This window comes from Dermacentor andersoni, chromosome 5 (genome assembly GCF_023375885.2).
Source record: "Dermacentor andersoni chromosome 5, qqDerAnde1_hic_scaffold, whole genome shotgun sequence".
Lineage (NCBI taxonomy): Eukaryota > Metazoa > Arthropoda > Arachnida > Ixodida > Ixodidae > Dermacentor > Dermacentor andersoni.
The window spans coordinates 17,873,140-18,017,318 of record NC_092818.1 but is presented as its reverse complement, the minus strand read 5'-3'; the positions used below and the strand labels follow the sequence as shown (position 1 = coordinate 18,017,318).

At 46.9% G+C, this 144,179-nt stretch overlaps 3 protein-coding genes and 1 long non-coding RNA gene across 7 annotated transcripts in view; 2 read left to right on the top strand and 2 right to left on the bottom strand.

Annotated features, from left to right (window-relative positions):
• The window catches only part of LOC129384592 (uncharacterized), a 4,799-nt gene extending 1,448 nt beyond the window's left edge, over nt 1–3,351 (bottom strand). The window contains exons 1-2 of the long non-coding RNA XR_008612296.1: nt 3,087–3,351; nt 1–1,363 (exon numbers count right to left, since the gene is read on the bottom strand). The exon at nt 1–1,363 is cut by the window's left edge and continues 1,448 nt beyond it. This is a non-coding gene — a long non-coding RNA (uncharacterized lncRNA). The remainder of the gene's footprint in view (nt 1,364–3,086) is intronic.
• A 26,828-nt stretch (nt 3,352–30,179) lies between these two features.
• Dtd (D-aminoacyl-tRNA deacylase) lies at nt 30,180–36,549 on the top strand. Of its 3 annotated transcripts, none has more exons than XM_050177415.3 (2): nt 30,180–30,336; nt 31,166–36,549. In XM_050177415.3, exon 2 carries the CDS (start codon nt 31,219–31,221, stop codon nt 31,738–31,740), a length of 522 nt encoding a protein of 173 aa, XP_050033372.1. In that variant the 5' UTR covers nt 30,180–30,336; nt 31,166–31,218; the 3' UTR covers nt 31,741–36,549. The 3 variants fall into 3 exon arrangements, with proteins under 3 accessions (XP_050033372.1, XP_054926102.1, XP_054926101.1); XM_055070127.2 differs by lacking the exon at nt 30,180–30,336 and adding an exon at nt 30,450–30,471; XM_055070126.2 differs by lacking the exon at nt 30,180–30,336 and adding an exon at nt 30,450–30,514.
• A 12,497-nt stretch (nt 36,550–49,046) lies between these two features.
• Nucleotides 49,047–94,345, bottom strand: LOC126529943 (GATA zinc finger domain-containing protein 1). 2 transcript variants are annotated; one of them, XM_050177414.3, is made up of 4 exons: nt 93,865–94,238; nt 92,528–92,587; nt 88,732–88,912; nt 49,047–55,355 (listed from the first exon to the last, which is right to left on the bottom strand). In XM_050177414.3, the coding sequence occupies exons 1-4, from the start codon at nt 94,150–94,152 to the stop codon at nt 55,159–55,161; spliced, it is 726 nt and encodes a 241-aa protein (XP_050033371.1). In that variant the 5' UTR covers nt 94,153–94,238; the 3' UTR covers nt 49,047–55,158. The 2 variants fall into 2 exon arrangements, with proteins under 2 accessions (XP_050033371.1, XP_054926097.1); XM_055070122.2 differs by lacking the exon at nt 49,047–55,355 and adding an exon at nt 66,538–67,251 and having other exon boundaries at nt 93,865–94,345.
• A 111-nt stretch (nt 94,346–94,456) lies between these two features.
• On the top strand, nt 94,457–97,419 carry CysRS (cysteine--tRNA ligase, cytoplasmic). Its single transcript, XM_050177399.2, has one exon. The coding sequence runs from the start codon at nt 94,531–94,533 to the stop codon at nt 96,787–96,789; it is 2,259 nt and encodes a 752-aa protein (XP_050033356.1). The 5' UTR covers nt 94,457–94,530; the 3' UTR covers nt 96,790–97,419.
• The last annotated feature ends 46,760 nt before the right edge of the window (nt 97,420–144,179 follow it).

Below are 144,179 nucleotides of genomic sequence, written 5' to 3'. Positions count from 1 at the left end.
CTATCAGGCATGTGCCATGTCATGCCTTGAATGGATGAAATTCATAAATCTTACACACAAAGGAAGTTACCATCACTCTTATTGGCTCCCTCAGGGGACTCCTTGAAATTGAACTAGAAAAATGTACTCAGTGTCAAAAACAGAGAGAAGATAAGACCCTATAGCGTTCTTCCTGAAATAAACAGCGCAAATAACTTCATGTATCAATTCTATGGACACTTCGCCAATTCAGTGTACATTTATATTTCACAACCACCCAAACAGAGACGAGAAGGATGAATTAAGGTAGAAACACACATGAGCGCTGACTCAAGTAGAAGTTTATTCGTGAAGACGAAGATCTTAAACACACTGGCCAACTTCACAAAGAAAAAGCCATGGATGCGCAGCATACACAGCCCGGCACAACAAAAAAGGACCGAAATACGTCCTGTAGAATAAACATGTGCGTCAAAAACTAACAAAAACATGAAAACTGAAAGGTTTCTCCTGTAAGCGATAGTAACGAGAAGTACTGTAGCAACTCTTTCCCACTAAGGGTCACAGAAATCTTGCTTATGAATATTTCTTCGTGATCAATAAATAATGCTTCCATAAGTCCTTTTGTGTTCTGGTCTTTGTGGTGAAACAATCGTTCATTCTGTTCTATACCGCAACACCAGAGGAGTTCCAGAAGCAATATTTATTGATCACAAACGAAACAATTGCATAACCAAGTTATCTGTTGCCCTTAGTGGGAAAAAGTTGTTCTCAAAAGAGTATTTACCGTTGGGTAGTATCACTTATCGGACAAATCTTTCGCTTTTTCAATAGATTTGACCGATAGTTCTCGTTTTTCACGCACGTTTATTCTACATGACATGGCTTTTTCATATTTTTTTCTTGTCGCACGTGGCTGTTTCTGCCACGCACGCATGGATTTTTACCTTTGCCAAGTTGACCAGTGTGTTTAATACCTTTGTCATCAAAAGCAAACATTTAGTAGAGCTTGCGCTCGTGTGTGCTCCTACCTATTTCGTCGTCCGCCTCTGTTTGTGCTGCTGTTTACAGTACCCGCGTATCACTTGGTTAGGCTGGTAAACATTCTCACAAACAAAAGTAAATGCCTCCCCTCAAAAGGTAGCCCATCCTTTACTACTAAACGCCAGAGCAAATAGAAAGTAAGCCTTCACAGGGTCCATGCGGCAGCTAGTACACCACAGAGCAACACAAAAAATAGTTGAAAATCCCACTTGATGGAGAGTGGCAACAGATGCGAGCTTGCTGGTGAATCAGCCACATATCAACGGGTGTCTCTTGCACGACGCCAAGGTGCTTTTGGCGTAGAACACTTTAGCATCTGGGAATTTACTGCATACGTGACCTGTGAGAAGGGAATGTGGACAGAAAATGAGATTGCGCGGATTAAGAATCTGCCACACACTGCACGTAACTACGCACGAAATAGAAGTACACATTTTACTGGCAAGTAAAAATTTGCGACTCTTTACGAGTGCCGTCGAGAAAAGGAAGGAATGGGTTGCTACGGTAAATGTTAACTAAAACACGCACAGCGATGTTTCACAGTGGGGAAAATATTCCCGGCTCTCTCGCAGAACCAAAGACCACGCGACAGTGCATAGCCCATACCAAACAGATATCGAATCTTTGGGTAGAAGTCCAGTAGAAGGAATGACCTAAACATACGCCGAGAGCGATGCGAGCGTGAGCGTGCCTGTACGAGTGAGAACATGTACCGCTTCTTTGAAGCTAGCCGCTCCGGCGTGGCTCCGATCATCCCGCGCGATTTGTGTGCAGAACGTCGCGTACACGCCCTTGCGTTGCGCGGTAGCGTCCGCGCAGTGAGCTAGCTTCATGCACGCGTCATTCTTCACCGCGCAAACGGTGCTCGAGTGCGACGCTTAGCTCGAGGCGACAACGCGCCGATTGGCGCTCCTTTCGCTTCTGGAAACAACGCATATTCGGATCGGTCCAACTCAAAGAGGCAGCAGCGAACGGTGGCATGTTTCGGTTATCGCTTATTAAAATTGTACAGTACGCCTTCAACGGCAACCCGCCGCGCTAGATAAAGATGCTTACTGCGGTAGTTTTGGCGGTGATAGAAGATAAGGTGAGCCCGTCGGCGGCTGTGTTCTTTGACCACGTCACCACACCTCTGTTCATTTGCGCTATGTATCCGTGTAGTCACCGCGCGGAAGCTGTGACTACTCGGTTGACCGTTCTCCGCAAATCCCAGAGAGGCGAAATATATTTCGCGGTGCGCCGGCCGCATCATTAGCCGCAACCTAAATCGAGGCGCACTTAACCGCTACGGCACAAAAGGTGATCACACTAACCGTATGGTATACGATGAGCCACTACGGAAAAAAAAATAATTCTGATGTTCCACGTGCCAAACCAACGATCTGATTATGAGGCACGTCGTAGTTCGGGACTCCGTATTAATTTTGACTTCCTCGAAATTTTTACGTGCATACAATGCACAATGCACGAGCGTTTTTGCATTCTGCTCCTTTGGAATGCGGCCGCTGCAGGGATCGTATCCACGACCTCGAGCCCCAAATTGCCACGGAGGCCGCCATAGTTACGAAATGCGTAAGCGTGAAGTGCAACACTGCCTTCCGGTACGAGTGTGGTACAAGCGTAGCACAGCTGCACACCTGCTGCACGATTATTTGTCGCGGTTCTCCTAAACTCGTAGTGCCTGCCTAAATACCTTGAAAGGCAGCGCGCCTCTCACGTATCGGAACGCGATAACAAGCGCTTAGACGGCATACGTGAGCCCCCATGAAAAATGACGTGGCCGATCCTTATGTTTCAATTGTGTTCTCTCATACAAATGAAGGAAACGTTATTAGACAGGAACAAATGAAGCAATGCAATTTTACGCACATGGGGCGCCGCTGCCTCTTCGCCTACCATTGTTTCAAACGAAGTGACGGCGGCAGCGAGAGTTAGTATCGCGCGCATTTGCTCCGGGGCATGCGGTTTGCTTCAAGAAAGTGAACGGTGTGCTTAACATGTCACGCTCGTCAATGTCAAAATAGAAAAGAAGGCTACGTGCCCAAGAAAACGAGATTACTTACCTATCTTCAGAAGTGCGGCTGCGACTGTTTCGGGGTGCCTTCTCTCCAACAGGCATCATGGCCTCTGCCGCGCAACTGATCAAAACCGTCAGGCTCGCACATCAGTAGAAGACTAGTTGTTGGGTGAGCCAACCACTTCACCGGATAAACGTCCCACTTATCGTCGTTAAAGCATTTCACTGAAATGTGCGTCATGATGTCCGAAAAGAAAATACTTTCATCAAGAAGCACGCGGCGTGAACCACCGCACAACTGTAACCGAATAACTGAGTCCGAAAGCCGTTCACAGATTCACGTGGCTTCACTATCGTATTCAGTTATAAAAACCTTTCAAACACAAAATAACGGCACTTAAGAACCACTAATTGATTAGCAATAATTTTTCATCAACTAACCTTCATAAATTTTTAAGAACTACCTAATTCATAGCGTAAACAATAAATACTACGACCAAAAAATGCGACTACGAAACTAGCGGTAACCATGTGTACTGTTGCAAAAGTGTGCACAAAACGAAGCTCGATTGCGCCCGTTTGCGTGCACACATACACACCCGAACGCTACCTTAACGTTTGTCGCGCCACCTAGAAATGAAAATTACTACTAGTTTTGCTAATTTTACAAAAATAAATCTTCTAAAATAGTTTGTAGCGTCTTTGCAGATGACGAGGTGACAAGTAAGGTACAATAAGAGTCCGTTACCTGTATTTCTTTCATTTCCCTTTGGTGTTAACTGAACATACGAGACCTGCGGGCTTGGAACATGACTGGACGACAGTTCGGCGAGGCTTAAATAAATCGCGTGCTTCTTTCAAGGCGAGAAACGGGAGGAGCCGCAGATACAGCGATTAGCTGTGATACTGTTGCGGCTGTTGCTGAATCTGAAGCTCTTTGAAGTGAATGGTTATAGCGGCTGCGCGCTGCGATCTCAACGCGCGTTCATTCTCTAGTACCACGGACATTGGACAAAAAACTATATTTGCTTTACGGACAGAGGGTACGTCGCAGGAAATTCGAAGACCCCACCCGTGTATGTTTGTAGCGTGCGCGCGCTTCCATCCTACGGTTCCCACAGTGCGTCCGATGCTCGAAGATGGCGTCGTCGCCTGTCGGCACCTGTCTTATCACCGGCCGCGCTGCCGCCGTGTCTACTTTTGGGGAACACGACATGCGCGTAGTCACCGTGTTGGCAAGTGAATTTCGCATTCTTCTGCTCCCCGAAACGTGCTCATTTCGGATCGTACCAATGGTAATGTCATCTAGTGTATGTTAAAACGACGATGGCATTTGTACACCGGCGAAGAAATAAATCGTTATGAACTTGGGCGGTCATGAATCTAGTCTAACGTTGCAGTTTTTACGTAGCGAAAATGGCTACGAAAGTGGGGCGGTCCCGGAGATAGGCGCTTCAAAGCGCCAGCTGTAGCGACAGCACCAGGAAGTGGCACGCGGCGCACACGCCAAGCATTTCAGAGCTTACTGGCTTTGAATGAGAGGAGTATGCGCGCGCTCGTGGCCTATTGGTTAGAGTACCGGGCTCGACGGCCGACGTTCGATTCCACCCCATCGGTCACACAATTTTCTATTAATGAAAGCGAGGCGAAAGAAGAACCTACCTGCCGCAAAGTGAGAGGAATGAGGTTGGAACGCATAGCAAAACATGTTTGGAATGTCTTCATATGCGAGTCCTAATTATTGTATACTGGACTCAACTGCTACACAACAAACTAGAAAAATCAACACAAATTACCCAATAAATTGTTTATTGAGAACACTCAACGGTAATATTGTTGTGCAAGGGTTGAGTGAACTCAATTGCTCTTGAAAATTTGTTGAAGTCCGTTGTTTCAACAATTCCCCAACAATATATCAATGGTTAATCAACACTCATTTTTGTACGGGTATAAAAATCATTTCAGGCGTGTGCTGCCTCGGAGCGAAATCGACGTGCAACAATAAAAGCAGCGTGCTTCCAGCAGAGCGAAAGAAACAACAATTATACCGTCTCTTCTTTTTTTTTTTTAGTATATGCATGCGTTTTGACTTGGAAGGCACATCGTCTCTATGGCACGTAAAGCTTGTAAAATTTGAGCCCGTGGATGAATGCAGAGATGACGTTTCTCAGAGTACTCAGTCACAGTGCGGCGAGGAGTGGGGGGGAGGGAGCGCGTATAGCTTGGCTCCCCGCCCAAGAGGCGGTGACACCGCGAAACGCTGCTTTCAGACGAGGACACGCGATGTCACACTGTACGTAGTTTCGTGCCGCCCGAGAGTCCCGTCCCCAATTCAGAAGCTCAGATTAGGTGGGTACGCCGCGAAATCGCGCCAACCGGCTTACACACGCAGAAGGAGTCGAGTGCGTGCGCTAACCCACACCGTGCGCTGCGCTTTACGGGAGGCACAGCGGCGATCGAAGCACCGTCGCAGAGGCGCGCGGCGGTTGCATAACGAGCGTGGGAGGCTCCCGCGTCCTAACGAAGCCGAGGGAGACAATCGTTCGCCGGGAGGCCAGCTTGCGAAGAGCCAAGGACGGGCCGACCTTGGCTAACGCGAACATCCCATTCGCGGCACAAGAGGCATCATGTTGGCACCGCTTCCATCGGCTTCGGCTTTCCTTCCTCCACCCAAGGGCAGCATGCGCGCGAAGACGCAGCAGCGGATAGGCTGCCTCAGCATAGGTGACGACGAAAAAAAAAGAAGTATAAAGTACGCTTTTCAATCAAGCATTTGCACGGAGGAGGAGGCGTTTGGTGAAAATACGGACGCGCGGCGAAAATAAACCGCGTCCGAATGATCCGATGAGCAGGCCGTCAAGGGACCAAAAACTAAGCGGGGAAAGCACGCCGTCATATATGACGGCGTGCGAAAACGCTATAGCGTTTTCGGGGGCTCTGGAGCGCTGCTTAGAGCAGTTTTTATCCCTGAACACCTTCCAGCGTTCCTGTCTGAAAAAGTAACAGTTGGCTTGATACTGATATCCAAAATCGCATATTTGCCGCAACACCGCGACAACACGCTGTCGATGCACGAGAAAAAAAAGAAACAGCCAGAACGGATTGAGGTCAAGGATATTAAACGAGGACTTGAGCCGTTCGGTGCGCTTCGGTCGATGGTTTGCCACCCATAACCACTCGCGTGGAATTCACTGGATATCCGCTGCGTTTCCAAACTTACGTCCATCTCCTGCACGCCGATGCGACAGCGCCAACGTTAGCAATCGTTATTAGCGCTACCTCAGACCATGTAATAACGCGACCAGGCTGATTTGCGTAACTGACATCCGTGATACCATAATGAATTAGAATACGTTCGTACATCTCTAAAGCAACGAGAGCACTGGAGGGATGGAGGTTCACTTCTGCACTTGCGGTAGCCCGGCAGAAGCAACCTTCAGTGAACGGGTGACTTTGCCGGTTGAAAAAGTCGGCAGTACGCCAAACCGCCGATCGCAAAGCCATGCGTCAGACAAGCGACGACGGCCGCTTTGAAGCGCCTAAAGTTTATCTTTATAGGGTTTATGCTAGAAGCAGTACCTGCCAGGTAATGTGCCCTCGAATAGATTATGAACAGATTGTCCTTTTGCCTAAAACAACTCCAAAGATCAAAGCTGCCGACGTCACAAATTCCTCGCAAATGTGGAAGCGCCAATTTTCGCATTGATGTGCCCCGGCTCGTGGTCGTTCACACCCCACTCGGTGACTCGCGACACACACGCTAAACTTAGCTAGCTGCGCTCCTCTGTTGCTTTTCCCCGCAGCTTGCGAGGCCGAAACTCGACTGCTTTGGGGTCCAGTCGCCAAATAAAACCGAGGCGCAAGATACAGGAGCGACGCGAACAGTACGTCCGAGCGCAGCCTCCGAGACGAGCAGCGCGCGCCGCCAGATCTCGGGGCCACGATCCGAGTCATAAACATGCCGAGATTGCATGGGTGTCACCCAACGCGGGAAGAAAGGTCCTCTCGTAGAGACTGTGTTCGGTCATGTGAAGACTACGGCGAGAGAAACCTTTATTGCGCTAAGTGGAAGCCGATGCGAGAACACACTATCGCAAAACATCTTCGCAGTACAGGTACAGAGAAAAGCATTTCGCAAGGGTGGCTAAACGACACGTTGGTGCACAGCGCGACGATCTACATGGGAAGTGAGACGAAACAGCGTCTCTCTCGCGTCACATTCTCTTCCCGTGCAGACCGTCGCGTTGCTAACCCAAGATGTGCCAAACACGAGCGGGGAACGAAGCCATCCCGTTATGCGAGCGGGCAGTCACGCCGTAACACGGGACAATACAGAACAGACAAACGAGCCAGAGATCTCGGCGGCTTTCGGGGCGGACGCACTCCCCTCGCACAAAGCAACGGCGCGTTATCTAAGCCCGCGCGGAGCCGGCAGCGCTTTTGTCCGTCCGCCGTTTCGTAATGCTCGCCCCGAACGCCTACCGCGTCAACACACGTGTACCGTTCGGCCGCACTGTCGTGCCGAGGTGGGACGCGTGCGCAAGGAGGGGGAGCTGCAAAACGAGCGCTCGTGCAACACGCACGCGCCACAAACGCAGCCGCGCACCTGAGCAGCAGCGTGCTGGCAATACTATAGGGCGAGTTCTGGCGCTACTGCCTGCCCGTACGCGCGAAGTAACGTAGGAAGGGGAAAAGAATTATATAAGGGAGGAAACGTAACGCGTTAAAATTGAAGCCAGGTCGGTTCAACACGTGGTGATGCCGCGCTCGGCGTACGCTCTAACGAAAATACAACGTGCGCGTCAGTAACGTGCGGCTGCCGCACTCGCCACAGTTGCAACGAAGTCGACGAATGTGCATAGGCTGCAATAAATAAACGACCGACGTTGCGCAACCAGATAGGGGGGAAATATGCACGTAGCGGTGGGCAAAGCGCACGAACAAGTGCACATCGAAATGTGCAGCGAGCCAAGCGCACTGGGCCGAGTACGCCGAGCTATATACGAGTCCAGGGTCACGTGTAGGACACTTTTTTTTTTCGATAGAGAGAGGGCAGGAGGATGATCTTTACACGCTTTCGAAGGCCGGCTGCGTACACGTGACGTAATTATATTTCTATGCCGAAAGCCCTTCAGTGAATCAGTCTTCTTCCTGGATGCAAAGAGGGCGAGGCACCAGCTGGCCTCACGCGGAGGCCAGCATATATACAAAAGGCGGTGCATGCGCTGGAACTGGCGGAAAACAAGACACACGTGACCGAGCAGTCGGCGTGGTACAATTTCCTTTTGTTCTGTGGCATTCGCCAGCACCACGCTTTACTAACTCGTCTCTCAAAGATGATCGAACCTCGCATACAGATTGACCCCACGAAGGCAAAAGAAATATGTCTGTATGTGCAAAAAAAAAAAGAAAAGAAAACGTTCTGATGAATTCACATGCCACGGTAACGTTGATCGACACAAGTGCGGAAACGAGAGACTCCTAAATAAAATAAAGGAAAGGCTGGTCACGCGCGCCGCCACTGTATGTGGACGTTCATTCCGCAACACAAAGGCGGGCAGCACATGAATCTGCCTATATAGACTTTTTACGTCTGGCTTCGCACGACCTCGTGGACTGTTGTGTTAAAGATTCCGAAGGTCACTTTTAATCACAAATTCACTGTACGGCAACGATTAGTCTCGTTCAACCTCTAATTTCTGTCATACAATAGTTTTTTTTAAAGCGAGATTACACACAGAAATGACTGCTTCGAGTCTAAAGAAATGTGAATGTCCTCTACCGCACACCGTCTAAATTTAGCGACACGCATACGTAACAATGCCATGATAATTTATACGCCAGAAAAACGCGGAATGATTTTATTTGTAAACCTAAATCACTCGACCGCCTAAAAGAAACGCCGTCAAGCTTACACGGCAATATATCTTCTACACAAAATCAAGCTCCAATGGGCTTCGCCGATGAATGCACAAAAAATCCGTGTACCTCCCATGCTCTCCACATAATTGCTTATAAAAAAAAAATGACAGGCTTAGTGGGTGAGCGATTCCAGCGCCAAATGTCCGTCTAGTAATTTCAGAAGAAAACTCCGCGCTTACAGCACGGCATCCGAGATCGGGCAGCAGCGCGCATGCGGGCGTTCCAATCTCGGAGCCCATGCCTGCAGCAGCGTCTTGACAGATGTCAACCGCGTGGTGGAAGGGGCTCCCGCTTCGTCGCACCGCGCACAGCACCGAGGCCACGTGCCTAGGCCGCAACGACCTTGCCGGTGACGCGAGGGACAGACAGCCGCGGCATGCGCGCCGCCGCCCTGACAGATAGCGCGCTGCTGCTGCGGCGTCGAATGCACTTTGTTGCCGCTCCGATTGTCTTCCTGCTGACAAAGGGGGCGGCACGTGATCAGTGCGACACAGGGGCGTGTTGCGTGGGGCGAGCGAAACGCTTGCGCGGGCTTCAGGGAGCGGTTTTTTTTTTTTTTTTTTCAGGAGGGGGCGGCAGTCGTAATGTTGCGGCCCAAAACACTCCATCTTTAGCGAAATGTCGCTCGCGATGACGATGATGGTTACTTGCCCAGAATTTTGTCTACGTCTTCCCTGTTTCTAGACAGATTAATAGGTATGCCTCCTGCGGTGGAGAGTCAGCAATCGGAATTAAAAAAGGGAAAACAGTCCCCTATGTTCTTTCTTTTTTATTACAATAGCAATTATATGAACATTCCGGGCGCATTTCCGCCATCGCCGTCGCCGTGAGGTTCCGCATGAGTGAAAGCGTGTGAAGGTGAGCGGCGAACGCGGTTCAACCCCCAGCCCCCATCCCTCACCATAGCGCAGGCCGCACACTGGCGACGACTACAAGCTCGGACTGCTCCATACCCTGTACTACTGCATGCCCGATACACAGACCAATTCCCCGCAACATGCAAACTTTGCGGCAAATCAGGAAACTTCCTACACACCGTCCTCACATGCCCCACCTTCCCTCATCCATCATCACTTGCCATGGCGGAGTCTTACTAGGAGACCCTCCCGACCTGCACTTCCGCTCCAAACAAGCGCCGGAACATCTCTAGTGCTATGAGAAGGATTACGCTCCAAGGGCTCTCCTTGGCTTTGTAAGGGTGACCCCTCACAGTAAGGGATGTTAGGAATGGCCTGCCGAGGTGGCAACATGCAAGTTTTCACAGCCAGCTGCAGCTGCGAGCGTGGCGAGCTTTCCCGAAGAGACCATGGAAGCCTTCTACACTCGCCGCGGTGACTCGTTTCGTGGGACCGCGAGGTGCCGCGTCAACAACCCCTCGGCGCCGCATGACTGAACGCGATCGGCGGACCAACTATTGTTAGTGAAATCGCCAACGCCTTCACGGTTCGACTGAAGCAGGGGGATTTCCTGGAAGAAGATGCCTTGCGGTGCCTACTCATGGGCCTTTGAAGAAGCCAGACAATGGACAGCGGCGGAGGCCACTGGGCGAGGTCCGCTCGGGGATTAAGAGGCGTCTGCTCGGGGCAAGCCACGTGTCAGTGAGAGCCCGCTCAACTCGGGTTCTGGGAACCCAAAATGTGTACGTGTGTGCGTGAGCCCTCCTACAAGAAGGCGGATCGACTGCGTTGACGTTGGACGTTACGAACCGGCGGGACAACTTCGATGACTGGTCGAACGGTTCTCTCACCTAGGGAACTAGGGACCAATGGAGTGTTTATAAGCAGCTGTTGTCGGCTGTTAGAGTGTGCTCGTCAGTGTGTTCGGAGCTTCGTGCTCGTATGCTGTATGCTTCGTTTTGCGGGTTCCATTTGGGAGTAACGCTAGACTGTGTAAATGTATAACTTGTTTAAAATGTAAATACTGTAAATAAACCCTGTTCACCTAGTTCCTCCCAAGTTCCTCTCTACGACCTTCAACCCTTACAAATGGTGGCAGCGGCGAGTTCGTCCGACAACTCCTACAACTGTATGCCAGCGGTGGGGTCGTCCGACAAATCTTATAGGGAGCACCCAAGTGCCAAGTGCTTGGCCCCCACCATTCATATCATTGGCAATAAATGCTTCTACCAACTCCAATCTCGCGTGCGCGATCGAGGAACGCCGCCCAGATGCATACCCTCTCCTGTGGCGCGCAAGGCAGGGGGTCAGACGAGGGAGGAGGGGCGTTCTCCGGCGGCTGCTAGGGTGCCTCGATGACCTCCTCGCCCGCCGCTCAGTACAGAGTGGAGCCAACCACGGCGTCTACTACGGCGTTGCCACGCGTATCGCGGACGCCATACTAGACGCTTTGGCCATTTGGCGGAAGCCGTAGGAACGCGTCTTGAAAGCGATCTGCGACGTGGCTAAAGCGCGCCCGCGCGGGCCCCATCTTCAAAGCGATCTGCGATGTTTGCAGAGTGCGCGTATTGCCGGTATCTTCGTATGCGCTGTGCTTTCGACGTTTCGTTCGCGCTGAAGCGAGACGTTCATGCAGGTCACTTCGCTTGCTGCTACCACGATTCCTCACTCCAGAATTTTTACAGCGACTTTCCGCGCTCATCGAGCAAGATGTGTTCATGTTTACCTGTGCGCGTGTGACACCGTGCTGGCTAATTTAATTAAAACACGTTGACGGGCTAGTTGGTTTGGATCCATGATAGAATGTGTAAGCGCGACTGAACAAGGACGTAGAAAGAAGCAGACACAAAGACTGCGCTGTCTCTGTGTGTCTGTTTCTTTCTTCGTTCTGGTTCAGTCACGCTTACACATTCTATCATTGTTAATTTAGTTAGTAAGCGAATATTTACAAGTTTATACGGCCGATAAAACTCCTATCCTTACTTCGTACAGCTATCTACCAATCTGCTATCGTAATCGGCGCTCCGCCTTTCGGGCGGAACGGCGAATATTTTTTTTAAGACGCGGTATCAGACCTCAAATAACGCGTTGCCCAGAAACGCAACTTTGATGCACCTAGATAGCTCACCAATAAGTACTTATATCAGGAAGGGGGCTGACAGATGGAGTAGCACACTCTGGTACTTCTAAAGACATAAGTAGCTCATTATGGCAGAGAGGCTACATACGCAGGGATAAAGTCCCTCGGAAAGGCTGACCGAAGCGTTGACAAGCATTTCTAAGGCACTTCATCTCTGTTTATGTAACTTCTATGCCATAATGAGCTACTTGGCATGTCTTTAGAAGTAGCGACAGACGTAGGCACACATATAACGTTGGAATAAAGTTCGGTTAGGCGCTGAACTTAGCCATTAAGTAACTTTAATTTTACTGACTGGTCATTTACGCCAACAGAACAAGTAGCTAAGGCTCCAAAAAAAAAGCACTGCTGCTGTCTAGGTGACAGAAGACTCGATAAATTTGGCGACTTTTGCGATGAATTACCAACACTACCGATGATGACGATGAAAACGTTTTATTTAAAGGAAAAGGGGAGGGGAGTTGGGAGAAGGGTGGTCGGATTCTTATTCCGGAATTCCGTTGGCTAAGGCCGCCGCCCTAGCTCTTTCCACGAGGGCTCGCTGGTCCTTGAGGGTTGAGCTGGACAGGGCTGCCTCCCATCCTTCCCACGTTAGCTGTTATATAGTTTCTAAGGCACTATTAGCCTGGCAGGCCCATACCATATGGTACAAGTCTGCTTTTTACACTCGGCCGAAAAGGATTGTGGCTCAATAGCATGTAGCTTGACTGGGTTATTAAATGACATCGTTTGTAATCTTCGTAAATGACAGCCTTCTGATTTGTCTAATCCCTTAGTTGGGCCCGGGTATTTTCGTCACGATAAGCGCAAGTTTTGTAATACATCTGCATAAGTTATTAATGGCACTGGGAAGTCCGGGTCTTCGGGGAGGGAGGAGGAGGGACCCCGGGGGAGAAAAGCTCGGGCGGCAGCATGTGCACACTCATTTCCCACTACACCCTCGTGACCTGGCACCCAAATCAGCTCTTTGCGCGAAGCAAAGACCCCAGATTGTTTGAGGATCCTGCAAGCTAGCGGTGCAATTCGGCCCCGCGTGTAATTTCTATATGCAGTTTGCGAGTCTGTAATTATGTATTCGGAACTAGGATGCGAAGCCGCCATGGCGATCACCACCTCTTCCAATTCTGCAATTTCCCCGTGACGAACAGAAAGTCCATTGGCCGTCTGCCCTTGATGCACCACCGATATTGTGGAGACTCCTCCCACCGGACCTGCAGCATCCACGAAGAAGGCTCCCTCTAATTTAGAATAAATCTGGTCCATCTTCTTGGCTCTTGCTCTCCTCCTTGCTTGATGATATTCTGGGTGCATGTTTTTAGGAAGGGGCAGTGTCGCGAATTTGCCCCTCCACTCTTTCGGAATGTCTTGTCTTGTTCCGTATAGTAAGGACAGCTGATATTTAGGTCCTCTAGTACCTTGCGTCCCGTTTTCGTTCCTGCCAATCTGGCATATTGACTTAACAGGTGGGCCTCAATTATCTCATCTGTTGTATTGTGCACCCCCAACTGCAATAAGCGCTCTGTAGATGTTTTGACCGACAGTCCTAGTGCCTTCTTATATGCTGTTCTGAGCAGGACATCGAATGTCTCAAATCGCACCTCCTCATCCGAAGGTACGGAGCCACGTACACAATTCTGCTGAGCATAAAGGCTTTGACCAAACGAAGAGAGTCGTTCTCCACCATCCCTCTCGTTTTATTAGTGATACGTGTGATCATTCGCATTACATGTTCGCATGATGTACGGAGTTGAGTAATCATTGCTGCGTTGACACCCTTGTTGTTAATCAGTAGTCCCAGGATACGCACTGTCTCCACCTCAGGGATCGCAGCGTCGTACACCCTAATTTTGACCGGTGGCTTCATCTTCTCGCCTGCGCATGATTAGAAGTGCCGATTTTTCCGGAGAGCAGCGCAGTCCGCACTCCTCGGCATATTTTTGGACTGTCGAAGCAGCCTCTTGGAGCGCCTCTTCCATCTGCCCCAGACTGCCTTTCGTCACCCAGACCGTGATGTCATCTGCATAGAGGGCGTGCCGAATTCCTTCTATGCGATCGAGTTGTTCCGGCAAATTTATAAGGGCAATATTGAAGAGCACAGGGGAGAGGACGGCTCCTTGTGGCGTACCCCTGGTGCTCATAGGGATTGGCTGTGACCTAAAATCTCCAATTTTTACATAAGCCTGTCTGTCTAGTAGGAAGTCTCTGATGTATTCAAAAGTCATTCTTCCACACTGTATCTTCCGCAGGTTCTCCAGGATCTTTGAGTGCTTCACATTACCGAAAGCGCCCTTGAGATCTAGAGCTAAGATGGCTCTGCTACTGCGTTTGTAATAACTTCCATCTTGAGCTGCAACAGTACGTCTTGCGTGGATAGGCGCTCCCTGAAGCCAAACATGGTGTGGGGCATGTAATCGTTTTCCTCCAAATACGCTGAAAGTCTGGCATGCACTGCTTTCTCCATCAGCTTGCCGGCACATGAAGTGAGCGAAATCGGACTGAGGTTGTTAATATTTAGCTCTTTGCCCGGCTTAGGGATAAAGCTGACGTCTGCCGATTTCCACGCCAGGGGCAGCTTGCCAGCTCTCCAGCACTCATTGGTATAATCCGTCTGCTGGCCTAGCATCTTCTTGTTTATGTTAGCGAGCAAGCCGACCGTAATTTTGTCATGTCCTGGCGTCGTACCTCTTCTCATGGTAAGTAGCGCCGCCTGTATTTCTTCTACTTCGAAGTCTCTATCGAGTTCTGGATTACCTTTGCCTTGATACTGCAACACAGGCTCGTCATCTTTGGTCGTACAGATGTATTTTTTCGTCAGGTCTGCCACCAGCTGCTCATCCGTACCCCCATAGCCGTGGAGGGCTCTCTTGAGGCTCCGCTGCTGCTCTCCGCTCGTCCCGCCTCTCAATGAGCCACACTTGACTAGCCAGTTGTTCTTGGCTAAGGTCCACGCGTATTCCTTTGCTTGTGTAATTTCATCTATCTTGATTTTAAGCTTGCGATTGTGTTTTTGCTTTTTCCACCTTCTGGTGAGGCCTCTCCTGGCCTACCAGAGGTGGTGCAGGTGGTTGTCGACTGTCGGGACATCCTCTGAGGTGTGCAGCGTTCTCGTGACTTTCTCTCTGGCAGCTAGCAGTGACTCAGCCCATTGCTCATAATCTTCAATAGGCGAGTCGAGTTGAGGACCCCTGGACTCTCGAAAAAGCGACCAATCCGTAAGCCGGGCTTGCCCCCTGTGTTTACGATGCTTGTTGTGGTCTAGGCGAATTCGGAGTATATAATGATCACTGCCTAAGGTTTCGTGAGTATTTTGCCACTCGCAATTTTTAACATTTTTTGGCTAGCGTTAAATCGGGGCATGAGTCCCTTGAAACGTTAGTGCCTATTCTTGTAGGATGCTGCGGGTCCGTCAGAATAGTAAGAGCCATATCCGATATTGCTGCTGCCAATTTCCTGCCTTTTACGTTCTCGTTGTTGTAACCCCAAAGAAAGCTGTGCGCATTAAAATCCCCCACTATAATGAGAGGCGCAGTTTTTGCAGCCTGCACTGCTTTCCGAAAAATTTCGTCGAAGACTGCTGCCCTGTGTTTAGGGCGGCTGTATATGTTAAGTACGTACGCCCCTTTACTGGAACGAGCGCTAGGGAGGATACGAATGAACACATGTTCTATTTCAGCATTAAGTTTGAGGTCTATAGTTGAAGCCGTACTGTCTTTGTGTACAAGTATGCAAGTCGAAGTGTTAGTTTGATGCGTGCTGTACGACCTGAGTTTGGGACTGCCACATTAACGTCCTGTAACGCGATACTGTTGCAGGGTTTCCCGCTTACGTTTAAAACCCCTGCAGTTCCATTGTAATATTGTTAACTTAGTTTGACGAGCCATATTGAAAACTGGAAGAGGTCAGTCCTTGTTCTTTACTCAGGTCAAGCGCATCATCAGACGCAATCTGCCTGGTGCCCATTCTTTCTGTCAATCTGGGTGTCTTAGTGCGCGAGCATTCAGCGAATTCTTGTAACTTACGGTCAATCCTAATCTCGTAAGCATGGAGTTTTGAGAGATGCGGCTCTAACATTTTATGAATTGTCTGCTCTGTCATTCCGTGTAAGTTCTGCTCAATTTTTTTTGCTTAGCGTCTCTTCCAATTCTTTCTACGCTAGCCTGTAGGCTTGGTAGCATGCGACATTCCATTTTCTCGATTTCCTCTCGCATGCGCTTTTCCATGCTTTCCATCCATGCACTGAATTTCTTTGTAATTGCGTCCACATCTGCGCGTGTCGTACACTCCTCTGTTGAGGGTGCAGCCACCAACGCTACGCTGCCGCCCGACGTTCCTCAACCGAATTCTGACATACGAGGGGGTGGCTTAGTTGCACTACCTGACGGCAGCGGGGGAGGGTTGTCCTCCTCCATCGCCTGAGCTGAGGGTACCTGAAGTGTCCTAGAGTTTCCTGGATCGTTCGCTGCCGTCTTCTCTCTAAGTTGTTGTATTTCTAGTTTGAGCCTTTCGTTCTCAGCCCTAAGTCTCTCATTCGACAACGTGAGGGGAGGGAAGGCAACCACACTGGCCCAGCTCACCTATTTGCTGCTCGTTTTGTTTCCGGGACTTTGTTGTGGCTCTGGCCCATCGTGCTTGTCTACTGGACGACCGCCTCCTTTAGGGCCCCCTCTGAAGGCTCCCGCATGAGGTCGAGGCGAAGGGGTCTCTCCCTGCGTCCGAGCTTGCAGGTCGGGGGCTTCGCTCCCTCCAGCGTTCCTGGAGTGATGTTGCTGACTGGTTTTTCCATTGACGGGCTTCCGCCTGGCCCCAGTTCCAGCACCGCCTCTCCTGTACTTTTGCGTGCACTGAATTGATCCCGTGGCATGAGGGCCCCCGCAAATGAGGCAGCTGGGTTGACACTCGTGGCCCGTCTAGATCCGTCGCCCCGCAAGCCTGGCATCGACCGGGCTGTGGATTAGGGCAAACATCGGCGCGATGTCCGATCGTGCCGCAGCGGGGATAGGCTGGCGTCGTCTTGCGGTAGAGGCGAACCGGCACAGCTTCTCCCCAATAATAAACGTTGAAAGGCACCTTCCGGCCCTCGAACGTGATCGCTGCTACGTTGGTCTCTCCTAATTTTCGGACTCCTACTACTGGAGCCTCTGGCGAATAAATGGCTTGAGTAATATCCGCTTCAGTGGCTGTGGGATCCACTTGAATAACACCACGGCTTGTGTTGTCCGATGACTTGAGGTAGGCTTGAACCGCTCGGGCCTGTCCTCCGAGTTGGAGCTGTCCGATCGCAAGGACCTAACGAATAAGTTGGGCGTTCTTCATGCAAATAATTATATTCTGGTCCCAGGCCGGCCGAATAGCGAGCGCCTGCGACGCCCGCGGAATGCCAGCGGCAGCGTACGTTGCTTCCACGATCTGGTTGCTGGCCTTAAATTGTGCGAGGTTCAGAGTTCCCTTTGGCTTGATGATGACCGCAGCGTCTTCCGCTTCGAATTTTGGCATGACTTGTGGCTTCCAGCGTTTACTTTGAGCTTGTTTGCCAAGAGCCAGAGTGGTGACGTGGCCGTCACTGCCGTGACTGCCTTGATGTTCGGAACGGGCGCGCGTCGAGGTTGCTCGCTCCCACTGTTATAACTTTTTCTGGATGGTATACTCCGTAGTTTCATCAAAAACTGGCGTCTCCGCGGTCGAAAGCTCCATTTCTCGCATGCTGCCTGGGTCATAGCCCCGTACGAGAGCCATGGAGGCCGCGCCTGGTGCCGCATCAGCGGCTACCGCGGCGTTCGCGTGGTTGAAGAATGGAGTCCCGCAGAACTGCCAAAAATTGGCCCACCTGGATAATAATGGTGTTCACGGGTTCCTGGTAACTTCACGGATGTGGTCCAACTGGTCTCGGGCGGTGCAGAACAAATTTTTGGCGGCAGGACATCGATTCGATGAAGCCGACGTGAAATGCGTCCACTCTCCTTGACAGCTCCCACCGCTCCCCCAACACTACCGAGAAACACCTGAAAACTCACCGCTGTGCAAGTTGACGTAAGTTCGCACAGTGCGAAAAATCCGTACGACACGCCGTGTGTGCAACAGTGCTGACTTGCGCTGCTTAGCGTGCATGTTCAAAGGTTTCTTCTCGAAAAGATTGCATGTAACATTACAAACGGTTTGCATATACAGCAGGAGGTCCCATGGCTCAAGAACCGTATATGCGGGACCTCCTGTGTTAGCAAAAGAAAAAAAGTAGAGCACATTGAAGATAAATGGCTTGCAAATCCGCTAATAGAAATAAAGATTACCATATTAGCAAATGATAACCGTGCGATTATACAAATCGAAATAAGAAGGCTATGCATAAAATAAAAACTATTTACGTTTGCCCTAAACAGTTTTATGATGTATCGTCTTTACCATTACCGTCCAAGGAATTCCAAAAGAATTATAGGATAAAAAAGTGCAGTTTGTTTATCATAGCTAGTATTTATCTTTGGAATAAGAAGGTTGCGCTTCGCGGAAAACATAGTTCTGTTAGCATTAGAAAGTAGATCAGCTGGAACGATGTCTAAATTGTGATAAAGTTTAAAAAGTAGCATACGCACCAATGCTGTAAAGATATAGTTTGGGAAACGGCAGAATTTTCTGGCAGAAAGAACAGGGAAAAATGTGATAGCCTGAGCGACAAAGCGAGGATTAGAACTATTTGTTTTTGTAATTTGTATAAGGGCCAGGTGTGGGTAGCGTTCGAATTTCCCAAGGATATAATACTTCTAAGGATCGCACTGGTATCGGGATATGCGCCGTGAAACTCGCGCTAAAAATGTGCCATCACGCTCAATACGAGCTGCAACACGATAACCCGTCCTTTTTTTTCTTTTTCGTTCCTTTCGATTGTGTGTAGGCGTTGCTGTGCTGCCAAAGTGCCCACATGACAGCACGGTGGCGCCTACGCCGTTCCGATTACTGGCACAGCACCCTGTCGACAAGAAAAATGGCACCTGTCATTTCTATTATTGAAAGAACTGACGGGTCCGTATTGCAACTCATATTGAGCACGATAGTGCTATTGTTCCACTTGCTTTTTTTTTTAGCAAACCACCCTTTAATTCACCGAAGGAGACGCCCGTGTATTTCATCGTACACTTTGGGAATGAATATCTCAAAACTGGTGCAATCCTGAAAATCCGTTTCAAGTGAATACGTCTTGCGAACTCACGGATTACAATTTGTAAACGGCATTGTGTGCCGTAATGCAACTTATTAACAAATAGTTAGTGAATTTCGTTAATTAATCGATCCTGCACTTTTTATTTCTCGTGCAAGTAACGTCCACCTCTTTGAGTGTACCAGATCAATGTCAATGATTGTGCTAGCTCCTGGAAGTGATTTTTAAAAAGTCTGTGTGGTCTAAAAAAGAAAGCACCCTTCTCCAGATCTCCGAGATTGCTATTGCACCATTTTATGTGCAATTACGGATGACGCGGAAATCACTCGCGCGAGAAATCAGTGTTCAGGTAGCTAACTATAGATTTAGCAGTCAAAGTTTCTGTTTACCTGAGTGCATACATGTCTCGACACTGGAGCGTAGCAGCAATGAAGTCACGTTTGCCCAGCAGAAATCGTAAGAGTAGCTCCACTTTCGAGATTTCTGGCCTCAAGATATGCGCAAGAAATAGATTGGCGCACCAGTTAAGCTCTCTAAAAGCGCGCGTCGGGCAGTGCGGGACGATTTTGACTGCAGCGCAAATGCACTACTTCTCGGCTTCAGGATTGCGACGCGCATGCGCGGAATCGGATAATTATATCGATTAGCAGCTAATGTCCGCTTTATTTGGTAATCCACCCGAACAGGCCGAACTGCGATACGAACCTGGCAAAGATCGAGGAACAGCTACCATATGTAGACCGCCAATACGTGCAGCCGCAGCCCAGTTTGAGTACGAGCGTCATCTGCTGCAGAGCAGCCGGCCCACTCGTTCGTTCCCTCGAATAATGTCAATGAGTGTACAAATGTGCGAAGACGCAACGTGAAGCTACGGAGCGCCAGTGGCTCTTTTTCTTTTTTTTTTCCCTTTCCGTGTAACACAGAGTCTACTCCCACTCGGCTGCTGCGCCCAAAGATCAGCAGAGTTGCGCCGCCAAGCTTCGAGCATGGACCCTAAACAGCGCCCACTGCACGGAAACGAAAAAAAAAAAAAAGAAAGAAAAAACCGTGCAGCGTGGCTGCGCCAAGAACCTCGGCGAGAGCGCCCACGGTTGGCGAGCGGCGTGCCTTGCCGCAGGAGGGAGGCCAAAGCGGGCAAGGCCATGTTAAGTCATGGCAGCCCACTTCACATGGCGCTGTGACGTGCACGCGCAGCGTTTTCCGTGATACGCGGTTGCGGAGCGGCCTTCGCCGCCTCGAAGCCGACGTGGCTCAAAACGGGAGTGCCGTGGTAGCACGGCAGCGCATGCATGTGCGCAGCCGCCGCAATGCGCGCGTGTGCACAGGCGTCGGCGCGCGCTGCTGCAACGGAGCTGCAGCCGGACGGACGCTTTGCATGCAGGCGGGCGCGGGGACGAGGATCGCATGCGCTGCTCGATGGGCGAGGAGCGAGGAGCCAAAGCATACTTTGGCACGGACTCGCTCAGCCTTCGGAGGGGGGAGCACACACATGCGCGCTGCTTCTTTCCACCGAGCGCGGCAGCCAATCTGAAACAGACCTAGTGCAACCCACTTACGGCTGCGTGGTTACATACACCGTCACCGAGGACATGGCGGTGCTCACTGCTGACATCTCAACCGTTTGAGCAACGCGAATGCCGAAGTGGCACAGTGCAAAAAGAAAAAAAAGCCGGCAGATCCCACGCCCCGAGGGAATCGATGTTATGCGAAGCAGTGTGCGGGGAGCGCACCAAGTTAACGAAACCACCACGAGAGCACCAAGACGTAGGCGCTAGACAGGTAGGTACTGTCAAAGTGGCACATGTTCGCCGAGAAATGTTTCGAATTTAAAACGCGCGCAGCAGCGTACACGAGCTATGCGCCAAGGAACTGCTGCCTATCCATCGCAAGGAAGAATCCCCAATTGACGCTGAACGCTGCCAAACGTGCCCGACCAACATCGATGTGGACGGGGATCTTGACGGGAGGAGAAACGACCTGGGTAACCCTGGTGCTTTCTTTCTTGCGGTGTCTGAGGCTACGAACGCGGCAGACGTCTCGACGGCATGCAGCGGCCGCGCCACGAAAAGGCCCCGAAGTCTGCGGCTTTTCTCATCACTACTTTTACTGATTCTTTTTTACTACGGATGCAAACGTGTTGCCACGGTAAACAACAACCCTTGTAGTAGAAAAGGCGGATAACAAATCGTGCCATTCATCGAGCAACAACAAGCACTCTCTTCATTGCGGCATGATAGCTCGCTCGGACGCTGTGTGCACCATATGCGAAGAATAATTATTTTGGCCAGTTGACCTCCCCCCCCCCTTTTTTTTTTACTTTCAGCGCATGGCGTTGCGCCCATTTCGTTCTCGTATTCATTTGTATAGACGTACATTGAAGCGCTCTCTTCAAATATGTATCCTAACTAGCCAAGTTGTCCAGCACGTCCTAAAGGAAATATGCAAGAGAGAAGAACCATACAAATTTAACGTATCACCAACATTTATAGAGATGTATTCTATTTAAACGCAATTTGCTCGCTTACAAGCGCCCCAAACCGCTACATCACGGTCACCTTCAACGCGAAGGCGATGAGAAAATACACTCATAAATTGCGAAATGCCTTTATACGATTATGTCGGAAGGCTCGGCCCATGCCACACTTGAACAGGTATATTACGCTCACCTGTTAAAAGCCTAGAGACGAGGCAAGGGTTTATTATTACTTATTTGCACACGAAAACATAACAGCTGCGGTGGCAAACAGATGTGTCCGCGACTACCAAATCAAAATTTGAGAGCACAAAAGCAGCTGTGTTTAGACATTACCGGTTGTTACGAACGGCCTGCAAGGGAACCGACCTACGAAATTTTCTCAGCCAGCCGCAGCTGCAAGGGTGGCGAGCTTCCCTGAAGCGACCATGGAAGCCTTCCCCACCTGCCGCGGCGACTCGTTTTGTAGGGACGACAGTGTGCAGCATCAACACCCCCTCGGCGCCGCTATGACTAAACGCGATCGGCGGACGAAGTATTGTTAGTGGAATCCCCAACGCCTTCACGCCTCGATCTGAGCAAGGGAATTCCTGGAACGAGATGCTTTGCGGTGCCGTCCCAGGCAGCTTTGAAGACGCCAGACAACTGACAGCCGCGGCCGCCACTGTGCGAGGTCTGTTCGGGGATTAAGAGGCGCCTGCTCAGGTCAAGTACCTGTCTGCGATAACCCACTTGCCTCGGTGGGGACAAGTGGGTTATCACCTGTGCGGAAGTGTGTAAGCCCTCCCGCTCCTAGGCGGCTGGGCTACGATGACTCTGGTCGAACGCTTTCCCTCACCTAGGGATCTAGGGAGGACAGAGTGTATTTAAGGAGCTGTTGCGCGGCTCCTCAGCGTGCTTTCTCTCGCAGTCATGCTAGACTGATGAACTGCAACGCCCTTATGTAGATACTGTAAATAAACCCATATTCCTCGTTCTCGATGAGAACAAGTCTCTCACATCAACAACGTCCTCAGCGTGGATGAGTTGGACGACGGAATGGGCCAGCTACCATCTAATTCATGCCCGACTCCAATCCTTACACGGTCCCATTCTGTCATTTCTCTGCGCAATGCAAGCTTAGCGAACTCGATTTAACTGCTCTACGCACGTTGTACGATGGCAAGGCATCCTCGAGACCGCGGTCGCGCCGCCGCTGCTGCCCCCTGTCACAAAGACCCCTGTCCCGACTGGTGGCGCCGCGGTCGGCTCAACCAGGCGCATCGCGCCATGGCATCCGAGACTGCGCTCGCTCGGAGGCCATGCTCCCGCCGATTCTGGTGCACGCAACAGGGCTCGCCGTGTTCGTATTGTCAGGATTGGGGGCTCAATCCCATCGCTCGTGATCCGTTGTCAAGATTGGAGTCCGGCATGAATTCGAAGGTCGCTGGCCCATGCCGTCGTCCAACTTATCCACGCTGAGGACGTTGATGAAGGGAAAGCACTGCTTCTCATCGAGAACGAGGAATATGGGTTTATTTACAGTATTTGTATCAGTCTAACATGACTGTTTGAGAAAGTACATCAGTCTAACATGACTGCTTGAGAGAGAGTCTCAGTCTAACATGACTGCTTAAGAGAAGTGTGTCGAGCATCCGCACAACAGCAGTTTTTAAACACTCGGTCCTGCCCCGATACAAGGTGATGCGAACGTTCGTTTAGTCATCGCAAACTAGCCGCCTCTCCGCAAGACGGTTTACACACACACATGCACACACACACGTGTTTACGGTCCGAAACCGACACCACGCGAATTTCATAGAACTCGGAGCCGACGTCAGAGGGGCTTCGTAGAACTCGGGAGCCGTTCCGAGTAGCGCGTTGTCTTGCGTCTTGGTCGGGGCGTGGGAAGGAGCGCAAAACGGCGTTCCCGCGGCAACTCGCGCACCCGTAATAGATCAGGTCCGCGTTGGGGAGTTTGGTAACAATAGTTGGCCCGCCGAACTCATTCCGTCACAACGGCGATGAGGCTAGAGGTTGGCGGCGGTTTCAGCACAAAGCCTGCTTCATCGAACGCATCCTAGCTGAAGCGACGGAGAGTGGGGGATGCGCGTATTGTTCCCCGACACAAAGTCGATTTAGTCACGCCGTGGCTAGAGATTGGCGGCGATGCTCCCGGGATGTTGCCTCCACAGTCGCAACGGGTTGGCAAAACTTTGACCTGCAGCTGGCCGTTCTTAACACTCTACACTTCACTGCCTTCCAGAATGACCGCTGTCATCGCTGCCGCTGGGGACATGACGAGATACTAACTGAAGTTCGGAGCGTAACGTCTCCAATTCCCGCCGACGGGCAGGGTCTGTCTGGTGTAGTAATTGATTGTCGAGAAAAATCAATTCAGCTCATTGTCTTTACCCAAAACATTCCTTTAATTGTATCCGTTTGTTTCATTGTGTTCGACCCCCATAGTTATCATTGTTGAGTGCTTCGTTTTCCTTTCGAGTCAAATAAAGACTGAGCACGTTGCGCGCACATCTTGGTGCATCTTGTCGCTGCTTATTACGGTAGCACACACAGTGAAGAAATATACGTGGACGCGCTCAGTGCTCCGGCCTTTCGAAAGAACAAACGAAGCATGCTTCAAAAGAAGTTGGTGGAACTCCATTATCGCCAATGAGGGCTCAGAGTTTGGCATCGCACAACGTTTAGTGAAGAATATCAGCTCAGTTCCCGCTGTACCGATGAAATCGATGCACTGCCCCTGACAGTAGCACGCTTCCCGACAATGCGGCCAGCGCGCGCCGCCGTAGCAGACGACGCAGATCACGACTCCGCCCCTCGAACGCCTGCTCGAGCTGCCGCCGCCGCACGACTCCATTGCTTGCCGCATCGCGATGCAATACGTTCCGAGTTTTGCCCTACAGACTGTAAACGCTTGTATTTGCCTTTAAGAAGTTCGGTACACTTGACGGTGATTTTTATGGCTGCAATGCGGCGAAAGGGCAGCGTCTGCTTAGCCATGTAAGTGACGCTGAGCAGGTAATTGGAAACGACATCGTATGTGCCGCCGGAAACATCGTCGGCACATACAATGCGGCACATACGGGCTAAAGTCATTTTTGCAGTTTCTGACAAAATGTTTGCTACAAATCCGTGTTGTGTCTGATGGCGACAACGGGCTTCCATCGACACTGCGGAAATAAACAAAATATATCGCTGCATAGCACAAGTACGACCTGCGCACACAACTTTAACTAGCATGTCCCCTACAATATAGAATAGAGGCAGCAATGTAAATAGCTTGGCCAATTTTAACAGTGCTCAAGAGACGGAAGTTGAAAGTATTAGTAATCACTTCTCCTTCAGCAATGCCGGCGCGATCAAGATGCGGGCGTGTATCGTTCAGTAACTCGATTGATCGGTGCACTGGTGATGCAGGAATGAACTCCGGTCATGTTCAATGCATAGTGCAAATATTCAATTTCTCGGCACGCGTGAACTTTGGCAACTGCTAGCGCATAAAACAGAAGTGGTTTCCATTCTTGGTCAGCGCACACACAAACGAAACACGAGAAAGAAGACAGGGCACGCGCTGGTCGAACAACTGAAAGTTTTTATATGAATAAAAGGATTATACACCGACTAATTATTAAATTCATGTGGGTTACATATAGAAACCGTCATACACTCAGGACTGATCAATGAACAAGCTCGCTTCGTTTGGCAGTTGTTTACTTCGTTCGGCGCACCTCAGTAATCCCTATCTGTCGTCTGATTTTTTCGTACCATCTTCTTGTGAATCGGCAGAATTTCACTGGTGGCATCAACCCTTTCGTGTTTACATTGCTGTCGTGACAGTTAACAACACAATGATAATTTCCGGTACTCCGAAGATGCGCCGTCGCAAACAAGAGATGTTTCGCGCGCGGCGCGAACTGAACGCGGGCGCGATCGTGAAGGGAAGCGGCGGCGGAAACCTACACCCGTTGGAGGTGAAATCGTTCCGCCAGGGGAGAAACGAGCGCTGGCGTCTAGGATGGCGTCTATGGCCGTTAGCACACACGAAGAGAGCGGTACCAATTACCGGGAAAACGGCTACAAGAACGGCGTTGCACTGGTCGTGTAATGCATAGATCACCGCGGTGGTCAATACTATGGAACAACATATAGTGGCTGTCAAGTGAGGCAAACGTAGTCGCGTGTGGCCGAGAAAGGAGTGCAACATTTGCAGGCGATGGATGGAGTCGGCAAGCACAAACCAGGAGTAATTAGAGATCGCCTTCGCCATGCAGTGGGCTGCACGCCAGTTTTCACGATGATCGCTCGAACTCCGCCTATCATTGTACACTCTTAAAAAAGTTTACACCCTTTGTGGCTTATCTTGTCCCACAACAATAATCGTCATCTGTCTTGGCCGCATCTCCTTTCTTTAACGCTGCGAGCCCGGTACTTCCAAGTCAAACGGATTGCGCGTTATCAGCGGGGCACAGCATTCTCGACAGGAAATTAGCGGGCGCTGAGTTTTCAAGAAAGGAAACGCAAGCAAAAAAAAAAAAAAAAAAAGATATGGGGTTTTACGTGTCAAAACCACTTTCTGATTATGAGGCACGCCGTAGTGGAGGATACTGGAAGTTTTGACCATCTGGGGTTCTTTAACGTGCTAAATCTAAGTACACGGGTGTTTTCGCCCCCACCGGAATGTGGCCGCCGTGGCCGGGATTCGATCCCACGACCTCGTGCTCAGCAGCCCAACACCATAGCCACTGAGCAACCACAGCGGGTTGGAAACGCAAGCAAGGCAGATGATGATTGTCATTGTGGTACAAAATAAGCCCCAAAGGGTGTAAACTTCTTTGAAGAGTGCACTCCTTCATGACAAATACACTCTAAAAACAGTTGAACCATTTGGGGTGCATATTTGCCACACAACAAGATCGTCATCTGTCTTGCCCGCATTTACTTTCTTTAAAGCTGCGAGCCCGGTACTTCCAAGTCACGAACGGCATGCGCGTTATGAGCATGACAGAGCATTCTCGACAGGAAAGTAACGAGCGCGCAGCGTTTTCAAGAAAGGAAATGCGGGCAAGACAGATTATTATTGTTGTGTGGCAGACGTGCACCCCAAAGGGTGTACATTTGTTTAAGAGTGTACGAAAGGAAACACAGGCAATGCAGATGACGAGTATCATTGCGGGACAAATATACGCCCCAGAGGCTGCAACCGTTTTTACAGTGTACCGCCCATCCCACGCACACAGGAGTGGGCACGCGCACCTGTGCATTACGTGCCAGCGGTTTGGTTACGCGTGCGCTACGCGTGGCACGAATGAACGAACCCACCGCCGTCACCGAATTTTCTTTGAAACAACAGGACTATATCATCGTTGTCTTTGTTTGCTTGCACCCATTTGCCTGTGTCTTTTCATTATAAACTTTATGCACACAAGACCACACAAGGAGGGCACGGGCTCCACTCTCAAATGACGTCTTTATTGCGTTACACCCCAACAAGAAACCAGACACGCGCAGAGAAGCCATCAAGTATACAGAAAGATCACGGAAGTGACATCGCACAAAACAATTCAGCGCACAAAGTACAGACAGGTGGCGCCAAAGCCTCGAAGTTGCTACACCATCTCACCGTGACGTCACGGATTTTGACGGCGTCTGCTAAAGCCTGTTCAGACGCACGCAGAAGACAGAGCTGCTTTTCCGAGATAACCCTTGGAGCAATTCTGATAAAAGTTGTGGCATTTTAGAGTGGAAATTACAGAGGCCGTGCTTTTGCCAACTGCAAACACCAGAAGTGCTTGCAGGAGCTTTAAATACGGCACGGCTGCCATGCGTCGTCCCGAACCGTTTCAAAGCCGACGACAGAGTGGTCGTCCCTCGGTTCCGGACGTCACACAGCCTAGCCAAAATGGCGACTGCTGTCGGTGGGACGACTTGAGAGGCAGCGATTTCAAATTGAAATTTCGGGTTAAAATGTTCGCTCACAGCGATGTTCTTTTCTTTTTCTTTTGTATAACCTTATTGGGCCTTCTGCCCTCAGTTGCAAATGGAAATTCAGAGCTGTTGGACGACCGTGTCATGACCCCTTTATTATCAGTGCAGGGGTAGGGTCTACTAGAAGTTCACTGTACCAGGGGTTATTTCAGATTTCTGTCTTTCACATGTACATGAATAGGCGACATCGGAGTGAGCCCAAGTTTAAGCCTCCTCCGAACGTACGTTTCATCGATATAGATGGACTACGTGGTCTTCTAACGGAGCCAAAGACTGAACCTGGTAGTTTTCACGAACTTCTACTGTGCCACAACGGCATAAATACAAAATACTTGAAACCCGTGAAATCACGCTGACGTATACAGCGCTCAGGTTCGGGAGAAATTCGTGAAATAGAAATTTCACCTTCATTCTTTCAATAACCCAGCCATTACGGCCAAATTACCCATGAACGAGTTTCTGAAAGGACGCTTCGTCAGTCTCAAATGAGTGCCGCTTTAACGTCCCGAAGCAACACTATGGCGCCATACGAGACGTCGGAGTTTAGGGCTCTGGATTCCGATCTCCTCGGGTTCCCTTAACGTGCACCTATAAAGCCTAAGTACGCGAGCGTTATTACAGTTCTTTAACGAAAAAAATTTATAAATTCTGGGGTTTTACCGTGCCAAAACTACGATGATTACGAGGCACGCCATAGTGGGAGGACTTGGGATTTCGACCACCTGGGGTTATTTGACGTGCAGCCAAATGCACGGTGCACGGGCGTTATGCAAGCGGCTGCAGCTACTGTGCGACGGTTTAAAAACTGGTTTGTATCGCTTCACACAATACACGGCCACGGAGTCATTTTTAAGCACTTTGGAGGATCGCTTCATTCAATTTACACCGGGCGCACAATGCTTTATTCTACCCTGTCACGCGAGCTCCACGACACGAACAAAAATACCGGGTTATATCGAGCAACTCACCATGCAGCGATAAATCAGGTCTTTGTAGGCTTTGTCATCCACTCGCACAATAAAGCCGGTGGGAACAAGCCTAACAGCACGCGAACGACGAAACACGAGAGCAAACCGGATCGTTGTTTTGTCGTTCTCGCCACTGTTTAGTCAAAAGTGAAATAAAAGCTCGCCCAACTTTCTGTTCTTGTCGGAAATGCATATAGCCGACCTACAAGAACCAACCGACGCGTTTAGCTGTGGCAAACGAATCTGCAAAAAGCAACCAAGCACTGCCCACATCGCACACTGACAACTGCACAACGGTGATTTCCAAACGCTTTGCCGGGTTCACTCGAGGTTCTGCATAAGCACTCGTTACCTTGGATTTTTATTTTCTGCTCGTAGAACCGCAGGGATCGAAAACAGCCAAATGACGACACACTGTAGAAACCTGCGCAACGGCTCCGAGCGCGACCTGTGTTGTAACGTCGTCTGCCTCATTTCCGATAGCGAAACCGATTGCGAATGCGAGCAAAACACGTCGTCGCGACAGGCACGCGCCGAGCGCTCGCACACGAAGTCGAACTCGTTCGTCGAAACAGAAAGCGCAATCGTGGCGGCGTCGAAACATTCGAGGGCGGCGATTATTGCACATCGTACGCGGCCAAGCGCACGCCCCAGACCTTCGGGAGTTGACGAAAAGAAAAACACGGCACGCGTCCAAACAAGAACGGACGCGGAACTCGCAGATAAGACATCAAACGACTCGCCAGGGTCGCGGGCACGGTAGTTTTGGACGGGCCTCGAAGGTCACGCGAGCCGCCGGCGACAAATCCCTCGGGTAACACACCTGTTTATAAAAATCCACACAACGAAGGTCAGCTCACTTCTTAACGGGAAGGCCGTGAAAAGCGTTTGTAACGAAGTGATTAAGCCTAAACCTTCGACGAAATCAGCTGGCCTTGATGTTGATGAACCGGTAGCGAGCACGTACTACGCGCTCTGCGTGCATCATCACGTGGAAAAGAGCTTCCAAAGAGAATTACGCCAAACACGTACTTACTGCTTCAGCTAGCGCTGGATGAGACGCCCCACGATCACACGCAGGATCACGGCTACTCTAAAACTTAGCACTGGAACGAAAGGTCCGACGATACGTCAAATTCTCTCAACACAGAAGCAACAACGCCGCGTCAGTTCTCGGCATTCCTCCTGCATCAGGATGAGAAAACGCTTTGGCGCATGCGCTTGGTGTCGCCTGCTTCGTTCTCGTCCTTTTCGTGCTTTGAGAACAGGGTGAAGAAGAATGGAAAGCTTGACGGTGTCACTTGGGTCGCTGTACACTCAGAAACGCTGAAGCAAGACTGCAGTTAACTTTACATGCATCAAAACTGCAAGGAAGGAAAACAGCAGCTGACATCGCATACACAGCACAACCAGCGCAACGCCACTGTAGTCCGTGAAGCAGACGAATGCAAGCAGCCAACTAATCCAACACAAGCAATACCATTACCACGTTTATACTATAATAAGAGCATTAAAATTATTTTACACGTATATATGTTTAGATACTCATACGTTTACGTCCAAATGGTAAATCACACATAATTATTGGACTATGTTCAGCCATGAATTGACAAAGTGAGGCAACTATGGTAAAAATGGCAGCGTCTAGATTTTATTTTTGCATGCAAATAACGCGAACTACGGTTACAGTGATCTAGTACTACGGTTCTTTCGGTACGATCTGTACTCGAACCACCGTGGTGCAGGATACAAAGAAGTGGAACTGGTACGTTTGAAATATTTGTGCTGATCGGAGTGGCAGCCGCTGTATTAGGCACGTGACGTGCCACTACACGAGATATTGTGCAGCACGGCTCGCATATGTCCTTCAGATGCTCCGACAACAAATAACGGACAAAGTGTAATGGATATATAGGAAGCAGCTGTCATTCGTGCAACAACATGTGACTATACGAAACTCTATAAAATTGTAAAATTGGTCCATGTCGTTTTACGGTTAGAGTGTTTAGCTTTGTTGCACTCGCAAGAAGTAATTAATATAGACTGCCGGTGTCACGCGGCCACTTTCGATTGCGATCGAGCCGGATCGGGATCGAATTTCTCGACTGCGATTGGCTCCCTCCCGCATCTTGCGCAAACAAGCTAATTGCGACAGAGAAATTCTAACCCGATCGGGCGCGACCGCTATGGAAAGTGCGTCGTGTGACACCGGTATTACGTGATAAAGGCTCTACTGTAAACTCTTACTCTTTTTGTGTATAGCATCAGCGACACTCCTTGAAAGTTATTGAAATCACGACAGAAGTTGGAAGTACTATGTTTCTATGTAAAATATTGTAAACGTACGTAAAATTAAGCCGTGAGTGGTTTAAGTGCCCACTACGACACGATATTAGCTGCGGACATGGAAAATTACCTGAAAGTAGTGAACGTTGCATAAGTTAGCAGTTATATTTCAATTAGGTTCAAGTGAAAGTCGTTAAGCATTGATTAGCTTTGGTGTATTTTATATCTCCTCTACTCATGTGTTTCTTGCACAAGAAGCAACAAATCCACCACAGTGTGATAACATTACCTGGTTTCTTCCGTTACAGGCCGCCACAGACAAACAACAAAAACCATCTGTGTCCGGCTGCAGCCTCCCGAAATGCGTGCAGTCATCCAGCGAGTTCGATCAGCAGCAGTCCACGTTGACGGACGCCTCATAAGCAGCATCGGCCGCGGGCTGTGCGTTTTAGTTGGCATTCACCGTGATGACACCGAAGATGACATCGATTACATCGTACGCAAGATCCTCAATCTCAAGCTGTTTGATGACGACGCTGGCAAGCGATGGAAGCTGTCGACGAAAGACCTACAGTTTGAAGTACTCTGTGTAAGCCAGTTTACGCTGTATGGCACGCTCAAAGGAAACAAGCCTGACTTCCACCTTGCCATGGAAGGGGACCGTTCGAAGCAGTTTTACGAGAGGTTCCTTCACAAGATCAAGGCAGAGCACAAGGAGGACTTGGTAAAAGATGGAGAGTTTGGAGCACTCATGCAAGTGGATATTCAAAATGACGGCCCTGTCACTCTGGAAATTGAGTCATCTGCTTTCCGGAAGGCCGTGCCATTGCCACAGGAGCGTGGGGAACCGGATGGCGGTGCTGCGGATGATGCAGTTCCTTGATTGAACAAAAAATAATTTAAAGGACTGTTTGCAGTTCTACCCTTGCACTGCCAATTACATTATGAAGAGCAGCCCATGTGCGACACCATTTGTGTCACAACTAATGGCTCCGTGCCGTGTTCTTCCTCTGTTAGAGGGCACTCAATGACTATTCTACCCTGAAGTAGGCTGAAGGAGCTCATAATGATATATGAAGATGCATCATGTTATCGCTTTTCATGGTAAACTGGGCACCATCGAGTGGGTATTTATGAAAAGCGTTTCCTAGTTGCACAAATGGTTGGTGGTTGGGAAAATTTTTCATATCTGTGTTATGTGCAAAGCAGGATGTATAAACAAACCATTGACACATTGCAATGTGTCAAGATCTCAGCAGCTTATGGCCCAATCTGCCACCTACTTTGCACTAATGTTTTCTTCTGATTAAACAATTGGTCGGCAGATGTGCAGTGTTATCTTTTTTTTTAATAGAAGGCAGTAGATTTTACCTAAATATTATTACTTTGAGTTCACTATTGGTGACATGTATGCAAACTTCAAATTTTGATGAAACCCACCACAGTGGATGTGGCCTTCTTATGATGAGCAAAGGGTCACAAGTTAGATTCCCAGTCAAAGCAGCTACATTCCACTGGGAGTGGAGTGCAAGAACTCATTAGTACCAAGCTTTGAGTGCATGGTAAGAGCGTTACAATTCCAACCAGCACTGTAGACAGTGTATGTTAACAGCTAAAAAGACAGCTTTCAGCCCAAGTAATGAAACACGCCTGGAACCATCTGGGAGACATCTCTGCAGTGAGGTGCTACTTTGCATTTACAAGAAAAAATCTGAAAAGCATATATTTTTGCTGTATTTGAACACTTTGGAAGTGCAAACTTATGAAAAATATAGTGCACTTTACATTAAATGCATAAAAAAGTGCGACTACTTTTTCTTGTGAGCAGATAACCTTCTATTGAGTTTCCAAACCATCTTGTTTGGACAGCAAAGTAGCCTGCGTCATTTTTGACTTCGTTCCTGTCTTTGCAAAGTTGTTTCTATTGCCAGCTTCATCAGAATTGAAACGAGATTTAAGATGGCTGCTGTACGCATATCTCTCTATTTAGCCGTCTATCGCGAGTATTGGAACACACTCTAAGAAACCCTGATTAGCCAAAATTTGTTCGAGAACCTCGACTGCGGTTTCTCTCATAGCCCTATGTTGTTTCAAGATGCCTCCATCTCTCATTCAAATTTGAATCAGTACATCAAACTTGGCAATGTGGTTCTGTGATATTTGAGATGATTGTGTTTTATGTTCTCACATTAGGAATGCATATGTCGTCTTGAACTTCATTGGCAAGCTTGTTATGCAGTTTTATTAGAATTAAAACAATGGAATTCTCAGCCCCTTTTGCTCACTTGCTGCTACTTCATATATTGTATTTGTACTGAAGTGTTTCTTTTGTATTTATTGAGCATCGCAATTATCCGTTGACAGTGGCTTCGTTTATAGTGTTAAAGAAATACAAAAAAAAAATTATACAAGATCACAGCATTTACTTGACCATTAACAGTAGATATGCACAGAAACCCATTCAAGGCATTCCTCAAGCCTCTTGGCTAAGCGCCGCATTCTATGCAAAAAAATGCGGCTGCATTCTCTGCAAAAGGAAGGCAGAGGAGGTAGCTTGCACAGGAGGAAGGAGGAAGTGAACAAGAAAAATTGGTTATTGCCATGATAAGTCCTGGTGGAGAATGAGCAATGAATGAACAGCCACTAACTACCCTAAAATCAATAGGGAAGAAAATACCTTGTAATATAAACAAAGATAATGCTTGCCTCATATAGATTGCATATTTTTTTAGCTATGGCCTGCACATTTGGAGCAAGAGTGTTTAATCTCGACTCCAGTTGCCATGTATTAGCATCGCCAGGTGTGGGCCTGCGGGTTTGCCAAAAACAGACAGACAGACAGAGAACTTTATTTAGGTCCTGAGGTGCGCTACCGCTCAAGGCGGTAGAGCAGTGGGTCGCTCCCACGTCGGGGGCCCTTGGAAAAACACCAATTATTAATGGTGGCAGGGTAGCTCAAGACAAAGTCATGATGAGTGAACACAAGCAGCAAGTGTTTGGGAAATATGTGGATCCCATGTGCTGTGGGGATAAGTGGGTGCAAAGCTTGTCAAAGGCTTTCATCACGATCTTGAGATGCTGGTCTCGTGGTGCTGATAGAATGGCAAATACAGTTGTATGCACTGAGGAGTATTGAATGTAACGCTTGATGTTTAACACACCTACACTGTTTGCAAATACATGATCGACTGCAGCTTCTAATTGAGACAATAGTAAATGTGCTTTACAGTCATGCTGAATTATACAAACACCTTTTGTGGTATTACTAACAACTGCTTCCTCTGCAAACTCCTCTATGGTAAGGCTGCAGCTTGTTTTCATGCTTTTCCCTCTTTATTTCAGCTGTATGAGAGACCTCACACTATGCCTATGTGGCTAAGCACCGTTGCCAAACTTGGAGAAAGGCAAAGAAGCAAGTCTACATGCTACACCTTAGCAACTACAATGTGATAGCATCATCAGGTTCATTCCACCCACACTTGATTGAAACTGCCTCCAAGATAGGCCTGTGACACAAACCACATTAAAACCCTTGAAAGAAAATATATCATGCACTGATGTAACGATCGATTGACCAAGTCAATCTCTTTTATTGCAATCTCTGATATTAGCCCACATACCATTATTCCATCTCTGGGATTGACCCAGTTTACAATCGCACTGTCTCCGGGATCGGCCCACATGGTCAGGGGCGTAGCCAGGGGGGAGGGGCTTATGGGGCTTCAGCCTTCCTCCCCGAAATTTTTTTCGTGCTGTCATGCACTGCCGACCAAAATAACCCCGGCGCCGGAAATCATTCTGGATTTTATCTAGAACGTCATTTTCATGTTCGAAAAGACATTTCGGCACAAACATTGAGAGCTCGGGCTGGATTTCGTGGCAACGCCCATGCACCTGGAGTCGCATAATGCAAGGAGCCCCATCCGAGCACAAAGTTTCAAAGGCATTTTGATGGCGAGCGGGCTCGTTGAGGCATTTCGTGGAGGTCACACAAGCTACAGAGCGCATGGATTTCAATTCTGAAACATTATGGGCATAAAGTACTCGTAAACTTTTGATGCAAAAGGCGCATTGACATTTCCAAAGTCATGCTTTAGATTTTCAATTCCGGATCTCTGTGGGTTTAATGTTATTATAAACATTTGACGCCAAAGGTGCATTGACTCTTTAAAGTTGTACATCGGTCCATACAACGACAAGCCAAATCAACACACTATCAGACAAGTTGACAAAGCACACAGCGAGGTCCAATGAGCCAAAGTGTTGTAGTGGTTCATTTGTGCTGTCATGCCACAGAAAAGAATATCAGCATCTTTTTCACCTGTGCCAAAGCATCTCTGTCAAGGCTTTACAGCCAGCGAAGGTAACTACATTCTTATTTATTTTTTCTACTTTGATTTTTATTTGCGAGGACACATTCAGCCTCTTCAATTTTTTTGTTCTCTACCCGTGGGCTGCCAGAGCCAGCCAGAGCGCACACGTTTTTCTTATGTTAGCCCGACCACCGCGCGGCACACCTTGGTGAGCCTGTCCGAGTGGATTTTGGCCTGACAGTTTTGGACGCTCTTTGACCAGCAGACGAGAAAAAGAAACAATGGTCGCTCGCCGCCATCACTGTGGGGACCCGACAGATTGCAATGTGTTCACTTGAGGCCATCACCTTCGTGTTGATGTTACCGCAACCTCTTCGGAAAGTCTTTTGTCTCGCAGGTGTAGGATACCGAGCAGTATGCATACTGTGGACCAAGTGTCTCGCGTTTTCTTCAATATTCCTTCGGTAGCCACATTAGGAGACCAAAGTAGGGATTGGATTGTGGTCACCATGCTTTCCTTTGCGTTTCTTTTTCCATTTCGGTGCCCCCACCCCACAAAAGAAAAAAAGACGTTGCGGCACAGTGAATTGTCGCATGGTGAAAGTTTGATTTTTTTACTTCTTTTGCGGAAAGTGATGAACCACGCAACTCTTCATTTGCCGGATACTCGTATTATATTATTGCGATAGCGATTGTACGGACACTCCAGATGCGTTCCTGCCGTTGCCATCATGTGTCGTATAAACTGCAAGGGGGTTGCATCGTCACCGTGCACTGCATGCTGTATGTACAAGTGAAAGCGTTGGGGGAAGGGGGGATGGATGAGCCGACGATGGTGGCTGTCTCTTGTGTGCGCAAGGGAGAAGAGCGGGGAGGAAGCATGCTGCTTTCTGTGGCATGCGACGCATCGGAGAGAGGGAAGGGATGGGGGGATTCTGTGATCTGTGATTGCGCAACATCTTTATTTGCCTTGTTTGATACATTATATACAGTGACTTTTGCTTAGATACATAGATTTATTGGAGATACATATATTTATATAACTTGTTGCAAGGTTTTGTGTACACTTGCAGTGAACTTTGTTTCCAGTGACACTTCCTAGCCCTTTATCAAGCTGTATCTTTGCCTTTGTATATTACATCGTATCTTTGCATTTCTAATGCATATTTTGTAGAACACCAGCTTTTTGTATGTGCTCTCAGTTGCCACTAGAATTTTGGTGCAATAACTCACAATACACGACCGGTGACAGCTGCACCTGCCCAATACATTGGAATAAAGGACAGCGTCATTGATATGTTTCCCTGGCCATTGCATATGTACAAAAATGTAAACAAGGTTCTTGAATGAGAAAGCTTTATTAAAATATTTGTCCTCAACTTGTTCATTTCATGGCCTTCAGGCTTTTCATATTAGCGGCATGTGCACTGTTTTGCTGGTTTCGAACTGATATAGTCCTAAAGTTCGTATGAAATTTTCTTTACTTATTAAATAGACAAGAAAAGGTGGAAGCATTGATATCAGTTATTTCTGGCACAATTTTTGGGGACATACGAGTACATTCTATTATGAAAAAATACATATTTTACATGTCTTGACAGTGCGTAGCATGCAAGAAATCATTTGCAGCATCTTTGACAATCGCAATGCAGTTATTATTCATGTATTTGATCCCTCAACAAATTCTATAAGGAGCAGGATGAGCTGGAACGTCAACCCCCCCCCCCCAACGAAATTTCTGGCTATGCCACTGCACATGACACACCAAATCCCAGGCAGATAGGCAATGAAAGCTTCGCTTTAAAATAGGCCGAGAGCCATCAGCGATGGCGGTTGGGTTTGTCAGGCTTGTTGGGTTTGTGGTTGGGTTTGTTGGGTTTGTTGGGCTGTGCATCCGCTGTGGTGAACTGCATTCATGCCCAAAAGTTTCAAGGGCACTAAAGCTTCTGTGTCGACCTCTGTGTTGTGTATCCTGTTGTGTATATTGCTGTGCACGCATTACACATTGAATGGCAATGCACAGGTACACAGCCTAGGCACCTTACATACTAGCCTCCTGCAAGTTTGCAGATAATTTCAGTGCATAGATAATGTATTGACAATCGTAACTGTTAGTATGACACCTGTGCAGCCACAAAAACAGCTGAAAAAAAAAAAAAAAAAACGGCCGCACACTCTTCTCAAAGGGGCCACTGGAGCTAGGAGTGAGTGATGCCATGCACAATAGCGTTCGCATGTCAGACACAGCACCAAATTCCTGTGAAACACTAAACATGTAGAACTGTTTCTGGAAATGCTCTACACAGCAAGAGAGTAGACAAAGAAGGCAGCAGTTGCTGAGGTGTGGGTCTTCACAAAAAGGGGGAAAGTTGGCCCTTGAACCACAGGAGAGGTAAAGTTGAGGTGACCAGAAGTCCAGATTTAGGCGAGCAAGTCCCGATTTTGCCGCCGTGGGATCCCGCTGTCCCGCGGCTTACTTGTGGGATGGTGTTTTGTCCTGATTTTGCCTCTCTGGACCCCAATCTATCCCGAAACACCTGCCCTGTGGTGCCATTATTAGCTGTTCACTTTCTCAAGTGCAGTGGCAGCACCTTCAAAAAGACTCGCGCGGCAAGCAGCAAAGCGAAGCACTGCTCGAAATGAGGCAGCAGCACCTGCAACATTATAGTGGTTCAGAAAGCAAACTATTTCCTTGCTCTCGTGTGATTGGTCAGAATCGCATTTTTGCCAAAATTGCAGTTATGATCAATCAGGTGAGGACAAGTGACCAGTTCGCTTTCCGAACCATTATACATTACAGTGTTGCTGTGTAGTGATACAGGTTATAACAATCAGATCTGGTATGCATTAGTCAACATTAGGGGGACAGAAGGCCCGAGCAAGATGCAAAAGTTATTGGTGCCATGCTGGTGCCATGTTGAGTCTACAACCTTAACAAATATACAGTGAAACGTGTGGCATGCCTCAATTCAAGTCGTACATCGGTCAACCTTTTTTCCTGGAAGCGGTAATCGAACACACCTGATAGAGTCAGGCCAACAGGCCCAAGGTGGAAGTGAAAACTTCCACCCTTCCCACTTTTCTGGAGGCTTCGTCCTGATCCTGATTTCCACTATAGTTGGTCACATGAACCAGATTTTTTAAAATGTAGATGCACATGTGCAGCCAGTAGCCACCATGCTAGTGTAGTTGGCGCACGTGCGGCAACATTTTCGTCTGTCTATGCCATTTTCCTCTGGCCCAATGCTGTGCCATTGGAGTTTGTTTCCCCAATAATGGACGATGCCATTGCTCCATCTTTAACAAAAGGCACAACCGGCAAAAAGTAAACATACAGCAATTGCTCTTGAGACAAACCACAGCCTTGTGAAGGATCACAAGAGGAGCAAGAAAGTGCACAAGTTGATGAAGAAGTATGAGCTTCCTCAGCCAACCATTTCCTCAAGCAAGTTTAGTACAAATCTCACAGAGATGTGGAGGAGGCCATTTATCAGTGGTTCCTCAAGGCCCATGCACTGAATCTGCCAGTCACTGGACCAATTCTGGCAGCAAAGGTGAAGTATTTTGCTTTCTTGTGTCACAATGTCAATTTAACAAAAGCATAGTAATTGAAGAGGCCAGGAGGTCGTGGGCCCTAGGTTCCGAATGTCCCAGTCACATGAAGGGGTGCCACTCATGGCCAAAGGTGGGCAAATGACCTGATTTCCTGTCTTCCTCCCTCATGCTCAAAAGTGGAGCCTCATCCATCTCACCATCAACTTCTAAAATTTGCCTGCCCCCTCACATTCAAGGCATAATTTTCCTCCCATATGCTCCTTCACACTTAACACTTATTTAGCGAGAATGTGTTAATTCTCCACCATCACACTCAATTTCGTGCATTTAAGTAAGTTTAGTTGACCCCAGGTCAAGACTCCGTATACAATGGCATTGCTAAACAATAAGCATATTTTTTTTTTTCATAATTTAAATGTAGAACTACGTGCACTGGCTGTGAACCGGCTGCGTTGATCTCTTAACTGGAGTTGCTTTGCTTTTTAAAAGATAGGACAGCCAACTAGAAACTTGGCTGTGTGTTAATCATCAGTTACTTTTTGTTGTACATTTATGATAAAGATGCGCTGCATTTTGCCGATACTTGGTATAAAAAAGGCAAGGAAGCACGGATAAGCAATCACAGAGTTAATACCATAGCCATATATTTTCTGTAGTGTACACATTATAACAAATATTTGAATAAGCTTAACTGAACAGTTTTATGACAATAAATGTGTCATCTATAGGTAATATAGCTCAGGTTCAGGTTGGTGATCAACAAAAATGCTCCTACAATAGTAAGCAAAGATCAATATGCCTTTCCCACAAAAATACGAGACCTGTTCTCACTTCGGAACATTCTCGCTCTTGGCTTGTTAATGGTTAAAGTTGTGCCCATCAAAGCCCTCTGCGGATCTTCTTCAACATGAGCCTTTACAGTGAGGCACATGCATACATTTATGGTGATTGCATTTATACATCAGGTGATTGCATTTAATTCACGCGACACTGAGCACTGGTATTTATTTAAATTTTAGCAGTACTCTCGTTATTGCAAGTATAGTAAACTTCCGTTAATTCGACAACGGTTAATTGAATGTAGACCGAAGGTCCCGGCCGGCGCTCATGCATTTCTATGAGCCCAAACTTTCATTATTTCGATCCTAAAACTGGCCTTCGCTGGATAATTCTAACTTAACCATGCAATCACCACGCGCGCACCTGATCCTTATGATTTAGTAGCAGCGTCTCGAGCGGCGGACATGCAGTGAATGCGTTGAACACGTACACGTCATCTCCAGTAAAAAAGCACCTATTTTCGACCTGTCAGTCATAGGAAGATTTTCACGTAGTAGCCGTAGTTCACAATGTCTGATTACGGTATTTACCCCATTAAAAGCACGCCCCCCCCCCCGCCCCCCCCTGCTTTTTTTCTTTAATTGCGTGCGCGGTGCAGTCGGACATAAAACCAAAAACCGTGCGGGGGCCCAAGGACCTGCGTGTGCAACTCCCCTGTGTGCAATAAAGTTATCACCACCACCACCACCTCCGCGGTCCTTTGTATGCTTCATCACATAACACTAATGAATTGCGGCGAAGCTGACTTTAAATTTCGGATACGGCGCGCACGATCGTGCAAAGTACGCACTTGTTGGCAAAGTCGAAGCCGCCTCCCCCCCTCCTCCCGCGCTGCCTCCCCGATTACCTCTATAGCGCAAGATTGGGCCTCGATCGTCAGTTATCCTTGCGCCCGGCCGCGAAATGCGCAGTTTCTGCCACATATGGACCCAATTACCCCCCCCCCCCCCCCCCTTTTTTTTTTTGCTGTAAGATCAGGTGTGCATTAGATTTATACTTCGCTTAGGAGCTTTAATGTCATTTCTACGTTAGTTTTGTACTTTGGACACATAGAAAGTGGGCACACGTTTGATTCGGGAAAATACTGCCAAATGAATCAGCAGTGTTTTCTCATTGTGCTTTTTCTCTGCATATTATTTAATCTGACCTGCCAGATAATTAGATAATTTTTTTGTCGGTTCCATCAGGATCGAATTAAAGGAAGTAGACCTGCTACCACTTATACTATTACTATACCTACTACAAGAAATTCAAATATGGACAAATACCCTTTGTATGGCATACAAGTAAGGCATACCCTTTGGCAATCTGTAAAGGCTGCAACAGCAAGGAATTGAAACAATCAGAAGCCCGCTATTACAACTACTTGTGGACTGGGAACGTAACCCGCTCTTCCCAAATGCCTGTCTGCTTTGTAGAATAGAATTGAATCGATTATGTTTTTTTTTTGCAGAATTTGCATCACAGTTTCTTGCACAATTGTTGGGCCAATAGCAGAGGCTGCAGGAGGCCTGTGAACAAGATAGGAATATTGGCAGCAGCATTGCAACATAACAGAGCTAAAGAATGCACCAGTAAAGCCCCGCCTGCACTGAAGAAACCCCAGACGCTTGTCCCCTTCTCTCTGCAACTGATGGCACAAACACGAGCCACCAGTGCACCCACCATAGGTAGCTTGCGAGAGTGCTGGCTAATAAGTTGAGAAACTTGACCGGTTAGTGGCAGATCACTCTTCTACAGTGAACATGTTTGGTGCAGTGTAAGAAAGTTATCTTGGCCTATGCAATATTGCTGCACGCCAGCAAAAAAAAAAAAAAAAAAAAAGATGCTATAAGTGTGGACTCAATTGAAACACATGACAAAAACGCAACAGATGACGAAAAAATCTCAAGAAGAGAATTGCAAGAAGGAGGTGAAAAAAAAAGAAATTAAACAGTAAACATTGCAGGATGATTGCATTGATAAGTGAGGTATAAACTTGCTGAGATGTCCAATTAATTGCATGTGATGCGACCACGTGTGATAATGACACGATGGCAGTGACAAGGCAAACTAAAGCGTGGCAACGACGGAATGGCTATTTGCCTTGCCATTGTCGTTGTCCTTTCATCTCTCTCGTGATCAAAAGTTCACCATAGAGCAGCCAAATTCGAAAAATATGGATGGCGTACTAAAAAAAAGACATTGTTCTTGCTGCAACTTTTTCAGAGAGTGAAAGGTCCAGGATGGTCATTTATTACTGGGTTAAACTTATAGTGGAAGCTGAACCTTAAGGATAGTAATGTGTGCCACAACAAGCAATGGAAGACAATTGACGTTGGCAATGTTACCTATTGCAAGATCAATGAGAATAAGGAGGCGGAGAGGAAACACTGGAGAAACATATACAACACCATATCCTAGACATAGTCCCATTCATGGCTAAAATCAACCTTCCTTTTTGCAGCCACAAAGAAGACATTAATTCAAGTAACAAGGCAAAATTACAAAGCGAAAACAAATGACAAATTACAAAGCAAAACAGTGTAAAACACCGTTTCAAAGGAACATTCCACAAGAGTACAGATTGTCGTTTGTGCTGACAAGAGCCTGACCTAGTATTTATTGCCACAAATGCAAAGTGAGCTTATCCCATTGTTGGGCAAACACGTAAAAGGGGAAATCATGACAGAGACCAAGGAGACATTTTGTTCAATAGCACTCCAGATGTTTCCCATGTGGGTCAAATGTGTGAGGCCATAAGGTATGTACACAATAAAGATAGCATAATCATGGTGATATAGATGTTCTCAGTTTTCTTTCCCACAGAAGCTAAAACTGCTGTCAAGATTACAGAAAAGGTCCTAAAGAAACTTGAAAACAATGGACTGGACATCGAGTTTGGTCATAGACAACACTACAACAATGTCGTAGCTATAGCTACGACATTGTCATAGTCTTTGTGATGGTCATTACATTGTACATTACTACGTTGCCATTGTTTACTACACAGAAATATCAGAACACTTGGAGGCTTTTAGAATAAAGTGATTCATAGCAATTTTTGTGTCTTTTGCTTAATGAAACTTCAGATAAAGGGAACACATATTTCAGTCCCTTCGAATTTCATTTAAGCCGAGTCTGCTGTATTTGAGACTGTTTTGGGAACAATGTTCGATTTTAGTGCACATTTAAGGGTTGATCTGAGAATGACAGTACACTGTCTTATTTGAATTTCTTGTGAACAACAGTCTTCTGCAAGGAGTGATGGAGCACTCAAATTATTCAACAAAATCATTCAAAAAGTTCCCAAGGTCATGCTGGTTAATGCAAAAGAAACTCCCCAATTAATGTGTTGTGTGAAAGAGGCACTAAAATGACAATGATAACCATTGAGCAAAACGTGAACAAGGTGAATGCAGGAGCCAAGGTTTCGACAAGTGGATTTGTCTTCTTCAAGGCCTTGAAGAAGACAAGTCCACTTGTCGAAACGTTGGCTCCTGCATTCACCTTGTTCACGTTTTGCTCATCGTCTTGAATTTCCATCTCCCGCATTCCCCGTCTTTTCCCCCAATGATAACCATTGTTATAATGAAAAGATTAACTTTTTTTACACAGTGCCTCAAGTTTCAGGTTTCAGGAAAATAATGCATCTTCCAAGTAGTGGTGAGCGAATATTTGAAACTTCAATTCAAAAGTTGCTATTCGAACCCCCAAAAGCGGGCAAGTTGGTGCTTAGATTTCCTAGGTTTACTTGATTGTGGCGCAAGATACATTTATGTACGACTCAGCACACTGTGACGCGTGGTATCGCCTTACTTTGCCTGGAATCAGCTCTGCGCAAGCCATGTGTGCATTTGATGCAGGCAAGTTTTCACAATCAACTTGGGAGACTTTTAAAAGCAGGCTACCCTCAGTCTGTCTTAAATTCCGTGATTGTGTCCCTGCTACAGAAGCTGAAAGCTGGCACTACCAGTGTCAAAACGCACTCAAAAGAAAGGGAGCATGTTAAGCCAGAGGTAGTCCCTTATGTGCATCGTGTGATCCATAACCTCAAAAAGGTGGCTACCAGATATGGCATTGCGGCCGTCTTTACGGCTCCCAACAAGCTGGATCAATTGCGCCCCCAGATCACACGATGGGCCGCGGGGAGGCCAGAAGCAGCATGCCAAACTTTTCAGGGACTGTGTTGAAGGAGTGGTCTATGAAATACCCTAACATTGCGGCAAGTCCTACGTTGGACAAACGGGACACTGTATTAATGACAGATTGAGGGAGCGTGCAAATAGTATTGGTAAGTGTGACAATGTGCATCTTCCTGCGCACCGTGAAGCCTGTTGTCGCATGCCATGCTTTGAGCAAGTTTTGATTCTTGGCAAAAGTAAGGACCAAACTGCCAGGGAGTTGTTTGAAGCATTCTATATCAACACAGAAAGGGTCTGATTGTGTGAGCGCTACATCTATCATATCATATTCTGCAGAAATGTGCTTTTTTCAAAACATGTTATCATGACCATCTTGTTCTACGTCACACTTTGGCTCTCTGTGCACGGGCAAAAGTTGTATTTTTTCTGGATGTTTCTGAGGCTGTCAGTAAACAGTTGGTAGTTGGCGCTCCACTGTCCTTTTTCTTATGCACCTTTTCACCAAATGTATTTTGCCCCCACAATAAGTATACCTAAGAAACCCCCCAAAATTGCTGTTGTTGGTTCTTTGTCAGCTTTGTCGCGATGAAAACATGTGCAGCAAAGCACACAGAAAATGCATTGTGATGAAACATGTCTGCCGTGCAGTGAAGCATATCAAAAAGTAAAAGTGACACTGTCATGGGGCCCCTGCTGGTGCTTATGGCTACCCTGTACTATCAGCTGAAGTACCCATACTGTGATGCCTCTTCATGCATCTGGACAAGACCAGCCGACAGATGGAAACTTCTGTCTGCCACTAATCTGGCCAAGTGCCTAAAAACATGGTTTACAAACTACAAATTTGACCAAGAAGCAAGCTTGGCAATGTCTTTAGACCCTCGTTTTTAAAGTAGTTGAGTACCATCAGGATGCTTCAATGGCAAACTGGATTAAAAACATTAATTTAGAAGAAGCGTGAGAAAGTTCAACACTAATAAACCCAGATATGTCCTCAACAGTGAAAGCTTTTGAAGGCGCTCCTTCCACGTCAGCACCGTAGAAAGACATTGATAGCTCATAAAGCAGCAGGAAGTTTCACTTGCTTGCAGCAGCAATTTTCCCTGCCACAAGCACAGGTTGAGAGACATGAGGGGGAATGAGAAAGCCTTTGCCCCTATTTTTTTTTAGCCAGATTATGGTTGTAAACGTGAAGCCAACATATCCATTCCCAGCGGTGGACCTTTCTTGGACTGGTGCGGCCTTATCTGCTGGTAGCTCCGCGGCATGGCACTACTGTCAGTTGTTGAAGGTGGCGGTTGTGCTTCACATATCCACGGCATATAAGCAACGAAGTGTGATTCGTTTTCTATGGAGCAAGGGACAAACACCCATCGAAATCCACAGGGAACTGCAGCCCATGTATGGAAAAAGGTGCCTCGCTTTGCGAAGTGTGAGGTGGTGGTGTTGAGAGTTTGTAAAACGCTAACGGCGGTTCCACAGTCCGATGGTGGTTCCACAGTCAGCTGGATGGATTCTACCACAGGGGCATCTCAAACTTAGTGCTGCGATAGGACAAATGTCTGAACCAGTGTGGGGACTATGTGCAAAAATAGTGTGAGGTATGCAGAATAACTCGTATATTTGTAATAAAAAAAATAGGCGCAGACTTTCCGATTCACCCACGTATGTGCATGATAAAATTTTGGGCCAAAAAGAAAATCCACGTGAGTGACGGCATAAGAATAGTGCCCATCATTGGCTTGGCTTGCAAAGAGATACCTGCAGATATCAGACACAGTGTGTCCAGTGAGCAGCTTTTTGGTGTCTGAAGGAATTGCGACATGTAGGGGATTATCGCTGCTCCTCAAACTTGTCAAGCAGTTACCTTCCCTTTATTGCAACAATAAACAACTGCAGTTACAATGCTGTCAAGCAAAAGTGTTGTACTATAGAATTTTGTTGATCATAAAGCATAATTTTCCTGTACATTATTTGCTGTGCAATAAACTTGCTTCTTTATTTCATACCTTTGGTTGGTGAAAAAAATTGCATTTTTGCAAAACCAAAACTATTGATATTCATCACATCACATCACTCACATCACTTTATTTTCCTTAAAGACCCCTTTTGGGGTGTTACATAAGGGGTGGGGTTTATAAAATGCAGGCGTCAACAGTGGTCGAAAATGTTGATGGGCAAGTTATGGCACTGACGTGATGAGGAATCCCAGTCAGTTGCTGCTCGTGTAAAAAATGATTTCGCGGAGGTGGTGGTATGAGCTCGTAGACGTAAAACTTGAAGAGGGTGACCGATGTGATGGGATCTGCATGGTGGGGGTGCGCTGATGTATGGTTCTTGTCTTGGCGATGAATAAAAGAACTTGTGATACAAGACAAGACTGGCAATGTGGCGGTGAGCAGAAAGATTACACAAACCTGATTGCAATTTTAGAGATGATATGCTAACGTTGCACGAGTATGAACAGTGAATGAACTTGGTAGCCCGGTTTTGTACAGCTTTGATGGCACTTGTTAAATATGCTTGATGAGGATTCCAGATACCCGATGCGTATTTCAGTTTAGTTCTGATGAGTGAAATGTAAGCTTGTAGCCTGACATGTTGTGGAGCTTCCCACACGTGACGTTTTAAGAAACCTAGTGCTTTATTAGCCAATGATATCAGGTTAGTCAGGTGAAGGATAAAATTTCAGAAATGGTGATATCTAAGTATTTGTAAGTCTGGACGAGGGGTCGAGTGCCATCATCCACTGCGAACACCAGTTTAGCACATGGTTTAGGTCTGCCTGAAGGGATTCTTGGTCAGAAGGGCTAGTCACTGAGCAATAATGCAATCATCGGTGAACAAGCGGATGCAACAAGATACGTGCTGGGGTAAGTCGTTAATGTAAATGAGGAATAACAAGGGACTGAGGATGGACGGAAGTCACTGGAAGCGGGTTCGAGGGTTGATTATTAATGAAGACAGACTGAGAGCGATGCGTGAGGAATTCGTTAATCCACGCGATGATGTTTAGATGTAGGTTCAGCTGGGAAAGCTTAAGAAGCAAGTGTTGATGGGGTGCTTTATCGAACGCTTTAGCGAAGTCTAGGAAGATGGCATCAGTTTGTACATTGATATCAAGGTTGGCGTGAATGTCATGAAGAAAAATGGCTAGTTCAGTTTCGCACGAAAAACTCTTACGAAATCCATACTGTGACAGATGGAAGAAGTTATTGAAATCCAAGAATGCCATGATTTGGGAGTAAATGACATGTTCCATGATTTTGCAGGTTATACTTGTGAATGAAATGGGCCGATAATTAAGAGGTGTATCAGTAGTACCTGTTTCAAGCACGGGAATGACCTTCCCCAATTTACAGTCCTCTAGAATGGATCCTTCAGAGTGTGATTGTGAAAACAATAAACAGAAAATACTGGAACAGGCTAGGTTAGCGTTCTCAAAATTTTTGAATTGATGTCATCTATGCCAATAGCAAATAAATTTTTTATTTTATCTATTATACACGAAATTCCCCTACTACTTAATGCTATGGCTTCCATGGCTGTAGTAATAGCAAGTGGTAATGTATAACATGGTGCTTCAGATTCGTCAGTAAAAACAGATGAAAATGCATTGTTAAAAATGTCTGCACAGTTGGTATTGGTCGCGATTACACCAGCGTTGTTAGTGAGGGCAATAGCGTGCATTTCCTTTGGGTTCATCACCTTCCAGAATTTCTTGGGGTTATAGACTATCATTTTTGGTAGCTCTACTTCATAAAATGAGTGCTTAGCCCTTCGAATCACGGCCAAGTATTCATGTTCAGCTTCATAGTACTTTTCCCACACGTGGATTTACATGGGGATTAGCTGTACGAAATGCAAATTTTTTCTTGTTTTCAAGTCTTTTTAGTGTCCTCGTAGACCAGGGTTTCCGATTACTCTTTCAAACACTGCATGTTGGGATGTATTTATTTGTTAGTTCAATAATTTTATGTTTGAAAAGTGTCCATTTCTCCTTTACACTTCTGGAATGAAAGGTCGTTTCAAAGGCTGAAAAAGATTTATTTCAGTGTTGATTGGTTCGTAGTTTCCCTTATCGTATAGCCTAATAGTTTTCTGGGAAGTTCGGTTAAATACAGGTGAGAAGTTGAAATGGGCATGGATTACTTAGGGTCGCTGATTTTTCAGAGGCATATAATGTATTTAAAGCTGTCAAGATGAGTGGTCAGTATGAGGTCAGCAGTGTTAGCTGCTTCACCTGAAATGCGCATCGGTTCAGATACAAGATGGGTCCAGTTAAAATTAAGGCAAACATCAATGAAGTCTTTCAGCTCTTCTTGACCAACTATGCGCTGAGGTTGATTACGCCAGTCAATATTAGGGTAATTGAAATCCTCAAATAGAAGGATGTGTGCTTTAAGGTGCTTTGAAACTAGTTGATTTAGAAAATTGTGAAGCTTGCGGGAAAAGTTGGGACTAGTGTGAGGTGGCCTGTAACACACACCAATTAATAACCCACAACATTTCCAAGTCTGATGCAACATTAATGGCAGAACAAGACAACTGCTAGCTGACTGCAATTAGAACTCCTCCCCAGTGAGAATCTTTGCGATCTGCATGAAAAAGTTGAAAATTGGGCAGCTCAAACAGAACCTCCGAGTCGGTGATATCATTGTGCAACCACTTTTCAGTTAATGCAGCCTGACGAAGTTATAAAGTTTGATACAATATTGCATTTCGGCTGGAAGCTGCAAATGTTAGTATATATTATTGATAGGGAAACCTTGGCACGAGAAGAAGGCGGGGGACAGCGTGATGAGTGGCAAGGATGAGTTGATTGTTCAGATATTTCTTTTACAGATTCTGAAGTTTCATCAAAAATGTAATGTTTTGGCCAAATACACAAAGTTTTAAAGCACAAGGAAAAAAGACACAGACTTTGTCCTAGGAAAAGTGACAAGGTGTTTCCGGCAGTTTTGAACACAGTGCGAAAAGGCTTCACCTACGCTATAGTCGGTACCTTTAAATTTTGGACCTGTAGAAAAAAAAACGATTCTTTAGTTTTGAAGGATGTAAACGATAATAGAGCGCTGCCTGTTTTTAGAGTCTTTTGAGGCGATGTGTGCTTTCAATATTAAAAAAATATTAGAGAAATATTCGATTCGATTTGCACTTGGTTTCATTAAATTCCCTTCGAAATTTGAAATTTTATATTTACGCACCCCTCCTTTTTTTGCAACATCTCTAACCTTGTATTTGAATCCATGAATTCTACATGTTGAGAACGACAAAGAATAAAAAGAAGAGGTCACTCACTTGTGTCACCTTGCAGCTGAAGTAAGAAACTGGTTGTTGCAGACAGACACACGCAGTGTTGGTTGCTACCTTTTATTGTTCACTATTTCATTACAGCCAAAGAGTCAGAACACACAGTATGTTTCAAAATTGAACAGATGATTGCAAGTGAACTGTCAGCCCAAAAAATATAGGACACATAACCTAGTTGTGGCCACAGAACACAATGCCTGTTCAAGAAGAGATCAATGCCTATAAACGTCACGACATGGCAAGCCGGCTAAACTGAAGACAAAGAGAACAGTACAGATGTTCGTCACCAAAAGAATACGTGGAGTCCAAAAAATGGCGCCCATGACATCACCGGTTGCCTTTGGCATTCTCTGTCTTGCATCACTGCTCTGGTTAGCTGCTACTAATGGTTGTTTTCGAGTTGGCTCGTGATTATCCATGCCTTTCACACTTTTATTTCAGTTGAGGATAAAATTTCAAATAATTGTGTAGAGGGAAAACTGGCACTCACATGCTGTTGTGGGAGAGCGCTTGATGTGGAAGGAGCATGATCAAAAGGAACCAGCCGAATGCAAGGTGAGCACTCTCTTTTGACCAGTTGAAGACAACCCTGTCCGTGAGAGCATTCCGAAAGGACCAGCCGAAGATGCCGTAAGGTTTGAAAACGAGAAATTCAGCATATGGCTTTCCTAGGCCACGAAGTTGTCTTACTTTTCTTTTCTTTTAAAGAAAACATTCAGAACCTCACTTTTCCTTTAAGTTAAATGCTGAGGCTATGGCATGTTTAAACACGCCATCCTGCAAAGTTCCAATTACGGAGATTCCGCATTACCTGACTACCTCAAGGTTTTGAAGTCGGACAGTGCTTAATAAAAATATTATGCTCACACGCTGTAGCACAATGTAGTAGTTCCTACATGTGTCTCTTCCCTCCTTCAGATATAAAGTTTTTGGTTTTTATTACTGTAAGGGAGTCATCGCTTAGTGGGGGAGGAGAGAGGGGCTGTGCAATGTGGACGTCACTTATAAGACTAAAATGGCACAGCAGAATTCTCACTAAGCGTACTCACAAACAAAAAGTAACGATTGCAACAACTAACATTTGCAACAATGTAGGATATTTTATGCAGCATAAAAGCAAGATCAAGTTGTGTAATAATAATTAGTGCATGCTTTTCCTAAATCTTGAAATCGTGACAGTGTGCATGCATGTGACCAATTGCCGGCAACTTGTAAGGTTTGTTTTGACCAAATAAACTTGCGTGAAATTTTTCGTTTCCCATCTAACGACAGCACGATGCTACAAAGCAGACTTCGTAATGCCGGTAAAAACTCATCCTGACAAGTGAGCTCAAGCCAAATTGTTGCATTGCCATTATGGCACTGTGCTCCAATCTGGTGGGGGCAAAAAGGTCAGGATTATAGTTGATTGAAGAACTATTGCAGGTCAATGCAAAAGCTGCATTCACGATATGAACTACAAGAACACAATGAGGTAACTTAATTTCATCTCGATAATACGGCACAAATAATCAATGATGCCCAAGCAGTGATGCAAATGAGGCCAGAACACTTATGCATTAAAACTATGGGGGCAGCTGAGCAATTCTCAACATGCATAAATGCGAGAGCATTACTTGTTGCCGAACGTGCCACAGCCGCTCGCTCTGCCCTTCGCATTGCCGGCGACTTGGGTGGGGAACATTGTTTCACTGCAGTAGCTCACTTCGCACGTTTCACTGTGTTGTGATGGTTTCGTGCTTCGTTGGCAGTGAACTGGTGCCTCCAGCCAGGCTTTGCTGTCTCGCCTGATAGATAGATAGAATAAACTTTATTGTCCAACAGATAAGGTGATCTACCCACCCCCCGACACGCAGGTCAGGGTGCGAGTGCCGCCACCTCAGATGCAGGCTGGGAGGTCTTGGGTCCCAGTAGCCTCTTCAGCCAGTTGGACGAGCCAGAGCTGGGGCTCAGAGTCCGAGCTGCGCAGCAGGGTCTCCCAGGTGTCTCTACTACCTATTTTGTGCGTTCACCGAGAGAGTCTCTCCTGATGATGTAGATGTGAGTGATTCAATTTCAAATGATGAAGACTCCATAGTGCCGACAGTGGCACTACTCCTGTCACACCCCGTCTAGTGAATTGCTCGCCAGGCAGAGCCCAACCACGTGCACAGCCTCGGAGATATTCATCACTGCCGCCTGTTGCAACAGTGGCACAACGAAATGCTGGTGCAGTGGTTGGCGCACTCGGCTATGGAGCAGTGGTGGTGGGGCAAAGGATTGAATCCTCCACGCCCACTTTTTCTTTTAGTTAGATGAAAATGAAGTCACCTGTGTGCCATTTTTCTGCTACGGCTTTCTGATGACAGCGGTGTTGCACAACGAGTCAAGTAATGCTCTCAGATTAAAACAACACGATACCGGACGTAAGGAATGGCAACAACAAGAAAGGCAATATGCATAGAAGGCATGAGATGATGGTGTGCAAGCAGGAAATACAAATGGTCAACACTTCACAAAATTTCTGGACATGCAATTCTGCAGCGTGACAACAGCAGATGAAATGGTCCAAATTCTCTAAAGGGAAGAAAAATTACTGGCAAGCATTAAAGTGCCTTAAATAATTTATTATTGTACTTGTTACTATGAACCATTTTCTGTTCTGGTATCCAAGAAGTGGATGTATCATGACTTTGTGATCATAGGTTAGCAGAATAAGATACTCACTCATACTCATGTGCACACATTCATAGTCGCTTCCAATCACACTTACTGACACTCACATACACAGTAATACCTACTCCCACTCGTTGAGTCAGCCACGTTCATACTCGCACTCAAACTCACCATCACTGACACTCGCTTTAGCCGGAACTCACTCCCATTTACACTTGCATCCACTCACACCTTTTGTCGCTCCCTAACGCTCTATCTCATGCCTGTGAAATGAGAGAGTAGCAAGTATGAGTCAGTGTACTGGCAAACGAGTATGCCGACCTACGATCACGACACAATGGCTCGTTCTGTTCGCACGAATGTGCAGCTGTTGTACACAAGTCCAGCCAGAAGAAATCCATGCAGCACTCTCCAACTTATTTTTTAACAAAATCAACATGGTGCCTTACTTCCACTCAACATCAGCAGATTTTGCTTTCTGTCATTATTTCCCTATGACACCAGGTCAACAAAATATCTTCCTAATCTTGCCCTTGCAAAGTGTATCCTTTTAGTTGTAAGAAGCAGCAGGTAGAGTTTCTACAATTTCCAAAATACTCCTTTAACTCTTCCTCACGAAATGGCCTGGGTGCAAACAACACGAACAATTACATTGCAGATTTTGACAGAAAGCAGGGGGGGATAACCTTTCACATCAGGTTTGGCACCATAGAGAAGGCCTTTGCATGAGGTACAGGCCACAGTATTCGCAACTTTCACAACTTAAAGGTGGTGTGGTGGCTACACAGCACGACGGACATCAAGCCGACTGTGCCACTGCCCCAAGGTGCACATTCTAGAGAAGAACGGCACTGGCAGCGTGCGCATGCAAAACCACAAGCACACTAGCAGTCTTGCCGAGCCGCTATGCGTGTGCACGGGTCTGAGCAAAACGTGCAGTAAATGTCAAGATGACATTATCTAATGATTCACTGAACACCCACTAACACTGACGGTTTTTCATCAGTCGCACCTCGTGCACCATCGAGGTGCGATGCCTGCAACTTGAGTGGCGGTGCTCTTCATCACGCCAGCTTTGCGAGATACCTGGCAGCTGCCAGGGTGCTGTTCCCTCTCCCCAACAAAAGTTACATTCTTGCTGCATCACGCCAACATGTTGCACTCACATATGGTTAGAATACTATCCAAGGAGTTCAACCCCAATGCTAAACCGTGCCGCCACTGTCAATGCCTCACCCATAGCATGAAACTGCCAAATTTATAACAGAGTTTACATGAGGCAGGCTTATGGCTGTTAGGCTTCGAATTGCACTCAAGACTGCTATATAAAGCGCAACTTCTTCCTCAAATCTTGGTAACTTGCACTGTTTACCTCAAAATGTCTTTCGGTTCGGTTGGTGGTGGTGAGTTCTTTCTGAGGCCACCAGCAACACATACATTTTTTGTCCACTTCAAACTTACACTCAGCCATACATCTACTATATTCTACCCATGCAATCACCTGGAGCTTGAAGGCTGCAGTATATGCCGTCAGGTGCCTACTTATTGTCACCAGTGGAACGAGCCAGAAGGCACAATGCAGCAGAACAATGCACTGCAGCACAGGCAGTACTGTTGAGATGCATTGGACCTATGCTTCATGATCCGGCAGCTTACAGTGATGATGACACTAATGCCAACGAACAGGGACTAGTACCATCTATTAGCAGCTTTCACAATTTAACCAGCATGCGTGTGATGCTTAGTGAAACTTTTTCTCCCAAATTTTTGTGTTACAAAGTAGGGATGTGGGCGTTACACGAAGACAGGCCTTACAAGGCTAAATATGGTAAACAAAGAATTGGGTTTTGCATCTCGTGGCCAAATGGAAAGAACGACTCCGCAGCAGTCCAACTGCAGATGATGTGGCGTGTTGCATTCCCTCGGGGAACCAGCAGGAGACTTCGACAAGAGGTTGGTTAGCAGCAAAGTACTCGTGGAAAGTAAAAAAAACTCACGAACGATTACAATTCTCCCTAATGCAAAATCTGAACGCAGCTGTATATGTTTTCATTTCACGATATATTGGCTGACACAGACAATCTGTCCCATGTGGCACATGAGAAACGGAGCGAAGTGTGGTGCAACTGCCTCGCTAATCTGGAGATTGTGAGAGTTAGCGTGTGGGTGATGTATGCGCGCGATTCACAGCAGCTGCCGCTGAAAAACCTTCTAGACGACACATACTACTTTGTCACTATCTCATAGCCGTCGTCACCGCACCACGCTTTTTCTTCTCACGCTTTCGCCATACCCTCTTCCACTTTCCGCCTAATGATTCCACTGCACCCTCCTCTCCGTTTTTCTCTGTGCGCCTCCTTGACCTTGCCGAGTTTTTTCATCCACTGCCGTGCTCTGCATTTGCTCTCATCTTTCACTGTGCTTGTTTGCTCGGTTACACTGTGGACAATGCAGACACTCGCCGCAGGAACGAGTGCGTAAGAACTGAGCTCTAAAAAGTGATTAAAAAGAAGCATCGCTTCTCTTTTCAATTCTTTCCTGTTTTTCTGCTTTTGAGGAGTACACAGGTGCACACGCACACAGATAAAATCTGGGCTGAAGTGACAAAAATACAGGGATGCAGTGACTGCTGGAGATCTGGTGTTTGTGGAATTGTACTTTCTGCACACTTCAGATGCTGGGATAATGCGATTAGCATTTTGAAGGCAGACCTCACATGATGCATCCTTTTACGTGAAGTGGACTGTAAATAGCAGTTGCGTGAAGTTTTCTTCCCGACTCATTCGACTTACAACTTTCTTTTTGCACTGTTTCAACAACCAAACCAAAATCTTCCACATAATTCCATGTCGCACATTATTTGGAATGCCATTTATAGGCAATTTGCTGGCACTTATTTCTTTGCCTAAAAATTTATAAGCTGCCCATATCGCAGAGGCCAGTAATTAAATTGCTATTTCAAGGACACACTGGTGTGTGAAAGTTGCGAATATGTATGCTGATGTGCAGTTTTGTTTCCCACTTTGTTATTTTTTTTCCTCCTGTGACTTCAGCAGTAGTATGCACTAAACAATGCAAAGTTCCTACTAATGGCACTGCAACTAAGCTTGTTACGGATCGCTACTTGTTGCTGGGCTAGTTGGTTTATACTATTTGTCATGGCGTAAAAGGACGAGAAATGATACGAAGTAACAGCGGGATGATTTTTCTTGACATTACTTCATATCCTTTTGCACCCTATTACACCGTAACAGGCTCGTCATGTCGCAACTCCACTGTGGCTTTCTCGTTCAATGCAGTTACATCTACACACAAAAGAACATCTCAGGCAGAAATTTGATACAAAACACTCGAGCATAATGTCGTTCACTGAAGCACTGGGCACATGGAAAAAAAAAAAAAAAAAAAAAAACAGAAAACATGAAACACTGTTCAGTCAGATCTAACATCTTGCTGATGTCTCCAGCAACACAGCCAAACACGCCTGTCATGAACGTTCACCTACACTGTTCCAAACACTTCCTCCTGGGTGGGAATGGGCCTGATCTGAGGGCCAATCCTAGTCCATATGAAACCACATTCGGGACCTGGAGGATTTTGCAGAGGGTACGGTGACTTGCGGGCCTTGTAGTACTCAGAAGGAGCATGGCAAACAAACTCCATGTAGTCCAACTTCCGAGGAATGTCCTCCTCTGGTCCTGAAAAATTTAATGGGTTTACAAATGTTCCACTAAAACTTGATGTATTTTCCATTTGACTGCCATGCTGTGCAGATTCATTGTTAACTCTTGGTGGCATCATTGCTGGTTCATACATTTAACTTTATTAGTGTACACTTGCAAGCAGTGATAGCAACTTTTTCCTCGTTTTCATTGAGGTGCTACTTCTGGTTGCCAAGATGTGTTTTGCATTTTGTGACTGCTTAATGGGTATCTTTTCTTTTGCATTCAAGCATGATCTCTGCTTCAGTAGTATTGTTATCCCTATTTTTATAAATGTATTTTATGCATTTTTACCTTATTTTATTGGATAATGCTATGTTTAACAGAAATGAATAAGAGGTAACTTTATGCATGCAATCTATTGCTTGCCATGCTCAGATGCTAGCGCATGCTTGAGCACATTTTCACCCATTACAAGATTGTTAATGGTCATATTAATGCTGAACACCGATTTGTATAGTGAGGCAGTAAAACATGTTGTGGGGCTAGTTGGTTCATAGCTTTCACAAGATGAAGCGCCCACAGAGACAGCGCACAGGCATGCAGGACAATGTCTTTGTCCTGCATTTTGTCCTGTCTTTGTTCTTTCTTAGTGTGCTGTTGCTGTTGTTGCTTCATCTTTTAAAAGCTTAGCGAGGCCTTCAGCCAGAGCTACATGTGGCACTCACCCATTGAATATCAAACTGCTTATGCTTTCTTAAACTGCTTTAAATTTTCTTTTTTGCCATTTAAAGTTGCAGTTTGGAATAGATAACATGGCTCATTGCAACAATAGCCTTGCGATGACTTTTTGCGCAAAGTGCCTAAACCATGTTCATTGTTAACTTTACTGTACGTTCTTGCAAATTTTCTTTTTGTAAGATAATTACACTGTGCATTAACCACGTTAATTGTCAACTTCATTGTTCTGTGAATTTTCTATCACACTGTGTTGCATGAAAAAGAGACGCCCAATGATGTTGAATGTTACTTCATTGTTCTGTTTAACGTTGTTCTATACTGCACCTGCTCCTGCAATGTGCCGGTAGATTGGGATAGCAGTATATATAAAATTTGAAAGATATTGCATAGTTCCTATGTATGCATTTTCTGTATTGCTCTGCTTACTCCTTTTTCAAATAAAGAAATTCGCACAATGCTTGTTACTGCAATTCATTCACATACATTGTGGACATGCTTACATCGGCTAAATGCACTGGTGTACTAACAACAGACCTGGTTTTGAAGGGTTTAGTTGGCCGCCTATGTGGCCGAACACTGTAAGTAATGTTTATGTGAGCCCCCTGCACAAACTTGGGTTCATACCAGGAGTAATGTGAACACAAGGTTTTTGAAAGATTAACAATAGTAGAAGTACTAGGGGCAGCTCTGTCGGCATGTCTTCCCTATCACTGCTTCGCAATGAAGGCGGCTAATTATCTAGCACATGATACCACACCTATTGCAAAAAATGTTCTGGTTGTTCTGGTTTGTTTTTCCATGTTTTCATTGCATTCTCTATACCAGGTGCCTTCTTTTAATGTGAAAAGACTTTTCAAATATTGTTTGTGGCAGATAGCCCAATTATACTCATTGTACTGCACTATTCAATGGGTGTACATTACTTGCATGAAAAACCCAAATTTGAAAACATACAAGCACTATTTGATGTGAATGAATATCAACATCAGGACATACACTACTAATGGAGTAAGCTTTAGTGAGCCTATTTCAGTGAGCTTATTTCAGTGTCAATGACAAGACAAGCAAGAGACACTTAGTACAATCTATCGCTTCTTCGTGGTTGCATGTTGTGTGCCAATCGCACTATTTTGAAACTTTCGAAAGTAGCCTGTGCACTGCGGCGGTTTTAGAAACTCAATCACCAGTGAAACAACATGCTTCTCAGCCTGTCACTCTAGATTAAATTGAAGGCTCAGTTTGCTACTGGCAGAGAGCTGCACTCTCTACCAGCAGCAGGTCTTGAAAGCTGTGCATGCGAGCAGTATTATAGCCCAAGGGCTTGGCCACACTAGTGTGTAACCTTTTGGAATTGCCAGTTGAGAAAGCATGGCAATGCTCTCATATCGCACGCTCGGGTACCTGCATTTCTTTTTAATCCCCTGTACACATTAACAGACATTTGTTCGCTTGGAGCCATTTCACTGCTAGTTAATTCAGACGAGCCTGGTAGCTTCATTTAGGTGTGACCGAAGTGAGACAACCGTGCTGAATGAGTGTGCCAAAAGTGACTCTAGCATAATATCAAAACTGTAGCCATTTAGGAGGGCCCTGTGCCTAGCACACTCATACACTCAGGGGTAAGAAGCAGGTGAAATGCCGCTCACTGCTCCCATTTACTGCCCGCCAGTGCAAATTTCTAATTCTAACGCAAACCCTTTTTGAATAAAAAGTGTGTTCAAATTTGCATGCGCATTACAATCGTAACTAACAATACTCAATATCAAAAATGAAACTGATTCTTACTAAAAAGAAAGCTCAATGCAAGGTAGCTAGCTAGACGGCCAACAAACGGACATCATTTTTATTTTGCTTTGGCTTGTGGTCACCATTTGCAGTTTGCGGTACATGTCGAATTTCTAATGCAATATATGGGACTGAAGATGACTTTCTGTGGACGGTAGAAAGTGAAAAGGAGGTGTCATCAGACTCTGATAGCAACTAGCCACTAAGATTCATCTGTGTGTGTGTCTGTGCGCCTTTGTATATGTTCCATAAAATTGTTTCAACATGGTACGCGGGCTTAGGTTTCATTACTTGATGTGCGCGGTAGAATCAGCACCAAGTTAATATTTTTTACATTTGCGCGGTAAGAAAACTGCGCGTTACAATCGGGGGCACGGTAGAATCATGCAAATATGGTAGTTTTCCTTTCCCCCCCCCCATTACCTCGTGCGTTCCTTTATCGCATGGGTAAAAGAAAGTAACGAAGTTGAAGTTGAGAAAATAGCACTTTTCTAGTGTGCTGTCGACGAGAGTAGGGTAGAAAGTCTGGCTTTGGGGAAGTGCCATCACTTTTTATTAAATTCCGAGGTTTTACGTGCCAAACCCACAATACGATTATGAAGTACGTCTTAGTGGGGGACTCCAGATTAATTCTGACCGCCTGGGGTTCTTTAACATCCACCCAATGCACGGTACACAGGCGGTTTTGCATGTTGCCCCCCATCAAAATGCGGCTGCTGTGGTATAGATTCAATCTCAAACCCTCAGGCTTAGCAGTGAAACCAAGGTCAATTCACATGGTCAAGTAGGCGATGCTGAAATGCAGTTCCAAACCAATGAGCAGTGACATCAGCTATGGTCGTACAATTGAAGCGCGACTACATCTTTCGGGAAAAAACAACAGTTGATGAAAATTATGCATTCAATACGTCACCAGTGGAAACATTTTGTAAAGAGTACAGACAATGCCAGTAGCAGAGGAAAATGTGAAGCCACAGGTTGTTTGCTTCCATCCACGAATAATTACGAGTACAAAACTGTGCAGGCTTCCTGAAGTTTGCTTATGGCGATGCGGGCAGTGATACGTCATGATTGTATTACCATATTTAAGACTAATGTTGGCCAAACTCTCTTATGCGTAGCCATAAAAAGTAATGACAATACATATTATATTAACCTTATAAGATTTGATTAGTGACTTCATTTCTTTTAAAGTGCCTTTTCACTAAATAAAATGTTTAGCTATGTCTTCAGTGCCAAAAACTACAGGTGGCATGCTTGTTGTGCTAGTGAAGATGAAAGTCTTGTTATGAATTATTTCAATGTTGTGTCATCTTATGTTGACACTGAAATAACAGATGCGTGTTGGTACTAAGGACCCATGCATGTGGTACTTTCTTTTCTGTGCTACTATCACATCAGAATAAGTGCTCAGTTGATATACGGGGTTTCCCACATAACTTGAGCCAAGAATTTAAAAAGGAAAGGCACATCGGAAGTGAATTGAACCGAATGCATATTATTCGCAATAGCTTATAGTAACTCAGACAATTTTGTTTTCCCCATAACTCACTAATTAGTTCAGTTTTCTTACCCAACTTTTAAATTATTGGCTAAGGACCCCAAGTATGATACGCAGATTTGTAGAGCACCTTCAGAAACCACCAATCAAATTGTCTCCTTTACGTCTCGCGTAGCCCTTTTTTCCGAGTTGCAAAGAAAGCCCATGAGATATGAAAAAAGCCACGTGACGGAGCACTCGCACAGTGGTATCGTGCTGCTCTCAAGCGCGCGTTTGGTGAACAAGGGCGGCTCCCTTCGGATGACGAAGAAAATGCATGCTGCTGGCCGAGTGCTGCCAATGAGATAAAGAACACCCTGCCGCTTCCTCGTCGCCAGTCACGATGCAGTCAAGAGTGAGTTATGGGGAAAACAAAAAATTGTCTCAGGTACTATAGGCTATTGCGAATAGTATGCGTTTGGCTCAATTTGCTTGCAACGCACCTTTCATTTTTAAATTCTTGGCTCAAATTATGTGGGATACCCTGTATCACACTGCTCATGTGTGTCACTTCTTTTCATGTCTGTGTTTTTGGTGCCCTTTCCATGCATGACAAGAAGGGTAACCGAGGAAATCCAGTTTTTGTAAGTAAAAATCATGTAAAGTCAATGGACAACGAAAGCAGGGAAAGCAGTGTTTAATTGAAATTTAGAAATCATAAAGCAACAACAACAAAGAAAAAATGAGTAGGTGTCAGTTAGGCGTGTTGGTAAACATTTATAATAGAAAAAGCACTACTAAAACAGAGACTTAGCAAGAACAAAGGACAAAGCACTATTAAAAATTGGAAAAATTGTACTTACGAAAGGTGTTCTTATATACAGAATGAATGTATGTCACCGCGAAGCCACTATCGTTGAAAACAAGAATTCAATGTGAGAGATCAAGACCAAACATGAGTGCCTTCAATCAAAACCAAGACACGTCGTTAAATGTCTTTAAATCTAAGACACAAACGCCCCCGTCATTTTTTATCCAAAAAAGCAACCTCGGAGCTCGAAGGCAGAATTGACGGCTGGCTGACACAGCCATCCCCACCCTTCTTAATGTCATAGGCTTCAATGATCTCTCTTAAGGCTCGCTTTGCATGCGTATCAATGATAATCGTGTCACTGAATTTCGGTTTGCATGTGCGTTCGCTGGAGTGCATTGCTAAATACAAGTACGGTGTTCCTTTCAAAGAAATTTGATGTTCGCAAAGGCAAATGTTCAGGCATCGGCCCGTCTAGCTTACGTATTCCTTTCCACACCTGAGAGGAATACTGTATACACCTTTTTTGCACGGAACAAATTTTTTCCCATGATTGATGCCGCACCCATCCTTGGTTCCACTTTTTTCTTTTGTGATCAACTTTTGCACTGCTGGGCATATCTTTCCCAATTTGTTTTGGGTTGAGAACACTACACATACACTATACCTGGATGCTACTTTACTCGAGTGATGTGAAGTGTTATGCAGGTGTGGAACAACCGCTATCTTTTTTACCCTACACTCGACCTCACCACCCTCGCCCCGTGTTTTTCTCTTTGCCATTTTTATTTCTCGGCGGTTCTTTTTGCAAGCCGACCAGGTGCACTCATCTGGAAAACCAACTCTTCTTAAGCAGTCTATCTGGGTGGAAATGCTTTGTTCTAACAAATGCTCGAAGGATTCTGTCAGGGTCGATTTTATGTAGGACGTCGCTATGCAGTTCTTTACTAACTTGGAATGCGCCTATTTATAGCTGAACAAAGGTTCTGCTGATCTAGGGTGGTAGATCCAGCAAGTGTGAATTGGCTGGAACTTAATTTGCAGATTTAAAAACTTAATTTGATCTGACTGATAATTTGATTTTTGTTAGGTAGATCAGAGGTACCCTCAACGTCGAATGCTTTTCCCCTAAAGGTCTTCAATACATTCCCAAGAATGTTGCTACCAGGACTATCTTTCACCAAAATGAGGTAACAATCCACAAATCTGAACTTTAGATCCATGCCATCCAATTACGTTTCACTAGCTCTATCCACCTTGCTTAGAAATATATTCCAAAGGACCAGGGCAACACGAGACCCGATACATATTCCGTCGTTATGGACATATGCCCCTTCTTCCCACCCTACCATTGTGGACCTGAGATACAGTGCCAGCAACTCCAAAAATCCTTCAACAGACACCCCACTGGCATTATGAAAGGCAACTTCATCATTGTTGTCTATGACGCACTCTTTTACACTTTGTAGTAAGGGATCATGAGGAATTGAATAGTAAAGGTCAGTGACATCAATCCTGAAAGCATCACAAACTCCTACACTATCGGTTCTGAGATAGTTTACGACTTTCATAGAATTGGGAACTATAAACAGATCAAAAAAGGTTAAGTGATTCCAAATGCTTCTGCAGAAAACCAGAGACCAAGCGAGGTCATGACCCCATTTCTTAGACAATAGTTCGGAACAGCATCTCTGGCTTGTGAAGCTTTACGATAAAGAACGTCTGCAACACAAGGCCCTTCTCATTCTTCACTTTGGAAGATAAATGGCACAAGTTTAAATCAGCCAATAATATAACAGCCCATCGTTTTACAATGGCAACCTTCTCCTCAACCTCCTGAAAATTCTTCTCAATAGGAGTTTTTTCTTTTTCTATAAACACTGTTTCTGGCAAAATCACAGAAAAAACCCTCCTTATCCAAAACTGCAATACGAGAGTCGCTATTTGCCAGAAGCGTAATCCCGGGCCCAAGTTTCTTGGCTACTAATGGCTTCGTGGTAACGTAAAGTAATTCTGTGTATAAGAACACCTTTCCTAAATAAATTTTTTCCATTTGCTAGTAGCCCTCTGTCCTGTGTTCTTGCTAACTCTCCGTTTGAGTAGCACTTTTTCCATAAAAAAAATGAGTGGATGAAAAAAAAACGAAGAAAAGACTTGCCACAGGCGAATCAGAATGCACGTCTTTGCATTACCCGTGTAATGCTCTCGCCATTTTCCAATACACTTTCTTGCGTATTTATGCATGTGTACAAGGATCTAGCCCTAGGAGTGTTAGCCAATGCTACCACTCACAGCCATGGCAGCAAATGTCGAACAATCTTTGCCGCCACTTCCTCGCGAGCAAGCACTAGGCCCTGGGAGTCAGTGGTATTATGGGGAGCAGGGTAACGCACACACACAGCAGTTGTCTCCTTTTCTAGGGCGGCCGTAGGGGTGCATGACTGTTAGCACAGCTGAGTGCGTACGCAGCCTGTGAGCCCCATTTCACAGGTAATCTGCTGTATGTGCAATGAGTGGGCATGCCAAGATGGTGTGGCATTATGTGCGCTGTCTTCCCGCGTGCTTACTACTGGAGGTTGCATAATCTCAAGTTTCAGAGATGCGTTGGAGCGAGAGGCCAACAAAGCATTCACTCCCCGCTGCCGGCACTTTTCACGGTACTGTCACCTATTGCGGGTGACACTGACAGGCACGGGGGCATAGCGGATGCGAAAGCATGGCTAGCTTCACTTGGTACCATTGATGTCAACATATTGTCCACACAGCACGAGACCGTACCTTTTGTCGCCAACTCATAAATTCAACAAAGCAAAAGTTTTTCTCATTCAAATATGCATTTTCCAATTGCCTTATAATTCAGAAAACTTGTGCGGCCCCTTCCATGTAAAATATACCTACAGTTGAACCCACTTATAACAATATTCAAGTGCCACGAAAATTCCATTGTAACCGATAATTGTTATAACGGGGTTGCATGAAAAAAATCTAAATAAGGGGATGACAGAGCTGTTGTGAGAAAACTATAATAGTGGGGACACCAGTGTCCCTCCCCACCATCTTCCTCCATTCGACTGCTGATTGTGTTGACTCGTTTAACTATTTAATTCTGCTTCCTGTGCACTCCGATCGCATGTAACAAGACACAGCTGCAGTGCTATAACTGTAAATTGGAAACATGGCCTGCAAGTGACCTGCGAGTTTCGCCAAGGAGGCGCTTTGCTGGTCTCAGTATGGGCCTTTTAAAAAATTAAAGAAGGTTGCTGCGGCAGCCTCTCGGCTTGATAAGTCCAGGAGAAACGCTGGGGCAAGATTGCCACAAGCATCTTGCCACGTACTTCTCACTGGCTTGCACGAGAAAATCTCATGTCCGTCAGCCTTGCCTGCTTTACGCGGAGCTTGCCGACACCCTTCTCCAAGGCATCCGGGTATGCCACGTAGTGCAGCAGAAGGTCTCTCCCAAAAACGAAGCCTTGAAGGGACTGAATCATCTGCAAGGCCTCCCGCAAGGACAACATTGAGGCAGCCTGCCTCTACCGCGTTGTTGCTGCCGTTGTCGCCGCCACTGTCGCCGTCGCTATCCGATGCAAGCACTTTCACAACGATCGCCTTGTCGGTTAGAAGCACTTCGTTTCCAAATCTGTAGCAGTGAACTTTCTTTTCACCGGCAACATCATGTACTACCGATGATTAGAGGGTGAGTCAGCCATCTTCAGTTTCGGTGGTGAGTCAAACAAATCTGAAAGACAGCGTGGCCAGGAATGACTTCGACGCACCCAACAACGACAAGCACAAGCGACCTAATCCATTGGTAGAACTGCGCAGAATGTGGGACCAGCCAGCTATCTGGGAGCAGCACCATAGAATAAAGAACCAGTGCTGTCAGTGCCGTTGGCGCAGTCCTTCATGTTTCGGAGAGTAGCACAGTGTAGAGCTATGGGCGCCGTCCATTCGTGTTCAAAGGGGTGTAAGGGCGATGTGAGAGAGGTGCACGAGGCTGGCAAGGCGGAGAAGGCTGGAGCGCACGGCGGCCGTCCCAATTGTGCAGCGAATCTAATTTCTCCTTTTATTTTTTATTTTCAAGGATTTCGCTATTCCATTACCTTTTGGCACAGACACCCAGCAGCCAGACTTCATTGTTATAACCGATAATGCCGCATGGGGGCAGTGTAGTAAGCAGGTTATTTCACCATAGAAAGCATGCAAAACTTGACGGTGCAGGAACTTCCATTGTTATATCCGATATATTGTTAAAAACGGTATTGTTATAGGTGGGTTCGACTGTATCGGCAACTGTCAATGCAACGAAATTTCAAGATAACAAAGCAAATTGCCAATTTTACCGACTTGTTATATTGAGGTTTAACGGTTATAACATTCCAAGACTGACAGCGAAAGAGCCTTGTTTTATTCTCCTTCTTAAACTGCCTTTCCCAGTATAAGCAGTTCTTCATCTTCTTTGGATCACTACACTCTCCTTGGCTTTGTTTTGTCCCTCCACTCGATATAAGAGATCACATCGCTGATAGATTCTATTTACATGACACTACCTTCTGTGATGTAGCCAATGGTCTTGAGTATTCCATCTTTTGTAGCCGTTCTCATCACTTTAAATGGTCCCACAAGTCTTGTGTTAGGGCTGCCATAGCCCTCCGTATTAAAATCAGATTGCCTAAAGTAATAGTCGGAATGTTGTTATGGAGCTTGTCAAATGCTCGCTTAAGTGCTTCCCTATGCTTTGTTTGTTTCTCTAGTTTCCTTTGTGTCCTCAAAGTGAAGCTTTGATACCCAGTATGTCGTCTGCAGGCAGGTATGCTGGGTCACCGAAGGTTTCATATTGAGGACTGCATCTCAAAGCACTTGTATGAGATCTGATGTAATGCGACACTGCTGCTTGCTGACGACACTTCCACCCTCCTGGGAATCATGGTATTAGATTCGTCAGACGATCTGGCCGCTGCCACCATTTGAAGGAGTTGACGGTCGTAGAGAGGAACTCTGTGAACAGGATTTATTTACATCATTTACATCTGCGACAAGACATACATCGACAGTCTAGCGCGACTCCCAAATGGGGCCCGCAAGACTAACATACAGCAAACAGCTTACGAGCACACAGCTCACGAGTGCATTTCGAGCATGACAACGAGCACGCAGCTCACTACGACGAGCACGCTCTAGCAGCCGGCAATTGCTGCTTAGAAGCACTCCACTTGACGTCATTGAAGATGAACCGCCCTTTTTAGAGGAGGCGGGCTCACATACACGTGTTGCACAGGTTTCAGTGGTCCGGAGCCGACGTCAGAGGGGCTTCGAAGAACTCCGAGCCGTCCCTGTTGACGCGGCTGGATAGCACATTGTCTGGTTTCTTGAAAAGCTCATTGGGAGGTTCCGCCAATTACCTCCCCTCGAGAACTCCCCTGAGCTGACCCCGCACCACATGGCTGCTGGTTATCCGCAGTTCTCTGAAGTGCGCCCCGTCCGGTTGGATTGGAACACGTGCGGCGGGCTGAAATAGCTGCAGGCCGATCTTAACAGCTCCTCCATGGCCCGGAAAATCTCGCCTGGCCAGTGCTGTTAACCGCTGGGCAGGAAGAGAATGGTTGGCGAGCAAGACGATGGCTTTGCTCTCTGCAACCCCTGCGCACTTGGAATGCCTTCAACCATCTCACAACAACTGGCAGAGAAGAGTCGACCCGGCAACACAATACCACTCAGCGTGCAAACGCCCGGAATCAGGTGTTAACCCACCAGGCCTCCTATCAAAATTTCAGTGCAAGTCACTCAACTGGGAATCCCCAAATTTTGCCCCAAAATTTGTGCTTGGTTAAAACACGTTGGCGGGCTAGTTGGTTAGAATCCATGGTAGAGTGCATAAGCGCGACAGATACAGAAACAGATACACAGACACAGCGCTTCACTTGCAACTATAGATTTTATTTTCGCACGCATCGATAAATATATACCGTGCGAGCGGAAACAAACGTAACAGCAAGTGCTGCTATTTGATGCTATTTGATTTTTAACACCTAGTGCTACTATTTGACGACTGTGTTGCCACTGCCAATTCTAAATCAACACAAAGCTGAGGTGCATTTCAATGCAGAGAGAGTGAGGGATAGAGAGAGAGAAACACGCCTGCAATTCATTATAAATTTCCCTTTTTTAAATGAGCAGCTAAGTTGCACTTGTTTCGAGTTAAAAAAATTAAATTCTAGGGTTTCACGTGCCAAAACCACAATTCGATTACGAGGCACACCGTAGTGGGGACTACAGATTAATTTTGACCCATGCCCAGAATGCATGCATCGCTCCCAGTGGCCTGGATTTGATCCCGCGATCTCGTGCTTGGCAGCGCAACGACATAGCCGCTAAGCCACAGTGGTGGGTGGTAGTCAGCCACTAGAAGCTGTGCAAGAGTGCATATGTCTAGACCAATTAATTAAAGGGGATTCAGATCACGAGAAGGAAGGAAAGGAATGAGAAGGAATTAAAATGGATCGGTGTGCATATGGCAGAAGCTTCCAAGTCATGACTGAGAGCTTGCCATTATCCAGAACAGTAAAGTGTACAATCACTGCATTGTACAAAATATGCAAGTCCTTGCATTGGGGGCAGAAACTTGTGACAGAGGAGCTTGAGAAGCCAAGGATTACGCAACAAGTGATGGAATAGGAAATGATAGGAATAATGTTAAAACATGGGGAGACAGTGATGTTGATTAAAGGAACACTAAGGACCAAGGAAAATATTAAGTTGAGCTAGATTGAAACATTAAGCTTGTGTAATTACAAATTCATCATGCATAGCGAGAATAGAACTTTCATAAGTGAAAAAATGATGCAAATAAAAAATCACTGGCGCCACCTGTCGTGGAGTATGGCACCTCTCTTCTGTGACGCATGGTGTGACATCAGGACACCGGGAGGCTGGCGCCACCCACAAGCCGGGAGATGGAGCCGAGGCGGGCAGTTCGAGGAATGCCGCTGAGTTGAGTGACGAGTGCTTGATTCGCAGATAGCGGTAAAGGTGGTGACACGGAGATTGCGTCATAGCCTCAGTTTTGGCACGGGCAATTGAAAATGAGGAGTGGCAGCAGGACATTCGGTGGCAGTTTCCTACGCAACCAAGTCGTACATTGGCACCCAGAAAATGATGAGGCTGTGCATGCACAGTGCTGATGGTCAATCACAGGGAAATCCTGATAATTTAAAATCCCTTAAACGGACCCTACATGATTTTCATGATGTTGTACAAACACAATGAGTCGTTAGGGAAGGTGCTTCCGATCATTAAGAGACACATTTAAGCGCTCTGCATGAAGCGTCCAATTTATAAAGTTTTAAAGATCTGCACCACTACCAATCACAGTGGCGCCGCTCCCCTGAATTTCCAGGTGCCCTGTTATAATCTACATAGTGCGATTGAGGTCAGCTGGGCGAGCTATCCGATTGGCTACCCAGGTTGTGTCATCGATAATTTTTTCAACCTTACGCTGAACAAATCTTCACATTGTTGGAATGTTGGTTAATTTGTTTGTATAAAAAAAGTAAGGGTGTGCAAATACTCGATTTTGAATCAAATACAAATATTTAAATAATTTGATTTGTGACTCAAATAACTAATATACAATATCCCGAATATTTGATTTTTTTAATATTGCCACATTTGCTGATTGACTCGGCCGTGTTCAATGCTCTGATGCGCCCAGCGTTCCCACGGCACACGATCTCTATCGGTACAAGGTTCATCAAGGTGAATGATACCGATTGAAACGATTAACACGACATGTCACCGGGTGGCTGCACCGTGCAGGCCACTCATGTTTACGCTAGAGTCACTTCATCACAGTGGTAGTAGTGTGGAGGGGCTTTAATTTATGCCTCTGCCCATCCGTCAAAACGCTCGCAATGCAGGCTGTTCGCATAGCTCTCGCTGGGGATCGATGGCCAGGTGGCTAGCAGAGACATTGGGGAAGCTTCGTGCACTGGCTCCCGAGATGCCGGAAGTAGATGACATCACGTCACATCACGACGCAAAGCCAGTGAAGGCAAAGCTTAGTGCTGATTGCTCGGCAGATGAGTTGAGAAAAAGTGTGGCTAGGGAGAAGGGTAACTTGTAATCATTCACAGCTCTTTTAATATGAGACACTTCATTCAAATTGTGGTGCAGATGTTTTACTGTAGCTCTACCCTACGTGTCTCCAAACTTTGTACAGACAGTTTCAGGGACGCTTCAAGTTACAACTGATGGATATATTGTCGCAGCCTAGTAGAAGACGGGAAAGCCGGCGTAGAGGACGTATGGAAGCACTTTATCAGAGCAGTCAACGCGACGTCGTTGTCGTCTCTGTTTTTTCACTCGCGCGCTACTTCAGCGTCGTTCCCATTGCCTGGCACATACCCGCGGTGACCATATAGGATGTGACATTTGCCCCCCCTTTGAAAAAAGAGGCATCGTCCCGATGCACCAACGTCCGAAGGCTGTGCACAGATGGTGCAAAGTTGAGGTCATGAGGAAATGTATGGCTTCATACGAAGCACATGCACAACCTCGGGCAGATGCCGCCGGCGTTTGGAGCAGTTAGGGCTGTCGGGGACAACTTCATAATTAACATCGCTGATACGGCGCAGAACTGTGTACGGGCCGAAGTATCTTCGCAGGAGCTTTTCAGACAGCCCCCGCCGACGAATCGGAGTCCAGACCCACACTTGGTCACCGACGTTGTACGTGACAGGTCTGTGTCGAAGATTGTAGTGTCGGGCATCGTATTCCTGTTGTTCTTTGATTCGCAAACGCGCAAGCTGCCTGGCTTCCTCGGCGCGTTGCGTAAACTCCTCGGCACCAGTCTCGTCGTCACCGCACTCGTGCGGCAGCATTGCGTCCAACATGGTTGTCACTTCACGTCCGTAAACGAGGTTGAAAGGCGTCACGCGTGTTGTCTCTTGGCGAGCCGTGTTATATGCAAATGTAACCTATGGTAAAATCTCGTCCCAGTTCTTGTGGTCGACGTCGATGTACATACTCATCATGTCTGCCAGAGTCTTATTCATACGTTCTGTCAGCCCATTGGTTTGGGGATGGTAAGCCGTGGTCTTTCGGTGAGTGGTACCACTTAGTCGCAACACGGTATCCAGAAGCGCAGCCGTGAACGCAGATCCTCTGTCTGTTATGACCACTGCGGGAGCGCCATGCCTTAGGACGACGGCTTCGACAAAAAATCGTGCTGCTTCGGCTGCTGTTCCACGTTGGATAGCACCTGTTTCGGCGTATCGCGTAAGATAATCCGTGACGACGATTATCCATCTATTTCCGGCAGTAGACAGCGGGAACGGACCTAAAAGGTCCATGCCAATTTGTTCGAACGGCGCTTGCGGTGTCTGAACAGGATGCAGCAGTCCAGCTGGCTTGCCATGTAGGGGTTTGCGGCGCTGGCAATCCAGGCATGTCTGTGTGTAACGTTTCACAATGGACGCAAGTCTCGGCCAATAGTACTTTAGCCTAATTCTTGCTAATGTCCGAGTGTAGCCCAAGTGACCAGCGGTCGGCTCGTTGTGACAGGTGTGTAGGACTTCGTCGCGAAGACATGTGGGAATGACGAGTAGGTAGCTGCTGCCACTAGGTGAAAAGTTCTTTTTATACAGAACGTCGTGGCGTAAGCAGAATGAAGGCAGCCCTCTGGCGAATAACTTCGGCACGCTGCCTGTTCTTCCCTCTAAGTAATCAAAAAGAGGGACCAGTTCTGCGTCCTCGCGTTGGTGGTGTGAAACGGCGACAGTATCTAGCACGCCTAGAAAAGCCGTGTCATCATCGTCGTGCACTGCAGTCTGAACAGGAGACCAAGAAAGGCAGTCGGCGTCGGTGTGTCGTTTCCCTGATTTGTAGATAACCGTGAAGTCGAACTCTTGGAGACGAAGACTCCAGCGCGCTAGCCGACCAGCTGGATCTTTTAAATTAGTCAGCCAGCAAAGTGCATGATGATCACTGACAACGGTGAAACACCGACCATACAAATATGGCCGAAATTTCAGGACGGCCCATACCAGTGCGAGACATTCTTTTTCTGTCGTGGAATAGTTTGCCTCCGTTCTTGATAGCGTCCTGCTGGCGTAAGCAATCACTCTTTCGGCGCCGTCCTGCCGCTGTACAAGCACTGCGCTGAGGCTGAGATTACTAGCGTCGGTATGAAGAATCGTAGGAGCGTCGTCATCAAAGTGTGCGAGCACGGGAGGCGTCTGCAGCCGTTGCCGTAGGTCGTGAAATGCCCGTTGCTGCTCTTCACCCCATACGAAGGGGACATCTTCTCTGGTTAGATGCATTAATGGCCATGCGATGCGGGAAAAGTCCGCAATAAAGCGTCGGTAGTAGGCGCAAAGGCCCAGAAAACGTCGCACGGCCTTTTTATCTGATGGCGTTGGGAAATTAGCAACGGCAGAGATTTTATCAGGGTCAGGTCGGACACCTTCACGACTGACAACGTGACCGAGAAATTGAAGTTCTTCAAAGCCAAAATGGCACTTTTCAGGTTTCATGGTTAGACCAGCTGAGCGTATTGCTTCAAAGACCGTCTTTAGTCTCCGTAAGTGTTCCTCGAATGTGGCGGAGAAAACAATCACGTCGTCGAGGTACACCAAACAGGTTTGCCATTTGAGGCCTGAGAGTACCGTGTCCATTAGTCGCTGAAACGTTGCTGGCGCCGAACACAAACCGAAGGGGAGCACCTGAAATTCATAAAGTCCGTCGGGCATCACAAAAGCGGTCTTCTCACGGTCTCTCTCATCAACTTCTATTTGCCAGTAGCCGCTTTTCAAGTCCATCGACGAAAAGTAACGTGCGTTTCGTAGCCTGTCCAGTGAATCGTCGATACGTGGCAGCGGATAAACGTCTTTCTTTGTGATCTGGTTGAGTTTTCGATAGTCGACGCAGAAGCGCAGGCTACCGTCCTTCTTTTTCACCAACACGACAGGCGATGCCCAAGGACTCTTAGATGGCCGAATAACCCCGTCCTCAAGCATCGTCTTCACTTGCGTTTGTATCGCCTCGCGCTCTTTCGGTGCCACACGATAAGGATTCTGCCGAATTGGTCTGGCGTCGGCTTCGGTGACAATACGGTGCTTAGTGAGCGGCGTCTGGCTGACTCGTGACGTAGATGAAAAGCAGCTCTTAAACTCATCGATGAGCTCAAGAAGGCTATTACGTTCGACGGGTGACAAGGTGCGACTGATATCAACCACAGGGGCAGGCATGGCCACGGTGGCCGTCACGTGCTCCACTGAGAGGCAGTCTTGTATTGCGGTAAATTCGTCGAAGTAAGCAACAGCCATGCCTCTAACAACGTGTCGACGTTCCCTGGTAAAATTCGTCAGCAGGAGTTCAGCACGTCCGTCGTGTACGTTAATTACGGCCCTGGCGATGGAAACGCCTTGACTCAGTACCAGTGCGTCGATGTGTTCAGCGACACCGGTCCCGGTGTTCAAGTTGTCGCAGATAACAGGTACGAGGGCACAGCTTCGCGGCGGAAGCGTGACGTCGTCTTTGGCGATACGTAAGCGGGGTCGCTGGTGCTCCGAGGGTTGACGTCGTCTGAGCTCGTAGAAAATGTGACGACGAGGTCACGGACATTAATCACTGCACCGTACTCTCTCAAGAAATCCATACCCAAGATAAGTTCCTTGCAGCACTCAAAGAGAATGACGAGGGTGGCGACGAAGGTTTCACCGGCGATTACTATCCTGGCTGTGCATTTTCCGATCGGCGTCATCAACTGGCCGCCGGCAGTTCTGATGTTGGGCCCGGTCCACGGCGTCTTCACTTTTCTCAATCTGTCGGCCAGCTTTTGACTTATTATCGAAAAATGCGAACCAGTATCGACGAGAGCGGCCACTTGGTGGCCGTCAATGAAAACGACAAGATCGGCGCTGACGGCATCGGTTACAGGGGGTGCGGTTGGAGACGTCGGAGTTTTAGAGTCGTCGGTCGTCGGTGATGGGGGCTCTTGGAAAGCTAGACGGTTTGCAACCTCACCCCCGGAGGTCGCTGCTTCTAGTTTCCCCGGCGTGGGCTAGGGGACCTGCCCCTAGAGGCGTCAGAAAAATCGCGACGGGTCGGTGGGGTATAACGAGCCGGAGAAGGGGAACGTGATCGAGGCGTCGCTGAACCTTCTGGCCGAAAGTTCGTAGAATTTTCGTCGCAGGTACGTGCAGCATCAAACACAGGGTAATTGCAGTTGGGAAACCTTGGATACCCGGCTGCGCGGTAGTGGCACGCGCGATAAACATGTCCAGCTTCGCCACAATGAAAGCACAGCGGCTGGCGGTCAGCGGTGCGCCACAAATCGGTCTTTCGAAGCGGGTAGCCCACAGGGGATTCGCCGTAAGACCGAGGTGCAGCGATCGGCTGGCGGCGATACGGCATAGCTGGCGGCGGCTGTGACTGGCGAAAATATGGCGTCGGGGGTGGCGGCGCTGGCTGCGTCGTAGTGGTCGACGGTGTCAGCAGCATCGAAGTCGCGGGAGGTGGACGACAGACAGCTTCCGCGTAGGTTAGCCGTCGCGGCCCTGCCTGCCGGTCGGGGGACGAAAAGGCCTGTCGAACTTCCTCCCGAACGATATCAGCGACAGAAGCTACCGCTGGTGCCATAGGAGAAATCCCGAGCTGCCAGATCTCCTCTCTCACAATCTCCCGGATGACTTCACGCAGAGACGTGCCGTAGCTCTCGGGTAGAACTGAAGCATTCACCGGCGAGTTCGCGCGACCATATTGGCGGTACCGTTGCTTTAGTGCCCGTTCTATAGCGGTAGCCTCCTTGGTGAATTCGACCACTGTCGTCGGTGGGTTCCTCACGAGTCCGGCGAACAGTTCCTCCTTCACTCCGCGCAAGAGATAGCGTAACTTCTTTTCTTCAGTCATCTCAGGGTCTGCTCTGCGGAAAAGGCGGGTCATATCTTCTGCATACATGGCTACGCTCTCGTTTGGTTTTTGAATACGGGATTCGAGTAGGCGCTGCGCAGTGTCTCTTCTGTCGGTACTAGTGAACGTGTCCAGCAGCTGGGTGCGGAAGGTATCCCATGTGGTCAAACTTCTCTCCCGGTTCACAAACCACGTCCGCGCACTGTCTTGAAGTGCGAAATAGACATTAGACAGCTTTTGCTGGGAGCCCCAGTCATTATAACTGGCGACACGCTCAAATTGGTCAAGCCAATCTTGGACATCTTCAAAAGCGTCGCCATGGAAACTTTCTGGTATCTTAGGATTCTGCAGCGTCACCTGCGATGGAGTTGCAGTAGCCATGGCGGAAGTAGGTAGACGCGTTCCAGCTGGGTCCTGCAAAGGGTTGAACTCGGGCGTCAGGCCTAGCAGGCGGCGACTGTACCGGTGAACAGGAGTTTCGACGAACGAAGGTGATTCCGTTTTCGAGGTATGGCTCCGCGAAGGGGTGCCGAGCATCAGGCAATCCTACCCAGCACCTCCACCAGTGTCGCAGCCTAGTAGAAGACGGGAAAGCCGGCGTAGAGGACGTATGGAAGCACTTTATCAGAGCAGTCAACGCGACGTCGTTGTCGTCTGTTTTTTCACTCGCGCACTACTTCAGCGTCGTTCCCATCGCCTGGCACATACCCGCGGTGACCATATAGGATGTGACAATATTAAACTGCTCTGTTGGTCCAGGCAATGTCATCTGTATTTGAATAGGAAAAAACTGTGAATTCGAACTCCAAAATCTGCTGAACGGAAATATAAAAAAAAATTTCTCACTCCCATAGACTGCCTTTCAGACGTACGGAAGCCAAAAGCAAAGGTTCAATTTGTCACTAGCTGTCGCAATGTTGCGCACCGATAATTCGAAGAGAAAAAGCACGTGTGAAGCCGAGAGTGAAAAGAAGCATGAAGGGCACACCCTCCTTTCTCATCTAGCTTAAAAGGAGCACAAGGAAAAAAATAAAGTTCAAGTTTTGCACAAAAGCCCAAGCATTGATAATAATAGCAAAGTATTTAGACAACTAAAGTTCATAGTTTTATTGGCCATATAAAGTGCATTATACATTTGCTTACGAATTAAATGAACAAGCATGGTGCCACTTGCGCACAGGCAAACATGAACGGATTTCACTTGATGGCCGCGAACATTCGCTGTCCCAATTCTAGCATGATGAAGAGTGCCAACCTCAGAGAGTAAACGTTTTGGGCTGCCTCTAGCTGCAACGCATGTCCGACACTTAAGGAAGACAGCACATGTGAAGCGACTAGAATTATAACTCGCTGCAGATTACCTCCAAGATATGACATGTGGCAAGCGTATGCACTCAGCTGCATGGACAGCTATGTGCAACAGCCACAGCTGGGGTAGAGCAGGAAATCCAGTAAAATGTCATTTGGGCCTCATCATCATCATCATCATCATCATCATCAGCCTGGTTACGCCCACTGCAGAGCAAAGGCCTCTCCCATACTTCTCCAACTGCCCCGGTCATGTACTAATTGTGGCCATGTTGACCCTCCAAACTTCCTAATCTCATCCGCCCACCTAACTTTCTGTCGCCCCCTGCTACGCTTGCCTTCCCTCGAAATCCAGTCCGTAACCCTTAATGACCATCGGTTATCTTCCCTCCTCATTACATGTCCTGCCCACGCCCATTTCTTTTTCTTGATTTCAACTAAGATGTTATTAACGCGCATTTGTTCCCTCACCCAATCTGCTCTTTTCTTATCCCTTAACGTTACACCTATCATTCTTCTTTCCATAGCTCGTTGCGTCGTCCTCAATTTAAGTAGAACCCTTTTCGTAGGCCTCCAGGTTTCTGCCCCGTACGTGAGTACTGGTAAGACACAGCTGTTATATACTTTTCTCTTGAGGGATAATGGCAACCTGCTGTTCATGATCTGCAAATGCCTGCCAAACGCACCCCAGCCCATTCTTATTCTTCTGATTATTTCACTCTCATGATCCGGATCAGCAGTCACTACCTGTTCTAAGTAGATATAAAGTTTGTAAACAGGGATAAGGTGCCTCAGAAAGGCTGGCCAACGTTTCGATAGGAGGACCTATCTTCGTCAAAGGCGGCCTCGTCATCCTCGGCGTGTTAGTTTTAAAGGGTTAGTGCAGTGACGTCACGTGCGGGTGTTGTCGCTGGCGGCTGGTTTTAAAGAGATTACCAGAGGAAACAAGCGCTGTTGTCCGACGTCTGTGAGCTTCATTCCCAAGACGAGGGGACAAGCGCGTGAGAGTGGGCACGCGGGGAGAAAAGAAAAGAAATAGAAGCAGAAAAAAAGGAAAAAAAAAGGGGGGGGTGGGGGAAGCCAGGGCGGCACCAAGACAGACACAAAAAAAGGGGGGGAGTGAGAGTGAAAGAAAAAAAGAAAAAAAAATGAAATTTTTAAGAAATACGGGGGCTTGGGAGCGTGTTGGGGATGTGAAAGGTTAGGAGGTATTCCGGGGGAGTCGTTGGCGGCACGTTTTTGAGGCATTAGAACGGCCGGTCAAGCGGTCAGTGCGCGAGTAACACAAAAGACAAAAAAAAAAGCATGAGTTGAAAGTGACTTGAGTAGCATAGCAATAATACGTCGAGTAATTTTGAAATAGTTAAGATGGCGACGAGGAGTCTGCGGTGCAATGTATGGGGTGACTGAAAGGCAGCGGCATGGTCTTTCAAGGGGCACTGCCCCAGTCGCTCAACGTAGGTGTCGTTACGGCGGCATCCAGAAATGGCGATACTCTGGGTTGAGGCACCGAAAAAGGCATATTGACTTCGGAATCTGTTGATGAGGGGGTTTAAAAAAATAGAATAAAAAAAAAAATAAATAAAAGGGGAGGGGAGGGAAGGGAGAGGGGGGCCGAAACCGGAATAACAAACAGGAGGGTGACGCGCGCAGAAGCGGGCGGGGGCAAGTGTACATGGAAGAAGGGGGTCGTACAGTTGGTATAGACGTAAAAACCTGAAAGAGTACATTAAATTAGGTTGTGGCCAGGAAAAATTTTTTCGAAAATTCCCCCCCCCCCCCTTTTTTGTCTGTCTTGGAGCCGCCCTGGCTTCCCCCCCCCCTTTTTTTCCCTTTCTTTCTGCTTCTATTTCTTTTCTTTTCTCCCCGCGTGCCCACTCTCACGCGCTTGTCCCCTCGTCTTGGGAATGAAGCTCACAGACGTCGGACAACAGCGCTTGTTTCCTCTGGTAATCTCTCTCTTTAAAACCAGCCGCCAGCGACAACACCCGCACGTGACGTCACTGCACTAACCCTTTAAAACTAACACGCCGAGGATGACGAGGCCGCCTTTGACGAAGATAGGTCCTCCTATCAAAATGTTGGCCAGCCTTTCTGAGGCACCTTATCCCTGTTTACAAACTTTATACCACAGTGCGCTATTCCATCTGTCAGCCCCTTTCTTGTTTTTGGAGTATTAAGTAGATGTATTCCCTTACCACTTTCAGTGCCTCACTACCTATCGTAAACTGCTGTTCTCTTCCGAGACTGTTAAACATTACTTTAGTTTCTGCAAATTAATTTTTAGACCCACCCTTTGGCTTTGCCTCTCCAGGTCAGTGAGCATGCATTGCAGCTGGTACCCTGAGTTACTAAGCAAGGCAATATCATCAGCGAATCGCAAGTTACTAACGTATTCTTCATTAACTCTTATCCCCAATTCTTCCCAATCCAGGTCTCTGAATACAGTCGAACCCGGCTATATCGAACTCGCCAAAAAACGTCTATCAGTTCGATATAGAGCATAATTCGATATAAGCCTGCTAAATAATTGGATGTCATAAAAGCACATACCATTTATAAAATCACTTTATTAATGACACTAGCTTAGTTTCGCACAAAATAGTCCTGCATTTTCTTCTGCTTGGGCAATTTCGCTGCGTGCGAGGCACGCACTTTTCCACTTTGTTTAAGGAGTCTGAGCAGCTCAGGCCGCAACATTCCGCATTCGCGCAGAAGCACCGGACTAGTGCGAGCGCACCAATCACTTCGGAGGACGTGGGCCAAAGACGGTCGTTGCTTTCCTCGTTGTGCCCATTTTCACTTGCGCTCGGCACGATGTCGGCAATGTAGTCTTCGTTTCCGGGCTCACCCGTGGTCGCGACACCATCATTTGCGCTTACAAACTCGTCCACCGTTGATTCATCAACAGCTTCCGGAAATTCTGACAGCTCGCTCCAAACTTCGGCAACAACGTCAACGGCTTCGTCGCATTAATCAGAATTTACAGTCATCACCGAGCACGCGGAAGTCGGTACGGCTGAAGCTATTTTGGATGAACCACTCGTACACGGCCGTGCGTACGCGTCGGGCGCCACGGGCACCAGGTCGCGAGTTAGGCCGCTTTAGCCCTAATTTCCCCCTTCAAGATCGTGCCGAGAGTGCACCTCGGAATCTTGTACGTTGCGGGGACATCCGACTTGTCACCGCGTTCGACCCGATTTATGATTTCGAGCTTCACGACGAAAGGCAAATTCTGCCGATTCATCACGGCTACACTGCGGGAGAAGGCGCACACAATGAATCGGATAAGCAGAGCGCACCGTGGCAGAGTGACAACTCGCACTTACGCCACCTTGCACGACGAGGGCACAAGAGCCTCTGATTGGCTGTCTGAGCAAGCGCTGCGGCGGGCGGGCCAGGATCATTTTTTGTAGGGGGGTGTCGGCGGCTCAGAGGTAGCGCGATCACGTAGGGAGAGCGGTTGGATGGAGCCGCGCCGCCGGGTTTTCCCGGCACCGCGAGGGAAAGCCAACTTCCGGGGGCACTTTCCGCCGCTTGACGTTCGATATATCGGGAGTCGCTACTAGTTTTGCTCGATGTAAGCGTAATTCTTGCTATATATACTCATTGTAACTATACCGTGCCCAGAAATTGTTCGATATATGGAATAATTCGATGTAAACGGGTTCGATATAGTCGGGTTCGACTGTACCTCCTGTAAACACGCTGTGAATAGCATTGGAGAGATCGTATCTCCCTGCCTGACGCCTTTCTTTATTGGGATTTTGTTGCTTTCTTTATGGAGGACTACGGTGGCTGTGGAGCCGCTATAGATATCTTTCAGTATTTTTACATACGGCTCTTCTACACCCTGATTCCGTAATGCCTCCATGACTGCTAAGGTTTCGACTGAATCAAACGCTTTCTCGTAATCAACGAAAGCTATATGTAAGGGTAGGTTATACTCCGCACATTCCTCTATCACCTGATTGATAGTGTGAAATGGTCTATTGTTGAGTATCCTTTACGAAATCCTGCCTGGTCCTTTGGTTGACAGAAGTCTAAGGTGTTCCCGATTCTATTTGCGATTACCTTAGTATATACTTCGCAGGCAACGGACAGTAAGCTGATCGGTCTATAATTTTTCAATTCTTTGGCGTCCCCTTTCTTATGGATTAGGATTATGTTAGCGTTCTTCCAAGATTCCGGTACGCTTGAGGTGATGAGGCATTGTGTATACAGGGTGGCCAGTTTTTCTAGAACAATCTGCCCACCATCCTTCAACAAATCTGCTGTTACCTGATCCTCCCCAGCTACCTTCCCCCTTTGCATAGCTCCCAAGGCTTTCTTTACTTCTTCCGGCATTACCTGTGGGATTTCGAATTCCTCTAGACTATTCTCTCTTCCATTATCGCCGTGGGTGCCACTGGTACTGTATAAATCTCTATAGAACTCCTCAGCCACTTGAACTATCTCATCCATATTAGTAATGATATTGCTGGCTTTGTCTCTTAACGCAGACATCTGATTCTTGCCAATTCCTAGTTTCTTCTTCACTGCTTTTAGGCTTCCTCCGTTCCTGAGAGCACGTTCAATTCTATCCAGATTATACTTCCTTATGTCAGCTGTCTTACGCTTGTTGATTAGGTTCGAAAGTTCTGCCAGTTCTATTCTAGCTGTAGGGTTAGAGGCTTTCATACATTGGCGTTTCTTGATCAGATCTTTCATCTCCTGCGATAGCTTACTGGTATCCTGTCTAACGGAGTGACCACCGACTTCTATTGCACACTCCTTAATGATGCCCACAAGATTGTCATTCATTGCTTCAACACTAAGGTCCTCTTCCTGAGTTAAGCCGTATACCTGTTCTGTAGCTTGATCTGGAATTCCTCTATTTTCCCTCTTACCGCTAACTCATTGATCGGCTTCTTATGTACCAGTTTCTTCCGTTCCCTCCTCAGGTCTAGGCTAATTCGGGTTCTTACCATCCTATGGTCACTGCAGCGCACCTTGCTGAGCACGTCCATATCTTGTATGATGCCAGGGTTAGCGCAGAGTATGAGGTCTATTTCATTTCTAGTCTAGCCATTCGGGCTCCTCCACGTACACTTTCGGCTATCCCGCTTGCGGAAGAAGGTATTCATTATCCGCATATTATTCTGTTCCGCAAACTCTACTAATAACTCTCCCCTGCTATTCATAGTGCCTATGCCATATTCCCCCACTGCCTTTTCTCCAGCCTGCTTCTTGCCTACCTTGGCATTGAAGTCGCCCATCAGTATAGTGTATTTTGTTTTGACTTTACCCATCGCCGATTCCACGTCTTCATAGAAGCTTTCGATTTCCTGGTCATCATGACTGGATGTGGGGGCGTAGACCTGTACAACCTTCATTTTGTACCTCTTAAGTTTCACAACAAGACCTGCCAGCCTCTCGTTAATGCTATAGAATTCCTGTATGTTACCAGCTATATTCTTATTAATCAAGAATCCGACTCCTAGTTCTCGCCTCTCCGCTAAGCCCCGGTAGCACAGGACGTGCCCGCTTTTTAGCACTGTATATGCTTCTTTTGGCCTCCTAACTTCACTGAGCCCTATTATATCCCATTTACTGCCCTCTAATTCCTCCAATAGCACTGCTAGACTCGCCTCACTAGATAACGTTCTAAAGTTAAACGTTGCCAGGTTCATGTTCATGTTTCATGTTCTGGAATATAACCAACCCTTACATATAGCTTTCATTGATTACGAGAAAGCGTTTGATTCAGTCGAAACCTCAGCAGTCATGGAGGCATTGCGGAATCAGGGTGTAGACGAGCTGTATGTAAAAACACTGAAAGATATCTGTAGTAGCTCCACAACCACCGTAGTCCTCCATAAAGAAAGCAACAAAATCCCAATAAAGAAAGGCGTCAGGCAGGGACATACGATCTCTCCGATGCTGTTCACAGCGAGTTTACAGGAGGTATTCAGAGACCTGGATTGGGAAGAATTAAGGATAAGAGTTAATGGAGAATACCTTAGTAATTTACGATTCGCTGATGATATTGCCTTGCTTAGTAACTCAGGGGACCAACTGCAATGCATGCTCACTGACCTGGAGAGGCAAAGCAGAAGGGTGGGTCTAAAAATTAATCTGCAGAAAACTAAAGTAATGTTTAACAGTCTCTGAAGAGAACAGCAGTTTACGATAGGTAGCGGGGCACTGGAAGTGGTAAGGGAATACATCTACTTAGGACAGGTAGTGACCGCGGATCCGGATCATGAGATTGACATAATCAGAAGAATAAGAATGGGCTGGCGTGCGTTTGGAAGGCTTTCTCAAATCATGAACAGCAGGTTGCCATTATCCCTCAAGAGAAAAGTGTATAATAGCTGTGTCTTACCAGTACTCACCTATGGTGCAGAAACCTGGAGGCTTACCAAAATGCTTCTACTTAAATTGAGGACGACGCAACGAGCTATGGAAAGAAGAATCATGGGTGTAACGTTAAGGGATAAGAAAAGAGCAGATTGGGTGAGGGAACAAACGCGAGTTAATGACATCTTAGTTGAAATCAAGAAAAAGAAATGGGCATGGGCAGGACATTTAATGAGGAGGGAAGATAACCGATGGTCATTAAGGGTTACGGACTGCATTCCAAGGGAAGGGAAGCGTAGCAGGAGGCGGCAGAAAGTTAGGTGGGCGGATGAGATTAAGAAGTTTGCAGGGACGCAGTACATGATTGGGGTAGTTGAAGAAGTATGGGAGAGTCCTTTGCCCTGCAGTGGGCGTAACCAGGCTGATGATGATGATATAATGTGTGGTTCGGAGTGCTGGTCGGGCCACAGACCCCTCCCCCCCAACCCCCGGAAAAATCAAAAACTCTCTGCCTATGAGTCTCTCAAGATCCCATAATGCCACATTGTGTCATACGCCCTCTCTATATCGAGGAATATTCATAAGAAAAACTGTTTATGTATAAATGCATCGCAGATATATCCTTCAACGCACACTAGATGATCGGTTGTGGACCGCCCTTATTTGAAGCCACACTGATGGGGATCAAGCATATTGTTGAGTTCAAGGAAATGTATGAGCCTACAATTAATCATTTTTTCAAAAAGCTTGCACAGACAACTATCGAGCTCTCGGGCGATAACTTGCCGCCAAGGAAGAGTTTTACCCTGGTTTAAAACAGGGACCACAATCGCTTCTTTTCATGTGGATGGAAGGTACCCGCAGCCCAAATAGTGTTGAAAAGTGCGAGTAGTGTAACGTGTAACTTTTTGATCATGCCATCATGACTCTGTCAGGTCCTGGTGCAGAGCTCTTTCATGCGATCAAGGCAGCTCTCAACTTGGAAATACTAAGAGGCCGGTTATACGGTTCATTCTGTCTGCATTTATGTGCGACTGGCTTATGTTCTTCTATTTGTTTGTGTTTAAGGAAGGATTGAGAATAATGGATTGAGCTCGACACACTCAAAGTGCTCCCCGAGAGAGTCTGCTCGGTCTTGCAAAGTATTCCCTTGGTCTTTCACCACAGGCAACGGATGAATTTGCTGCCCTTTTAACCTTCTGAGTGCATTCCACACTTTTGACTCTTGGGTATAAGAATTGATTCCCGAAAGAAACTTATCCCAACTTTCTATCTTAGCCTGTCATCGCGTGCGCCATCCGACTTAGACTGCTTGGACAAGGTTTTCTGCAGTTGGATATTGGCGCAGAACGTCCCATGCTTTGTCTTACTTTTTTCGCGCTTGTCTGCAGTCATTGTTCCACCAGGGAACTCGTATTCCACGTGAACTACCTTTTGTTTGAGGTATGAACTTTTCGGATGTGTGAATGATAAAAGCGGTAAAATATGATACGGCATGATCTATAGTAAAATTATTTGTAAAATCTCCTGACAAGTAAGTGAATTCCTTAAAAGCTTCCCTGTCAGCTGAGGCCAGTTTCCAGCGAGGTACATGTGGAGAGGAGTCATGTTGTGTGACTAGGTTTAGAGTTACTGGAAAGTTATCACTTCCGTATGGATCTTTAATAACACACCATTCTAAATCAGGGAAGATAGAATGGGAGCTGATCGACAGGTCTATTGACGAGTATAAATTATGGTGAGGATTACAGTACGTTGGTTCCTTCTTATTGAAGAGGCACACACTGGAGTTTAAAAAGAAGTTTTCAATTAGTCGTCCTCTCTCGTCACATCGCGAGTCTCTGCACATCGTGTTATGAGCGTTAAAATCTCCAACGAGTATGTAAGGCTCAGGAAGCTGATCAATGAGGTTGTAGAGGACTGCTTTTTCGAGATGATGGTTCAGGGGTATATAAATTGAACCTACAGTTACCAAATTATTAAAAGGAATGGCCTGAACTGACACTGCCTCAACGGGTGTCTGAAGGGTGACGGGTCAGCGAGCGACAGACTTATTGGCTACTATGGCTAGAGCGCCAGTGGCGTTAGCTTTGTCGCATCTTTTCGGAAGATGGTGTATTTACGAAGGAAATTAGTGTTCGTAGATTTCAGAAGTGTCTCTTAAACACACAGCAACTTTGGATTGCGTTTGTGTAGTAGTTCTGTGATGTCGTCGAGGTTATGAAGAAGTCCTCTGACACTCCACTGTGGCATCTGTCTCCACTGCGGTAAATGTGTTGTGTGCTGTGCGTTTAAGAGACGAGGATTAGCTCACGGACCTTTTCCAGGCGCCGTGACGTGAGCTTTGTCTTTTTTGGAGCGATCACGAGAGTCTTGTTGCTCCTTCGGTGCTGACGGTGCCATCTGGCTGTGCGTCAAACACGCGCTCTTCCGAGCGCTGTGTTTGACGTGAAGGCCTCGCTGCATTGGACAAGACCTTTGAGGCCTCGTCCAACGTCCAAGCACTAGCTGCGGCTGCCAGGAGGACAGATGGCGTCACTGCCGACTCACTGCATGTGGGCCGGACAGCCGCCAGAAGCTGTTGTGTCGCTGCCACCTGACGCGTCCCATCGGTAAAGCTGTTTGGAAGGTAGGACACCCACCTCCATGCTTCCTTGAATGAAAGGGTCTCCTTCGCCTTAATTGCTACGATTTCTTTCTTTCTTTTCCAGGATGGACAGGATCGTGAGTATGCAGTGTGGTCCCCATCGCAGTTTACACAGTGCAGAGGGTTATCACAGGATTCAGTGGGATGTTCGTGTGCACTGCATTAACACAGGTCAGTCGGCCTTGGCAGTTTTGCGAACTGTGGCCGAATCTTTGGCATTTGAAGCAATGGAGAGGGTTAGGGATGTACTGCCTTACTCGGATCTTAATGTAACCTGCTTCTATTGTCTCTGGCAGTACACTGGAACCGAATGCGAGAATTATGTGCTTGGTATCGATTTCTTTCCCATCCACCTATTTCTAATTAATTTTACATTGATAACATTTTGTTTTTTCCATTCATCCAAAAGTTCAGCCTCAGTCAGGTCCATCAAGTCGTCCTCAGATATCACACCGCGGATGGTGTTCATGGTGCAATGTGGGGTCACTGAAATTGGGGTGTCCCCAATACAGTCAAACCCGACTATATCAAACCCGTTTACATCTAATTATTCTTTATATTGAACAATTTCTGAATAAGATATAGTTACAATAAGTACATACAGTCGATACCGGATATATCGAACTTGAAGGAGATCGTGAAATAGTTTGATATAGTATCGATAATTCGAAATATAATGTATGCATGTCAAAAGCTTCTCTAACAACTCCCCACATCTCAAGGCAGTTTCCCGATGTCGTGACTAACGGGAACTTACTGATCTGTGCCTCCAAGGCGCGTAAAAAACAAAAACACAGTGCGAAACACAGTGCCGTCTCATCTGCGTTGAATATTTGCGAAAGCAAAAATTTGTCGGAAATATTTGGACACTCTTCGGAGAACCACTTCTCTATGTGACTTGTGGTCTTTCCAGCGATGCTGTAGCGACTCTTAAATTGCTGCTGCCAACCAGTGCCACAGGTGAAGCTTTCTTCTCCGAAGGCAACAGCAAACCATTTGGCCTTCTCCATGAGCATTGGGCCGTCAACAGGTATGTTCTTGGCATGTGTCTCCAAAAACCAGGCGTACAATGCCTTCTCGACCTTGTCAAAAGTTGGGACGCACACACGACATGCTCCAGGGCGAGTGGACTGCACTGCCTTCAGCTTAACATTGGCTTTGTTCTTGAGGATCGTACTCAGGGTGTTGCGAGGAATTCCAAATGCCGCGGTGACCGACGACTTCTTTTCGCCAGCCTCCACCCGTCGAATGATGTCCACCTTTGTTGAAAGATCCAAATTCTTGCGCTTTTTCGCGGCCATGGCTCCGGAACACGTGCCAAAAGCGGAAAGAAAAAGGCACTGCATCACACGAGTCTCAAGCCTTCGCGTTGGCCTCGTGAATAAAAGGAACAAAGCGAATAGAAAGACGCAGCGCTTCGCGTCTCTGCACTACCACAAGCTCCAGCTGCACTGACCTCGTTCGTCTCGCTGCACCAGCGGTGTCAGCCAATCAAAACACAGGAAACGGGCGCCTGCAGTCAGCGTGGTTTCTCCCTCCCGCTTCCCTTTCACACCCGATCGCACTCCAAGTGCTCCTCGTCACGTGCCTTTTACCCACACGCCCCTTTCTCAGAGTGCGGGGTGGCATGCGTGAGATCGTGGGAACATCGCGAGCGCTTCGTGAGGAGAAGTGCACTTGCCGGTGCGCAGCCCAGCACGGAGTTCGATACATCGATATGCCGGTGCACGGGAGTTCTATATATGTGAACAGCAGCCCTATACTTCTGCATGGGATTCCCAAGGGGGTTTTTCAACTGTTTGACATAGGCAATAATTCGATATATCCGGGATCGACTGTATAGCAAAAGTTAAGCTTACATCGAACAAAAATAGCAGCGCCTCTCATGGAACGTCAAGCGGTGAAAAAGTGCCCCCAGAAGTTGGCTTTCCCTCGTGGTGACAGGGAAACCCAGTGGTGCAGCTCTATCAAACCGCTCTCCCTACTGTGACTGCGCTGCGTCGAGCAACCCGTCGACACTCCCTGCAAAAAATGAGCTTGGCCCGCCCGCAGCGCTTGCTTAGACAGCCAATCAGAGGCTCTTGTGCCCTCGCAGTGCAAGATGGTGCAAGTGCGAGTTGTCTCGCTGCTTTTCGGGTTCATTGTGTTTGCGTCTTGTGGGCCTTTTCCTGCAGTGTTGCCATGATGAAGCAGCAGAATTTGCCTTTCGCCGTGAAGGTCGAAATCGTAAATCGAGTCGAACGCGGTGAGGAGTCGGATGTCCCCACAGCGTGCAAGATTCCGAGGAGCACTCTCAGCACGATTTTGAAGAGTAAAGGCCCGTTCATGTTACTAGCACAGCAACTCGTCGCACGCCGTTTACCGGTGAACGGCAAGATTTCTTTGTCGTAGAGAGGATGGGACTGGGACCCATTCGTGCAGCAGCCGTACAGTGAAGTCGCCAATCAGCAACCGAGGAGTGCTCAGGACGGTCACTCTGGCACCAATGGCAGCCTCACAGCTGATCACTCGGCGGCGCCAATATCGTCGCTAGGCCTTCTCCTCTTCACTTCAACGTTAAACCTGACGGAAATTCGGAATGAATCACCGACGCTTACAAGCTGCAATATTTTCTTACTGTTGTTGTCGCTCTTCACAATAATAATACATAAAGAAGAAAATATGGTAATATTAGTGGTGCTGCCGCCGGCTGCGATGCGAGCACAGCCAAGCCGGTCACCTGCCATCGGTAGCCGCGTACTGCAGCTGAGCTCGACAAGTAACTGAGCTCTCATTCGTGTTTAACGTTTGACAGAGGCTATCGTGTTACATAAAATGTACAATTTGCGCATCGCTTCATTTGACGGAAATTACTTTGCTTGGAGCAGAAGCTCAGTCTATGTTTGCGACGTCGGTGGCAGAGGCGTGCATCTTCGCGGTCGTCGATTGGCCCGTCGTTCGTGTGGCAGGCGGTGCTCCAGCCAAACTGCCGTCTACTTTGGATACCTCTCGCGCGGCAGACGTTCTATGGCACTGGAGGCCGTTACGGCATGTTTGCTGCTAGCGTGGACGTGCCTTTAGGGGGAGATTAGGGCTAAAGCAGACAAATTCGCGACCCAGTGCCCATGGCTCCCAATGCGTACGCACGGCCGTGTACAAGTGGTTCAACTGAAATAGCTTCCGCGTGCCTGGTGATGACTGTAAATTCTGATGAGTGCGAAGAAGCTGCTGCTGGTCATCATCATCATCATTTATTAACCCTTAAGGACCCTTAACAGGGCATTACATAAGGGGGGGAAACAGTATTGAAATAACATATAAAGGAGCGAATGCTATACAATGATGAATCAACTACATTTCAAGTACAGAGCGTGCACATACATGAAAAGGATACAGTAAAGAGCAATGGAAAACACAAGGCAAAAAAAAAAAGGGTAGAACACACATCCTTCCACAGAAAGATGGGATGGAGCAAGTAATTAGGAATAAGCTAACAAACGAAGATATACTTTGTAATGAAAGATTGACACCCAACCGGACATTGAAATGCAAGACAAAGTATACAAAGCATAATGTAATTCAATATCTTCTATTGGACGACGCCAGTATCGTAAAAATGGTGTGAGAAAACAAAAATGCGTAGTTCAAGTTATTTAACAAAAAGCTCAGTTAAGGACTGCCTGAATTTTTCTGGATTTCTCTCAAGAGCAACTGCTTCGGGAAGGCAATTCCACTCTTCAATGGCTGCGGGAAGAAACGAGTTATTGAATGCAAGAGTCGAACCATGAAGGCTTTGGACGCTGTTGGAGTTGAACAGGCTGCGAGAAGTTCGAGCGGGTGGCAATAACAGTGTAACAGTAACGGTGGCCGAAGTTTGAACCAAGCTGTCAGAATTTCTGGAAGCCGTTGACGAATCGACGATCGAGGAGTTTGTGAGTGCAGGTGATGGTGTCGCGACCATGGGAGAGCCCAAAAACGAAGACTACATTACCAACATTGTACCGAGCACAAGTGAAAGTGGGCACAATGATGAAAGCAATGATGGTCCTTTGCCCACGTCCTGCAAGGTGATTGGTGCACTTGCACTAGTCCGGTGTTCCTGCGCGAATGTGGAAGGTTGCGGCCTAAGCTGCGCCGAATCCTTAGACAATGTGGAGAAGTGCGTGCGTCGCAGGCAGTGAAACTGCCCAAGCAGAAGAAAATACAGGACTATTTCATGCGAAACTAAGCTGTTTTATCAAAAAATTAATTTTTAAATGGTATGTGCTTTTATGACATCCAATTCTTTAGCAAGCTTATATTGAATTGTGTTCTATGTTGAACTGATAGGCGTTTCTTTGAGAGTTTGATATAGCCGGGTTCGACTGTAGACAGTAGGTTACCCGATTTCTGACACTGGTTTTTGTCATGCAGTTCTAAGAGGAGGTCGCCACTTGCTAGTCTAGATGCCTTATAGCCTAGGCCAATAGTCCGAGTTAGACATTTGGAAACGAGGAAAGGTGAGATCATTCTCGTTGTCTTTCCTGGTTTCTCAGAGTGAATTACTTGATAGCGGGGGAAGTTTTGAGTGTGTCGGCCAAAAAATTTAAATGCTTCTTCGGTGTGCCCTCACTTTTGAGGGCGATCAAAGAGTTTGGGAAATGAACTATCCATAAGAAATGTTCAGTTTTCGGCAGCAACGGCAGCCACCCACCATGAAGCCCAACAAGGGGACGCTGAAGGTCTTATAAAGAAACAAGTCCTGTGGACGTCAACTGTACGTTTTTGCTATAACCAAATATGTACAACCAAGGTTCATTGCACCACACATGGTTAACCCTTGCTGACGGGAAGAGTGGAAGTAAAAAAAAATGAAGAGAAAACAGGAAAAATCAAAAGTTGGAGAGAAAGACGAAGATTGGAGAGGAGGACAGGAAAAGGCAACTACCGATTTCCCCCGAGTCGGTCAGTCCAAGGGTGCCGTCTACGTGAAGCGAAGGCCAAAGAGGTGTGTTGCTGCCACCGAGGGGTCGTAAAGGTCCAAACACGCGGCATTGGCTCAACCCCCAGCATCCTCTTTTCCCCGGACACGGCTAAGCCGCTCACGGCTACACGCGGAAGGGTCCGACCCTCGTATGCTCGGGCACGTGGTGTTGCAATGCACTAAACGCCTGCTGACGCAGATGCCCCGGCGGTATCCTCATCACTGATCTTTAATTATTTAGATTCATCAACACTCCATAAATTTCTTCATTTGTGTGAACGCAGACAGACCTGCCACAATGACTTGCAGTGGCTGCCAAGCACTGGGACATGCGTACCACCTACTGTCAGAGATTTAACATACAAGTTGTATGTGCCATCCATGGATGCCTCCATGGATGGCTCAACAGGTCTGCAATATTCTGCAAAATTCTGCAAAAGAGGTAGTTACCCAGAATATAGGTGGAAGGGTCGAAGTGGTCCATGGGGCTCTCCGAAGTAGGAAGCAGCCACGTGATGACTGCACTTTTCTCGCAATACTGGTCTTGCAGCAGGCCTCGAATTTGAGCATAGTAGGTGTCGTCGTTCTCATCCATCAGGGCCACAATGTCCCCCACCTGGTAGTAGGTGCCCTGTGAAGACGGCAGGCCCAGCGTGCTTCTGTTCACAGCAAGCAATGGCACAGAAAGCAAACAACACTAACAAGCAGGAGCTGCTGTTATGCACGAGGTTGCGGTTTTGACTTCCAGCGACCGAGGCCATATAGTACTGATGCGCAAGGGATGCCAAAATGCTTGCACACTAAGATTTAACCTTTCCTAGCCTGAAAGCTTCTGCTGAAGAAAAACATTTGAATTCCATTTAGAAATACTTCAATGATTGTCGAAACTTAGTTTCACACCATCTATAACAACTGGATAGAATTTTAAATGGCTGTCTAGCATGAAGAAATGCCTTTATATCCACACAGACACAGAATTGGTAGGCTAACCGTCTCACTTCTTATGGTAGCATGGAAAACAGTGAGTATTGCAGAGATGACAACCTCGATTAACACGCTTGAATAAGCGCAACCTCACAAGCTTGTTGGAGTGTTCATCCTGGCTGGAAATTCCGAGTAGAGCAGTTTTCCGAGCCACAGGTGGCAACATGCGAATATGCTTTTGTGAAACGACTACCCAATACGTCAATATCAGGCTTTCTCTCACTTAGGCATCCCATTCAGATTTAATAGCTCAGATTTAGTATGTCATGAAATTATGGCTACAGGCTAGAACAGGTTAAGTGCCCATTAAAGAACCTCATGTAGTTCAAATGAAAATCAACACTACGTCTCATAGCTCCAGTGTTGCTGTAGGACAAATCCAAGCATTTAAATCTGTGAAAAGTTTAGGGAGTTTATTTTTCTGAAACACTAACACCGAATGCTCATGTGAATTGTGTACTGCAACAATTGTGACAAATAATGGGCATTTTGATAGGAACCATAACCTGTTTCCAGAGTATGCCAAGTTATTAATTTATAAATGCTTTTTGTCTCCCATTTAAATTACTGCCACTTTGTCCAGGGAACCACAATGCAGACAAATCTGCTTAGACTCCTTGAGTTCAAAAAAATATTTTATGCATGATTTTTAATATTGTTTGGTATAATTTTTGTGCAAAAGGTATTGCAAGGTGAGTGAATTAGTTGTGCTGGTGAAGATTAGCTTGGGAATGCTTTTCTAATATAAAACAAACTATGACTAACATGTGAAATTTTGAGCCCATTAAGTTTTAAGCACAATGATCATGGGTGATGTGCACATTATGTGAACTTGTTAAGTCTAGCCTATGAAGCCTGATAGTCGGAGTTCTGGGTGGACCCTACATATCATCCCACATATAGCTTACAATTGTTGGAAAATAATATACCTTGTTTGTTGAACAAGTGCGATGTGTCAGGTTTGGACATAACTCAAGTAAGGATGTCAAACTTAGGTCTTTATTTCCTTAACTGCTCGGTAGCCTGCATATTTCTTGCTTATTGTTCTTGTATCTATATGTTACATGTTCATCTTGTCACGGATCTTCTGCATTATTTTTTTAAAGCGTTGAATGTTTTAGATGACAGATTCAGGCTTATATTTGATGCCTCCGACCTGAATTAAGCCATGTATAGTTGTACAGAATTTTTTTGTATGTACCAATGTAGATATACAATTTTCGTGTTTTCTCACTCTGCTGTGTTGTCAAAGCTGTTGTACAAAGTTTGAACAATTGATTGCTCATTTCATCACACAGTTGCCTAAATAAGTGGCAGGAACCAAAAACACTTCTACTTAAGTTACGTTCATCAGTCATGGTTTGATAGTTTCTCATGATCATGGAAAAGAAATATTGAAGGCAGCCATGTCAGCTTTCATAGAGGGCATCCTTTAATACTGCACTCAATTCATTTGCAACCTTTAATAGCAGCCAAGGTTACCTTATGTTAGAATATAAGGCAAGGTTCTTTTTTCCAGAATCGTTAGCTTTGAAGTCATTCCCTGCTTTATATGCGAGTCTGATAGATTTAGTTACTATTGCAATATGGCTGCAGCAACGCCGCCTTTTCAGTGACCTAGATTTTAGACGGCAGCGCAAATTGTAGGAACTAATAATAATTAGCCTTGGCAGGTGAAGCAGCACCGTATTTTGGCGTGTATAACCTGTATCGAGAATTTTAAAATTTTAGCACTAAAGGTGGGGTGTGGGTTACATGAGAATTTCGCCTTGAGCTGCGACTTCACGGCACAGTGAATTTCACTTCATCATGCGGCTTCCTGGCGTGGCTAGAGTGCATTGCACTGCTGTGAAGTCGCAGCTCAAGGCGAAGTTCGCATATAAACCGCACCAATTATTGTGGGGAGCTTCTGATTATTTGATATTTCGGGCAATCAGTGCTGATTCTGAAAAATCCATTGTCTACTCTATATCGCCTCATATTAGTGTGCGCACAAGTTCTTTCTCTAGTGTCCCACAACTGTACCCCCGCCATATAATTGTGACCGCTTTATAATCAAATAAATACAGTAATTGAAATGCTGCATCATTACAACAGTTTCAAACTAAAAAAAATCATATGGGAAGAAATGGTTGCAGGTTTCTGCACGGTATTCTCTGAAGTACTGCACCACCACCACTGATGGAAAGTTTCTTGCTAGAGAGAGTAACAATGATCATGATGATAGTGACCATGTTGGTTTGAAAGAGAAGTGCTGGCAGTAGGATTAGCTCTTTTGCTACAATGTCATGCAGAAATTAATGAAAAAAAGATTAGACCAAAATGTAACACAAATTGTGTATTATCTCCAAGCAGCTTGGAAGGAGGCAGTCATATGTCACAGCTCAAGATTAAGTTCGCATATAAACCGTGTTGAGTCCTTTCTTCTGTCCTCGTTTTTTGCACTGTGCAGTCATGTCGATACTGAATGGGATCAAATTTCTGACCAAGATTGTCTTTCTTCCACAACTTGAGCAAATACCTCAATTACGATCAAGAAAGTTGATCCCTATTGGTCTCAACTGTGATCGAAGGTGCTCATTTGACATTGGTATAAGTGGTTAAAATGTTTTGTGTAACATTATCCCCCCCCACTACAGATGTAATATGTGAAGTGATCCCATAGAAGGCACCACAGTTCACTATGAAACACGGAGTGATAGATTCCTATGACTGTGCTATTTCTGTGTCTTTTACACTGTTCTCATTAACACAATGAAAATATTCCATACCACCCTACACTAACACTACTCTTGGGCAATGTGAATGGGGGAAAAAGTGCAGCACAGATAAAAGTGTTTACAAAAAATTGACACGATGTCTTGTTTTCAACAAGTATGCACAGGATTGAGCAGCACATAGGTGCACCAATGACTGTGGATTGCCTACAGTCATTGAAGTACCATGTCACAGGATTCCAGCAATTTCTCCTCTTCCAAGCTCAGCCGGTCTTGGACATCTGGATTACGAATCACCATCACATTACATTATCCACTATACAGGGCATGGTACCATCCATTAAGAAGCGATCATTTCTTGCTGCATGTACACAAACTTCATTATTGTGAGCACAATGAAAATTTCTTTTAGAAAAACAACAAATACAATACGCACAGCCTACTTGTTAGGCTAATGCAAAGTATAATGTAAAACTTTTGTCTGTGCAGCAATGTGAGATAAAAATAAACATATACTGAAAGAGAAAGTAAGCCTGAATGCTTACCCGAAAAAACACGTAATCACTGGTAACGCATGTTGCTACAGCAGTTGGTGCTCTCAAAGGCTGCAAAGAAATAGTTCACAAACCATCAAACATTCAGAAATGCACCGTACAAGCCACTAATGCATTACTGTAACGTCAGAAGTGCTGCATAAATGTCAAATTGAGCTAATCTTCCCCGATCCTACATCAAGCACTAAACGTATTAACATCAGGTAAAAATGGTTGGGTTTTAAGGCTGCAGTGTTTCCGAAGTTAAGCTCTCTTTTGTCTCTTTTGTTAAGCTCTCATGTTTTGTCACTGGGATAAGAGAGGGTTACAAAACGAATGTTAGCATTCTAGAAGGTGTTCATTCTCCCATTATCTGAAGTCACTTGTGTGCACACTATTCTAAAAATAAATCAGTGCCGATTTCCACTTTTTGTTTGTTAGCCAAAGTAGAAACACAGTGCTAGCCTTTTCACTAACGCAATCGTGCACCAAGCGTTGGGCGGAACCGATAATGCGGTGGTGGTGGTATTCAGGATGCCCTGCAAAGCGCTCGGATCCAAATCGAAGCGCATCGCGGCAAGCGCCGTTGCGGGACTACGTCCAGAACCAGAGGTGTAGAACGCCGCTGAACAACGAGAGCTATTTTCCCGCAACAGTGACCGCACCGTAACGACGTGAAGACAAATTGAACGCAGTAAAATCGCGACCGTTTCGGTCCACGGAGACCGTAGCCGAATCCAGCTCACGACCGGCCGCAAGCTGGCCATATTGGGCTTATCTCTGTCTTGGGTCGCCATTACTAGCGGTGTAGAACGTGCCGTTAGGGAAACGCTAGTCTACCGCGTGGATGTGAGGTTCAGGAGACGGAAAATAACCGTCCACGTATGCAGGATGGACAACGTGCAGAACGCTGATCCCTCGATACCAGTGTGCCCGCATGCAAGGACGAATCAGGAGAAGAATCTCAAAAAAAGCTCAGAGCGCCGCTGGTTCAAGCATAAAATGTCTAGCACGGGCGCAAAATGATGCGATGTCGTAGTTTCGAAAAAAAAAGAAAAGAAGAAAAACAAGTGCAGCTTATTTTCCAAAGATACAAAAGCGGCGATGGCAAGTTCACACGAAAAAGGTATCTTGCATGTGGGCGACAAACGCAGCACTGAGAGAATTTAACAACGAAATTGAACAAGAACTGAACACAAGCAGAAGCTACAGAAAAAAAAAGAAACTACGACTACTGTAGGGTTGATTCACACTTATCCAAAATATCAGCGTTTTGTCCGTTCAAGACGGACTGGTTTCCAATGCACGCTATCGCACCAGGTGACACAAATGGAAAGCAAACTACAAACCGTTCTTTTGAAAATTGCCCGACGACCTTTTCCTTTAGGTGCCGCTGTCTTTGCCTGCTGCTGCTGCTGCCTCAATTTGGAGCTCTTTGCTCTGGTACTTTTGCGCAACGTGAAAGGGCAGCCGTTCCCGTTCGTCTCCTTAGCAGCTGACTGCTCAGGTTCCGTCGACGCCGTGTGTCCGCGCAGCGCGCACGAATTGCACATGACGTCGCCCTTCTCGTTCTTCCGCCACATGGAAGAAACGGTAGTCTTGCATGTTGCGCACATCGGTTTCACACCGAACGGCATCGTTAACGGTGAAACAAGAGGCAAACGTAGCTGTCAAGAAGCCAAAGCGGCGAACACGAACTCCATGTTGTTTAAAGATGATGCGACGGTGGCGCCGTACAACGAGGAAGAAACCACAGAGAACGACAAAGTGTAAAACTAAGCGCAAATTTTGCATATTTGTGTCAAGTGTGACAATTTGTAAGGCAATGTAAAAATATTTTTTGGTATTTATTTGTTCTTAGAGACAATATTTATCAACTTTAGGCAAACTACCGCTGCTGTCGATGCCCATCCTACATCCTCTCATTTGCCAGTTCCTGACACCCCGCTTGCTTTGCCGGCTTTCACGCTTTGCTGTCGGATCAATCACTGGTCTCCGCCGTCTCAGCTGCCAGCATGGCAGATTCGAAGAGCGCCAAGCGTTCTCAGCCACCGTGGAAATCGCCAGAAAATTCAAGCGCACCGCGACTACGCCTGTACAACAGCCTTACGAGGTCGAAAGAGGTATTTGTGCCGCAAGATGCAAACCGCGTACTCTGGTACAGTTGCGGTCCAACCGTGTATGACGCTTCCCACATGGGCCATGCCCGTTCTTACATCAGCTTCGACATCCTTCGTCGGGTACTTACGGACTACTTCGGCTACAACGTGTTTTACGTGATGAACATCACGGACATCGACGACAAGATTATCAAGCGGGCTAGGCAAGATCATCTTTTCGCGAGCTACCGCAGCAAGCTAGAGCGGCCACCCAGTACACTTCACAGTGACGTGAAGGCGGCTATCGAACGGTACAAAGCGAAACTTGAAAAAGAGGATGACCCCGACAAGCGAGTCATGTGTTCACGCCTACTGGATCAGTCGCTGCAAGCTCTTGACGTTTTCGAAAAATCTTTAAATGACGGCTGCGGAGAACGTGAGGCGCAGGCGCTTCTTGACAACGCCAAGGATCCTGTGTCCGAATGGTTAGACTCAAAAATGGGCGCGACTGTCTCGGATCACTCCATCTTCGCTAAATTAGCCAAACACTGGGAGGAAGCGTTCTACAAGGACATGGCAGCGCTTGCAGTGCGTCCGCCCGACGTCGTGACGCGTGTGAGTGAATACGTTCCTGAGATTGTTGACTACGTCACGAAAATCGTCGACCGTGGTTTCGCCTACGTCTCAAACGGCTCCGTGTACTTCGACACTGCTCGCTTCGACGCCGACCCGAAACATTTCTACGCGAAGCTCGTGCCCGAGGCGTACGGCGACCAGAAGGCGTTGAAAGAAGGTGAAGGGGCGCTTAACGTGGCCGGCGACGACGAAAAAAGGAGCGCCAACGACTTTGCGCTTTGGAAGGCTTCCAAACCGGGCGAACCGGCATGGGATTCGCCTTGGGGCCCTGGCAGGCCCGGCTGGCACATCGAGTGTTCGGTGATGGCAGGTAGCCTGTTGGGTTCGTCGCTGGACATCCACACCGGTGGATACGACCTCAAGTTTCCACACCATGACAACGAGCTAGCCCAGGCCGAAGCTTACTTTGGCAATGACCATTGGGTTCGTTACTTTTTGCATTCTGGGCACCTGACCATCGCTGGCTGCAAAATGTCCAAGTCACTCAAAAACTTTGTCAGCATTCATGATGCATTAAGTCGACACTCTGCACGAAGGTTGCGCATGGCATTTCTCCTTCATTCCTGGAAGGACACACTGGACTACAGTGAGAGCACTATGGACATGGCCTCACAGTGGGAGAAGGTGTTTAGTGAGTTCTTTTTGAACATCAAGGATCTTCTACGGGGTGCACCGGGAGCTGACAGCATTCATGCTTTTGTGAAGTGGTCAGAAGAGGAAGTAGTGCTGAACAACAAATTCCTCACAGCCAAGGATGGTGTGCATGCTGCACTGTGTGACAATATTGACACCAGGACCGCTCTGGAAGCCCTGCGCTCAGCTGTAACTGCCTGCAACGTGTACATCAGAGGCAAACTGGAATCGAAGAAATCTCCTGACGTTACGCTGCTTCGCAATATTGCAGGATACGTTACGCACATCTTGCAAGTGTTTGGAGTTGCTAATGAAAGCGTGATTCCTGCTATTGGATTTGGAGCGGGCGATGGCAAAGAGTTGAATTTGCCTCACGAAAAGCTTTTACAGCCTTACCTAGAAGTTCTCTCTGCATTTCGGCAGAATGTACGTAGCATTGCAAAGAAGTTTACAGGCTCTAATGAAGGTGATGAAGTTCTTCAGTGGTGTGACCACCTGAGAGATAACATGCTTCCTGAATTGGGAGTGCGTTTGGAAGATCGTGAGGATGAGAATGGGGCCTTGACATCAGTTATCAAAGTTGTAGGTAGGGAGGCCATCATGGCAGAGAGGGAAGAGAAGAAGAGGAAAGAAGAGAAGAAAAAGGAAGAGAAAGAAAGGAGAAAGCGGGAGATGGAACTCAAGCAAGCAGAACGCGACATGCAACGAGCCATCAACCCGAAGGAAATGTTCCTAAAAGAAACAGACAAGTACAGCCAGTTCGACCCGGAGACTGGCTTGCCTACCCATGATGCACAAGGAAAAGAGTTGAGCAAGGGGCAGCTCAAGAAGGTGAAAAAGCTACAGGAAGCACAAGAGAAGAAGTATGAGAAGTACCTTGCAGAGATGAAAGAACCTGTTAGTTAGAACAGTGTGGAAGCCACGAGTCACATTCCGTGAGACATGTGGCTGTGAGGAGAAAACACATGCTAGGAGATGCTTTCACTTTACTTCTTCTGCATTTGTGAATTTCATCAGTTGCTATAATTGCATGCTTTCATATAATTGGAGAATGTTGAGATTTATATTTCAACCAATATCCTGGCATTCAAGAAGATTTGCAATTTGTATGTGTGGCTTATTTCAATTGAAGCTTTTTCAGATAATGTGCTATAATAATAATGATGGCAAAGATGCTCTTGAATGTCGTTCTCGAATATATGATGTATTTAGGTCTCTAAAGTTGATTCTGTTTCCTCTATGCCAAGAACACGTTGCACAGAATGGCATATCTTGAAGTTTTATAACGCACAAGCTTGTATTAATCACTTCACTGGTCCGCTGTATGAGTAGTGTTGATCTGTGAATGGGTGTTGAATTTATTGCCATTTGGTTGTTCTGCTGTACAGCTACAAATTTTTTTTTTCGTTTTGAACAATACCCTAATGAGCAACCGTCATTGTTTGTTTCCTTTTATTGCCATTTGCTCATTCAGTAATTCATATTTTTTAATGTTTCTAACCATTGAAATAAATTTGGTGAGGATGATGATAACAAGTGTCAGCCTTTTAATGTTTCAGTATGGTTGCAAGCTAAGCTGGGAGTGTATTGAGTGGACCTGCATGGAGATAAGTGCTAATTGTTCGTTGCATGGCCTCCTTTTCTGAAGCAATGCCTACCTCCTCTTCTATGTGAGAATTGCACGGGATCCTTCGTCGTGCTCTCGCGTCCTTCAGTCCTAGGCCAAAAGTTTTTCTGCGCTATGTGGACGACTGTTTTTGTGTGATTCGGCGCAGCGCTTTGGCTTCATTCACTTCGCACCTAAACAGTCGGGAAAAGGCCATCCAATTTACAGTTGAGACGGAGGTCGACTGCAGACTCCCATTTTTAGACGTACTTGTCAACACATGCGATGGCCCGCTCTCGTTCAGCATGTACCGTAAGGACACTCACACTGGCCGCTACCTGAACTTTCAATCCGTTCATCCTGACGCTCACAAAAGGTTGGTTGCTGCCTCCCTGCTCAACCGTGCGAACGGCATATGCACCACAGCAGAAAGTCGTTCCACTGACTTGGACCATGTGCGAGGGGATCTCTCGGCAAGCGGCTATCCCACGTCTTTTTTGAGTGCTGTGGAACGCCGCCTGTCCAATTCAGTCTGACCGGCTAATCCCTGACCAAGAAAGCATGCTGCCATATCCTATGTTCCAGGAATAAGCGAAACCTTTTCTCGCGTTCTGCGCGGTTATGACGTCGAGGGGGCGCACGTGCCCATGTTTAAGCTGAGGCAAGCTCTCGGCGGCAATGACAGGCTTCCGAGAGAATCGTTTCCCGGCATAGTCTATAAGATACCCTGTGCAGATTGTGACTACACATACATCGGTGAATCGGGCAACTACAAAGAGAGACTGAGGCAGCATCAGAAAGATGTCGAAAAGAAACGTACAGTTTCGAATGCCCTTGCCGAGCACACGGATGCAATAGGCCACAAGATTGACTACAATCGCTCGAGAGTTATCGGCCAAGAGAGAAACCTGAAATCGCGGCTGTATCTGGAATCGCTGGAGATACAAAAAACGCGTCACACGCTCAATCGAAATGAGGGAACCCTACCCCCGTCATACACGCACTGCTTACGTCACGTTCTGAAGTGTACATAAGCTTCTGTGAACTTTCCTTCATACCATTGTGAACAAAGCTTCCCTGGGGAAGCCAAAACGTGATATAGATTTATTCCTTTTTCAGTACTTCTTTTGGTCGGTGTCCGTTGTTTTATTGCTTCAGGATCCTTCTAAGTTTAAACTAGTAAAATTAAGTTTTCACTCTAAAGCAAATAATTATCTTGTTACAATGACCATTGCTATCTTGTAGTGGGGTAAGAATAGGTGCATATTGGTGTCACATAATTTACTGTTCAATTTTTTGTATAGGATATGATGAATGCTGATACCATGACTAATGGTCTAAACAATCTCCACTTGTCCAGAAAAGTGGATAAGTAATGAGTGAGAAGAAAACGAAATTTACTTTCTGGTGACCTGCAAAGTCCGGGACGTGCCAAGTTATACCCATGTGAACTACACTGATGAGCAGTGTTTAGTGAGAAACAAAATGAACCAGAGAAGCATTGTGCAAGCTCGGAGATAGTACCCAACAGTGGTTATCCTGGCTTCATCCAGAAACCAGTGAGCACTGCCTTCTGTGTGGACTGGGTTAAAACTGGGTTAAAGTTAGAATAGATACCTTAAACAATATGCTGAAGTTGCCAAGTTGTAGGTGATTGGGGGAGTTGCAAGAGACTATATGAAAGCTTAAACATCTCAGTAACTCAATGGCTGCCAATGTTACCTGTAAACCCCAGACACCTTGATATATTTAGAGACTTGCATGATCGCTATTCTATAAATGCATGGAGAAAAGAAAAAAATTGCCGACAATTATGATACTGCATAATGCGAAATTTGAGTACAGCTCTATACGTGTTTTCATTCCGTGATATATTGGCTGGCGCGGACAATCTGTCTCATGAGGCACGTTACAAACAGAGTGAAGTGCAACACGACTGCCTCGGCAACCTGGAGATTATGAGAGGCAATGCATGGGCGCTATTCACAGCAGTTGCTGCAGACACACCTCCCAGACCATGGATGCATGTTATGAGCATCCCCTTTGGAACGGGGTGATGGGTTGTGCCACCAAGCTCTTGTTATTTTATTGCCTAATGTCCTACCTATGTTCCAAAAGAAAAGGAACAAAAACCCACGATGAATTCCCATAACCAAACTTTTTGAACCCCTACTGTGAACTTTGTTTTTGTATGCCTCCGTTGTTTGTCGTTTCCCTACTTTTCTTCCACCAATCTTCCAATTGCCTCTTACTAATCTCTGTTGTGGACATGTTTACTTCCCCCTGCTCTCGCTGAGCCCAAGGGCTCCAAGGAGGCCAGTGATTCTTAAATTGGCCGCTGGGCAGATATCTTCACATTCTAATAAAACATGCTCCACCGTTTCCCTAGCGCTTACCGCAGCAAGCACATGCTTCTTCTTGCTTTTCATATCTCGCTTTGTAAAAGCGTGTTCTTTGGGATCCTGATCTCGCTTCGAAAAGTAATGATCTTCCCTTTCAGTTATCAACTGTTTCTTCCCCGATTTCGTTTTTTACTCTTAATTAGTTACTCATGGCAGGTTTCTTTTCCATTGCCACCACCCATGAGATTATCTCAGCTTCTCTGACTTGCTGCTTGACATTATTTATTGCTGCGTTGCTCACCATACAGGTCGTATACTTGCTGGTAAGCTACCTAGTTCTTTTCCTTCACTGTGACTCAATGTTATTCTTGTACAAATACCTGAACACTCTCCCAGCCCATTTACTTTCTTCCCTATTCCTCAGTCGTTGTTCACGCGCGCTACTCGGGCACCTTCTCGTAGCCATCGTTGCCGCACTACGCTTTTCTTACGCTTTCGCCATACCCATAGAGTTTAATACTATAATATATGCTATACCCTTCTTCTCCCCTTTCATCCTCGCGTTTTTCATTCCCGCTGTGCTCCGCGTTCACTCTTTCATCCTTCACTGTGCTCGTTCGCTCGGTAACGACGACGCTCGCCGCAGGAGCGGGCCTCTGAAGCCCAGAGGCGCTAGGGTCGTCGAGGGGTGCGGAAGCACTCGCATCACGCTTCGTAGTTCCATGTTTTTTTTGTGTGTGTGTGTTCCGTCCTAAACACGCAGAAACGTTAGACTCCACCTGACTCGTGAAGTCACCCGGAATTCGTGAACGCCAGTCTTGTGGCCCGGGAGCCGTTACCTACGCCACCACGTCAGAAGCCCTCCACTACGTGGCTGCCGCGCCAAGCCTACAGATAGGTAGGAGACGCTGGCAGCTGCGCCGGTGATGCCGGCAACGCAGACGCAGATGGCGGCCCAAGCCAACACCTCCTATAGGAGGTGTTGTCCAAGCATGTGCGCTCGACACAAGAAACGCCGACGTGCATTTCTCTGCCACGACGGAAGAGGACATGGACCTTACCGGACCTTCGACGAGCGCACGGTATCCAGCCGACAGCAACTCTCTGAAACTACAGAAAGGGCGACCACCGAGGACGACTGGCACACCGTCCTCACTTTGCGACAAAAAACAAGCAAGAGAGAAGAAACAGGGAATAAGAAGACCAAAAAAAAAAAAAAAAAGGAAATGGATTAAGCACCCGCCGTTTCCGAAATATGACTTCAAGATAGTGATTCGACCTCACCAGGGCCTACCACTGCGAAAAATTACCACCCCGAAGATGGCTGCGTCAGTATCCGCCTGCCAACACTTCCGTAACAGGTGAGCACTTTCTATTACGGATAAAGCCGGGATCGAACATAGTTATCATATCAACCTTCGAACAAGTGGCAGAGCGAAATCGTCTCATAACCGGGCTCGCACTAAATGGTCGCACACATATGCCGTAAACGTGTACGCGGCGACTGGCGATCAAACCATCAGAGGAGTGGTGCACGCAATATCAGCCAGCACACCCACCGAAACGCTCATAGCTAACTTGCGGGTACGAACGCAAGGGGTGGAAATACATGCACGCATGCCATGGGAGACAGGAAGAGTGCGGCGATCACCTTCTGTGGCCCCGCTCTTCCGCGCTTCGTGTATTACTGCGGAGAACTTGCCTAGCTCGCACCCGTACAGAGCAACGGTGCAGGTGTGCAAGACTTGCTGCAGCAAGGGACATCGCTCAGATGTGTGCCCCCAACCGGACACTCGCGTCTGCCGCATATGTTGAACGAGGGACCCGCTGGACGGATATATATATATATATCATCATCATCATCAGCCTAGTTACGCCCACTGCAGGGCAAAGGCCTCTCCCATACTTCTCCAACTACCCCGGTCATGTGCTAATTGTGGCCATGTTGTCCCTGCAAACGTCTTAATGTCATCTGCCCACCTAACTTTCTGCCGCCCCCTGCTACGCTTCCCTTCCCTTGGAATCCAGTCCGTAGCTCTTAGTGACCATCGGTTATCTTCCCTCCTCATTACATGTCCGGCCCATGCCCATTCCTTTTTCTTGATTTCAACTAAGATGTCGTTTACCCGCGTTTGTTGCCTCACCCAATCTGCTCTTTTCTTATCCCTTAGCGTTACACCCATAATTCTTCTTTCCATAGCTCGTTGCGTCGTCCTCAATTTCAGCAGAACCCTTTTCGTAAGCCTCCAGGTTTCTGCCCCATATGTGAGTACTGGTAACACACAGCTGTTGTACACTTTCCTTTTGAGGGATAGTGGCAACCTACTGTTCATGATTTGAGAATGCCTGCCAAACGCACCCCAACCCATTCTTATTCTTCTGGTTATTTCAGTCTCATGATCCGGATCCGTGGTCACTACCTGCCCTAAGTAGATGTATTCCCTTACCACTTCCAGTGTTTCGCTACCTATCGTAAACTGCTGTTCTCTTCCGAGACTGTTAAACAGTACTTGAGTTTTCTGCAGATTAATTTTCAGATCCACCCTTCTGCTTTGCCTCTCCAGGTCAGTGAGCATGCATTGCAATTGGTCTCCTGAGTTACTAAGCAAGGCAATATCATCAGCGAATCGCAAGTTGCTAAGGTATTCTCCATCAACTTTTATCCCCAATTCTTCCCACTCCAGGCCTCTGAATACCTCCTGTAAACATGCTGTGAATAGCATTGGAGATATCGTATCTCCCTGTCTAACGCCTTTCTTTATAGGGATTTTGTTGCTTTCTTTGTGGAGGACTACGGTGGCTGTGGAGCCGCTATAGATATCTTCCAGTATTTTTACATATGGCTCATCTACACCCTGATTCCGTAATGCCTCCATGACTGCTGAGGTTTCGACTGAATCAAACGCTTTCTCGTAATCAATGAAAGCTATATATAAGGGTTGGTTATATTCTGCACATTTCTCTATCACTTGATTGATAGTGTGAATATGGTCTATTGTTGAGTAGCCTTTACGGAATCCTGCCTGGTCCTTTGGTTGACAGAAGTCTAAGGTGTTCCTGATTCTATTTGCGATTACCTTAGTAAATACTTTGTAGGCAACGGACAGTAAGCTGATCGGTCTATAATTTTTCAAGTCTTTGGCGTCCCCTTTCTTATGGATTAGGATTATGTTATCGTTCTTCCAAGATTCCGGTACGCTCGAGGTTATGAGGCATTGCGTATACAGGGTGGCCAGTTTCTCTAGAACAATCTGACCACCATCCTTCAACAAATCTGCTGTTACCTGATCCTCCCCAGCTGCCTTCCCCCTTTGCATAGCTCCTAAGGCTTTCTTTACTTCTTCTGGCGTTACCTGTGGGATTTCGAATTCCTCTAGGCTATTTTCTCTTCCACTATCGTCGTGGGTGCCACTGGTACTGTATAAATCTCTATAGAACTCCTCAGCCACTTGAACTATCTCATCCATATTAGTAACGATATTGCCGGCTTTGTCTCTTAACGCACACATCTGATTCTTGCCTATTCCTAGTTTCTTCTTCACTGATTTTAGGCTTCCTCCGTTCCTGAGAGCCTGTTCAATTCTATCCATATTATAGTTCCTGATGTCCGCTGTCTTACGCTTGTTGATTAACTTAGAAAATTCTGCCAGTTCTATTCTAGCTGTAGGATTAGAGGCTTTCATACATTGGCGTTTCTTGATCAGATCTTTCGTCTCCTGCGATAGCTTACTGGTTTCCTGTCTAACGGCGTTACCACCGACTTCTATTGCGCACTCCTTAATGATGCCCATGAGGTTGTCGTTCATTGCTTCAACACTAAGGTCCTCTTCCTGAGTTAAAGCCGAATACCTGTTCTGTAGTTTGATCCGGAATTCCTCTAGTTTCCCTCTTACCGCTAACTCATTGATTGGCTTCTTGTGTACCAGTTTCTTTCGTTCCCTCCTCAAGTCTAGGCTAATTCGAGTTCTTACCATCCTGTGGTCACTGCAGCGTACCTTGCCGAGCACGTCTACATCTTGAATGATGCCAGGGTTCGCGCAGAGTATGAAGTCGATTTCATTTCTAGTCTCACCATTCGGGCTCCTCCACGTCCACTTTCGGCTAACCCGCTTGCGGAAAAAGGTATTCATTATCCGCATATTATTCTGTTCTGCAAACTCTACTAATAATTCTCCTCTGCTATTCCTAGAGCCTATGCCATATTCCCCCACTGACTTGTCTCCAGCCTGCTTCTTGCCTGCCCTGGCATTGAAGTCGCCCATCAGTATAGTGTATTTTGTTTTGACTTTACTCATCGCCGATTCTACGTCTTCATAAAAGCTTTCGACTTCCTGGTCATCATGACTAGATGTAGGAGCGTAGACCTGTACAACCTTCATTTTGTACCTCTTATTAAGTTTCACAACAAGACATGCCATCCTCTCGTTAATGCTATAGAATTCCTGTATGTTACCAGCTATTTCCTTATTAATCAGGAATCCGACTCCTAGTTCTCGTTTCTCCGCTAAGCCCCGGTAACACAGTACATGCCCGCTTTTTAGCACTGTATATGCTTCTTTTGTCCTCCTAACCTCACTGAGCCCTATTATATCCCATTTACTACCCTCTAATTCCTCCAGTAACACTGCTAGACTCGCCTCACTAGATAGCGTTCTAACGTTAAACGTTGCCAGGTTCAGATTCCAATGGCGGCCTGTCCGGAGCCAGGTATTCTTAGCACCCTCTGCAGCGTCACAGATCTGACCGCCGCCGTGGTCAGTTGCTTCGCGGCTGCTGGGGACTGAGGGCCGGGGTTCGATTGTTGTATTCATATAGGAGGTTGTGGCCAAGTACTGCACCAGGGTGGCCAATCCTGCTCTGGTGAGAGAGTGCGTTACCGGTTCTGGTCACCGGGATCAGGCCGCACTCCAGGCCTGTTTGTGCAATTTTCTCAACACACGGTTTTCTTTTTTTTTTGTATTTTCCGGTGGAGAATAGCGCGGCACCGGGATTTGAATCACGGTCCTCTTGCACTGGAGACGGATACTCTACCGTCCCCGTAGGAGTTAAATTAAAAATTAATTTATGGGGTTGTACGTGACAAAACCACTTTCTGATTATGCACGCCGTAGTGGAGGACTCCGAAAATTTCGACCACCTGGGGTTCTTTAACGTGCACCTAATTCTAAGTACACGGGTGTTTTCGCATTTCGCCCCCATCGAAATGCGGCCGCCGTGGTCGGGGACCGATCCCGCGACCTCGTGCTCAGCAGTCTAACACCATAACCACTGAGCAACCATGGCGGGTCCCGCAGGAGTTGTACGCCTCATTTAGCCTACAGTGGTGCCCTATTTGGTCATTCAAGGTGGACCAATCTGAGCTCGGTTATACCGCATGGATGGCACTCGACTAGAGAACCTGGTATTTATGACCTGCACATGTGAGTGTGAGGCCATACATATTTATATAAAATATATATATATATATATATATATATGCGCGCCAAAGCGTGCCTCGTGCGGGGAACAATTAAGTCACAGGCGACCGCAGCTGCAGACAGCGACTCGGGAAGCCGAGAATACCCGTCAGGCAACCGAGCAGGCGCTCGCCCAGCGCAAAGCGTAGGGTGATCCGCTGGTTTGCATCCGAGGACGAGGAATCGCAGCTTAGCGGCGAAGCGAAGCCGCGATCGCCAAGCCGACAGAGAAGAACGATCGAAGAAGAGCCTGAGCACGCTCTAAGACACCACCTTGACGGAGATGGAGATCAAGGTCCAGGCATCGAGCGACAAACAACAATGTTACACAACAAGCAGGCAGATCCACGGCCACTCGATGCAAAGTAAGGTGCGGCCAGCTACGTCGCGCCGCGGACAATAGGCGGGCGCGTCCCGGCCGAGTTTAGAGTTGCGACCGCTTTTCTTGGTGAGGGCGCCACTGCTCGGGGATGGTTTCGCGACTTCGCGCCTGGGCTAAGCGGGCGTTGGTTCTCGCGTCAGAACGTGTTTGCCTCGTGCTCTATGCACTAATCTCGTGCTTTTTCACGTGCGTGTGTGTGAGCAAGTTGGTACGCGTCAGAACGTGTTTGCCTCGTACTATATGCATTAATCTCGTGCTTTTTCGCGTGCGTATGTGTGAGCAAGTTGGTTCGCGTCAGAATGTGTTTGCCTCGTGCGATATGCATTAATCTCGTGCTTTTTCGCGTGCGTATGTGTGAGCAAGTTGGTTCGCGTCAGAATGTGTTTGCCTCGTGCGATATGCATTAATCTCGTGCTTTTTCGCGTGCGCGTGTGTGAGAAAGTTTGCTTGTGCTTGCTGTGCTTTTTTAAGGTTCTTCGGTGTGCGTGTGTGCCGTAGCCAGCCTCGTTCATGTGGCGCGATGCCGCGCAACTTTTGTGTGCCACTCTGCGACATAAATGCCAAAAAGGACCCGACTGTGAAATATCACGAGTTCTCCTGCGACTTGGAGCGTCGAGAAGCGTGGCTAAAAAATATCTCTCGCCAAGGAGTGTCGGGAAAAGGAAGCAAGTGGGAACCGAGCGATAGATCTCTGGTATGTTCCTTGCACTTTACAGAAAGTTACTATAAAACGAACACGAGACTTTGGCTCCTGCTTCCGAATGCGGTACCGACCGTGTTTCGAAAATATCCACAGTACCTGCAAAAAGAGAATGTGCAGCCCAAAAAACGCCATCGAAGAAACTTTACTGATGACACAGTAGTTGAGGTAAGCGATAATTGCGGCAGCTCAGGAGAAAGCCCCAACATCGAAAGTGCCTTGCAGTTTCTCAGCGACGAGGTGGAAGCTCTAGTTCCAGAGACTGCCTTAGAATCATGCTCTGAACGTAGTTTTTCTGTTGACCAGGCCTGCCAAACTACATTAGATATTGTGGACGTCCTAGAACAGTCAAAGCAAGCAGTCAAGAGATTGAAAAAAAGAAAAGTTGCCCGTCAAGGAGGAGAGTTGAAAAAATTGCAGTCCGAACGGGACGAAATGAAAAACCGCCTCTTAGTTTATGAAAACTACAACGAAATTCAGTCCTTTGTTCAGGTATTACAAAGAGCGGCAAAAGGAGACAAAGCTGCTGTTTTTATCAGCAACCAAGTGGCCACTTCCGGGGGAAAAAAACTTGCCTACAATGAATGAATCCTGCGGGAATGTGTTTTATGGAAAGCGTGTTCAAATAAACGATATGAGCATCTTCGAAGCAGAGGCCTTTTGAAGCTTCGTTAAAAGGGACGCACTCCATAGATAACCTCTAGCATCACTCAATATGCTTCGTTTTCATGAGACACAATCTACTGATGATTATTTGCAATGATAAGCGTTTTTATTTCATCTAAGTTAGTTTGAATTACTTGGGAAACTCGTACAAGTTCTCCCTATGTAAAGTTTATACTTTGCGTACGTGTTCACGAGAAGTGAATAAAAGTACTGATAGATTGCTTCAAGCAGAACCTCTCGATGGAAGGGCACCACCCGGTCGTGCATCGTACGGGCAACCGTCACGGATATCGTTCAGGCGTATTATGAAACAGATTTCCACCCCTGTGACAATCTGTTGGCGTTTGTGGCACAATCAGCACTTCCAATAACGACTTAAAACATTTTGTCTGCAATTTCCAAATATAAAACGCATTATTTACGCCTTGACTGGAGTGGAGATCGCGCGTGCCGACGCAGCTGTGAAGGCGCTCTCTATCAGCAGCCATCCCCGAGCGGTGGCGCCGCAGCGGGCGCACGGAGAACTAGGCCCGAGACGCCGTTCAGGCGCGACGCAGCGGGCCGCACCTTGTGCTTTTGGATCGAGCGGCCGTGGCAGATCACAGCTGTCTACTCGAGCCACTGCGGAACCGGCAGGACAGAAGAAGTCGACGCCACCTACGAACACGCAGGTAAGCGTGGTTGCCACGACCACACCAATAACACAAAGTGAGGAATATCAGAGAATAATCGCAGAAAATAAGCAACTTAAATCCAGTCTTGCCGAGCTACAGGCCGAAATCGCAGCACTCAAGCAACATCTGGCAACTAGGGCCCAAAGCCAGTATTCCAAAAAACAACCAACACAAACGCAAACATACGCAACACAGCACGCTAACCCGCGGGTTTCAACACGCAGAGGGGCAGCTACAAAACAGAGAAACCCAGCTTGGACTTCGCGGAGATAGGAAATCTCAAGAGATATGTCGATGAGTCCATCAAAGGGGTCAAAAATCACGGAAACGGGGAAACCCAAGCCCCGGAGGCCGCGATCCCAAGGTCTTGTTAACGACTGACACGGAGACAAATTTTGAGAGCCCCTATGATCGCTAAACACAACACACGCAGTCAAGAGGATCTCGAGTTGTGGCAGTGGAACTGCCGTTCTCTTGACAACAAAGAAACTGCACTGGCACAATTCGTGTAAGCAGCGGCAATTGCACCAGATCTCGTATACTTGCAAGAAGCAAGCAAACCAAAACGTGCAATAAGAGGATACACACTCCACACAAACACTAATAACACGGGAACGGCAATATTGGCTGGGAAGGATATTGAGGTGAGCGTTCAAACTATACCGAGGATTGAAATACCACATCAAATAGCCACGGTATGGCCTGTAAAGCGAGGTCGACCGAAGAACATCGTAGCAAACGTGTACAGCTTGCCACGAGACTGCAAGGTGGACTTCACACCCATTATCTTACACGTCATGAACAGCGCGAAACGAGCAGACAGAATAGTATTGCTAGGGGATTTCAACGCATATGGCACACTGAGTGACAGAAGGGACACGGCCAAAGGTATCAGCCTACTGAAGGCAACTCAAACTCACGATCTCATCCTCTTCATGCAGTCTGACTCATCCACGAGACTGGGAAATAGCGCGGCAAGAGACACGGCCCCTGACCTCACCTTCGTAAGCGATGAACAAGGAGTAACTTGGACCAACGTAGACTAGACACTGAAACGCGACCATTACATTCTCAGTGTATCCATTCAAACGGCAAAAATAAGACATCCGATCGGCACGGCACGTCTGATAGACTGGAATAAATTTAGGGAATGCCAAACTGAAACCCCGAACCGTAATACGATACGAGACTTGACGGGGTATCTGCGGGGCGCGGCCGAACAAGTCACCAGACAATTTCAAACTACACAGGAAAACCCAGTGGTCGAAACCATCTGAGCCACCTTTGTGAAGCGAGAAGAAGCCTTACCAAAATATGGAAGAAACAACGGCACAACTGAAAGCTCAGAGAGCTCATAACACAGCTCACGGAGGCAGCCAGTGCGTACTCGCAAGAGCTGTGCACTACGACCTGGGGGAATTTCTGCGTCTCTCTCAGCGGCACTTTAAGCACGAAGAAAACGTGGGCAGTCCTTCACAGCATGCTCACCCCTGCAACCACACGGAGAGAAACGACGCTCGCCCTGAGGCGCATAGCTGACAAATACGCAGGCTCAGACGCGGAGCTACTGCACGAGCTCCAAAGCACGTACGTAGAAGAAAGGGGGGCCCCAACCACCACACTAAGTTACACGGAACCGACTAACTCCGCCCTTGACGAACCGATATCCCTTGCAGAAGTATACGCTGCAGCACAGGCTTTCAAGAGGAACACGGCACCCGGACCGGATAGTATTACAAACGCCATGATCAGGAACCTGGGCACCGAAGCTTTAGAGAAACTAACGCAGCTCTTCAACGATACGACTTGAAAAATAGGAGGGACCATACCACCTTAATGGAAAGAGGCTGAGGTCATTCTAATACCTAAGCCAGGTCATCGCCCGCAGTAAGGACGGCATGAGGGAGGGCGACACCAGGAGACTGGTACAAGCCTTCATCATCAGCCGCATTACGTACGCTCTGCCATACCAGTTTTCACGCAGATGTGAAGTAAAGCAGGCCAACATACTCATACGCACGACCTACAAAGCTTCATTAGGCCTTCCCGACTACACTGGCACAGATCGCCTGGAGAGTCTGGGTATTTACAACACATACAATGAGCAAGCCTCGGCAGTCTTGATCGCGCAGAGAGACTCAACTCGACCAACCCAAGGAATAGCTTTACTACAAAGGCTTCACTACCCCTTGGCACCCCAATTCTACGGGGAGGAGACGCACCAAATACCCAGAAAAGGCAGGGAACGCATACACGTGAACCCATTACCCAATAACATGCACCCCATGGTTAACGCTGGCCGCAGACGAGCGAGAGCGACGGTACTCGACCGGTTACGCAGCGACTCAAACACGTACTACACAGACGCAAGTCCCTACCCCTGGAGGCAGAGAGGATTTGCTGCGGTCGTCACTAGAAGGAACCAGGTGATCACGTTGGCTACGATCCGCACCAAGAGCACGGCCGTGGCAGAAGCGGCAGCCATAGCACTAACCTTACGAGCGGCAGAGGGATTCGCAAGAAGCTTGCTGACTCTTTCTCAAGGGCGTCCTCCCTCGGAGCGTCGCATACTAGGAACCAACCTTCGAGAAGACCACGTCATCACATGGTGTCCCGCTTACGAAGGCGTATAGGGAAACGAACGGGCGGACCACCTGGCTCGAGGACTAATTTTTCTAGCCACGAACGCAGCGACCTGGAAAGAGCACCTCATGCCTACGCTGCCGCGAGATATCCTCGAAATCCAAAGACGCGTCAGACAGACAATGACGCCGCCCACCCTAAACTCACACACAGGCTGGCAATCCAGGAACTGGAGACGGCTACAAATAAACGCACCTCCCAACATATACACACTGAGCAAAATACACCCGTCCCAATACGATGACTGTTCTTGGTGCGGCGACACACCAACCCTCAAACACATCAATTGGCATTGCAAACAAAGACCAGCAGAGCAGTGGCGTATATATATCCAGAAATTTTGTTCGGGGGGGAGGGGGGGGGGGGCTCACGTTGCAGCTCGGCCTCCTCCTCATGAAATTTGTCAAGGTATCAAATACATGTACATTGCCAATGCCAAAGATGCTGCAAACGAATTATTAAACACTACGCACTGTCAAGACAAGTAAAATATGTATTTTTTCATACAATAATATACTCGTATGTCCCACAAATTGTGCCCGAAATAACTGATATCAATGCTTCCATGTTTTTTGTCTATCAAATAAGTAAATAAAATATCGCACGAACGTTCGAACTATATCAGTTTGAAACTAAAATGTAAAGGCCATGAAATTAACAAGTAGAGGACAAATATTTGATTGAAGCTTTGTCATTCAAGAACCTTGTTTACATTTTTGTACATATGCAACCGTCAGGGAAAAATGTCAATGGCGCTGTCAATTGTTCCAATGTATTGCGCAGGAGCAGCTGTCGCCGGTCGTGTATTTTGAGTAATTGCACCGATGTTATAGTCACAACAGAGAGCACATATAAAAGGCAGGAGTTCTCCAAAATATACGAGGGTGGGACAAATGAAAATGAGCAAATGCGATTATATGACAAACGAGGTGCTTTATTTAAAAGTAGCCCCCATGAGCATTTAGACATTTGTCCCACTAGCTAACGAGTCGTGTGATTCCCGTCTCATAAAACTCCTTGGGTTGCTGCTTCAAAAAAGTCTGTAAATGACTCTTTCACGTCATCGTCCGACGCGAATAAGGTTCCCTTGAGCTGTTTTTTCAGTTGCCCCAAAATGTGGAAGTCGCAAGGCGACAGGTATGGGATGTATGGCGGATGTTGCAGCGTTTCCCACTTGAACTTTGCCAGTTTTATGTTAACCCCATCAGCGACGTGGGGACGGGCATTGTCATAGAGCAAGATGACCCCACTCGTGAATTTCCCACGTCGTTTGTTCTTCACCCGGTGTTTCACAATATCCGAAACAATTGATAGTCTCTCCAGGTTTAGGAAATGCGATCAGTAATGGCCCCTGACGATCGAAAAAGAAGGCAACAACACCTTCCCAGTGGAAATGACGGCCTTTGCTTTCTTTGGGGCTTGTGAATTCGAATGTTTCCACAGCAAACCTTGCCGTCGTGTTTCAGGCTCGTATAGTAGTGGCACCATGATTTGTCGCCGATCACAATTCCAGACAAGAAGTGGTCACCCTCATTGTGATACCGGATCAGATGAGTCAAGGCAGCGCCGAAGTTCTCCGTCTTCTGGCAGTGGTTCAAAATCTTGGGCATCCATTGCGCACACAAGAGCCGATGACCGATATATTAATGAATTATGGTGTGAACCCAACCGTGATTGATGTTCACACCCTCTGCCAGTTCATCGATACTTATCCCCCGTTCTTGTCTAATCAGCTCATCAACTTTCGCAATTTTTTTCGGGGTGATTGCACGGTGACTTTGGCCCGGTCTTGGATTTTCTTTGCAACTTTTACGTCTTTCTTTGAACAGTTTGCTCCAACGCTTCACAGTGGCCAATGAAATGCAATGTTCAACGTACACGGCAGCCATACGGCCACTAATTTCTTTTTGGGAAGCACCTTCAGCTGTGAGGAAACTCACGACACCATGCTGTTCAACTTTTGGAGCGTCCATTATGTCACGAAACCTTGTTCAACCCAGTCTATGAGAGCACTGAAGAACATTTATCCTCACACCTGCGTCTCACTTTTGTAAGTGAGAGATGCCTGTGTGCTACGTGTATGCCTCGCAGATAATGAACCGAACAATTATTGTACGGGGTGGGTTGGCTCACTTTCATTTGACTCGCATTAGAAATGTATTAGAAATGCATTTCCCGTGAATTAGAAATGCGGAGATACAGTTTGATAAAGGGCAAAAAGGTGTCACTGGAAACAAAGTTCACTGCACGTATACACAAAACCTAGAAACAAATTATTTAAATTTACGTATAAGTCTCCAATAAATCTACGTATCTAAGAAAAAGTCACTGTATATAATGCGTCAAACAAGGCAAACGAACATTTTGCGCAATCGCATATTCACAGATCACAGAATCCTAAGACCCGTCCCCGCTCCCTCCACTCCCCCTGATGTATCGCGCGCGACGGAAGGCGGCGCGCTTCCTCCCCGCTTTTGTCCCTTGGTCACACAAGACTGAGCCACCATCGTAGGCTCACCAATGCCACCACCACACCCTTACGCTTTCACTCGTACATACCGCATGTGGCGCGCGGTCACGATGTTATCGCATAGGGCTTTATACGTACGGAACATGAGGGCGACGGCGACGGCAGGAATGCGCCTGGAGTGTCCGTATAATTGCTATCGCAATAATATAATAAGCGTATCCAGCAAGTGGAGTGTCCCGTGGGCCATTACTTTCCACAAAAGAAGTAACAAACTCGAAGTTTCACCATGCGGCAATTCGCTGAGCCGCAACAATGTCTTTCTTTTGTGGGGCGGGGGCACCGAAAGGGAAAAAAAAAAACCGCGAAGGAAAGCATGTTGGCCAAAATTGTACTACTTTGGGCACCTATAATGGCGCTACCAAAGGAATATCGAAGAAAACGTGAGATGCTTGGTCCACGGAGAAGCATACGCTTGCTGCTCGGTATCCTACACCGGCGAGACAAGACTTTCCGGAGTGGCCGCGCTCAAGCGAACGCGTTGCAATCCGTCGAGTCCCCAGAGTGATGCCGGCGAACGACCATTGTTTCTTTTTCTCGTCTGCTAGCCAGAAAGTATCAAAAACTCTGCCAGGCGAAAATCCACTCGGCCAGAGAAAAAAGTGCGCCGCGCGGTGGTCGGAGCAACACGAGAAAAACGCATGCACTTTGGCTGGCTCTGGCAGCCCGCGGGTCGCGAGAACAAGAAAATTGAGGAGGCCCAATGTGTCCTCGCGAATAAAAGTCAAAGTAGAAAAATTAATAAGAACGTAGTTACCTTTGCTGGCTTTTGTGTCTTGACATGGATGCTTTGGCGCAGGTAAAAAACATGTTGATATTCTTTTCTGTGATATGACAGCATAAATGATCCACCACAACGCTTCGTCTCATCAGACCTCGCTGCGTGCTTTGTCAACTTGTCTGATAGTGTGTCGATTTGGCTTGTGTAATTGTATGGTCCGATCTACGACTTTAGCGAAGTCAATGCACCTTTGGCGTGAAATGTTTATAACAACATTAAACCCACAAAATTCCAGGATTGAAAATCTAAAGCACGACTTTGGAAATGTCACTGCACCTTTCGCATCAAAACTTTATGAGAAATTTATACCCTGAAAGTTTTGGAATTGAAATCCATGCGCTACGTAGATTCCGCGGTCTCCGCGAGATGCCTCGACAAGCCCGTTCGCCATCAAACCACCCTTAAAACTTTTTGCTCGGATGGGGCTCCTTGCTTCATGCGACTCCCGCTGCATGGGCGTTGCCGCGATATCCGGACCGAGTTCGCAATATTCGCGCTCAAGTGTTTTTTGGAGCGTGGAATAGACATTCTAGACAAAATCCAGAACGATTTCTGGCGCCGCGAGTTGTTTTGGTCGGCAGTGCATGACATCGCGAAAGAATTTCGCGGGGGGGGGGGGGGGGGCGCAGCTCCTGTTAGGAACGGCCTGCAGAGGTGCCGACATGCGAAGTTTTCCTAGCTAGCTGCAGCAGCGAGGTTAGCGTTTTCTAGGAACCGACCGTCAGTCTCCAGCCGAACGGCGCCACTAGGTCTACTGTGGAGACTTGCTTAGAAAGGACGACAAGGCGTCATTCCGCAGCCTCTTGGCGTCACGATGTCTACTGCGGCGACTGACTGTGTGAGGAGGACAATACGCCGAGTCAACAACCCTTCGTCGCCGGAATGCCGGGACAAGGTCGGCGAAGCAGGCTTTGTCAGTGAACTCGCCATCACCGAACTGTTCTGTCGGGAGCGGGGGAGTTCCTGAGGGAATGTATTTGGCTGCACCGTCCCACGCGCCTTTCAAGACGCAAGACAATGGAGAACCACGGCGGCCACTCTGCGGGGGTCAGCTCAGGAATTAAGAGGCGCCTCCTTAAGGCAAGACCCAGTTTTGCGAAGACCGTCTCGCCTCAGACGGGGGGGGGGGGGGGGGGGGGGCAGTGAAACCTGTGAGGAAGTGTGTGTGTAAGCCCTCCTCCTCAAAGGAGGCTCGGCTGCGATGACTCTGGTCGAACGTTTTCCCTCACCTAGGGATCTAGGGAGAACGGAGTGTATTTAAGGAGCTGTTGCGCGGCTCCTCAGTGTGCTTTCTCTCGCAGTCATGATACGCCGATGAACTGCAACGTCCTTATGTAGATACTGTAAATAAACCCATATTCTTCGTTCTCGATGAGAACAAGTCTCTCGCTTCAACAACGTCCTCAGCGTGGATGAGTTGGACGACGGCATGGGCCAGCTACCATCTAATTCATGCCCGACTCCAAACCTTACAACTGGCTGACAGGGGTGAGACGGACTTTGCGACGTGATGCTGTGTCCGCGGTGAGTACTTGGTTCTTGCTTTGACTCTCTAGGCTCCATATCATGGTTTTTCTGTTTAGAACAGTACGGAAGCTAAATTGTTGATTGTTAGATAGGTTTTGTTTTCCTACGTAGGTTTAGCGAGCAGGACCAAGGTAGTAAAACAGCAATCATGGAGTTAAGGACACTGCTGAGAGACGAATTGTTCATTGTTGGTGAGGAACTAGGCCTAGAGGTACGCAAGGAAATGCTAAAATCGGAATTATTGCAGCTAATTTTCGAACAGGCCAATGAGGGAGACATCGAAATGGGGTTGGAACTTCTCAAGAAAAGACAGAAATAGGACAGAGAGAGAGACAGGAACGCGAGAAAGATCGCGAGTTAAGAAAAATGCAACTTGAACTTGAAAGCAAACGTTTGGAGTTGTCTCAAGGAAGTGAAGAGGCTCTGGGAAGATCAAGTGAGGCAGAATCATACCACATGGACAGACTGTTAAAGCCATTTGAGGTGGGGAACGTCATAGGCTAGTTGGTAGAAAATTTTGAAAGGACTTGTGAGAAGATTAACTTCGGTCCGAGTGCATAGCCGCAGCGGTTGGTCTATGTTGCCGTGTGAGGCTGCGGAAGTAGTCACCAGACTCAGTGCGCCGGATGCATATGATTATGCGTAAGTTAAGGCTAGTCTTTTGAAAAAGTACCGCATTTCAGCCGAAGCTTTTCGGCAGAGGTTTAGAAGCACAGGCAAGAAGGATAGCGAGGGATATCCGGAGTTTGCATATAGCTTAAAGGCAAACCTAGTCGAGTGGCTGAAAAGCGCAGAAGCGTACGACAGCAGAGACATGATCATTGAATGCATGTGTCTAGAGCAGTTTTACAAAAGCATCCCCCAAGCTGTGAAACTGTGGGTGCAATACAGAGGGAATGTAAACACTGTGGAAAGGCCGGCTGAATTAGCCGAAGAGTACGCAACGCGTAGAAAGCTGAACGCCGCGGACGGAAATTGGGACGGTCGAAATGGACCACGGAAACCATCTCCGCTCGAAAAGGGTACGCAGACTAAACTACCGGAGCCTGTAGACGTGGAGGAAAAGCCCTCAGAAAAGAGCGAGGAGAAATCAAAACCGGGAAACCGTACAAAAAGAGCAGAAAAGAAAATTTGAATCTTTCAGACCGATTCGCTGCTACAAGTGCCACGAATTGGGACATATCGCTGTAAACTGTGGGAAGCCTAACGTAGTTTTCTCCTGCGTGGATGAAAAAGACGAGAATATGGAACATTTAAGCCCATATGTTCACAACCTGCAAGTTAAAGGCAAACCATGCCGGGTGCTGCGAGACAGTGCCGCCACTATTGACATTGTCTATCCGTCTTATGTGACGGCAGATGACTTCACTGGAGAAGTAGCATTGATTAAAGAGCTCGTAGAAGAACACAGCGTGTGTCTGCCCATGGCCAAAGTCAAAATCAGTGGACCATTCGCGGTGCTCGGGACCGAAGCTGCACTTTCCAAATTTGTGTCGCCGCAGTACCCTTACATTTTAGCGCGACAGCGTTAAGGAGCTCGTGTCGCAGAAAAGCCGGTGTCATCGGTATCGGCGTCAGCGGCGTTGGCCGTGAGCGATAAATCCCAGAAGGCACTTCATAAATAAAAAACACCTTGCAACATGGGCTGGTGGGAATCGAACCAGAGTCTCCAGCGTGTGAGATGGAGACGCTACCACTCAGTCACGAGTTCGTTCCTTCAAAACGGGACAAAATCGCCTCTAGTGAATGTGGTGTTGCCTTAGAAACGTGCCGTAGAAAGTAACACTGCGGTGTATATCGGTAATTATGACCATGTAACTTATAGAAGTCGCAATTTCATGAGTAGCGAAGTACGTTTCCGCTACATTCCTGCTGCGCTCTGCGGACACGCAGAGCCATCTTGCGGCAAACACAGAAGACCCCTCCTCGCAATGTACGGCGCTGCCCCGACACGTGGCGCGCCACTCGCCCCATGACCGCGTCCGCCTTCATGGCGCGTCGGGGCCCGGCTATCTGTGCCGATCGCGACGTTTGGCTGGCGTAGCGCGTTTGAGTAGGCGGTGCGAACGGGGTGCGATAACGCTATCGCGTTCCACTCTTGAAGGCGAAGCTTAAGCGTCCTCCACTTTTTTTCGAATCGGTCGGATCAGTTACTGCGTGGCAAAGGGCTTCAACTGGGAGAGGGCGTAGTACAGGCATTGACGCGAGGCCAAGCTCGTAAAATCGCGTCGCTTTCGGCGGAAAATGCACAAGCTGCTCCAGCAGAAGCAGCAAAAGAGGTAACTTCAGTAACCGAATCCGAGCTAGGCTCGAGGGACAAAAACGCGGTTGAGGAAAGCCTGCCAGGTGAGCAGCTAAATGAGAGCGTATCGCTAGGGTGTCAAACTTCACGCCTGCAGGAAGAGCCAGTTGACGCAATCGCAAGGGAGACAGGGTCGTTACTATCACCAGCCTCCTAGAGCTTTGATCAGCTCTTACGCGTGGACAGAGAGTCACTGGCAGCCGAGCAAAAGAATGATGACCGTTTAGCTAAATTACATCACACAACTAAAGAAAGCATTGCTAGGCGCAACGCGACAATACAAGAGAGAGGAGGATTGTTGTATCGGCACTACAGAGACCGAAAGGGCAGGATTCTATATCAGTTAGTCGTACCTACTAAGTACAAGAAGGACCTTTTGCGTCTCTGTCATGGAAATGAGTGGTCCGGCCACATAGGCATAAACAAATCAAAGGAAAGATTGCCTATGGAATACTACTGGCCTGGCTGTATCAAAGACGTATAAAGCTTTGTAAGATCATGCGATGCCTGCCAGCGCTCGGGTAAACCAGGAGAGACATGGAAAGCTCCTCTAAAGGTAGTTCCCTTAATAACAGAACCTTTCAGACGACTTGTGATAGAAACGGTAGGGCCTCTACCAAAAACAAAATCGGGTTACAGGTACTTGTTTACCATGCTGTGTCCGGCTACAAAGTTTCCAGAAGCAATCCCTCTGAAAGAGCTCAGCTCCACCGAAGTAGTAGACGCGCTTTTGACAGTGTTTTTACGAGTTGGGTTTCCAGCCGAAATTCAGGCGTGTTAGGGGTCGGTATTCGCCAGTGCACTGACTTCCACATTCTTACCAAAGTGCGGGGTAAAGTTGATACACATTTCCTCAGTCAAACAGTGTAGAGAGGTGGCATTCAGTGCTTAAGCGAGTTTTGCGGGCGCTCTGTTCCGAACACAAGGAGGACTGGGAGAATTGTCTTCCGGCCACTTTGTCTGCTTTGCGAACGGTTCCTCATGAGGCTACAGGGTTCTCGCCAGCAGAACTAGTGTATGGGAGGGCACTACGGGTGTTCTCCACTGAGAATGTTGAGAGAGACGTGGGAGGAAAGAGGAGAGAGTCCAACAGTGGTAGAATGCGTGCTAAATCTACTGGAACGGCTAAGTGCAACCCAAGAACTAGTCGAAAAGAACATTGGAGTAGCTCAAAAGAACGCCAAATTCTATTACGACAAGAATGCGAGGCTTCATACGTTTAACGCCGGAGACCAGGTAATGATCCTCAAACCTTCAAGAAAGAACAAGCTTGAAGTTCACTGGGACGGGCCCGTGAAAGAGTTGCACAAACTTTCACATACTAACTATGCTCTGAAAATGCCGGGGCGCAGGAAGGAAGTGAGGATATACCACTGATATTTGATGAAGCCGTACGTAGAGCAGAGCGTAGTCGTTAACTGTAGCATCAAGGAGCAGGATGACACTAGTACCGAGTTTAATGAGTGTAAGGTGACTTCCAACTCTGATGTCAGCCTGGAAGAAGTGGTAAAACATTCGGCAAGCTCGCACTCTCTTAGACCCGAGCAGCTAGATGAGCTAAGAGGGCTGTTAGGGGAATATCTCGACAGATTGAGTGATGGGCCAGGTAAAACCGAACTAATAACGCATGAAATAGAGCTGACATCAACCGCACCCGTAAGATGGAAGCCTTACAGGGTGTCTCCAGGACAGAGAGAAATTATGGAGGCAGACATACAGCGCATGCTAGAGTTGGGAGTTATTGAGCCCGCTTAGAATGACTATACGTCCCCGCTAATACTTCTAGAAACCCCTAGCAAGGACCCTCGTCCCTGTGTTGATTACAGAGAGTAACTGCCATTACTAGGGATCAGCTGTACCCGATACCCAACATTGAGGAACGAATTGAAAGAGTTAGTGCAGCTAAATACATTTCAACCATAGACCTCGTGCGGGGATACTGGCAAATTCCTCTTTCAGAAAGTACCAGCCGCTATGCCGCATTCATCTCACCTGTAGGCACTTTTCGCCCTCTCGCACTCAGCTTCGGGCTGAAGTACGCGCCGTTTAGCGTCTTTAAGTTAATGGATATTGTCCTAGAAGACTTGCAGGAGTTCGCCTTGCCGTATCTTGATGATGTAGAAATTTTATGGGACAGCTGGGAACAGCACGTATCGCACCTAAAATAGGAGTTCTCACGATTGATGGAAGCCGGCTTAACGATGAAAGCGGAAAAGTGTAGATTTGGCTGTTCGAAGGTTATTATCTGGGCCATGTTGTCGGCCAGGGCACGAAATGGCCGGCCGCACTGAAAACAGCTACGATTGGAGAATTTTCACAGCCGCGTACGAAGACAGACATTGGTTCATTTTTGGGACTTGTGGGTACTATCAACGGTACATTCCGAATTACTCGCAAATAGCAAGTCCTTTACCGGACGCCCTCCGAAAGGGAGCACCGAATAGCGTGCACTGGGATAAGGACAAAGAGAACGCTTTCCAAAGTTTGAAAACGCTCTTGGTTTCTCGTTCTGTGCTTCGCGCGCCAGGCTACACAAAGGAATTCACAGTTCAGTGCGACGCAAATGATAGAGGTATGGGCGTGGTACTTCGTCAGGTCGGCGCCGATAATGAGGAGCATCCTATCCTCTATGCCAGCCGGAAACTAACTGTAAGAGAGGAAGCCTACAGCGCTTCAGAGAAGGAATGCGCTTGTTTGGTTTGGGCAGCGCAGAAGTTGTCTTGTTACTTGTACGGAGCGAGGTTCATCTTCAAGACCGACCACTGTGCTCTGTCGTGGCTCAATCAAATGTCACACAAAAATGGCCGCTTGCTTCGATGGAGCCTCACTCTCCGAGAGTACAACTTCTCCGTTAGATATAAGAAGGAAAAGTTGCACAGCAGTGCTGATGGTTTCAGCAGGCTAAATTGAATTGTGCGTTTTGGGATCCCGACTAAATTTTGGGGTTGTTATTGTTAATTTGGTTAAACCAAGAAGATCCTCTCTCATTTAGCAGGATTCCCTCTATGATTGCTCAATGTGTCAGCACGAAATTTCTTAAAAACAGAAGAAATTGGCATAGCGAAATACAACATTTTTTGTTTCCGCACATATGTTTTTTTTGAAGCCTAGTGAATCTATAGCGAGATCCAAGATACGTCATCTCGGCGCAGAGCCGCGTTGTGGGGTTCGTTTTGCGGTTGCCTATCCTTGTTGGATGTTTTGGGGCGGTGACATCATTACGCAAGTGGTCGCTGCAAGCCAAGGCATCACGCCCTTGCCACTAGTCGTTCTCTTCCTGCCCAGCGGTTGTCAGCGCTGGACAGTCGAGATTTTCCGGGCCATGGAGGAGCTGTTAGAAACGGCCTGCAGAGGTGCCGACATACAAAGTTTTCCCAGCCAGCTGCAGCAGCGGGGTTGGCGTTTTCTAGGAACCGACCGTCAGTCTCCAGCAGAACGGCGCCACTTTGTCTACTGTGGAGACTTGCTTTGAAAGGACTACAAGGCCTCATTCCGCAGCCTCTTGGCGTCACGATGTCTTCTGCGGCGACTGACTGTGTGATGAGGACAATATGCCGAGTCAGTAACTCTTCGTCGCCGGAATGCCGGGACGAGGTCGGCTTTTACCTTTCCATAGTTCTCGCAGTCTTCTTTAGACAAGCGTGCGAGAACTTCCGCGGCCTCTCCTGGGACAACAGAAAGAAGTTTTTGAGACCAAAGGCTTTCGTCCAGCCCTATCTTTTCAGACGTGCGTTCGAAATTCACGAGAAGAGTGCGATATCACCGCCTATCCTGTACGGCAACATCAGGTCCTGTATTCTCAGTTTAGGCGTATCGTCTTCACCGGAAAGAGGACTTGAACGCGCCGTGCTGATTCAAATTTACTCTATTTCGAGTTCTCATTACAAGTGCATGATCTCGCTCGTCGTACATTTTTCTCTCCTCTGCATGCCTCCTCGCGCCTTTTCTGCTCCTCTGCCTCGTCGCGCCTTTTTCTCTCCTCTGCCTCTTCGCGTCTTTTGTATTCTTCTGCCTCGTCGCGCATTTTTTTCTGGCTTCTACTCTCAAGAATTTCTCCCCAAATCTCTTCGACTTCCTCCTCAGTTACCTCTTGTGCCCTCATAACGTTCGGAATGGCTTTCTTTCGCCTTGCCGCGGCAACTGAAATGCCCATCTCCTGACAAACATCGAGAAGGTCCTGTATCCTGATCTTCTCCATCGCGATCTGACGGCTCGTCTCCGGTTTTGCCTCTAAATTAGCTTTGCTTCCGAAGCCGGAAATCTATGCAAGGCCTGAAGCGAACTAAGGCAAAACCACTACAGCCATTTCAGAATACTTGAGCAATGGTCCTTAGCATTTACGTGTGCGACAAAGGTCTCGCGATGCGAAAGGCAAACTTCGGGTACTCATCCCCTCCAAAGTACCTGACGCCAGTGGTTCTCGTGGCTTTCCGTTGAGCGGTGTAGCGGGCGTTATCTGGCTTCGAATCCCACAGCTTACCATTCACTATTGTGACTTTGGGGTGGAGGACGAAAAATGGACTCGTTCCGTAGGCGAAGAAGAAACGAAAAACTTTATACAATATTTACAGCTAGTGGATGATAGCGTACAGGTAGCAGTAGGAGCGCATCAGACCGACTGCGCGGCTGCAAGCGACTCTCTCTTCTCACAATGGGCCGGTTCTCCCTTAAATCCCTCCGTCAACGCCTCGTCGACAGGAACCGGTTTGGACGAGTTCTCGTCGGCAAAAACCAGGCGGGGCAGGGTGATGGCCTCGCCCGCGTCGAATTCCTGATTCGTCGCGGAGATGCCTGGGCGCCGCTTGAAGTCGCCTCCCGTGTCGAATTCTTGATTCGTCGCGGAGAAGTGGGAGCTCTCGTCGCCTCGTGGTAGCCACGTGGTGCATGTATTATGGCAGCTCCCGTCGCCTCGTGGTCGCCACTGTAATGTTTACAGTCGGGCATGAATTAGATGGTAGCTGGTCCATGCCGTCGTCCAACTCATCCACGCTGAGGACGTTGTTGAAGTGAGAGACTTGTTCTCATCTAGAACGAAGAATATGGGTTTATTTACAGCATCCACATAAGGACGTTGCAGTTCATCTGTCTAGCATGACTGCGAGAGAAAGCACACTGAGGAGCCGCGCAACAGCCTCTTAAATACGCTCTGTCCTCCCGAGATCCCTAGGTGAGGGAAAACGTTCGACCAGAGTCATCATGAATGAATGAATGTGTGGTGTTTATTGGCGCAAGTGCCAGGTATGGCCAAAGAGCGCCAAGCCAGTGTTAATGAGTTCGCAGTGAAGTTATGGCTTCTATGAAGTTGGTGTGACGTGGCTGTAAAGGGGCCTTAAAATATCGTCGCTTTAATGTTCATAAAGCCTATGTGTAATAAGATTATGGAAATTACAAAAGACGTGTACTATGACCATTAGGGTGCATTGCGAAATAATGATACCATATAAAAATGTATAAGATTGTAAAATTCACTAGAGCAGCAAGGCCTCGTTAGGGCCCTTGAGACACAAGGGCCTAGAGGCATGTGCTGTACAAAACAACTATCACAGCGGCATCCTTTGGAAAGAGGATCCGCTACGAACTTAATGGGCTTAAAACATGTAGTACCACATCATTTAAGAAATTGAGGACTGCTTTGGTGTTAAAAAACTGCGCTTTACCTAGAAACATAGCCGGGTGAAGAGGGACGCAATAATGATATGCAAGAGGAAAATGCTTCTTTCTCTCAGATTCGGCTTTCCGACACTCCAAGAGGACGTGGAGGACGGTCAGCCTCTCACCACATCGACCATAGGTAGAAGGTTCATTTCCAGTAAGCAGAAAATTGTGGGTACCAAATGTGTGCCCTATTCTGAGACGGCAGAATAGGACATCTGTTCGCCGTGATTTTGTTGGAGAGGGCCAAAAACCTAACTGTGGCTTTATAACGTGCAGTTCATTATTTGCTTCTGCGTTCCACATGCGTTGCCAGTGTTGTCGCAGTTTCTTTCTTAAGAAAGGCTTCAGATCTGTGACAGGGACTGCAGCCGTAGGGAAAGTGGTTACTGATGTGAGTGATGTGGCCATTTTATCAGCCAGTACATTGCCCTCGATATCTCTATGGTCAGGTACCCAGCATATAACTACGTGTCTATGTGATAGATAAATATGGCATAAGAGTGAGTAAAGTTCAATGGAAACAGGATTTTTATGCTTTTGTAAAGAATTTAGCGCTTTTACAAGACTTAGCGAGTCTGTGAATACAATTGCTCTGTCGAGTTTTAACTTCTTTATATCTTTTACTGCAGACAGTACTGCATAGGCTTCTGCAGTGAAGATACTTGTTTGCGGGTCCAGTACATCACATTTAGAAAAAGAGGGACCGACAGCAGCATAAGATACACCAGCATGTGATTTTGACGCATCTGTGTAGAATTCTGAGCAGGAGTACTTCGATTGAAGTTCACGGAAATGCATAGCGATTTCGAGGTGAGGTGCGTGTTTTGTGACCTCTACAAAGGATACGTCACAGTCTATCATCTGCCACTCCCAGGGCGGTTAACAGCTTAGCTGGAGGCATTAGGCGATGTTCGAGAATTGGGACATCCATTTCCGTGCTAAGTTCTCTGGCACGCAGTGAGAAAGGAAGTCTCATAGAGGGTCTATTCCGAAAAAGTGTTTCACACGTCAAGTCGTTAACGGTTGCGAAACACGGATGTTCCTTATTAGAGCGAACTTTGAGAAAATACGTGAAGTTGATATATGTTTTCTGAAAATGGAGTGACCACTCATCTGACTCGACGTATAGACTTTCGACAGGGCTTGTTCTAAAGGCGCCAGTGGCCAGGCGGATACCGAGATGGTGAACGGGGTCCTACATCTTAAGCGCGCTAGGGGCGGCAGAGTGATATACTACAGCACCATAATCTAATCTTGGTCTAACTAGGCTCCTGTAAAGATTCAGTAAACACTTCCTGTCGCTACCCCATGTTGTGTGGGATAGGATTTTAAGTAAATTCATTGTTTTTAGACATTTTGCTTTAAGACATTTTATATGTGAGATGAAAGTAAGCCTCGAGTCAAGTATCAAACCTAGGAATTTGTGTTCATTGTTCACAGGTATTTGTTGTCCGCCCAGTTCTAAGCAAGGATCTGGGACCAGACCCCTCTTTCTTGTGAAGAGAACACAAGAACTTTTGTGGGGGTTGATTTTAAATCCATTTTGGTCTGCCCACTTGGACACCTTGTTTAAGCTATGCTGTACCTGTCTTTCACACACTGTAAGGTTGCAGGATTTGAAACCTATCTGTATATCGTCTACTTAGACGGAATAAAAAATGGCTGGTGGCAGTGAAGAACGAAGTGTGTTCATCTTAACGATAAAGAGAGTGCCACTGAGTACTCCTCCCTGGGGTACACCTGTTTCTTGTAGAAAAGGTCGCTATAATACATTGCCGATTTTCACGCGGAAGATAGGATTTGACAAATAGCTTTCAATTATGTTCAGCATATTTCCACGGATGCCCATTTCCAACAGGTGCAGCAAGATTCCGTAACGCCATGCCGTCTCATACGCTTTCTCCATGTCGAGAAGTATCGAGAGGAAAAACTGTTTATGTATAAATGCATCACGGATATTTCCTTCAATGTGCACAAGATGATCGGTTGTCGACCGCCCTTCTCGAAGCCACACTGATAAGGATCGAGCATATTGTTGAGCTCAAGGAAATGTATAAGTCTGCGATTGATCATTTTTTCAAAAAGCTTACACAGACAATTTGTTAGAGCTATCGGACGGTACCTTGCCGCCAAGGAACGGTCTTTTCCCAGCTTCAGAACAGGAACAACGATCGCTTCCTTCCATGTGGATGGGAGGTATCCCGCAGCCCAAATTGTGTTAAAAAGTGCGAGTAGTGTGACTTGTGTGTCAGTATGTAAGTTTCTGATCATGTCATACATGACCCTGTCAGGTCCCGGTGCAGAGCTTTTGCATATGTTCAAGGCATCTCTCAACTCGGCAATACTAAAAGGTCGGTTATACAGTTCATTCTGTCTGCATTTTCTTATGATTGGCTTACGTTCCTCTATTTCTCTGTTTAAGGAAGGATTTGGAATAATGGATTGAGCTCGACACACGCTCAAACTGCTCCCCAAGTGAGTCTGCCTGCTCTTCTAAGGTATTTACTTGATCGTTCACCAAAGGCAACGGATTTATTGGCTGCCCTTTTAGCTTCCTTACGCCATTCCAAACCTTCGCCTCCTGTGTGTAAGAACTGATACCTGAGAGGAACCTCACCCAGCTTTCTCTCTTCGCCTCACGCTGTATGCGCCTTCCCTGTGACTTTATGTGTTTAAATTCAATAAGATTTTCTGCATTCGGCGGCCTACGCTATATTCCCCATGCCTTATTCTGCCTCTTTCTGGCATTTCCACAGTCATCATTCCACCAGGGAACACGTATTTTAGGTGAACCACCATTTGTTTGCGGGATAAACTTTTCAGCAGCATCAATAATAAAAGCGGTAAAATATGCGACAATTCATCTATACTAAAATTGTTTATAAAATCGAGTGGTAAATGAGTAGATTCTTTAAAATGCTCCCAGTCAGCCGATGCTGATTTCCAAATGGGAAACCGGGGAGGGTTGTCATGCTGCGTTATCGATGTTAAAGTTATAGGGAAGCGGTCACTTCCAAAAGGATTCTTGATCACATTCCATTCAAGATGAGGCAGAAGGGAAGCAGAGCCTATTGCTAGGTCTATGGATGAATTTGATTTGTGTTGAAGGCTGTAATATGTTGGTTCCTTCTTAATAAATAGGCAGGCATTAAAGGTCAGAATAAAATTTTCAATAAGGCGGCCACTTGCGTCGCAACGCGCGTCTCCCCACAACGTGTTGTGGGCGTTAAAATCACCCACAAGTATGTAGGGTTCCGGGAGCTGATTTATCAGGTTATAGAAATCGGTTTTTTGGAGCTGATAGCTTGGAGGTATATAAATAGAACAGACGGTTACCAACTAATTGAAAATAATCCCTCTAATTGACCCTGCCTCGAGGGGCGTCTGTAAGGCTACCCGGCGACAAGCTACGGACTTGTCTGCAAGGATTGCTACACCGCCGGACGAGGTGTTAGCCTCATCACTGTCCTTGCGGAAGATGGTGTATTCGCGAAGAAAATTTGTTTGTATGTCCTTTAGATGTGTCTCTTGAACACACAGCAACTTGGGATTGTGTTTGTGTAGTAGTTCTCTAATGTCATCGAGGTTATGGAGAAGTCCTGTAACATTCCACTCTAGTATTTGTGTATCTATTATGCTATATGTGTTGGGTGCTGTGTGTTGAAGAGACGATGATTAGCTCACGGGCCTTTTTTCAGGCGCCGTGACGGGAGTTTTGTCTCTTTTGGAGCGATGGAGAGTGCCTCGCCGCTCCTTAGGCGCTGGTGGTGCCGTCTTGCTGGTGGTTGTGTTCATCGCCTCTCGCGAGGCGCTGGACACGCGCTCTTCCGAGCGCTTTGTTTGGCGTGAAGGCCTCGGCACGTTGGACGAGGCCTTTGAGGTCACCTGCCCGGAAGTAGATGGCCCCTTCTGCTGGGTTGGCGTAGCAGCGCTAGCGGCTACGCCAACCCAGACTACGCCTGCGTGCCTCCTTGAAACTTATATTAACCTTTACTTTTATCGTCACAATTTCTTTTTCTTTTTTCCAGGTTGGGCACGACCGCAAGTATGCAGCGTGCTCCCCTTCACAGTTTACACAATGGAGAGAGTTTTCACAAGATTCAGAGGTGTGCTCATGAGCACTGCATTTCGCACAGGTTTGGCGGCCTCGGCAGCTCTGTGAACTGTGACCGAAACGCTGGCATTTGAAACAACGCAGGGGATTAGGAACATATGGGCGAACACGGAGCTTGATATACCCGGCCTCGATGGACTCAGGCGGAACACTTGTGCCAAAAGTAAGTATCAGGTGTTTGGTCTGTATTTCCTTATTATCACGCCTCCTCTTAATTCGCTTAACGTTGATGACGTTCTGCTCACTGAAGCGCTCCAAGAGCTCAGCATCAGTCAGCTCCAAGAGATCATCATTGGAAACTACGCCACGGGTGGTATTCATGTTACGATGCGGAGTTACTGTTACTTTGGCGTCACCAAATAAAACTAGAATGAGTAGCTTTTCATATTGTTTCTGGTTGCGGAGCTCCAAGAGGAGATCACCGGTTGCCATCCTGGATGCTTTATAACCTGTAACAATAACTTGGGTAAGAGACTTGGACACGAGGAATGGTGAGATTGTTCGCACGGGTGTGTCTGGTGTTTCGGAGTGGACTACATGGAAGCGAGGGAAACTTTCTTTTTGACGGGCAAAAAACTCCACGACATCATCGGTGCGCCCCCTCTTGAGGGAGCGATCAGGTAATGGGGGGAAGGAAGAAGCAATAAGAGATTGTAATTTCGGCAGTAACGCCAGCCACCCACCGTGGAGCCCTACAAGGGGACGCTGCAGGACCTGTGAAACACGGCCTGCAAACGCCAGCTGTACATTACCACTATAACCAAATATAATATAACCTAGGTTGGCTACTCACACAAGGTTAACGCTTGCTGCCTAGAAAAATTGGAAGTAAAGGGAAGACAGGAGAAGACAGGAAAGATGGAAAGTGAGATAAAGACAAAGGCTGATGGGAGAGAGAGAGAGACAGGAAAAGGCAACTACCGATTTCCCCCGGCGGGGACTGTCCGGGGGTGCCGTCTACGTGAAGCCGAGGCCAAAGAGGTGTGTTTTGCCTCCGCCGAGGGGCCGTAAAGGTCCAAACACCCGGCATCGGCTCAACCCCCAGGATCCCCTTTTCCCCGGACACGGCTAAGTCAAGCACGGTTAGACGCGGGAGGGTCCAACCCTCGTGTGCCGGGTACGTGGTGTCGCAACACACCAAACGTCTGCTGACGCAGACGCCCCTGCGGGGCAGAGGCATCGTGGCCGAGCCGCCTTTGAAGGGGAGGGCTTACACACACACTTCCTCACAGGTTTCACTGCCCCCACCGAAGCGAGACGGTCTTCGCAGAACTGGGTCTTGCCCTAAGGACGCGCCTCTTAGTTCCTGAGCTGACCCCCGCAGAGTGGCCGCCATGGTTCTCCATTGTCCTGGGTCTTGAAAGGCGCGTGGGACGGTGCCGCCAAATACATTCCCTCAGGAACTCCCCCGCTCCCGACAGACCAGGTCGGTGATGGTGAGTTCACTAATAAAACCTGGTTCCCCGAGCTCGTCCCGGCATTCCGGCGACGAAGAGTTGTTGACTCGGCGTATTGTCCTCCTCACACAGTCAGTCGCCGCAGTAGACATCGTGACGCCAAGAGGCTGCGGAATGACGCCTTGTCGTCCTTTCAAAGCAAGTCTCCACAGTAGACATAGTGGCACCATTCGACTGGAGACTGACGGTCGGTTCCTAGAAAACGCCAACCCCGCTGCTGCAGCTGGCTGGGAAAACTTTGTATGTCGGCACCTCTGCAGGCCGTTCCTAACAGCTCCTCCATGGCCCGGAAAATCTCGACTGTCCAGCGCTGACAACCGCTGGGCAGGAAGAGAACGACTGGTGGCAAGGGCGTGATGCCTTGGCTTGCAGCGACCACTTGCGTAATGATGTCACCGCCCCAAAACATCTAACAAAGATAGGCAACTGCAAAACGAACCCCACAACGCGGCTCTGCGCCGAGATGACGTATGTTGGATCTCATTTTAGACTCGCTAGGCTTCAAAGAAAACGTAAGTGCAGAAACAAAGAATGCTGTATTTCGCTATGCCAATTTCTTTTTTTTAAAGGAATTTCGTGCTGACACATTGAGCAATCATAGAGGGAATCCTGCTAAATGAGAGGGGATCTTCTTGGCTTAACCAAATTAACAATAACAACCCCAAAATTTAGGCGGGATCCCTAAACACAGAAATCAAATTAGATTGCTCAAACCATCCGCATTGCTATGCAACTTTCCCTTCTTATATCTAACGGAGAAGTTGTGCTCTTGGAGAGTGAGGCTCCATCGGAGCAAGCGGCCATTTTTGTGTGACATTTGATTGAGCCACGTCAGAGGACAGTGGTCGGTCTCGAAGATGAACCTCACTCCGTACAAGTAACAAGACAACTTCTGGACTGCCCAAACTAAACAAGCGCATTCCTTCTCTGAAGCGCTGTAGGCTTCCTCTCTTACAGTTAGTTTACGGCTGGCATAGAGGATAGGATATTTCTCATTATCGTCGCCGACCTGACTAAGTACCACGCCCATACCTCTGTCGCTTGCTTCGCACTGAGCTATGAATTCCTTTGTGTAGTCTGGCGCGCGAAGCACAGGACGAGAAACCAATAGCGTTTTCAAACTTTAGAAAGCGTTCTCTTTGTCCTTATCCCAGTGTACGCTACTCGGTTATCCCTTTCGGAGGGCGTCCGGTAAAGGACTTGCTATTTGCGAGTAATTCGGAATGTACCGTTGATAGTACCCACAAGTCCCAAAAATGAACCAATGTCTGTCTTCGTACGCGGCTGTGAAAATTCTCCAATCGTAGCTGTTTTCAGCGCGGCCAGCCATCTCGTGCCCTGGCCGACAACATGGCTCAGATAAGTAACCTTCGAAAAGCCAAATCTACACTTTACCGCTTTCATCGTTAAGCCGGCTTCCCTCAATCGTGAGAACTCCTGTTTTAGGTGCGATACGTGCTGCTCCCAGCCGTCCGAAAAAATTGCTACATCATCAAGATATGGCAAGGCGAACTCCTGGAAGTCTTCTAGGACAATATCCATTAACTTAGAGAAGCTAAACGGCGCGTACTTCAGACCGAAGCTGAGTGCGAGAGGGCGAAAAGTGCCTACAGGTAAGATAAATGCGTCATAGCGGCTCGCACTTTCTGAAAAGGGAACTTGCCAGTATCCCCGCACGAGCTCTATGGTTGAAATGTATTTAGCAGCGCTAACTCTTTCAATTAGTCCCTCAATCTTGGGTATCGGGTACAGCTGATCCCTAGTGATGGCAGTTAACTTCCTGCAATCAACACACGGACGCGGGTCCTTGTTAGTGGTTTCTACCAGTATTAGCGGTGACGTATAGTCATTTTAAGCGGGCTTAATAACTCCTAAATCTAGCATGCGCTGTATGTCTGCCTCCATAATTTCTCTCTGTCGTGGAGACACCCTGTAAGGCTTCGATCTTACGGGTGCGGTTGATGTCAGCTCTATTTCATGCGTTATTAGTTCGGTTTTACCTGGCCCATCACTGAATCTGTCGAGATATTCCCCCAACAGCCCTCTTAGCTCATCTAGCTGCTCGGTTCTAAGAGAGTGCGACCTCGCCGAATGTTTTACCACTTCTTCCAGGCTGATTTCTGAGTTGGAAGTCGCCTTAAATTCATTAAACTCGGTACTAGTGTCATCCTGCTCCTTGATGCTACAGTTAACGACTCCGCTCTGCTCTAAGTACGGCTTCATCAAATATCAGTGGTATATCCTTACCTCCGTTCTGCGACCGGGAATTTTCAGAGCATAGTTAGTATCTGAAAGTTTGTGCCACACTTTAACGGGCCCGTTCCAGTGAACTTCAAGCTTGTTCTTTCTTGAAGGTTTGAGGATCATTACCTGGTCTCCGGCGTTAAACGTACGAAGCCTCGCATTCTTGTCGTAATAGAATTTTGCGTTCTTTTAGCTACTCCAATGCTCTTTTCGACTTGTTCTTGGGTTGCACTTAGCCGTTCCGGTAGATTTAGCACGTATTCTACCACGCTTAGACTCTCTCCTCTTTCCTCCCACATCTCTCTTAACATTCTCAGTGGAGAACGGAGTGTCCTCCCATACACTAGTTCTGCTGGTGAGAACCCTGTAGCCTCATGAGGAACCATTCGCAAAGCAAACAAAGTGGCCGGAAGACAATTTTCCCAGTCCTCCTTGTGTTCGTAACAGAGCGCCCGCAAAACTCGCTTAAACACTGAATGCCACCTCTCTACACTATTTGACTGAGGGTGATAGATGGAAATGTGTATCAACTTTACCCGGCACTTTTGTAAGAATGTGGAAATTAGTGCGCTGGTGAATAACGACCCTTGATCCGCCTGAATTTCGGCTGGAATCCCAACTCGCGCTGATACTGTCAAAAGCGCGTCTACTACTTCGGTGGAGCTGAGCTCTTTCAGAGGGATTGCTTCCGGAAACCTTGTAGCCGGACACAGCCTGGTTTAACAAGCACCTGTAACCCGGCTTTGTTTTTGGTAGAGGCCCTACCGTGACTATCACAAGTCGTCTGAAAGGTTCTGTTATTAAGTGCACTACCTTTAGGGGAGCTTTCCATGTCTCCCCTGGTTTACCCGAGCGCTGGCAGGCATTGCATGATCTTAGAAAGTTTTCTACGTCTTTGAAACAGCCAGGCCAGTAGTATTCCATAAGCAATCTTTCCTTTGATTTGTTTATGCCTAGGTGGCCGGACCACCAATTTCCATGACAGAGACTCAAAAGGTCCTTCCTGTACTTAGTAGGTACGACTAAATGATCTAGAATCCTGCCCTTTCCGTCTCTGTAGTGCCGATACAACAATGCTCTTCTCTCTTGTATCGTCACGTTGCGCTTGCAATCCTTTCTTTAGTTGTGTGATGTAATTTAGCTAAGCTGTCATCATTCTTTTGTTCTGCTGCTAGTGACTCTCTGTCCACATGTAACAGCTGATCAAAGTTTTTGGAGGCCGGTGATAGTAACGACCTTGTCTCGCTTGCGATTGCGTCAGCTGGCTCTTCCTGCAGGCGTGAACTTTGACAGCTTAATGATACGCTCTCATTTCCTCAACCGTCTTTTTCCCCTCTTGCCTAGCTCGGATTCGGTTACTGAAGTTACCTCTTTTGCTACTTCCGCTGGAGCAATTTGTGCAGTTTCAGCCGAAAGCGACGCGATTTTACGAGCTTGACCTCGCGTCAATGCCTGTGCTGCGCCCTTCCCAGTTGAAGCCCTTTGTCACGCAATAACTGATCCTACCGATTCGAAAAAATGTAAGGGTACTGCGCCGACAAAAATTTGGAAACTGCAGCTTCGGTCACGAGCTCCCCGAATGGTCTACTGATTTTGACTTTGGCCATGGGTAGACACACGCTGTGTTCTTCTACAACCTTTTTTGAACGGAAATGGTTTCCGCGGTCCATTTCGACCGCCCCAATTTCCGTCCTCGGCGTTCAGCTTTCTACGCGTTGCGTACTCTTCGGCTAATTCAGCCGCCCTTTCCAAAGTGTTTACATTTCCTCCGTCTTGCAACCACAGTTTCACAGCTTGGGGGATGCTTTTGTAAAACTGCTCTAGACACATGCATTCAATGATCATGTCTCTGCTGTCGTACACTTCTGCGCTTTTCAGCCACTCGACTAGGTTTGCCTTTAAGCTATATGCAAACTCCGGATATCGCTCGCTATCCTTCTTGCCTGTGCTTCTAAACCTCTGCCGAAAAGCTTCGGCTGAAATGCGGTACTTTTTCAAAAGACTAGCCTTAACTTACGCATAATCATATGCATCCGGCGCACTGAGTCTGGTGACTACTTCCGCAGCCTCACACGGCAACATAGACCAACCGCTGCGGCTATGCACTCGGACCGAAGTTAATCTTCTCACAAGTCCTTTCAAAATTTTCTACCAACTAGCCTATGACGTTCCCCACCTTAAATGGCTTTAACAGTCTGTCCATGTGGTATGATTCTGCCTCACTTGATCTTCCCAGAGCCCCTTTACTTCCTTGAGACAACTCCAAACGTTTGCTTTTAAGTTCAAGTTGCATTTTTCTCAACTCGCGATCTTTCTCGCGTTCCTCTTTCCCTCTGTCCCTCTTCTGTCTTTTCTTAAGAAGTTCCAACCCCATTTCAATGTCTTCCTCACTGGCCGTTTCGGAATTTAGCTGCAATAATTCTGATTTTAGCATTTCCTTGCGTGCCTCTAGGCCCAGTTCCTCACCAAAAACCAACAATTCGTCTTTTAGCACTGTCCGTAACTCCATGATTGCGGCTTTACTGCCTTGGTCCTGCTCTCTAAACCTACCTAGGAAAGCACAACTTAGCTAACAATCAACAATCTAGCTTCCCTACTGTTCTAAACAGAACAACCACAAAATGAAGCCTTCAGAGGAAGAACCTAGCACTCACCGCAGACACAGCAGCACGTCGCAAAGTCCATCCCACCGCTGCCACAAGTTGTAATGTTTGGAGTCGGGCAAGAATTAGATAGTAGCTGACCCATGCCGTCGTCCAACTCATCCACGCTGAGGACGTTGTTGAAGTGAGAGACTTGTTCTCATCGAGAACGAAGAATATGGGTTTATTTACAGTATCTCCATAAGGACGTTGCAGTTCATCAGCGTAGCATGACTGCGAGAGAAAGCATACTGAGGAGCCGCGCAACAGCTCCTTAAATACACTCTGTCCTCCCTTGATGCCTAGGTGAGGGAAAACGTTCGACCAGAGTCATCGTAGCCGAGCCGCCTTTGAAGGGGAGGGCTTACACACACACTTCCTCACAGGTTTCACTGCCCCCACCGAAGCGAGACGGTCTTCGCAGAATTGGGTCTTGCCCTAAGGAGGCGCCTCTTAATTCCCAAGCTGACCCCCGCAGAGTGGCCGCCGTGGTTCTCCATTGTGTTGCGTCTTGAAAGGCGCGTGGGACGGTGACGCAAAATACATTCCCTCAGGAACTCCCGCGCTCCCGACAGACCAGGTCGGTGATGGCGAGTTCACTAACAAAGCCTGGTTCGCCGACCTCGTCCCGGCATTCCGGCGACGAAGAGTTGCTGACTCGGCGTATTGTCCTACTCACACAGTCAGTCCCCGCAGTAGACATCGTGACGCCAAGAGGCTGCGGAATGATGCCTTGTCGTCCTTTCAAAGCAAGTCTCCACAGTAGACCTAGTGGCGCCGTTCGGCTGGAGACTGGCGGTCGGTTCCAAAAAATGCCAACCCCGCTGCTGCAGTTGGCTGGGAAAACTTTGCATGTCGGCACCTATGCAGGCCGTTCCTAACACCACGTGGTGCTCGTAGTATGGCACAACACCATGTAGACCGCGCTTGTTTGCACCCCGATCGTGATCACTGGGAAGCGTCGCAAATGTGCCACTGTGATTATTTTGAGATGTGTAGTGCGTGATATTGTGCCGTTCCTGTGTTATGTATTAGATAACACTTCATGCCCTCATGGCGTCGAAAGCGCGAAAATGTTTTGTACACGGGTGCATAAGCGGGTACAAAAGGTGCAAAGCCAAGGCCTCCCTTTTGAAACCGCCTAAAGACGCAACTCGGTGTGAATTGTGGTCGCGACTCGCAAAACATCAAACGTGCTGACAAGGAGTTGACAACAGAGTGTGTTCTTTGCGAGTGGCGCTTCGGATTGAAGTACATCGAAAGGACCTTTCGGCATGTGATAAATGGGGACGCAATCACCAGAGAAGCAGCTGAACGCAATGCGGACAGTGTGTTCATGCAAAAATTTGACAGGAGAGGCCTATTGTGCCCTGGAAATGAGTTAGGCAGGATCATTAAAGTGTTAGAGGATGCATTCACATTATTTTTTTTCGACAGATAAGCTTTATGCCTTCAGGATGCGAGCTCCATGGGCCACGGCAAAATGTGCCAATTTGTGGTGTTCACTAGGCTGCACTTTTCCATATTGAACAAGGACAAAACTCTTCAAAGGGGGCGCCAGAAACATTTGAAGTTAAGGAGAGTGAAGTAGAGCCTGCTGCTAAGCTCGGTCTGATATGTGCATGTGGATTAGTGTACTACATAATAAAGTGTTTCCTCTCGTCTTGTGGACATGTACAACAAAAGCAGTGATGGAAATTATTTCGTACATCTTGAGGTTTGCCAAAGCGCCCACATATGTACCTAATTCTTTTACAAAGCTAAAACGAATAGTTAACTGAACGACGTGGTGATGTTATTCCGCGGTTTATTGAGCACAGCCCCGGCGTTGATTTTGTCGGTTTGCGTGTACGATTTTCTCTGCGCCCACTGGCTACATTTGCGGCAGATGGCCGAAGTTAAAGCCGGCGTTTTGGGTTATTTATGCTCCCGGTCTACGTTCGTTTGCGCTAACACCATGTCTAACCCTTTCAGAAAATAAAAAAACAACTCGTCCAGAGTGGCCTCCAAATGTGATCGTCCTCCTTTTTTTAAATCGCATGGCTAAGCATCTGCTGCGCGTTTCGGTGTTGCAGATAACGTATATTGCCATTGCCTGCTCTCCGAAGAAGTGCCACCCTTCTTATTAATACATCTATGATCTGCAAACATGTGGTGATGTTTGCACCGTGCTTCACATTAGAAATTCAAACGCGACCCAAAGTGGACACGCGTGTGCTATCTGCCATGTGCCGCCCCCTTCAAAAGCTGTTCACCAGCTGCAAGTAGTGCCATCTGCAACTTTCATCGCTTCTCTGTGCAGCCAACCGGCTCCAGCCCGTCACACTGCCCCCTTCTAGCAACCACAGTTCCGTCAAAGAATGTCTCCACCCTGTACGGAGCGGCGGGCGAAGAGGACATCGAGACACCCTAAGGGCCGATTTACGCTCGAGCCGCCCATCGCCGCACCTTCGCGCACCGGACGCGTGCGGTCGCGCGAGAGATTGCACGTATCAAACACTTGTGCACAAATTTCGGTTTACAATATGCAAGGTATACACTGTGCACACAGTGTAAATGGTAATTTGTGCACAAGTGCTGAATACGTGCAATTTTTCGCGCGACCGCAAACGTGCGTTGCGGCTTGCGGCGATGGGCGGCTCGAGCGTAAATCGGCCCTAAGCGGCGCGAGCGGCGAAAGGAAAAGTTAGGCGCAATTCTGCTCCCTTTGTGTTGAGCGCGTGTGCTTCGCCTCCTTAGTCTTTTCATAGCGCTCGGCTTCATTCGTGGTTATTAGACGGCGCTGACATCACCGTTTTCTTCAGGAATGACGTGATGTCCAATAAGTATAAACGGCATGCAAGCGATCTTGCGCGCGACAGCGACAAGCGTCGCGATGGGGATGGCTCTCGCGTTCGCTCGTCGCCCACAAGTCGTACCCTATGCCAGCGACCTCTTTGAGCCATGTCTCCCCGAAGTTGCCAGTATGAGGGCAGCAAATACGTGTCGAAAATGGCGTGACAGGTGCTTTATTAATTTAAGTTGATGTGTTTTACTGCAAGGAGCTGCGTAAAATATTTCTGAAGGTCTTGCAGTAAGTTCTTATGCTTGCACATATGAAAATTTAATCATTTGCTCGTTCCGTGCGACAATCGGTAGCACTTGACTGATGTACATCAAATTCCGGCTTCGCGCTATTGGCTAGTCGCTCACAGAGCGTCTGGGCGACGAGTGACGAATTCTAGATTTTCTCAACCGGGCGATCGAGCGACAAGAACGAGCGATCTGTTCGTGCAACGGCCCGTTTCGACGCTCAAAGCCGTCGCTTGTCGCAGTCGCGCACAACATCGCTATCATGGAGTTTGGGTTTTAATCTGCTAAGCCTGTTTCACATGCTGCGACTGGAACGACGAAAATCGGTGCAGTCGCACCCTTCGCAATGCGATTTTTAGAGGGCCAATTTCACATGATTGTGACTTCAACAATGTGACTGGTGCGAAGCCCAGGGCTGCTTACTGCCAGGTTTCGTGGCACACGCTGCAGAATTCTTTTATTGTACTGAATAAAACGTTCACATTATAATATTATTGACTTTATTGATTAGGAGCAAATAATATGCACGTTTAGTAATTTAAAAACGTGTTAGTTAAGATTTGTTTTGGAGTGTGCAACGGCGGTTTCTGAAGTTCAGTGAGACATGGCGCACGTAAACAGCTGTTCGCAGGTGGTTCAGCGCTGTGTTGTCTCATCTGCCTTCTATGACGTTTCGTTCTGCCTGCGCTACAACAATCTACAAGATGACCTATCGACAAGTCCATATAGCTATCCTCGCCGCATATGCAGTATTCAGAATTCGGCTGCCACGAAGTCGTCGTGTCAGCCCAACAAGATCCTCGCGCTACTCGTGCTCGGCGACAGCTTCTGGAGAAATGATGTGTCTATATTGCTCGTGATTGCGCAAATGCAGTGCCTGCTACTAGCCTTATTCTTGCGCGAAACACAACAACAAGCACCAACCCGAAGCCCACGTGTGCCCCTGAACGAAGCCGCAAATGATCAGTGTCATTATTGAACGTGGAATGAAAATTGCGTTGTGAAATTCAACCTTAGCGCTGGCCTGGTTCGTCCATTGCCGTGCGTGCGCTGTGAATATATATATATATATATATATATATATATATATATATATATATATATATATATATATATATATATATATATATATATATATATATATATATATATGGGAGTCTCTAAATATTTCTAAAGGCACAAAAGCCGACGCATCAAATGTTTTGAGCAGTTACCGTCACTTTTGTAGAAACCTGTGCGTTGTAACGTAGCATTCTTAAAGACCCTCTTCTCGTCCACTTTGTTGTCCTGTCTCGTGCTAGTAGTATACTCTGAACTTCTAACAAGAAGACAATATCAATACACGCTATCCATAATGCAGGATCGTAGGCCCACGGCAGGCGCACTTGCCATAGGGTTTTTCAGCTTTCTGCTCATCCTCGCACGCCGCTTACGGTTAGCCTATTTTGTAAAAATAAATATTACTATATTATTACTATTATTAGATATTATAGTTTCTTCCCTGTAGTTTATAGCAATCATCCAGATTTCTTAAGCTAGTCATGCATTTAACATGTATTAGATCGACATTGTTATCACAAGCTTATGGGAGGTATTTCAAACTAGATTGCTCAGCCAGAGAAAGTAGAAATGAAAGTCTCAATATTTATTCCAATTTGGTATTCCTAAACAGATTATATTGGCAGAATGTTATGCCTGCTTGCATTCTCTGCAATTCAATGTTCAGAGCTGGAAAAGCTTATTCCTTTTCTTGCTGTCAAAAGGCTGCTTTAATGTTGATAGCATGCTATAATTATTGATTTCGAAGGTGCTAAGCAATGACTATATCGCTAAGCTTATCAATGCGTTTTTATTCCACAAACACAATTAAGTTTTCTTTCTCCCTCTCATTGACAGCCATGGAATGAAACTGTTCACTTTCATAAGTATCAGGATGCAAACATTCTGGAGTTTGTTCTGAGCATTTGTCTGCATCCTATAGTGTGCATGTTTGCATCAACTTCTGGTGTTGCAATCGCAGTGATCTACGCATATTTTCATATTGCAACGAACAAATTTATTGAACTTTGTTTTCAAATCTACAATGTGGACATGCAGTAACGACAACATTAATAAGCAAAAAGAAACTGCAGATTCAATGTACGTGTTGGAATCTATGCAAAGTGAGGTTTTTGTCAAGGGGTCAATTAAATGCTGTTAAAGTAACTGCGATATATACAATTTGTCTTATTTTTCAACAATCCAACATGTCATCTTTTGCAAGGTTTGCTTGTGCACTGCATAGGTCACCACCTTAATGCCATGTAATCTTTATGCACTACACTGTTCACAAACTATACCGAAATGCAAACGGCAGGTAATGTAGATGGACACTGCGAGACATCCACACTGTGACGTTTGCTGAGAAAGGAATGGTGCGAGGTGTACGCAGATGAATGAATGACATGTGCTTAGGTACTTATTTATTTATATACCTCGCAGGCTGCAAGGTTGGAGTATTAGGTGAGGGGGAATAAAGAAGTGCTGTAGTTACAAAAGGAAGAAGGGCACAACATCAAGAAAAAGCAGCACCAATACAATACACCAACTAGCCCACCGTATTTACTGGCACAACATTATACACTACTTAACTAACAATAACAAAAAAATTACTGCCCATGCACCCTGTACAGATGGTAAACCAGCAAAGCTGAAATGTGCGGGCCTGGTGTTTATCACTGGATTAATCCTAACGGTTTATTCAAGTCTTTCTATATTGGTTATGTCTGTGTTTCTTAATGAGGTTATGCACACGTTTGGCTTTGGTTTATCACATTGTTTATTTGCAATGCCACACACCGCGCTTCGCATAACCACCATCATGAAGGGTGCAATGAACGGTTCATTGTATCAATCCAGCGGGTTCATCAGTCTTTCTGGATCATATTACGCATTTGTGTTATCTAATGCGTTAATCATGGTATTTATGACTCGGTTATGCACTGTAGTTACCAAGTAACTCACCGGGGCTACACATTTCATTTAATTAAATACTGGGATACATTTTTGAACCTATTGGGAAGTCGGAGAGAGGCTGTTGCACGCGCGCTCTGCTGCGAAAGAGAAACGACATCACTATCGGTATAGCCAATGGTTCACAACACTTTTGCTGCGAGATAATTGTGACGTCATGATCTTGTCTTAACCACATCCCCCTCTGTGTCCCTTCCCTGCAATAATACGTAGATGAATGTATATGTTTTAAATGCATAAGCATTTCTATGTCTACCCAACAAGAAATTTCTCCGTCCGTCATGTAAGACGAATGCAGTGGCTCACGCCCCCCTAAACAATGGCTCATACTCTCACACTAGAGTTTTTGTGATCGGACCACGAGTGTTTCGCCAAGGCATATACAACCGTAAAAAGAATGAACACCTTTCTGCTAGAGGCCAAGACGATTATGAGGCGTACTAACAAATGAAAGTTTATTGAACATGCCGAGTAAATGCTGGTTGACAAGCAATAAATCGAAGTTACACAAAAAGCCGAAGCAAAAGCTAATGTGTCCATACAGATCCCAACAGGAAACGCATCCATCTCTGAAAGTGTAACAGAGGCCATGCTGACACAAGGTTCTCCCAGTGTCTTTGCATCTACAGCTTCCATAATTTCTCTAGGCAGCTGACCTCCACAGAATGCTAGCTTCTTCCTCTACAATGCACTCTCGACATCTGAGCATGCATTGTAGAGGAAGAAGCTAGCATTCTGTGCAGATCGGCTGCCTAGAGAAATTATGGATGCTGTAGATCTAAAAACACTGGGAGAATCTTGTCAGCATGGCCTCCGTTAGAAATGGACGCATTTCCTGTCAAGAAACACACATTACTTTTTTGCTTCTCCTTTTTGTGTATGTTCGGTTTATTGGTGGTGAGCCAGCATTTACTCGGCGTGCGCATTAAACTTTTGGTTGTTAGATCATCTCGGTTTTCTTGTTCGTCCTATGTGTTCTCTGGTGCAGTTTGCAGCCAGGCTATTCTTTATTTTTTTTAGATTTCGACAAGTCACTTTAGTGGCCCTTATCATGCTTCTGTGTGCCTTATAAAATCTTTTATTTGGCCAATGTAGCAAGAATGTATAGTGTGAAGCAGTAAGAACAGCGTATGCTAACTTCTAATTAAAAGGTTTATTGTGAAAATGCAGTGGTTCATAAAGGTTACCAGACAGTAGCACAGCAATAAAACCCGATAAAAACTAGTGCTTGATGAAACCAGCCATAAAAACGTGAAAGGGAGAAAATACATATGGATATACAAGTCCAGGAAAAAAATAAGGTTGTGATTACCAAGTGCTTGTGTGGCCACTTTCCAAGAAACTCGTTTTTTTTCCAATGGCACGGAACTGGAAGAGTGTGTTTGCATAAGCAAGCTGTCAGCCTGTCTATTGGAATAAGAACAGTGTTTCTTGAAAGGCGCTGGCACGGAGGATTGGCAATTGTAATTATTTTTTTCCTGCACTTAGAATTTTTCTGTATTTTCTTTCTGTAGCATTTTTATTTATGTCGGGCTGCATCAAACACCAATTTTTACCTAGCCTTCAAATATGTCTTTTTTTCTGGTAATTTGTATAACTCGCCACATTTTTACAATGAACCTTAGTCCTTAGTCTCATCCATCTCTAGTGTCACCCTGTTGATACTGCTTCATGCTGTGTACCCCTGCAACATTTGTGTGCGTGTGCGTATGCGTGCGTGCGTGCGTGCGTGCGTGCGTGCGCATGGATTTGTATGTGAAATCGGGCCCTTGGGCGCAGGTATCGTCCTTCTCCTGTGCAGCCTCATGAATTCGTTAACTATAGTGCAACAGAAGTACAATGGAGAAGAATGAAGTGAACACACAGAGTGCTTCGCTCTTGTCCGTTGTCTATCTGTTGCGCTTTAGTTAATAATGATACACACCAACTCATCCAGTTTTCAGTTGTTATGTCGGGCTTATAAACCCGCTAGTGTCCTGGAATATCTGCATGGCTATGTATCCTGTAATTAATTCTTGGCCATGTGCTTGCAAGTCGCGTCTCAATCTCCTGATTTTTCTGACAATCTCGTGTGATGTGCAGGCCCAGACAGTTACTGGTGAATTCATGCAGGTGTGCAGAGTGTTGTGCAGGGTGTAATTTGCACTACAAGTGCTGCTTTGATTGCTTTCAGTTCAGCTTTTCTAGGTGTAGGATGACTTGGAATGGTACTCGCTTATATGGGGTTTAATTTTATGTAGTGTCATACTACTGTTAACTGCTATTGCCACATCAGTGTACTATATGTGCCTGATGTTTGCTTGCATCATCATGATTAGCAACCTCCGTTGTGTGCTTGGAAGTTGCATATAGTCTACTGGCCTAATTGTTTGCCTCCATATTGCACAGTATGGGCCTATTGTGTCTGAAGTTCGGGTGCTCCCAAGGTTGTTTCTGAAGGGAGCGGTAGTCGTCTTTGCATCTCATATGTTAGCTGGCATTGTATCAATTGGGACCAGGATCTGAGCTCTTGAGGCAAAGAAATTTTGCTGCAGGCTGCCACTCTACTCTGTCTAGGTGCTTGTTCGTTTGCTCTTTCTCATAGAGGTCTTCGAGCATGACAAAGTCGGAAAGACCTGTTATTACCCGATGCCTGTATTCAGTGAGTTGTCTTTTTTGTGCGCTGCTGGTAATTCATACCGTAAAATACCTTGGACACAAGCACAGCATCTGCGACTTTCCATAGTATCCACTTGTCCACCCCCCGTGATTGCAAGATTATTATTTTCACTAGGTGTAGAATTTGTGTCCCCGCATGGCCTAATGGTTTCACCCACGTGCCGGCTCTGCCATCATGGTCTTACACTAGCTGAGGATTTGTGGATGTTGACTTGCGGGTATATTTGTCCAGCTTTGTGGAGCACAATGTGCAGTCTGGGGTAGTTCTTGATTCTAGCTTTTTTTCTACGTCGATGTAAGCCGACTTATCAGAAACCGAGAGGCCAGACTGGCCAAGAAAGTCTTCAGTGTTGTCTAGAGCTTGTTGCATCATTCTTTATTTCTGTATAAGATAGCTTTCCCATAGACTGTAGAACACCATTGGCAATAGTACTTCTTGTAGAATGTCTGTGTTGTTGGTGTAGGTGGGCCAAATGTACCTCCAACTCTCACCTAGAATTTTCTGTGTTTCAAAAAGTTCATGTATAATTTAAGTGCTCTACCAGAAATTTTTTTGCTCATCGTTCCTCTTGTTAGAGTAGCATGAGGTGCTGCTGTTAAAAGCCTCTTCATTCTTTCATAAGCGATATTACACAATGCCCTGCAATAAAGTTTGTGCTGGTTATGGCCCACTCATATCTGCCAGAAGGGACAACTCTTGAAAAAGGTTTTCCTGGTGCTGTCTGTGCGACATACTATGAGCATTCATGTCTTGACATTTATTCATCTATAGAACCAGCTTCCTGGCGGAGTACTTGCTATACCTGATTATGCTTATTTGTGCAGTGCTCTGGAAGAATACATATTGATGCAATGAATGTGTACACACTCGAATTATCACGAAAGATGGTTGTTTTATAAGTGTGCCCGTTGCTTTCGATTGGTGTTAGATTTTGCATAAGCATGCCCCCTGTGCAATAGTAGCTGAAAGTTTAAGGGCTTTTTTTTACCTCTGACCCCCATCGAAATGCGACTTCCATGGCTGGCAATTCAACCCCTCAAATTTGTGTTACCAGCAGAATGCTATAGCCACAGTGGCAGGTGAATAAATTGAAGAACAATTTTTCTGTCTATAGATCTTTTTCTTGCCTGTTATGTAGGTAAAACTTGGAATAAGTTTTTCATTGCAAGACATCAGTTTGTGGTCCTTCATTGAATAAACCATATATTGTGTATAGTTGAAATGCAGAAATTTGTTCTAAAATACCCGGGTGATATGTTCTTGCAAGTAGCATGGTATTTCATTACTTATAAAGATAGTAATCAGAGCGCATATCATTATATGGGTTTACACACTAATATATGTGATCACAAACGTATTAGAAACTGTTATTAGAAACATGTAAGGCATGAATGTTTCTGCCCGCTTGATCAGCTGTGAACGTGCAAGAACTGCTTGTACTTATTATATTCAAATTTTCGCAGGAAGGGGGATGCAACTGGCTGACTTCACTGCACAGTTTTGATTTATTTTTCTTTAACGTGTCGTTTTCAATTCCTTTAACCCCTCAAGAACAGGCTGTTCGCCTGCATTTCGCATAGTTGCATGCGTTTTACATGACGGTGCAGGAGGGTACGTTGTCACTGTGCCACTATAGCAAGCAAATAATTTACTTAATTTACTAGCTGTAGAGTTAATTACCTTTCAAAGCAAATGTTAATACAGGTGCAGTAAGGATACAAAGTCCGCAACATGTTCAATGTTTGTTGGTTTGTGTGCAAGAGAGAAAAATTCTCCAGAGAAGAGGTGCAATTAACGTGCGTGTAGTATTCGAAACGAAATTAACAACGCTGTTT

Coding starts and splice junctions, on each gene's coding strand:
- Dtd (XM_050177415.3), top strand. CDS start 31,219: ATGCGTGCAGTCATCCAGCGAGTTCGATCAGCAGCAGTCCACGTTGAC.
- LOC126529943 (XM_055070122.2), bottom strand. CDS start 94,152: ATGCCGTTCGGTGTGAAACCGATGTGCGCAACATGCAAGACTACCGTT. Junction 88,913..92,527: donor GTGATTACGTGTTTTTTCGG/GTAAGCATTCAG, acceptor CCGTCTTCACAG/GGCACCTACTACCAGGTGGG. Junction 67,252..88,731: donor CCCTTCCACCTATATTCTGG/GTAACTACCTCT, acceptor TTGGTTGCGTAG/GAAACTGCCACCGAATGTCC.
- CysRS (XM_050177399.2), top strand. CDS start 94,531: ATGGCAGATTCGAAGAGCGCCAAGCGTTCTCAGCCACCGTGGAAATCG.